Source organism: Gobio gobio (genome assembly GCF_949357685.1).
Source record: "Gobio gobio genome assembly, chromosome: 21".
Classification (NCBI taxonomy): Eukaryota; Metazoa; Chordata; class Actinopteri; order Cypriniformes; family Gobionidae; genus Gobio; species Gobio gobio.
In genome coordinates, this window is record NC_137117.1 from 35,722,811 (window position 1) to 35,828,391 (window position 105,581).

The following is a 105,581-nucleotide window of genomic DNA, read 5'->3' on the forward strand; positions in this document are numbered from 1 at the left end:
ATCCAGAGAAATAAGAAATTTTAACCAGGACACGAACCGTGTCAATGACATTATTTCCAAAAAAGCAACACCAAAGACGCTTTAATATATATTGTGTTTTATTAGACATGCAGGTGAGCAACAGTTTGGAGACATTCATCAACAGAAAACAAATCATTGTTATACAGCTCAACACAGTTAGTCTTATTGTTTGAATCTGGTTTTCCTGATTTATCGCGAGTACCATGTTTTATCATGCCTAATATCATCTAGCTCACTGCAGTGTGAACAAGTGTCTCATAGTAGCCACCGAGTGAACACACAGAGTAGCATTATTTATAACATAACTTTCAACACACTCAGATGTATCTATATGATAAAACAGCTGCATTACCTCACATACCATACGCATGAGCGGAAGAAGTGGTTGCATGTTTAATATAGGCCCCAACTAAATATATTTAACTATAACTTAAAATTATAATCAAATACTTTACTTGTGCTTTAGTATGTTAGTCAACACATAAAAATAAGTGTACTCATTTAAAGCATGACAAAATATTATTAAATCATGTTGATGTATGGTGAAAAAGTCTCTTTAAATACACTTTAATTTCATGAATATTATATTACCTGCAAGTTTTAAAAAATACATATAATTTATGATTGCAATATTTCAACTAAAAATATATTTTGATCTATTGTTTGAATATGGCTGCTTATGCTGGCACTGATCGATGTATGAAGCTAGTTTGAAATGAGTATCAGAATTGAAATGTTAATTAGGTCATCAAGAGAGGGATCAGATCTTGTTGACAATGTGTGAAAAAATTGTGAGACTAAGGGAGACAGAAGGTCCTTGCCCCTGACCTGACCCGAAAACCTCCATACGGCTCCTCACGGAGCATCTGGGCATCTTCTCCTCTTTTCTTGAGTGACATTGACAAGCCGTTTCCATAACACTTGAGTTTAATCTGCAGATAATTGCTATCTCTCCAAAACCAACACAGCAACACCTCAAAGCCTGCTCTAATAGACTGTGAAAGGGTACAAAGAGGCAGACTATCTCTCTTCCTCTGGGCTGAATTGGTCAACCTGACGTAGTGTGAGGCTCGCGTCTCAGGGTGAGTGTTTGCTTTATTGGGCCGAAGTGCAGGGTTATAAGGCCGCAGAAGGGGGAGTTGGAGACTTTTTGAAGGGAGGGGGGCTGCAGGTGATGAGGATTAGCTGAAGCCAGAGGCCCCTCCGAAACCAAATACAGATCTGTCAGTCTAATCCCCACAAATAGAAAACAGAGCTGCCTCGGCTCTGCCTCTCTCCTTCTCATTTGGCACATACCCCACCGCTGCTTCATCTCTTTCACATCTGCCCTTTGCCAAACACTGCTTGCCCTCAGCCTGTTAATGGGACCCAGAGAAGCATCCCAAAGGAGGAAGTGACTGATTGGCCCTGGCAGTAATGGACAGCTCTGCATAACCTCACAGAGAGATGAGATAAAGAATGGAGGAGGGCTTTGTCTTTAGTGATGAGAGCTGTGCTGCCCCTAAGGTCCTTGGCCGAGTAGCTTACTACCAACCTACTCCTTCCACAGTATATAGCTTGTATAGTTGAGGTCAGTGTTGAAGGAAGTTACTTTTAAAAGCAATGCGTTACAATATTGCTTTACACCCTAAAAAAGTAACTGATTGCGTTACCTGGGCTGGCCAAGCAAAAAAAGAAAAAATTCACATCTGTACAGTAGAGGGCGCCACTCAAAGAAACCTTTCAGCTGTGCTGCCCTTCAGGATCGCAGAAGAATCCACCTTTTTCCGGGGGGCGCTACCATAGATATCCATAATAAAGGCTAGATGTCTTACGGCGGAGTCTCTAACGTCATCACCGGCGGCCATCTTGTCACAGGCAGGGCTCTGTGGTACCTGATGTAAGGCGAGTGATCTGCATGAACACAAATACTCTTATCTTGCTGAAATCTTGACGGATTTACAAATGGTTTGGTTTCTTACAAACGTTATTAACGTGGCTATAATTATGGATGCTTGAACAAATTATGAATAATTTTTCATAAGTATGCAGTGTCATAACTACATATCTGACGTTTATAACAAACCAAACAGTTTGAAAATCGGTAGAAAATTGAGCAAGTTATGGTTATCTAAAAAGTGCAAGCACCATTAAAACACAATGAGTGAACGAGCTGCCTGTGACAAGATGGCCGCCAGGTGCGGACGTCGACCTCCATTGGCCAGCAGCGCGGACGAGACATCTAGCCTTTATTATGGATATCTATGGGCGCTACTGTAAAAAAGAACGTGGGTACAACTTCCGGTGAGGCGGCGGAAGTAGTATAGGCTATAATGATATTTTGTGTGCTAGTTTTAGTGTTAGTCGGATCATTGCCAAGGTTTCAAAAAAATGTTTTATCAGATGGTGCCACAAGGGTTAAGTGAAGGTTACTGTGAAGCAACATGAAAGACACACACCAAACATTTCAGTTTAGTACACTAGTTAATTATTAATATCACAATACAATAAACAACTGTTGAATGTCACTAAGCTATGTTTCCACCTTTTATGCGCATTTTGGGATATCACATCAAAAAATGCTGAATGGAAACGCCAAGATGCGCATGAATTCTATAAATGTGCAAAAAAAAACGTATGCGCTCGCTTGAGTCTGATACATTTTCTATCCGATATGAAAACGTGCGCATAAACTACGACGGAAATGCATAATGTCCCGCTTGTTTACTTCGAACCGGAAGACGCTCCCACTTTTGACGCAAGGCATCATGGGGCGTAGGAAACTTGTGGATGGGACGCAGGAGAAGAAAGTTCAACACATTGGCTGCATCCGAAATCACACTTTCTTGAGTAGGTTAAGTAATTTCTTCTAGGCCGATAAAAATGTACGTTCTATAGTATAAATGTGTGTAGTATGAATGTTATCCGGACATACTATATCCGCCATGTTGTCTTTATCAAGTGACCTACCAGCGCTTCACTGTCATTCATAAATCCTCTCCCGTGGCCTCATAGGATAGTAAAGTGTCCATCGTATGCACACTTCAGAATCTCACCGGAAGAAGTAGGACATCTGGGTAATTTTTGCCTACTCTTTTATGAGTACTGTGAATTCAGACTTCTTTTGTCACATACTGTTTTTCGCCTTCTGTAAAGTAGGGAAGAATGTGATTTCGGATGCAGCCTCTTCAGCAATAGAATTTTTTAAATGCAAATTTGATGTTTAACTAAAGTAATTTTTGCTTATTTGTATGGTTAATTGGATCATCAATGGTCAAAGGCTGTTAATAAAGTGAGATGAAATACTTAAAGTATATTTGTTTCACTGTTTTTATCATCATGTTCACATTTACTCACGATTTCTCTCAACTTGGTGACAGGAGAGCTGTCAGTCAATAAATAGGAAAACAAAGTAACGTGCATTACTTATAAAAGTAAACTCAGATATTTTGTTGTAAATTTAAAAGTAATGCATTACAGTAATCTGATTACTTAACTCGCATTACCCCTAAAGGACCCGATATACTCGTTCTTCTCTTAGGAGTAAAACGAAGTTCAAAATACATGAGCAACTATATACTGTTAGCGAACATCTGACACCACCCACATTGCTGAGAGTGATGTTTAGAAATGTAAATATGTTGATGGGCTGAACAGGAGAAATGAAGCATATTGCAATGATTGCAAAATGAACTCCAAACAAAGTTTTGTTTTGTTCGAAATGATGTCGCATCAGTTCGTTCTTCGATTTTGCTTGAAGTATATCGGGGCCTTAACACTGGTTGTGGTTGTGTACTGATAACCACAATAAAAATACGGGTGGCACAATAGAAAGCCACATGATTGATCAGAGCTCATTATGAGTGGCCTGTCCATGAAACATGACCAACACTCATAGATGGTGAACAGGGTCACTCACACAAGGTACAAACAACATCAGGGTGACACGCAACACTAAAAATGAAATGCTGTTCATTAAATAAACATTAACAAAATAACAGAAAATGTAACTCAACACCCTACTGTACATTTTTGATAACAAAAATAAGAGGAAACAAAAATATTTAAAAGAAATCTAATTCACATGATGTGTATGGAAGTTTGTTTCTGCCACAGAATAAAAAAAAAAGGTAGGCCTAATTGCTTTATATCACAACTTTTTTTTTCAATTGCGAGGTTACATCTGATTTAAACTCGTAATAAGTATAAGTATAAATTTAAAGTATAAATAACTCGCAATATAAGTCAGAATTACATGCTATAAAGTCGCAATTGCAAGCTATAAAGTCAAAATTGCTAGATATAAACTCGCAATTGCAAGAAAAAAAGTCAGAATTGCGTGATATAAAGTCAGAATTGGGTGATAAAAAGTCAGAATTGTGTGATATAAAGTCAGAATTGCGTGATATAAAGTCAGAATTGGGTGATAAAAAGTCAGAATTGTGTGATATAAAGTCAGAATTGTGTGATATAAAGTCAGAATTGTGTGATAAAAAGTCAGAATTGTGTGATATAAAGTCAGAATTGTGTGAAAAAAAGTCAGAATTGTGTGATATAAAGTCAGAATTGCGTGATATAAAGTCAGAATTGCGTGATATAAAGTCAGAATTGTGTGATATAAAGTCAGAATTGTGTGATAAAAAGTCAGAATTGTGTGATATAAAGTCAGAATTGCGTGATATAAAGTCAGAATTGCTAGATATAAACTCGCAATTGCAAGAAAAAAAGTCAGAATTGCGTGATATAAAGTCAGAATTGGGTGATAAAAAGTCAGAATTGTGTGATATAAAGTCAGAATTGCGTGATATAAAGTCAGAATTGGGTGATAAAAAGTCAGAATTGTGTGATATAAAGTCAGAATTGCGTGATATAAAGTCAGAATTGGGTGATAAAAAGTCAGAATTGTGTGATATAAAGTCAGAATTGTGTGATATAAAGTCAGAATTGTGTGATAAAAAGTCAGAATTGTGTGATATAAAGTCAGAATTGTGTGAAAAAAAGTCAGAATTGTGTGATATAAAGTCAGAATTGCGTGATATAAAGTCAGAATTGCGTGATATAAAGTCAGAATTGTGTGATATAAAGTCAGAATTGTGTGATAAAAAGTCAGAATTGTGTGATATAAAGTCAGAATTGTGTGATATAAAGTCAGAATTGTGTGATATAAAGTCAGAATTGTGTGGTAAAAAGTCAGAAATGAGTGATATAAAATCAGAATTGCAAGTTATAAAGCAGGGCTAGTCGGACTGGGGCTAATTCGGCCCTGGCAAACCCAGCCCATCCGGGCCATGAGTTCCCCAGTGATTTTTTTTGCTGCAGGGTTAGGGCCTTAAATTCGGGTAAATAAATAAAACTAGGACAGGGACAAATAAGGATGGATATTATTGAATTTACTGCAAATGCAGTTAACAAATGTAATATTAAATCACCAGCCATATAGCGGTGATCTCAGGGGAACACGTGGAGGAGATTTCATATGAATTCATACAATCTGAATCATGCAAAAACATCATGCAAAATTATCGTGATTTTAACGGTAATAGACTGTAAAAATGCTACGGTGAAAACAGTTAATTGGTTAACAGAAAATTTCCATACTTTATACAGTGAATAACTGTAATAGATCTAACCTTACATTTAATTTAATTTTACAGTAAATGCCGTTAAATTTACAGTTTTTGTAAGTGAAAAAAAGAACAGGTCATTGTGTAATTTACAGTGAAAAATTGTAAATTGACATTCCTAGAATTCACTGCGTGACACTTCACATTTGATGTATTTTCGTTGAAATAACTGTTTCTTCTTAGTTTTTCTAATCAGTTATGTACATTAGGGTTTTATGTTACAACTAATGTTGTTAAATTAATGTTTATTGGATTTTGGAAGTTTCATGTGTGTTACCATGATGGTGTTAAGTGTTTGTGTGAATGACACTGTGCACCTTCTATATATTATGATTGTCCTCCTAAAAGCTTGTGATGAGGATGACTCATGTGACTCTCATCTCCACTGTGATTGGTGGTTGTCAGTATATATCAAAGGTACATATTTCAATAGGTTGGTAATTTAACATTATTTCAGTTAATGAAATAAAAAACATTCCCGTAAATTTAATGTAAATTTCTACAGTGTACATGTAATTATTACAATATAAACCTTTAAATTAAAACGGGTTTGAAAATAGACAATAAACTAAGTGCTGTCCCCTAAAACCTAAAATGTTGCTACTCTATTTTCTATGGTAAAGTTCTGGCAACCACAGCTGCTTTTTTTTAGTGTAGAAGAAAAGAAAGCCTGAAGGTCCACCCCTAACCTTACCCCTAAGCATACCGTCACAAGGGCATACGATTGTATGAAAATGTATGAATGAGATTGTATGAATTCGAAAAAATGCTAAATAGTTATGGATTGCCATGAAACTGTGTTGGGAGTAACAAGGAAAATTAACTGGCTGATTGATTAATTACATTAGCGCAAATGCTTTCAAACACCAACGTAAATGAGGAACATAGTGTAAGCATTAAGCGGTCATATAAGGAGTAAGCAATGTTTAAAATACTGCAAAACAAAGTTAGAATGTAGGCCGGAAAGGCAGAAAAGTGCAGGACTCAAAAACAAATACACTAAGTTCAAATCGTTTTGTAAAAACTGTCAAAAGCATTGGAAACTAAAGATCAGAGATCTAACGCAATAACACACAAACACATGAGCGGAAACAAGAATCTCTCCAAGCTTTTAAACATCTGCCTGAGTGGCCATCTTGCACAAATATGTAAAACACACGGCAGAAATGCAGTGCTACAGTTGTTGCATGTGAGAAAGGACAGAGATCTGAAGCCGCCTTTTCTTTTTTCTTGCTTCCCCTTTTCACAGCTGTGTCTCATATGTTCGCGCGGCCTCTCGCAGTGTCAACTTTGCTATTGCTCAGTCCCACCTGGGCGCCAGTGTTTTAACAGCCTGCCGTGATGCTGGGTGCTCACACCCAGGGTGTCCCGAAAATCTAGACAAGGCATAACGGCTGGAGGAACGCGCTTTGCCCTACTCGACCCTCCCCAAATCTTCACTGCTTCATTTGAGGGTCCGTTTACCCTCAAAGAGTTTTACTGTAACCTTCACAGGGCCGCCCACTGTTTCCCATCCCGCTGCCTTCAAAAGGCCGCCCCCCGCCTTGAACCAGACAACATGCGAAATAAATATTACTCTGACCCATGTCTCCAACTCTTGGTGCCAGAGTCAAACAGAGCGAGTGAAAAGAAAAAAAAAAAAGGAGAGAAGCTTTAGAAGGCCTTTGAGGTGGTGTGGGAGAGTGTCCGTGTGTCAGTTATTTCAGGCTGGAATTAGAATCTTTTGGATCTTTTCCATTTAAATTGGAATCTTTTGATTTCAACGTCATTCTCTAAACTGCAAGAGCTTCTGTAAGATGATTATGACTTAGGCAGAGAGAATCATGTGACACAAAACCCTAACGCTCAAAATAATTCATTGGTTTGAGTGGGACAAACTTAAATTAAACAAATTAGTTCAGTCAAATGAACGTTTATGAGTATTTAGAACTTTCTTTTTCTGTCAAGTTCCTTACAACTTACCAAAGATCCAGTGATCCATGGATATTGACATGCAGCCAGGAATCGTGTTTTCCTGACATTTATATGAGCCTGATTTCGATACATAAATATGTATTAGTCAGTCATCACAATTTCGAGAGTGAATCCTGCATGTATATGCGGATGGGCCTGTGTATGTGGCCGCTTGTCAAGAATGGAAAACAGAAGTTTTATTTAAATTCTGAATATATTATAGGCCTATATTTTTTTATATCGCCTAGACAGCATGCAAGGGCGCTCCCTTTACTTTACTCCCTTTACTTAACTTAATCGGGTTTACAGTGCAGTAATGGATAGAGTTATATTTCGAAATACATACATTTCTAAATAAATTTTTTTTTTTTTTTTTAAATAAATTAAAACTTTAGTAAAGACATTTATAATGTAACAAAAGATTCCCATTTCAAATAAATACTGTTCTTTTGGACTTTGTATTCTTCAAAGAATCCTGCAAAAATATTGTATTGTAAAATGTTTTTAGCGGCAAAACCTTTTTAAACATGAATAATAACAAGAAATGTTTCTTAAGGAGCAAATTAGCATTTTAGAATAACTTTTTTAAGGGTTATGTGACAGTAAAGACTATAAATTGTATTAAAAAAAAAACAGAAAAAAGGTTATTTTAAATTGTAATACTGTTTTAATGTATTTTTATGGTATTAGTGAGCATAAGATACTCCTGTCAAAAACAACCTCAAACTTTTGAACGGAAAGACTATCCTTCTTTCTTCACTTGATTACTCAAATTTACATCCCTCAACAGTTTGAGCTTGTTTAGACTGAGAAGAACTGTGACCTTTTTTTATCTTGCTTTTAAGACATGATGCAATGTAAGTCCTCCATAGTGTGTACACAATCAGGAAAGCTTCATTATGTTTGCTTCATGTGATCAGGGTATTGGCTAACCCTGTATAGTCAGGAAAATGCTTGGTAAGTAATCACATTTGTATTCCAGTGTCCAGATATATTAGACATAATGTCTAATGTATGAACATTTTGACATAATTGAATCCCCCCCATGTATTTCCAGCTGTCTAAGCATCTGTTTTTAATACAAGGAGAGTGAATGGTAACAACATATATTCCTGAAGACATACGAAAGCTTTTTATGAAGTACAGGCTAAGCTAATTTAAGCTATCATTCAATTATTATCATGCCCTCTGTTGCAGTTTTTATATCTCATTTGTGGCCATGTTTTTTTAAACTTGTCATGTCACATTTGGTTATGCACGAACTGATACTTTTTTGCATCTGACCTCAATGGACTGATCCATAAAAATGAGATGTCAAAGAACCGGAAAGTTCACGCAAGCTGTTTTGAACTCCTGAAACAAACTCCAAATTAACATTTTGGCCTAGTTTTGTTCAAAATGACATCACAACAATTTAGCTTGAAGTATATCGGGGCCTTTTTAGTATAAAACGTTTAAAATATTGTGACCCTGGACCACAAAACCAGTCATAAGGCTACATTTTTTTGAAATTGAGATTTATACATCATCATTTATACGCTTTCCATTAAAGTATGGTTTGTTAGGATAGGACAATATTTAATAAAATATGGAATCTGAGGGTACAAAAAAAATCGAAATATTGAGAAAATTGCCTTTAAAGTTGACCAAATTAAGTCATTAGCAACGCATATTACTACTGATAATACATTTTTGATATATTTATGGTAAGAGATTTACTAAATATCTTCAAGGAACATTAAGATCCTAATGATTTTTGGCATAAAAGCAAAATCGATAATTTTGACCCCTACAATGTATTGTTGGCTATTGCCTCAAATATACCCGTGAGACTTATGACTGGTTTTGTGGTCCATTGGTCACATATTAGTATTTTTCTAACACACACATGTCAACTTTTGCTTCAAAAGACATTGATTTATCAACTTGTCTCGTATGGATTACCATTGTGATCACTTTGTGTGGTTTTAAGATGTCATTTAAAAGTAACCAGACAATCACTTTCTCTTAAAGACTGTGGAAGAGAATCCCAGAGACGAGGAGCAGCACAGCTGAACGCCCTGGACCCCATTTTGACTAAACGAACAGTAGGTACAAGAGAGATGGATGAGGAAGATCGAAGGGTATGCTTCGGAGTGAAGCAATTCAGAGAGATTTGAGGGTGCAAGAGTGTGAAGAGCTTTAAAAGTGAGAAGAAGAATCTTGTACTCTACCCGATGTTTAACAGGAAGCCAATGTAGATGATAGAGGACAGGAGAGATATGTTCAATGGAAGATGTTCTGGTAATTATACGGGCAGCTGAGTTCTGGACCAACTGGAGTTTATGGAGGAGTTTGTGAGGTAACCCAAATAGAAGAGAGTTACAATAATCAATGTGTGAAGTGACTAGAGCGTGAACAAGAATGGCTGCGGAATTTCATGTGAGAAATGGACGAAGACGGCTGATGTTCCGTAGGTGGAAATATGCTGACTGAGTAATATTGTTTCAAAGTGCTATCGAGGACGACACCCAGACTCTTAACATGACAGGATGGAGAGATTATAGAATTATCAATGGAAAGTGAAAAGCTATTGGATTTTAATAAACTAGATTTAGTGCCAACAAGAAGAACCTCTGTTTTATCAATATTCAACTTGAGAAAATTGTGCGAAAACCAGTATTTAATCTCGTCTAAACAATCCAAGAGAGAGGAAGACAGAAGAGTAGAATTTGGCTTGGATGACTTAAACGCATACCTCGGGTCCTTAGTGACCCGGGACATCATTCGCTACCCTCCTGCTCATTCATTTTTTAAAGTTAGACATCCACCTTCTTAGTATTCCTCAATCAATTCATTATAAACAATATAACAAGAAAAAAAGAATACAATGATAAAAGAACGAAAATCCCAGAAGAAAATCCATTCATTTAAAAAAAAAAAAAAAATTGTAGAGGGTCACTAATGACCCGAGGTGTGTAACTGTCCAACGCTATCTCACAACCAATTCGTATGTATTTGTACGATGTGGCTAATTCGTACAAATTTGTACGACCTCACTCGTACGAATTTGTACGTTTTGTCTAATCCCCAGTGACGGTTAGGTTTAGGGGCGGGGTTTGAGGTAAGTCATTCGTACAAATACGCACGAATTTGGCAACTCGTCAAATACGTACGATTTAGCAAAAATCGTATGAATTCGTACGACTGAGGTCGTACAGATTCGTACGAATTAGCCACCTCGTAAAATATGTACGAATTGCCATGAGATCGGGTTGAACTGTCACAGTCACCAGCTCACTCACCGCATCTGCACTACAGTTTCCATAATCCTCTCTGCTCACCACCTGCACACACTCCACCATCACCCGCACCTGCCAGCAATCACCCTCATTACACCTTGTATTTAAGCGCTCACCTTCCACCTCACTATTGTCTGGTCTCGTCTATGACAAGCACACATGACCTACCCTGTCTTGCTCACCTGAGAACCTATTACCTGATCTGTCTTCTGTCTGTCCGTGTCCATTCACCTGTGTCTGCAAGGATCATCTGCTCAACGGTTTCACCAGTATACTGCACCAGTCCTTCATCTGCACCAAAAACACTGTTACCAGCCTGCTAAGACACCAACTATCATATACAAATCCTTTCACCTGTTTTTCTCTCCACTTTGCATCCGGTTTTCTCTACAAAAAAACATTTACATTGACTTACCTCGTCTGTTCTCGTCTGTGTCAGACAGTAACCGTGTAAGTATATATATATTTTTTCTGCCAACAATAATGGAATCTTTGATAACGGAATAAGTGCAGTTCACCTTTATTCCACAAGGTGGCAATGTCTGACACACAATGATGAAGTGACGTTTCACTCATAGTTACCGCAGGCAGAAAACAAAAGAATAGAAGAATCATCAGCAAAACTTGAAATGTCTCAGAGATTTACTGCAGAGCAAGAACTGAACACAGTCAAATATTACTGTCACTGTCACTGATGGTGGATCTGCTGAAGAAGCTGTCAGAGATCTCAATATTGATGTTGAAGATGTTGATAGTTTTGAGAATATGTTTGAGATGTTGAATATGAGGCAGATGCTGAATGTACTGGGAAATGAGCTCTGATGAGGACAGTGATGATGGAATAAAACATCTTCTCAAACTGAACCCTTACAAGCTCCAAAAGGTCATAAAATATGCTTTATTTTATTCTTCTGTAATTGTTACTCTAATATCAGGAGAGTTTTATATTATCGACCGGTAGAGATCCATCCGTGTTAGATCCGGGTCGCTAAAGACCCAAAAATGTAATAATGATTTGCGAAACATTCATGCATTTAAGGGTTAAGCATTATTCAGAAAATGAGTGACAGTGCGCTTTTTAACATAAGCATAAACACTCATTCATTGTTTTCGTTTTTTCCTCATCTCCTTTGCGTAAATGGCTGGCTTTTGTGTACATTCCCTGCCAAAAAAAGTCTGTTTTCAAGAGGGTGAGTGAGGCTGAGAGAGAGACTGTGCTTGAAAGAGAGAGTCATTGGGAGATATCAGGGTGCTGTTCTGCTTAACTTCCCCCGGTCAAAAGCTCCTCAGTGTGGCTATCCAGGCCGGCAAATCAGCCTGTGCCCGCTGTTTACTGTGCTGGTCACAAGGGCCACCGGAGCTTGAACAAAGGGGGGTCTGTTCCTATTGTCCTTCCCCAGAATGACAGCTCTCTGTTGGGCCGAGAGGGGGACCGGGGGGCCCTGGCTCCCACATACAGGGATGGAGGACAGTCTTAACTGAAACCATGTCCCTTCCTTTTAAGTCCCCAATCAGATGCTGCCTCAATGTAAACACCTGCAGCCATTCACTGATTCTATCTAATGGAACCGGAAAGCGCTGTTGACATGGTTCAGGCTACTTCTAATAGGCATTTAGCACAGATCGAGGTATAAACGGATATTGAGCGCAAGAAAACCCAATGCAGATGGATTAACCGCATTTATTTTCATTGCAAATCAAAGGACTGAAAGTATTCCTAAATAAGAAATTAACACTATAAGGGGCGTAAAGCAAAGAGTGACTTCCTCTCCATCCATCTTCCCAAAAGCTAAATCAAAGCAGCTGTTGTTTCACATCTGGGACTGCCCTGTTCCCCTGGCGCTGAATCCACTTTAATGAGTGTACCTGACACCTGTGCTCAAGGCAAAGCCGATTATGAAAACAACAGGCCTATCTCTCCAACTGTACAAGGCTCTTAGCTGTACGGGGTGTCTGGAGGTTAATGTGGCAGGGTGACAGAATAAACAGCGCAGGTGAGCTTCAGAGCCATCACATTAAAATGAGTGTTTAAGAGGTGCTGAGCCGTAAGGGGCAGGTGGGATTGGCCTCACACAACAGCTGTCCACCATACATCAGTCATTATGAGCATTCATATAAATCATGAAGGAGTTCTCTGTAGCAGCACCTTCATTGTTTCTCTTTAACAGCAATGAGATTAAATGGAAACTTTTGCTTAGCCGTCTGCATCTCATGTTTTTCCCCTTGAAAAAGACCCCAATGTCACATGTGTCTCCACTAGAAATTTAGGGTGTGTTCGCACTTGACAGATTCGGTTTGATTAAAACGAACTATGGTGTCGAATAAGGAATAAGTGTGAACGTAGCCATCTGAACCCTGGTGAACACCAAAAAAGCGGGCTGAGACCGCTAAAAAGATCCACTTCTAAACAAACTCTGGTGCGGTTCGACTGAAATATGAACGCAACACGGACCAAAGACTTGTAAACAAACCAAAAAGGGGACATGATGATGTCACAAGATGCGACCCTAAAAAGGACGGAACGCTCAAACATACCTATTTTTTCTCATCATAGTTGTGATGTTTCCCATCACAGTTTGGTACAGGCAGAACCGCGACGGAGGGATTGCTGTCGCTGTTTTGACTCCTTTACACATTTTTTGAGTTCTCAGCTGGTCAAAATACCATCATATGTAGGCGACGCACATACAACAAGCACATTTATCCCAGCACACAGCATTGTTTTCAATGTTCGGTAAGTTCCATCCCGAAATATACATAATAAAAGCCGACCAATCAGGTTGTGAACATGTTCCTATGCCTGTAGGTTCAGTATCTTTAGGTTCGGTGAATGTGAATGCTAAGCGGACCAGGACTAAATGTTTTTTTTTTTTTGGTCCGGACCAAACGAACCAAGCGAACTACAAGTATAAACACACCCTCAGTCCACTTCCAAACAAACTCTGGTGTGAAAATATGAAGGCAACACAGACCAAAGACATGTAAATGAACCGAAAAGAGGAGATGTCACAAGACCCCTAAAAAGGACAGAATACTCAAGCAAACATGTTTTTTTTTTCTTGTAGTAGTCATGATGTTGCCCTTCACAGTTCGGTACAGGCATCAGAACCACGTCTCCTCAAATCTTCATTTGTGTGTGTGACGGAGGAATTCCTGCCACTGTTTTGACTTCTTTACACATTTTATTAGCTCTTCACGAGTTCTCAGCTGGTCAAAACAAGCACATTTAGCCCAGCACACAGCATTGTTTTGGATGTTCCACAAGTTCCGTCTCAAATAATATACGTCATAAAAGCCATTTGTTTTAGGTTCGGTGTTAAGAATGTGCGTGAAAATGACAGTGTAAACACTAAGCGAACCAGGACTGAATATATAATATTCTTTTTTGGTCCAGACCAAAAGAACCAAGAGAACTGAACTATACAAGTGTGAACACACCCTTAGAAGCGATCTCAACAATGTCTCAAACTGTGCTCAGATTTGTCAAACAAAGGTGAGCATCAGAATCCCTTATGAAAGACCCTTCAAAGACCACTGGTGAATTGTACATGTTTTGGAAACTTAAAGAAAGTAATTTAGCAATAAATGTATGGGTGAAGTGTCGATTAAAACCAACTATATAATATTCCTTACATATTTCATGTTTGTGTTTATCAAGCACTAGGCCTACATGAAGAGACTATTGTAATAGTTTAAAGTTGTAATGAAACAGATATTTTCTTCTATATGTGACAGGCTAACTCCGAGGATAGTGAATTATCGATAAAGAAAAATAGTCTAAAACATCAAGAGTGCAAAACAGACAAAAACACACACACACACACACACACACAAAAACACGATTAGCTTTTGGAATGGCACGCATTCATTTGTGTGTGCGTGTGTTTTTGTGTGTACAAGTGTGTGTGTGTGAGTGTGTGAGTTCTTTTGTCTGTTTTGCACTCTTGATGTTTTGGAGATTCACCCCTTCACTGTTGAGTCCTTTTTTTCAGCATCCCGGCTGATTTGTAGATTGTATGCACATAAAAAACTCTGTATTTTCATATTTTTGCCAATTTCCCATTCATTTTCTATGGGGGTCATTTTTGACCCGAAGGTCCTGAGTGTGACAATTTTTTTACGACTACTTAGACTTTTCAAATCCTGTCCCCAATTTTTTGGGTGATCATATAACAAGTACCAATAAAGTCAACAAGTTTCGGACCATTCCGATGAAGCTACGATTATAAAACGCTTCGGGTCATTTTTGACCCGAAGAACCCCAGAGGGTTAAAGCTGCAGTCTGTAAGTTTTGCCTCTGTGTCGCCATCTCTGTTTGAAACCTGCAATTGCAGTTATTTGTGGAGTTATCATCTGTACGTGAGTTGTGCATCGGCGCGGCTCCTCAGCGCGGATTAATCTAATGTTTTGAGGAGCTTGTGCGGCTGTCATTCATTCACCGCATCTGTGTGGATACTGCACTTCAGAATCACAGATTCTACGTCTTGGAGTATAACCTAAATAAGAATTTTCACCAGAAAATGTCATCTGAACAAGTAATTAACATGTCTGCCACTTTTGGGAACAAACCATTTCAATAAATCGCGCTACCAAAGGTGATTAAATCTAACGATCACTCGTATAACATCAAACCGTGCAAATTATTATTATTGTTATACTTTGTTCTCAAATGGTTAATGTTAACGGCATAGCATTGCGTGACTAGTGTATTTAGTGATGATTAGCGTTACCTGTAGATTTGAATTTCTGTACAATCTAATCTTTTGCTTAAGGGTCCATTTGTCACTGATGATGTTTTTTGGGCCTTTCTGGATTACAATCCACCATAAAAATAATATGTTTAATTACTCCAGCTGCTGTGAGAAAAGGCTATAAATGACCCGCTGAAGAACATGCTCCTCACGTGCATTACTACTATAGCCGGACGCTTTCTTTATGTATACAGGCGTGAGGTAATGACGCAAAGACATGCTTGAATTTCCCGCGGAAATCCACCATACTGCCTAGAAATCTAGACGCACCCTAGTGGCAGCAAATGTAATTTGCAGTCAGGGTAGTCTAGCAACTCTCCGTTGGCTTGCAAGCTGGAAAAACCAAACTCTGGTCAGGCCAATCACATCGTGTATAGAGTCGGTGGGCGGGCTTAACATAATGACGGCAGAGTTGCGGCAGTTCCGCGTGCTACTCGTAAACAAAGAAGCTGGCGAACAGCGGTCTTTCCAATCGGCTTGGGCCGCGACTCTGGAAGACTTGGAGTTCAGCTTTTCTTTGAGAAAAGAACAAAGAACGGCACTGAAGTCATTCGAGTTTAGCCGACCGGATACGACAAAAGTTTAATCTATAAACTAGCTCCGCTTCACCTTCTTCGTTGCTCTGGTTGGTTGTAGCGCTATCCTATTGTGCAGAGGGAATTTGAAAGACAACCGTTTATCCCGCCCCTCGGATTGAGCCCTGCCAATGGTGAGTTCCCAGACCCAACATCTTGATGTGGGTCTGGCTTGTCAGGCTACCATACTGCTCTTATTATTTACATTTACATTTATGCATTTGGCAGACGCTTTTATCCAAAGCGACTTACATTGCATTCAAGGTACACATTTTTTTTTTTTTACATTTAGTCAGTTCTATTATAACACATTATTATAAGCTGGGGCTAAGGTAAAGAGATAGTTTTGAATACTAGCTTGTTAATTGTGTACTTAATCAAAAATAGATTTTTGGATATTTTTAACCAAAAAAAGTTACGGACTGCGGCTTTAAATTAAAATCATAATCTCCACCAGTCCAGTGTTTTATGAAAAAGGTGTTCCCACCTCAGATCGAACTGTCAAAGGCATGTGTCTACTTGCAGCGTGCAAATTATTCAATAACAAGGCATTTCAATCTGTTGAAGTTTATTTTAAAAGGTTTTTGTGATATTTGAGCTGTAAAAATCTAGTGATTAGCTAACATTATATTTCTATAATGTTCTTCGACAGTGTTTTAGATGCACTAATGATTCCTAACAGGAGAACACTTCACATTTAGTTTCGCCTGTTTTATTCTGACGTTTGTGCTTAATAAACGTTCGGGTCAGACAAACCTCCCACAGTTCACAGCCAGTGTTTTACTAATGTTTTCTCCTTGCTTTTGAGATGTTCTGATTGTAATCTGTGCCCTAAAGTAAGATCTCCAGCTAATAACAGCATTGTAATTCACTCTCTTTGACATGTTGCAATGAGACGCGCGTCAGGGCAACATGCTGTCGCCGCAGGTGCATTTCTGGAAACGGGCATCTACGAAGCGCGTAAGCAGCCTCCACACAGCATTACAGCTCAGAGACAAGCATCTGCAGATAACCCTGCCGTTATCAGTCGCCTGCGTTCTCATACCTCCCACTCTCCGACCCGTTTGTTAGCGGAGTTTACGCGTCTGCGCTTCGCTCCTCCTCCTCCAGTTTGCCATCTGTACGCGGAATCCGCATCGCGCTCTGTGCGTCTGCAGGTTGAAGAAACGCAACAGGTTATAGAATCTGAGAGTGTTCTCTAGTGGGCGAAATGTTGGAACAAAATAACTGATTATACCAGTTTCAGTCATCACCTATATTTGGATTGGCTCATTTATTTGTGTGTGAAACTCTGCGCGAAAGTTCATCATGGTTTCATTGCTGGATCTAAGCGCTCTTGTTCTGTTGCTGGTGTGGGGATATTGCGTCCTGGCAGACACGGTCTTTACAAACTTTACTCTGGACAACGAGGTCCACTCTAGTTTCATCCACCGGCGCTTGAAGAGCCAGGAGCGCCGGGAGATGCAGCGGGAGATCCTGTCAATCCTCGGCTTGCCGCACCGGCCGCGGCCGCACCTCCACGGGAAGCACAACGCCGCGCCGATGTTCATGCTGGATCTGTACAATGCCATGTCCACCGAGGGAGACGAGGAGGGCTTCTCGTACCCGTACAAGCCCGTTTTCACCACTCAGGGACCGCCAATTGCGACACTTCAGGACAACAACTTTCTGAACGACGCGGACATGGTCATGAGCTTTGTTAATCTAGGTAAGATTGTCTCGCGCGCACTGACAGTTCTGGGATGTCAAACGCCACATTTTATCCCTCTTTAGATTGCCCAAAACTGCTCCCACCTGTGATTATTATACTAAAACCATCAATAGCTACTTGTTTACAGTGTGACTCTCTTATTGAGTCATAACGTGTAATTATAATAATTGAATATACTGATGGAGTTTCATCATTTGAGTAAAAAGAAACACTAAAGAACTTTTGGACACAGCTTGACAAAAGGTGTCCTTTATTGCAAGGCTCTCTGTAGGCTAATACTTGATTCTAATTGGTGAACCATCAGTCAAATTTTTTTTGTTTATAAAACGGATAGGTCAGCATGGTTTTGCAGCTGTGTTATTTTCCACATTATAGTGGAACAGCTATGACACGAAACACCTGTTCACCAATCACAGCATTCTGTTGTGGCAGGGACTATATGGAGGCCCCTTCATGAATTTGCTTACTAAAAAGGTCAGGCCCCAATATTTGTATATGTAGCAATCATTTGATAAAATCTTTAAAGCACTTAAGATCACGATAAGGTTAACTTACTATGAAGGAAATCAAAAATAAAAGTGTTTTAGGAGAAAATTACATCCAGGGGCCCTATTGAGCCCTATCATTGAGAATATTTTGGGGTCAAACTTGATAGTTTTACAAGAAACAATATAAAACATAACATTCATCTCTCTGAAAATGTTCGTTTCGATGTTCCTGACAAAGAACTTGCCACAAAGTCTTCAATAAATCCAACTTACGAGGTACTTTTTGGAAGACAGAGAGTGACTTATGAAACATGCAGAGCTTAAATGTGAAACATAATACATTTCTATTTTATCTGAGGCCCTGTTTACCCCTGGTATTAATATGCGTTTTGGTCAATTGGGTCACAAGTAGACGAGGGAGGCACATTTCCGTTTACACCTGGTATATTCATTCGTCTCTTTGGTTCACTTTCAACCACTTCTGTCCTGATTTCTTCGAGGGGAGGGTCTATGTGCGGGTAAATGTATGGGCTTTTTCAGATCTTTCGATCTTATGCACGCAATTTACATATGGATGTGCCCGTAGATGACATGAAAAACATACGGAGAGCATGAGATTTCATTTCTGCTCTGACAATTGCAAGATCACGGTGAACACTGTGAGTGTGTGTTAGAAATCAGGAATGGCGAGAAAACATTGTGCTTGGTACATTATCTCTTCAAACCAAGCTTGGGTCTCCAGCTGACAAAGTTTAAATCCCGTCTGGCTAGCGTGCTTCCCATAGTGCGCATTAGGCATTAGTGGTCGAAAGTGGACACGCTCGAAACATTTTAGACCCCTCTTACACCGTTATTTAGCGTCGTCTACTTGTGATCTGATTGACCAAAACTCATCTTAATAGGCATTAACAGGGCCTGATTGTCTGTTCAAATAATATTCAAAACTTGTATTAAAACCTTTACTCCGATTGATTCTTTTCTTTTCATATTCTTGGCATTGTCAGAAAAGATCTGCCACAGAAATCAGATAATAACAGGGCTGAGTGAAACATAACAGGCCAAAGAATGGGGATTTTCCCCCCCGAGAGTCTTAGATATTTTATTTGTTCCTGGGCCAAATAGCATGCATAGTTCTCTCCTCCATTGTTTGTTTGATTTTATTAGGCCACTTATCTGCGGAAAGTCTTAACCTTGGCGTGATTTCCAAGCCCCTAATGCTGGTGAACGCAAACCTATATTTGCATTGTGTGTTTTGGGCAGTGATAATAAAGCGCTGTCACATTCCCAAGCGTCTGCTGTCTCAGCGCCAGCTGTGTCCTCCGCTAATATTCAGGTGTTCAGGGTTGGCTGTCTGGGAGCTCAACAGTCTCTTTATCTTCAGTTTTTTTTTCTTTGCAGTAATGATATCAGCTGACAGAGGCACAAGTGTTTTGCTAAGTGCAAAGTACGTCTCATGACTCGTTTGCTCAACTACAACGAGGAAGCCTATGGAAGCTCACGCATATTCTTGCATTGAAAAAAGTGAACATGGTAACCATGGTTTCTGCCAATAACATTCATTGTTGCTACTGTAAAACTATGATACGTGATATATACATAGTGCTCAGAATATTTTGATTTATGTCTTTTTTTTACCACCATCTACGGTTCCACTGTTTTATTATAAAGCAATAACTGTAATAATAACTCTGGTATTTTGGCAACACATCTTGAATGAACCCTCCCAAGTAGCTTTTAGTCATCCACTTTTACCTAGCGTAATCTTTGACGCCGCCTAACTTGGCTTGTCTTATCAGCGAACCTGTTAGTTTCCTCATTTAAAGCGTCATCATCTGCACGCAAGCACAACACTGCCATGCAAAGTGTGATTTATTGTCTGATAAGAGCAATTATGTTGTTAAGGGTGTGATTTGTATCGCTGTTTATTGGTAAAATGGATTGTAATAGTTTCTTAAAGTCACCATGGTATCAAAATTCTTGTTTTTTATGGAATAGCCTACGGCTAGCCTGACAAGTTACTTGTAATGCGTTACCCCCAACACTTAGCCTTACAAGCCAGACCCACATCAAGATGTTGGGTCTGGGAACACACCATTGGCAGGGCTCAATCCGAGGGGCGGGATAAACGGTTGTCTTTCAAATTCCCTCTGCACAATAGGATAGCGCTACAACCAACCAGAGCAACGAAGAAGGTGAAGCGGAGCTAGTTGATAGATTAACCTCAAAGAAAAGCTGAACTCCAAGTCTTCCAGAGTCGCGGCCAAAGCCGATTCGAAAGACCACTGTTCGTCAGCTTCTTTGTTTACGAGTAGCACGCAGAACCGCCGCAACTCTGCCGTCATTATGTTAAGCCCGCCCACCGACTCTATACACGATGTGATTGGCCTGACCGGAGTTTGGTTCAAGCCAACGGAGAGTTGCTAGACGCCCTGGCTGCAAATTACATTTGCTGCCGCTAGGGTGCGTCTAGATTTCTAGGCTAGAATACGGCAGGATTTATTATAAACAATTTATCTGTAATAAAAAAATATTGTGCAATGTTCCCTCGTAATCTTTAATCAAAATCACCTCTTGCAGTGACATCTCTTCTCTGGTGATGCGTTCAGCGGCGTGAGGGCGGGGCAACCTGTCACTCACATGAGATCAACCAATTGCAAACATCAACCATGCATTCAACTCCCCATAGACAAAATCAAGCCCCTCCCTACATTTTTTTCTTGTTTGAGTAGCATTCACTCAAAAATACATCACAATAAGGGAAAGAAAAGACGATTGCAACTTCTGTTTCATGCCGACTTTACACTATAAATCCATGTTGCCCTCCTTAACTTTCTTTATTCGTGGAAAACAAAATATATTTTGCATTTACGGTATTAAAAATCCAACGAATGATTAATCTGAATGACTAACGTGTGCGTGTATGACTACAGGGAGGGAGGTGACAGTGTTTCCTATTCTGAAATGTGTAATTATCCAGAGGACTGCTGTATTGTGCCTATTTTGGACAAGCACTGACACAGATGGATTTGACCACAGAGACGTGCCTCTCTCTCTTTCTGCTCTGCTTTCTCTCTTCCCGAGGAGAGACATCAGCTTTAAATGAAACAACCTGCTGTTCAACCAAATCAAACTGCCACAGCACACCTTTTATATTAAATAAGCTACAGCGTCAACAGAGACTTCCCCCTTGGGCATTTTGCAGAAAGAATGTGCAGATGTATATTTATTTACTTAATTTTCACAATGGTGGTTACTCATAGCTGCTATATTGCATTAGACCCAGGGAACTCTACATAGATGCCATATGATACAAGTGTTTTGCCTCTTTCGCTGAATCTGCGATCCATAAACCTGACAGTCAATCATAACAAAGATGCTTTACATAAGCAAAAGGAACACAAGGAAAACAAAAGAGTTCACAGGAAAACCATATGAGATCCAATACCATCTAAAGATTTTTTAATGTTTACTGGAATGGGATTACGCCCAAATCCGATAAAATTATGAACTTCTCAATCCTCTCTGTGAAGAAAACGTCCCACACTCTGCTGTAGCTTGCCACGTTTTATTCTTCAATTAAAAACCTTCTTCAGGCATTTTCCTAAAAACAAAACGGAGGACATGTTGACGGGATGCATCTTGCTCATGTGCCCTTTTACAGTATCTGATTATCTTTGCTTCATGTTGCATTGCAGTCGCTTCTCTGTGAGAGAAATGCTGCTTTGTGAGTTCAGCGCCTGAACCTCGTGATTTGATCAGACTTATTGAATCTTTTCTGAGCCTTTTTGAGAAAAGACGAGCGATTTACAATTATAAACACATGCTATGTTTCAGAAGCAACAGAAGTGTCAGAATCTGTGTCTTTGCTTCCTTAGTACCAAGCCTGTCAGTGACTAGGCAGCATTTTTCTTTCTTTTTATGAACGCCATCATGTCTAATGATATGGAGCATATTTAATGTTTACAAATCTTTTTTTTTCTCTCTCTTTCTCTCTCTCTGAAGAAATGGATTCATCTCAGCTAACAGGAAACATTCTCAGAACTTTGGCTAATGTTCTGGCAAGTTATGAGCAAACATTCTTAGTCATGTTTACAGAGTGCATTAGTGCCCGTCCACTTTGGTTCCGGAAGTATTTTTTCCATTCATGTCTCTCATAGGGATTTCAAAATAGTCTTTGTTAAAGCATCATGAGCCATGAACCAAGCCAACCAGCTACGAGGTGAATCACAACATTACAAACGTTGATTTAAAGCAAAAAAAGTATTTGAAAATCGGATAAAAATATAAAGGTACAAGACGGTGGACAGGGGTCAGCATTGGCACCCTGACTGGTCTGCGGCTATGCCGCCCCATACACAACAAACTGAGATGCTCTGTGTATTCTGACACCTTTCTATCAGAACCAGCATTAACTTCTTGAGCAATTTGAGCTCCAGTAGCTCGTCTGTTTGATCAGACCACACGGGCCAGCCTTCACTCCCCACGTGCATCAATGAGCCTTGGCCGCCCATGACCCTGTGGCCGGTTCACCACTGTTCCTTCACTGGAGCACTTTTGATAGAGACTGACCACTGCAGACCGGGAACAGCCCACAAGAGCTGCAGTTTTGGAGATGCTCTAATCCAGTCGGCTAGCATCACAATTTGGCCCTTGTCAAACTCGCTCAAATCCTTACGCTTGCCCATTTTTCCTGCTTCTAACACATCAACTTTGAGGACAAAATATTCACTTGCTACCTAATATATCCCACCCACTAACAGGTGCTGCGATGTTTATATGGGAGTGGGATATATCATGGGAATGGGTGGAGCTAAAGAGATATTTTGGCACATTTTTAAAACTAAGTAAAAATAATGTGGGTTGACGGCTTCAAAAGAAGAAAATACTATTTATTAACAACCTTGTAGCTCACAGTAAGGCTGTCTTTAAAGGTTTGTAAATTATCGTTAAAAAAATAGTTTTTCCCTATGGCGAAAATGAATGGAGTTTTTACCTCCGGAACCGTCTGTTGCCCTCTACAGAACATTTGTTGAAGGTTATCTGTTGTTTAATAATGTTCTCAAAATATCACCACAGAAACGTTATTTATACATCATTCACGGAAGTTTTTTTCTGAAGAGTTTTAGTGGGACGTTCATCTAACATTTTATAAATGTTACATTCAAAAGTAACATTCTCATAATGTTTGCAAAAAGATCAACGCAAAAAAAAAAGTTATTTGAACATTACCTGGAATACAGTGAAAACATAAGTGAATGGACATTTTTAAACAGATTTACTCATTTGAACTGCCTTTAATTGTGTTCATAGCTACATACTGTATACCTTTTTCAACTTTTTAGACAAACTTTTTAGATAAAATCTGCGTGTTCAATCGAAAAAAAAGTGTTTCTCATAAATGGCTTAAAGAAAGTGTACTTCTTGTGCCCTCCTCCATCTTGATTATTCACACTCTTTCCTTCTGAATGAAGCTGGGTGGCATTCGCCCCTTCTAAAATATTATGACAACAGTTGTGGATCTGATTTCACAGATACTCCTCTAAAGCACGGTGGGGAGGTCCGCTGAACGACAGGCTCTAAAGAAGCTTTGTTTGACATGGCCAGACCCTCTTTATACCTACAAATGTTTCATAAGTCTGGGGCACAATTTACGACAGACATGTGGGTGTCTCACATGCTCCAAGAGAATTAATCTTTTTTCGTCTGTCAAATGAAGTGTGTTTCAATCCAGCGCAGGTGTGACTCACTAAAACTGTTTGTAGTAGCACTGGAGGCAAAGGCTTTGTACTTGGCATTCAGAGTTTTATAGAGCCAGCTGTTTCTGAGTTACATGTTTGTGACTTGAGTAAGATTTAAGATATAGTTTGGTGGCCTTTTGATGATATTCAATATGTCTACTCTTGTGTAAAATAAGTGTATTTAATTGCATTGCATGTGCACTTCAATGCTTAAAAGTATATTTTTTAGAAACTGTACTTGCAGGAAATATAATATTAATGAAATAAAAGGCCACTTAAGTGCACTTACAAGAGAGTACACTTATGTTACTATATTTCTTAACACACGTAAGTACAGAAGAACTTTGTAATAATGTCAATTTAAAAGTTTTACTTTAAAGTACACTTTAAATCATTATGTTTTAATGATATTTTGCTGTGCTTTGAAGAAGTACACTTATTTTGATGTGTTGACTAACATGCTAAAGCACATGTAAAGTACTTGATTATAATTTCAACTTTAGTGCGTTATTTGATATTACATTTAAAGTCAATATATTTGAAATGTACTAAATTGCAACCATATATTTTAGTGTACCATAAATGCTTGTCAGTATATTCAGCAGTACCATACAAAGACAATAAGAGTAATTATGAAATAACAAATAAAGATGCACTTAAGTGGGTCAGAAAAACACTTCTAAGTTCAACTAATTGCATTTAATATAAATTTACACTATAATGTCACTATAATTTTTCTCCATACATTGAATGTCAATGGGGTCCAGTGTTTTTTTGGACAAAAACAGAACCATTCTTCAAGATATCTTCTCTGTTCTCTGCAGAAGAAAGAAAGTCACACAAATTTGGAACAACATGAATAAATGATGGCAGGATTAAAATTTTGGGGTATAAAGTTTTATTGAGAGTTTTTTAATGTTCATCATAATATTGAGTATATCCCCCAGCTCTAGTTGTGTAAGTCAGACATGTTGTGTCATTTGAGTGGCCCTTAAAGGGCCTGCGTTTTGTTAGGTTTAGCGATAACAGAGATGTTACTATTTGCCCTTGTGTAGAGTAAGTGGGTGGGTCTCAGATTTGTTTGGACCCCGAGGCACGGGACATTTTGTCTCTGAGTCACCTTTGTAAAAATCCCAGCTGTGTAAATGGCTTACGGCATGTATGTAAAATGTAAATGCAACACGCAACACGAGTCAACACTGCGGAGAGCGTGTGAACACTACAGGAATCCAGAACACGTTTTTTAGTGTGTGAAATACAGGCACTCGTCTATACTACCGAAATAAAATCACACGATAGCTCAACTCCCAATTGATGACAAGCAGAATGTTCAGGCTGCTCTTTTCCAAATACTTATAGGTGAAAATCAAGTATCTCAAAGGACAAAACTTTTTTTTTTTTTTTTAAATGGTCTTAACATCCTGGTTGATGCATTCTTTATCAATAATGATCTACTGGTAACAATAGTAAATATTAGAAGCTATAGTGTCTTATAGGAAGTTCACCCAAAAATTAAACTTCTGTCATCATTTACTCACTATCAAATTGCTTCAAACCGGTATGAATTTCTTTGTTCTGCTCAACACAAAAGAAGATATTTTGAAGAATGTGGGTAACCAGTTGATGGGCCCCATTGACCACCTCAGTGGGGAAAAAATACTATGGAAGTCAATGGGGTCCATCAACTGGTTACCCACATTCTTCAAAATATCTTCTTTTGTGTTGAGCAGAACAAAGAAATTCATACCGGTTTGAAGCAATTTGAGAGTGAGTAAATGATGACAGAAGTTTCATTTTTGGGTGAAATTCCTTGAAGTACATCTTTATATTTGTGCGGCCGAGTCTGTAACCATTTTCAAAAAACACCTAAAGACACATCTCTTCCAGCAGCACCTGACCAATCAAGAATAGCACTTATCATTCTATTCATTTTCTGTCTGTCTAATTTATTTAAAAACAAAAAAACAAAAAAAAAAAACTGTCCTGTGTGTTCTGAGCTAGATTAACTGAGACTTGCTACAGCACTTGCATACTGTTGCCCTTGACTGTTCTAGTTGCTTCTTTTGCTCTCATTTGTAAGTCGCTTTGGATAAAAGCGTCTGCTAAATGACTAAATGTAAATGTAAATGTATATACACATTTACTTGTATTGTCTGTTGGAATATGATTAAAGTGTATTGGCAAAATGTACTGACAAGCATTTATGGTAAATGTCATTTTTATTGAAACTCGTACGTCATGTATTTTAAATATACTTTAAAGGTCCCGTTTTTCGTGTTTTTTTAAGCTTTGATTGTGTTTACAGTGTGCAATATAACATGTGTTCATGTTTCGCGTGTAAAAAAACACAGTATTTTTCACACAATTTACTTATCTGTATACTGCTGTTTTCACTGTCCTCAAAACGGCTTGAAAGATTTCCCTGTTCTATGAAGTCCCTCCTTCAGAAACACGTAACGAGTTCTGATTGTGCCAGCGGTTCCCGTGTTGTGATTGGACAGCAGCTTAGGGCACGCAGAGCGCACGTTACCGGAAAGGTCACGCCTCTCACCATAACGGGGATGCACGCGCTCAATGATCTCTAAGTACAGCGTCCCTGGGAAAGCCAAACAAAGGTGACTTGACTCCGGGCTGAAAATAACAGCGTCTCGACGACATGGCAACAAACAAACTATACGAACGCAACCGAACGCAACACTTCCTCTTCTCCACGCGGGAGCAACAAGACCACGCCCCCTTTTTCGCGCGTTCTTGTGGGCGGAGGTTAGTCGACATACTGCTCTACTGACGTAATTAAAGCAGGAAATACCAGGATGTAGTCCTAACCAGCCGTTCCCTGTAGGCTTTGAAAGGGAACTTCTGTTAAATAAAATATCTCGCTTGGCATTGAACTTTGAGCTTTATAATTTTACAGGTATTATAAATGCTCTAACAGCAACATTACACACTAACTAAAGTTTGAAAAATGGGATCACGAAGAACAGGACCTTTAAACACACATTTGTAATGATAAAGTTGCAATTTATTACATTAAAAATATATATTAAAAATATTGGACCCACTTTATATTAGGTGGCTTAACTACTTTGTACTTACATTTTAATTAATAATTGATACAATGCACTTATTTTGTACATACATGTTTTTACATTGTACTTACATAAAAAAAAATACCTGCATGTAATTACATCTGTAATTCATTTCTGTTGTTACATTTATAATGACACTGTTGACACTTCCATTACACCTCACCCTACCCTTAAACTGACCCATATCACCACACCTGTCCCTAACTTTACCCATATCCCACCTCAATATCAGTGTTTTACAATACAATATGAACACAATAAGTACATTGAACTTATATTTTGATATAAGTACATATTAGTTAAGGCAACTTAATAGGGCCAACATATTAAATGTAATATATTTGCTTAAAATAACGTTAATCAACACATCAAAATAAGTGTACTTCTTTAAAGCATGACAAAAGATTAGCCTATTAAATCACAATGATTTAAAATGTACTTAAACATTTTTTTATTTTTGAAATTATACATTTTTTAAGTGTGTTAAGAAACAGTCACTCTTTAAGTACACTTAATGAGTCTTTTATTTAATTATTTTTACAGAATATTACATATTCACGAGCAGGGCAGATATCAACGTTGTCTTTAATTCAGTCTGTCAGAGTCAGACCACTTTGTTGTTCATTTCTCTAAAGTCAGAGTTACATTTTTAGATGAGGCGTCCTTATCCTGGCGCGTCAGGACACATACAGGCATGTCCAAAGGCAGAACTATAATTCTGGCCACTACAATATTCTCTGAGGATTCATTGTCTCTTTTCATCTAATGTGGAAGGCATGAGAATGAGGCATTTGAGGCAAAGATGTGCTGCAAATGATTGAGAGAGCTAAAGGGGCTTCTGATTTGGACAGAGTGGAAGAGAGAACTGTTGTGCAGTCATTTCTCTTTATGTTTTGTAGCTTCCTATGTTGTGACAGATTCTGGTCTTCATCTGTGTGGCTGCAAACAAGCGCTGGCGACACTTTTGTGATATTTTTTTACAGGGTCTCTGGAACACCCTGCAATTTTTAAGTACAATATAGAATGTGAAGACGTTCTATTTCAAAACCTAGTGAGCTACCTTACATTCTACTAAGGCAGCCCTTACGAAAATTAACCAGGGTTTTGTTATATTAAAAGTGTAACCATGTTTTTTTTTTGGCAGATTGACCACCATTTCTATAAATCAAGCATTCTGCATTAGTTCAGCCAGGCCACGTAGTCAAGCTCCACTATCAGCTGATTGGAAAAATTCCAACCCCGCCCATATCAGCTGATCCGATTCCTATGCACTCAATTGGCGACTCTCAAACAGGACGCCTTACTTAAGCGCAGCTTCAGTTCAATCTGCCTTTGCAACCCACCTCCTCCCCAGCTCCTCCTTAAACTGTGTTTAACTTAATCAATGTCATTTTGTTGTCATTGATGCATGCTCTGTTCTCAATGGGGGATTTACGCTGCTCTCCCAGTTTAAAAATGGGAGGTTGTCCCCGGAAGCTGCTGCTGTTCCCTGTCTTGGCTTTTCATGAATCTCATAAAAAGGATGGGGAATTTAGAACAGAGCCATATCGCCAAATATGCCAATAAAAAAGTTGACTAAAGATTTGTCTATGGTGTTTTTGACTTAAGTGGAACTGACTGAACCATAGTTTTACTACTAATACCATGGTTAAACTATAGTATGAACACTAGAACATGTTTTTCAGTGTGTCAGATGCTGAGATTTCTTATTAAAATAGTGTGCTAGATTACTCAACTACAATCACATTAACCCTTAAACGCATACCTCAGGGCCCGTATTCATAAAGATTCTAAGAGTCCTCTCAGAAAACTCCTAATTTAGCTTACAAACTTTTACGTAGGAGTCTTAGCTTAAGAGCTATTCGGGACCGATCTGAGAGCAACTCTGAGCAAGGAAAATACAAAAACTTTTATCTTAGAGAAGAGGCGGGGCTGACCCCGTTGGTACGTATGACACAGTCTTTTGAAGACTGTGATTGGTTGGTTGTCCAAAAAGGGGAAAAAAGGAGCGCTTTTAAGTATAGGGTCTATTCTAAGCCTTCACTTTAAAATTACAAGCGCAAATTGTCCTATTTTACCGTTCTCTCTCACTCACACACACATTATATATATGTATATAAATCCTTTTATTATTTACCATGCTGTTAATTTTCTATAAGGTATTTGATTGGCTTAGAATCATATACATTGTTCCACTCTTTCCAATTACACTGATTGCTGGCATGTCTATTTAATTGGTGGTTTGAAAGTTGGGTTTAATGCAACAAACATGATCCCTGCACAATCTAATCTATAGCGTCTTATTAAGTCACTGTCATCCATTGTCTGCAACACATTTCTTCTCCCTCTTCGTCTTTCTGCCATTTTCTCCGCTGCTAAAGAAACTCTTAAGCCTCTTAAAAGTCCTCGTCCGTGCTCCTAACAAATTTGACCTTAAGACCTCTTTTAAGGGTTAAGATGCTTTCCGAATTACTTTTTTCTTTACTAGGATTGTTTAGTTAATTTTAAGAGTAAACGCCCACATTTCTAAGAATTTTCTTAGAATTTTGTCACTAGGAGCTACTCTTTGCATTAAGATTCTTTATGAATACGGGCCCAGGTCTTTAGTGACCATTCACTACTCTCCTCCTTGTTCATTTTTTAAAGTTAGACATCAACCGTCTTAGAATTCTTAAATAAATTCATTATAAACAATATAACAAGAAAAAAAATTATACAATTTAAAAGAATGCCTGTTTTTTGTAAAAATTGTCTAGGGTCGCCAATGACCCGAGGTGTGTAACAGTGTAAGTATATTTTTTTCTGCACAACAATAATTGAATCTTTGATGACTGAATAAGTGCAGTTCACCTTTATTCCTCAAGGTGGCAATGTCTGACACGCAATGATGAAGTGACGTTTCACTCATAGTTACTGCAGGCAGAAAACAAAAGAATAGAAGAATCATCAGCAAAACTTGAAATGTCTCAGAGATTTACTGCAGAGCAAGAACTGAACGCAGTCAAATATTACTGTCACTGTCACTGATGGTGGATCTGCTGAGGAAGCTGTCAGAGATCTAAATATTGATGTTGAAAATGATAGTTTTGAGAATATGTTTGAGATGGCGAATATGAGGCAGATGCTGAAGGAACTGAAATGAGCTCTGATGAGGACAGTGATGATTAGGGTTGGGAACCGAGAACCGGTTCTTATGCAGAACCGAAACTGATTTTTGAAAAATACCAGAACCGCGCGAAATTCCTAAGTTTCGGTTCCGAAAACGGTTCTGGTGCAATGTGTGTGCGAAGCGCTGGAAGCGTATCCTTTCATAGCGAGTGACAGCCAGTGTTGCCAACTCCGTGATTTTCCCGTTTTCCACTGTTGCCGCGGGCTGTGTTTCATGTCCGCGGGTTGAAACGATTGTGCAATTGTGCGGGTTTTGTTGTGAAAACCTGGCAACCCTGGCTCACCTCATCATGAATATTAATTACGTTGCCTGCCGCTTCCAGGAGTGCAGCAGTTCAGCACTGAAAGACCTCGCGCTACACATTTACGGTTTTGCGTCAGATATTTTCTCGTTGACCACCAGCATGGCGAAGAGAAAGTCACAAGTATGGATTCATTTCCAAAGAATGAATGATAATGAAGCAAAATGTAACACGTGAAAAGTTAATAACATGCAAAGGAGGCTGCACTAGCAATTTGACAAAACATTTGCTACAGCACAGAATGCCACAGGGCTTATACCAGATTTATAGTGAAAGGCCTATATATATATATATATATATATATATATATATATATATATATATATATATATATATATATATATATATATATATATATATATATATATATATATATATATATATATATATATATATATATATATATATTTGTCAACCGTTGAGTCACCATGGTTTAGGTAAGCGTTTAGGCACAATTAGGCTACCTTTGTAATGCTGAATTGCAATTTATTATTTACAAGTTCACTGAATAACTGAATTACTATTAAATTAATATATAACTAATTAATAAATATAACTAATAAATATAATTTATAACTTGGTTTTATTCAGAGACAGAGAGATAAAATGTAATAAGACAATTTCAGAGGTGTTCATTTGAAAAAAAATGTTTTGCAAGAATGGCTTAATTAATACTGTAATATATGTACAGTACAGGACTTTTTTGACATTGCCAACCTGTAAATACATTTTAGAGCAAGTAATAAACACAAAATGGATTGTTTGAGTTGCGTATTGTGCCTTTTTCCTTTACCACTATTTGTTTAATAATTTTAATGGAACCGGAATCGGAACCGGAATCGTTAGGCGGAACCGGAACCGGAACCGGAACCGGAAAATTTCTCACGATTCCCAACCCTAGTGATGATGGTATAAAACATCTGCTCAAACTGAACCCTTACAAGCTCCAAAAGGTAACTTCTGTAAAAGGTCTCTTCTGTAATTGTTTATCTAATATCAGGAGAGTTTTATATAAGGCAATCACAATGATGTTGCCTATACCTTTTGAAACATTCTTCAATTCAGGTGTTTTGCAACAGACCAAGAATATTGCTTTGACTGACAGTGTCTCAAAAGCCTGGTGCATTTCAACAGTTTAGTCAAAAGCAAGACTTCCAGCAGGAGTTAGTCCTGATGATCTAATGGAGATCTCATCCATTATGAATTAGACTGCTTCTTTCTGTGAGACTTCCAGCGGTCTGAGAGTAAGATGGAGAGGGGTGAAATTAGTTTGACCTGACCTGACCCCCACCGTTAGTTCAACCGCACCCCAACACTTTCCACACATCGGCCGACCCCGTGCTGAGAGTCCCGTCGTGTGAGGAAATGGCCTGTCTGCTACCTGCCACGAGAAAGAGACGTCATTACCCCATCAATTTTTTATGGGTCTGTTTTCTGTCTCTCAGCCTACTCTAATGCGCTATTTAGAGCGTTAGTCATAGGTTGCTCTCATGCAGTCCTCTGGCTAGCTGCAAGTGGAATCTCAGATGGAGAGATAGAAGACTTAATACCACACTTGTGCGGGGGGTTGTTAGCTTTTAAGACTCTAATAGATTCCTCTTCTTTTAATAGGGCACATTTACATCACAGTTTCTGGAAGATTCGTAAAATAAAACACAGCTCCCGGCATCATGAGCCACACTTCGAAACATGGCGAATAAAGTGTGTTTTAACATTAATACTTAGCCAGTGGTGTAAATTAACGAATTACAAATACTCTCGTTACTGTAATTGAGTAGTTTTTCTCAGGAATTGTACTTTATTAAGTAGTTTAAAAACAGTGTACTTGAGTACATTTTAAGTGCTGTATCGGAACTTTTACTGCCCATATTTCCCCACAACCTGCCGTTTCTACATTATGTTTATTTTTTTCCTGTCGGCGTGATTGGCTAAGACGAATAATCAGTCCTGTGACTCCGTACGGCACGCGTGTGACCTATTGTAGTGCATATTTTAATGTATAATGTTTAATGTTTAATGCATATTTTTATGTTTTCTCACATGGCGATTTAAACATTTTGTCCATGTATATAGCAAATAACTTTCATAAAACATCAGATTTATATTTAAATCAGGTTTGTTTTTTAATTGCAAGCAAAAATAATCAGTGGTGAAAATTGTGAGTTACTTGATTCTGATTTCTGAAGTGTATTATTTTTACAGAGAAAACATCCATTGAAATTAAAGCAGTACATGCGTCTTGAAAAGAAAGAACAAGAAAATTGTTAATGTACTATGCTTTGCAACCTTTTTTAATTAACCGCAAGAAAACCTCTACAGAATGGTTGTCATAAATGTTACCAGATTATTGGTTACTTTCTCAAATATTACATGGCTAGCAGTCAAAAATAAAACTTGGAGAAATATTGAAATACTGTTGGTGATCTCATGTTTTTTTGTTCTTACTGAGAATCATCCATAAAAGAGTAAGCTACGTTTTTAATTAGCAGGGTATAAGGTGGAATAACATTCATAATACTCACTACTCACTACTCTTGAGTACTTTTAAACCGGCTACTTTTTACTCCTACTTTGAGTAGTATTTAGGACAGGTACTTTTACTCTACTAGCACTACATTTTTTGACAAGTAACAGTACTTTTACTTGAGTATGCTTTTTCAGTACTCTCTCCACCACTGTACTAATCAGATGTTTAGAGGAAACAGACAAAGGTGATTAAGAAATGCATAAAAATGAAAATTGTCATCTACTCTGCTGATTCACTGACTGAAAAACAAAAAATGGACAGGTTACTATTTAAAAAAAAAAAAAACATTTTAAGAAAACGACGCTTTACATGTCAGATTACCATTAAAGAGTAATAACATATTTTCCTTACACCTTGAATACATTTGAGTTTTAAGATCTTAATAATAATAATTCATATTTTTAAAAAGTTTAAAGCCACAATATGTAATTTTTCGCCGCTAGAGGTCGCTTATTCAAAACAAAGGCGTAGCTTGATGACGCCTTGATTTCGCGGAGCTTTTATTCTGCCACAATCGCCGCTTCCGCTTCTTCCGCTCATGTGTATGTGGGGTAACGCAGCGCTGTTTTATCATATTAGATACATCTGAGTGTGTTGAAAGTTATGTTATAATGCTACTCTGAGCTAGATGGATATTAGGCATGGTAAAACATGGTACTCACGGTAAATCATGAAAACCAGATTTAAACAATAAGACTAACTGTGTTGAGCTGTATAACAATGATTAGTTTTCTGTAGATGAATGTCTCCAAACAGTTGCTCACCTGTCTAATAAAACACATCATATATTAAAGCCTCTTTGGTGTTTCCATGGTTTCTACAAAATAAAACCGAGGGTAACGCGGGTGTCATTGATAGGCGACACACAGACACGGTCCGTGTCCTAGTTAAAATCGCTTATTTCTCTGGATTTAAACATTCTTGGAAACATTTGGGATAATGTAAGTACACAAGTCAACAAAATATATAACATTGTTCTAGTGCTTTTTGGATATTTTAATCCAAAAATCTTACATATTGTGTCTTTAAGTTTTTGGAGAGTTGCACCACATGGCATTTTACAACCTATGATATGATTTCCTTCTTTAGGTTTTTTTTCTCATGGTTCTGCATTACTTTTAAAATATTAAGAATCAGCAAAGCAGGCTTGCTAAAATATTAATCATAACAATATAAATAAGATGTGCCTATTTACCCTAAGTGCAAATAACCCGTCTTGTTGGCAGAGGCTCTTTACACTAACTCCACCCACGATGTCTGGTTGGGCCAGACAAAATTATGGAAGATGCTAGATAGTCAACAGTAGTAATAGCGTAGGGGTAAGGTGCATTGCAGAAAGTTTTGATGCAAATCGTTATGATGGTGGTTGAGGAGATTTCCCCCTTCCATGTAAAGCGCTTTGAGTACCCAGAAAAGCGCTATATAAATGTAACAAATTATTATTATTATAAATCGGCCCAAGTTTGAATCCGCCTTTTGCAATACTCACTCTACTCCCTTTTTCCATTACATATCAAATCAGAAAGGCATTTATTTTTAATACAAATTAAGAATATATTCGAAAAGTGGAAATAAAGCGTCTTATGTGTGTTTAATAATAAAGTGTTTACGGGTAAGTATAAGTATCATTTACACTCTGTTATTATTGCATCCTGTTTATGTACAACAACACTGATGTGCAACTAGTTTCTGCCACTATTTATAAGAATACATATCATAACTATTACGCTTATCGCAAAGAAAACACTGCTATTTTCACTTAGTGTAACTAGAATCTAGATGCTATTCATACTTAGTGCAAATAGCCGCTGCCTATAAAATATGTCAACCTACTTAATAAGGTTTTGTTACAGTTGTATCACTCTGACATTTTTATCTTTATTCCTCAGAAGTCACACCAGCATCATAAAAGATCATTGTATGAATTAGTTGCATGTATTTTTAGCAGCTTGGACTCTCTGCTATATGGCAATCTTCCTTTTTTTGAGTGAACTGTCCCTTTAACCTTTTGTTGTGAATCTTCTGGTTAATAGACGTCTGTGTATTTGTGTGTGTGTGTGTGTGTGTGTGTGTGTCAGTGAGCCTCTCGTTAACGCACAAACTCTCTGGAGTCTCACTACAACAATAGTTAATACTCATGGAAGTTGCTTTCTGCCTCACACACACATACACACAGATCTCTGAGGACACTCTGGCTCATGGCTGGCTCACGTTTGTAATCTTTTATAGTGACTAGGTAATCAGAAGCTTTCTTGGGGAAGCATGACGTAATATAGGTCAATTTGTTATGATTATCAATCTGTCATTAAAAGGCGTCTGACTCGATGCACATTCACAAGTGGACACATCATACTATTGTTTTGCCGTGTTTTACATGGCACACTTGCGTCTTGGAAGAATAAACTTCTATTTATCATTTTCCCTGCGCGCCATTAACAAAAAGTCATGGAAAATTCAGTACAAAGTTCTTGGTTCTTAAGTGAACATGAGCTGATGTGGCGTGGAGTGTAATATGTCACAAGTTTGAATCTCACTTTAATGATAGTTGTTTTTAAATAAACAAATGCCATCATCTGTTTTTGCATGTTGTAGTAGTTTGCAGCTGTCATCATTTACTCATCCTCATGTTGTTTTAAACCCCTTTGACTTTCTTGCGTGGGCCACAAAAGGAGATGTGTTACAGAAAAGCTGCTCTTTACCACACAGTAAAGCTTCAAAAGTTTGGAGAGGAGAGGAGAAGGCTGAACTGATTTACTTAAAACCTTCCCCTCCATTGAATGATTTGCTTGGACTTCTTTTGCGATATGTTTATGTTGTCCTTTTTGGAGCTTCTCCTAAAGGTTTATTTTTGTGTCCCACAAATAAAAGAAAGTCATGCAGGTTTGGAACATCATGAGGGTGTGTAAAGTTTAATTTTCAGTTGAACTATCCCTTTAAAGGTTTGGGCTTGGAACCAAACCCTTAGGAAAAAGGAAGTGTGCTTAATTGTTTTGAATGAAAAAAAACTGTACTTGCAGATAATATAATATTAATGAAAACAAAAGGCCACCAAGTGCACTTAAATAGAGAGTACACTTTCATGACTGTTTCTTAACACACCAGGTACACTTTTAAAAAGTACACTTTGTAATAATGTCAAATTAAAAGTTTAAAGTGACCCTATTATTCTATTTCAAAGGTTCCTAATTTAAAAACATTGAATATCACCTCATTTCTCACAGTGTCTGAAATGGTTCAATAAAGGATTTGGTCTCTCTAAACCCCTCCTTTCTGAGAGCTTCCTCTCCTCTGATTGGTCAGATGGTCCCGTCTGTTGTAATTTATCTACTCTGCTCTGATTGGTCAGACGTCCCAGTCTGTTTCATTTAGCGCGCATTGGAAATGAAACGGAATTCAGGCTCCACATCTTTCTCAGTACTTGATACCAAACATTTACAATGCCTTTGGTTTTACCGTATCCATTTGAGCCTCCTTCAAAACACACGAAGACACACAGCATAGTCTGCAAAGCATCACGAGAGACGCCGTTAAATTAGCCCATGTCTCAAAGCACATAACATTACAGTAATAATGAACGTTAACAACTTACAGAGCTCTAGTTGTACCACCTGACTGCAGCAGATTCATTTCGGCGTGGATAGTTTTGCCATAGAAACATTTGTATGTGATTTTCCTTTCTTTACTTAGGCCCAGAGGCCCAGAAATGTTTTAAATACAACCCTACCTGAAAAAAACTGTTAAATGTGTCACTTTGATATCATGCCAGTCAGATGCAGCCATCTCAGTCTTCACTGGTCACCTGGCTCAATGTGTACTAATAAATGTTCAGTGCAATGGTGGGATGGTCAGTTGTGGGATAGCTGTTGTTGCTAAAACAATAAGCTGAGTTCTGAAGCAGAATGCCTTCCTTTCAGCGGCGTCATTATCCCTATCTTCTTTGTGCCCCTTTTCCATGTCTTTCTGTTCTTTCTCTGTCTCTGGCTCTGTGGAAGGGCCTTCCTAGCATTCCTTCTCTCAGCGGGCTGCCCTTGGGACACTGCCAGAGGTTAATACAGATGTTTCTGTGCATCTGCTGGCCAAAGCAGCTGTACGGAGAACTTTATCTGCTCAAAGTCCTGCACACACACACACACACACACACACACACACACACACACACACACACACACACACACACACACACACACACACACACACACACACACACACACACACACACACACACACACACACACACCCTCATTTGCAGCATTTCTTCCAAGTAGGTCTAGACATGTCAGTTCCTTCCTTCTGTGAAGGACTTGTGTTTAGATGGACTTGTCTTGGAAGTTATAGCAGATGATAGAGAGTGAGTGAGAGCCACTGGCCTGCCTTTGGCACCAAATAAAAGGGAAGTTTTTGACAGAATTTGTTTCCTCTTGTTGAGTTTGATTAGTACTCTTGCCTTGACATCTTGTCTTGACATGTTGTCTTGTGTAACTGAAGCGTTACCTTTCTACCACTTGGAGATTGCTGTGTTCTATATTTAAAAGTGCACTATGTAACCTTTTCTGTTCACAATTCATAAAATTGATGGCGGCACACCATCAATCCTTCTTCCAAAACGTGTTTTTGTCACTATGGTAAGCCCGTTATAAGTGTTTATATTTTAGACCTGATGGGATGGTTTTGTGGGAAATTGCGTACATACTTCCCTCGTCCGTACGTGTCCCTAAATAGAGAAAAGTTGCTTCGGCTACTTTGATGTGAGTATGGTGTGAGAGTGGCATAGGTTAGTTTTCACAACGAGTGAGAAAGGTTGACATGGTCACGTTAAATCTCCAACTTCAGACGAAACACCCCATTTAAAAAAAAAAAAAGTAGAACAGAGGAGAGTCTGCTGGCAAAAGGAGAACGCGACAGAGCTTGTAATAAAACAAGAATCAACATTGGCTTGGCTTTTCGGAGATAGTGAGAAGAACTGAGGGATTTGAAATGTTGTAAAAACGATGCAGAGATGGCATTTTTTTTACTCAACAGGTGAGTAAGGTATTTTATTGATCAGATAAATTGCCATATGTAGCTCTCTAATGGAGTTCATTGTAAATCATTATTGTGAAGGCTTATTTCATTATGGGTGTTGTAGCGCTGTGCTGGAATCTATTTACAAGGAAGTACTGTGTATTAATGGGTAAAGCTACAGTAATGTCTTCAGCTAGTCAGTTTGAGATCCTTTCCATCTAGACTGGTTATATCTCTTAAGCCGAATAGTGAATGTTTTATGAGCAGTAGGAGAACCATAACGGAGAGCCAAAGCACAACCAAAACAATGTTCTGCCGCAAAATGTTTTTAACGTTTTGTTTTTTTAAAGGGTTACTTCAGTGATTTAGCATTAAGCTTTGTATTTAAACTGGGTCATTTATGTAGTAGATATGTGAAATTATTTATGAATTTGGTGCCTTCTAGACTGAGAAAAGACAGAGAATGTATTTTTGTCTCATGTGGATGAAAGACAACAACTCCCAGAATGCACTTGCTTCGCTGTCCTACGAGGCCACTCCGTACACCGTCGTTTTGGTCTTCATAGTGATACAATCATTTTGTTCAGTTAGAGAATAAACACTACAATTAAAAACTGAATGTGTCTTTTCAATAAAGTGTGAGTGAGCCGAACGAAAGTCACGTCACAGACGCAGCAGTGTCAGATTTCATTCATCACGAAGAGCTGAGCAGAGCTGAGGTAACGTTAAGCGCCAGTCTGGCACGTTTTCAGATCGCATATGGATGCTAAACTATCACAGGAATTCATTGAAAAGTTGAAACACTCACTTTGCTCTGCATCGCTCAGTTATGAATGCCAGAGGCCTAGCTGAGTGCATTTACATTCCGTGTGTGAGATCCCTCCCCTGTGGGCGGGTTAAAAACATGCGGAACAGCTCCATCTACTGGCTGTAGTCTTTAGCCTCTGGCCAAAAAATCCTCAGATGACGCAAATATCGCCATTGCGTCATCGGAGGATTTTTTCCAGAAATAAAATGCATAATTCTCTCGTCTCAGGGGGATATGAGGGGGGAAAGTACCATAATTTGAATATACTATCGGGTTTCTACTGATACAAAGCGTAATGCTAAATCACTGAAGTTACCCTTTAACTGCTACAGGGCCAAACGTTACAGTGTACTTTTAATGTCTTTATTTTTGCATTTGTTTTATCACTTTTTTCTGTCCTTTTCTCGTTGTGAGGGGGAAAAGCTTAACCTGCCCATTTGTTCTTGGTGAGAGTGCAGTTCCCCGCCTGTCCCGTCTGCACACAGCAGAGCATCAACATTGTGTAACACTTACAGAGAAGCATGCCGCAGATCTGGCTGTGCTGGGAAATATCAGACAAAGTGCAACAAAAGATTCCTCAGCTGTTTTCTTTAGTCCATTCAGCACAACATAAAAACTACAAGAGAAGAATGTGAAGAACAAATGAGAGGAATGTCAGTGCACTGATGTCAATTTTCAGTCATAAAGGAATAGTTCAGCCCAAACTGAAAAACCATTGCCATTATGTACTTTATTTTACAGTGTCCTTGTTACATGTAGTTACTATAGTAATAACCATAAACTATAACCCTAAACCAAACCCTAATCCTAACCCTATAGTAAGTACATGTAGTTACTTAATATTACTTAGTACTTAAATGTGTAATTACACTGTAACCAAGACACCTTAAAATAAAGTGAAACCCAAATGTGTTACATTGTAACATAGGTCTGTAACGGGAAGTGAGACTCAAATCTTTTTCTAAAATGTTCCTATTATGCAAAATTCACTTTTACATGGTGTTTGAAATTGAAATGTGTGTTGGCACTGTGTGTACACAAGCACCCTATAATGATAAAAATACACCCAGTGCCTTTTTTTTAATCCCTATAAATCATGAGCAGTGTCTCTGAAAAAGCCGTTTGCAGATTCTGGGCTAAGTGACGTCACTTTGCACAGGCCCCTCCCACAACTCTTGATGGACACTGCCGTTTCACCATAGACCCACCCTGAGCAAGCTGTACACAGTCCGCCATTGTTTTGATGCCGGAGCAGCTGTAGACAAGAATGTCTTCTAAGCGATTGAGGTGTTTTGTTTTTTCCGATATAAGAATGAACACAGCTGTCGTCATTTACTCCTGACATCTGAGCCACTGAAGACGCAGTGGATTTGGTTGCCCAAATCATTTAACTCCAGACTGCTTTGTGAAGGAGGGGCAATACAAGGCAGGCTTTGCTAAAAAATAGTTACTCAGGGATTGTTTTGTACCAACTGTTTGTGATCCAGCTTATAGTCTCCGGAGTGAGACTGGTCACGGCAGTAATGAAAGGGAGAGCGCACACTTAATTACAGTTCTTACATTGATTTTGTTGAGTAAAACGGACGCTTCATCTTTTATGTAAAGTACAATAAACTCATCAGTAAAGTTTTGGCCAACATTTGGATGGGGTCCGCTACAACAGGCTTGTACTAATATTCAAGTTATAACCGTAATTAAACTAAACTATACCCGTTCTATCTCCATGCAGCATATATTCTCTGGCTCTGTAAGCATTATTGTCCAACTCCGGTTTGAACTGAACACCGCTGAACAATGACAGTTTCTGATATTTTCAGTGCGTGAGATTGTCCTGACACCGGAGCACGAGCTCTTGAAGCTCCGCCCTCTTCTTGAAAGGGGGCCGGAAGCACCAGCTCATTTACATTTAAAGGGAAACACACAAAAATGGAAGGTTTTTGCTCGGCCCCAAAAAGCGGCAATTTTAACATGCTATAAAAGTTATCTGTGGGGTATTTTGAGCAAAAACTTCACATACACACTTATTTTACAACTTATATAAAAGGGCATAAGAGGTGCCCTTTAAGAGACAATAACTTTATTTGTTGTGCACTTTGATTTTTTTAACTTTACTGACCTTTTACATTCACAAACAACTATATTTTACTCTACATAAAAGGCAATATTTGAAAAAGTGTAATAGGCTCGCCACTTTAAGGCTCGCTCAACACTGGAGAGAGTCCTAAAACCCAGCCAGTGACCCGATAACGGATCACAGGCATTAAAAAAAATAAACACACACACACAAACTCATCGACTCTTCACAGCTGAGAGGCAGAGAGCCAGAGATAAAGAATGTATTAGTAGCACTGTTTTGTCCTTGAACTGATGCCAAACCCTGAGATCCACATTTCATTTGGAAGAATAGAGCTTTTTTAAATGAAAAGCTTCTACAAAGAGAAATTTTACCCCCCTAAAACTCTAACCAAAGTTCCCGAGTGACATGTTGTGACAGTGCGTCCATATATTTGCGTGTATTCCTCCATGTGTGTGTATAAACAGGATCATGTTGTACACAGAACCCCATAATGCATCACAGGATGTTAGCACATGCTATGAGCCAAATAAAAGCCCATTACTGTACAGCTGAGCAATAACTGCGAGGCATCATTTATGAGAACCTGAAATGTGTGTCAAATTAGTCTGAAAAATGAATACGGCAATTATTACATCAGTTTATTAAGGAAATGCTTAAACCGCAGGCAGCTTGGGGCTACACAGGATTTTCATTAATTCACCAAGAGTTTCTGGATCTAATTAAACTAAATAAACAACAGTGCAACAGTACAACCCAAACACACTGTGATGTGTGTGACGGGGCCTTTGCTAATGCCGATTGTTGTTTATTTTCCGTTTCTGTGTTCGCATGCGTTATTGATTGTACATTTGTATGAACAAGATGAGAAAGGTGTATATTGGTGGTTTCTGGCCGATGTTTTGGTCTCAGAAAAACACCTGCTGGTTTATAGCATGTGATTATTCGTTCATTGAAAGAACTGCAAGGTGTTTGACTGAAGGGATTTCAGTGGCCAGGACGTCCTTTACGATATTATCATTGAGATTAAAAGGAGAATTTTGTTTAGGTAGAATTATCATGCACATTTTTCTAATTACACATTAGTAATGATGAAGTTGCAATTTAGTACATTTAAAATATATTAACTTTAAATGTAATATCGAATAACACACTACAGTTTAAATGATAAACAAGTACACTTCATTTATTTTAATGTGTCCTACTTACATTTATGGACGGAGTAATATGAATTAACAACATGTTAATTAATTTGAATGATATTACTATAGGGTTAGAATTAGGGTTTGGTTTAGTTATGAGTAAGCATGTAATTATGAATAATTATACTGTTATTACTACTGTTAGTACACTGTAAAATAAAGTGTTACCACAAGTACTTTACATGTGCTTTGGTGTGTTAGTCAACACATCAAATTGAGTGTACTTCTTTCAGTTCATTTCAGCGGCAGAGTCTAACATATAGCTCTGCAAGAGGGACAAACAAGAGAATGTAACATGGAGAATGTTAAGGACCGTGAAGGACAGGATGGAGAGAATCTGAGAAAGAAAGAGTAAGGGATGGAGAAGGAGTTTTGAGGTGTCCTGCTGAGAAGAGGAAGAACACAGGTTGGGGCGGCGGGTGTGAAGGCGGCTGACGGGCATTTGCGCTAATCTGTTGTGTCACCGCGGCCTCTCCTCTCATCCTGCCTCAGAGGTGTCAACCCACTGAAATGTGTCACACTTTGACAAGGCCCTTGTTTGCCCCACCTGCTCCCTGTGAACCCACAATGCTTTGCTACAAATTAACTGCGAGGGTTGTGCTTAACTCCACTTTTAGACATATACTAGGAAACTTTCCTAAGCACTTCCCCTCGAGGGAATTCCCGCCGACATTTTGAAATGCGATCAACTTCGCCAAGGGTGAGGGAAGTTTATTTGGGCAGACCCTTGACCCTTCGATTTTGACTGAGGGAGTGAGTCTACTCAGTATGTACACTTCAGGCAGATCCATCCATCCATCCATCTTCTTCCGCTTTATCCAGGGCTGGGTCGCGGGGGCAGCAGTCTAAGCCGAGATGCCCAGACTTCCCTCTCCCTAGACACTTCCTCTAGCTCTTCCGGGGGGACACCGAGGCGTTCCCAGGCCAGCCGGGAGACATACTCCCTCCAGCGTGTCCTTGGTCTTCCCCGGGGCCTCCCCCCGGTTGGACATGCCCGAAACACCTTCCTTGGAAGGCGTTCAGGAGGCATCCGGAACAGATGCCCGAGCCACCTCAGCTGACCCCTCTCGATGTGGAGGAGCAGTGGCTCTACACCGAGTTCCTCCCGAGTGACTGAGCATCTCACCCTCTCTCAAAGGGAGCGCCCAGCCACCCTGCGGAGAAAGCTCATTTCGGCTGCCTGTATCCGGGATCTTGTCCTTTCGGTCATGACCCAAAGCTCATGACCATAGGTGAGAGTTCAGGCAGATCCATAGACCACAATGCAACACGACTGTGACGTCACAGCAGATCGGGCTTAATTTATACCTACCCCAAATCTAGTGTAAAAATAGATGCATCCATAGAATGTCACATAGCATTTGACTTTAACTCTTAAATGCATGAATGTTTCACCAATCATTATTACATATTTGGGTCTTTGGCGACCCGGATCTATATCTAACACGGATGGATCTCTACCTGTCCTGATAATATAAAACTCTCCAGATATTAGAGTCACAATTACAGAAGAATAAAATAAAGCATATTTTGTGACCTTTTGGAGCTTGTAAGGGTTCAGTTTGAGCAGATGTTTTATCCCATCATCACTGTCCTCATCAGCCTCATATTCACCATCTCAATCATATCCTCAAAACTATCATTTTCAAAATCAATATTTTGACCTCTGACAGCTTCTTCACCAGATCCACCATCAAGTGACATTAAATTTGCAGTAAATCTCTGAGCATTTCAAGTTTTGCTGATGATTCTTCCTATTCTTTTGTTTTCTGCCTGCAGTAACTATGAGTGAAACATCACTTCATCATTGTGTGTCAGACATTGCCACCTTGTGGAATAAAGGTGAACTGCACTTATTCAGTCATCAAAGATTCAATTATTGTTGTGCAGAAAAAATATACTTACACTGTTACACACCTCGGCTAATTAGTGACCCTAGACACATTTTTTTACAAAAAAATAAAAAAACAATTAATGGGAAACCAGGCATTCTTTTATAATTGTATTCTTTTTTTCTTATTACATTGTTTATAATGAATTGATTGAGGAATACTAAAAAGGTTGATGTCTATCTTGAATGAGGAGGAGGGTAGTGAATGACGTCACTTAAGACCCATGGTATGCGTTCAAGGGTTAAGTAGATCAAATGTGGGAAATTCATTACACATTACCAATATGTATAATTGCTTTGCTATTTTCAATAATTAAACTACCGTTTAAAAGATTGGGGTCAGTAATATTTTAAAAATGTTTTTGAAAGAAGTCTCTTATTCTCACCAAGGCTGCATTTATTTGGTCAGTAAATGTTGTATAGTGAATATGGACACAGCACAGATCTGAATGCCCCAGAATGCTTGTTGCGCGCTGTATTTGAAGGGTGTTGTCGGACTGTCAGGAGGATGTTGGTGAGCTGTTTCGTGTAAGTTGTAAGTGATGAAGAGTGACATCATCTCTGCAGTTCTTCTCTCTCTGTGTGTGTGTAGCAAGAACAGCTGTGCTCAGTTTAAATGCGAGAGGTCTGCTCGTAATCCCACGACTAAACAGGGTGTGCGTGTGTGTGTGGAGGAAGTGCTTGGTGAGATGCTCAACAGCTCCATTGCTTCTTTCCTGTGGCCAACACATGTGAGAGACTGAGACCGGCTGCCAAATTGAGCAGTTTGAGCATGTGCCCTTTAGAACAGCTTATTACGGCAGAAAAAAAACACACAGACAGGAAATGTACCTCATACTTTATAGAGCAAAAACAATGTAGCGACAGTAATTTAATAATAACAATGAGGGGAATGTAAGTGTGTGTATGAACAAGAGACAAAGAGAATTAGAAAGACACGGGAGATAAGTAATGTGTGTTTTCATTTGTTTATGTTTGACGGTGTGTTTCCAATTAGAGGTCACATTCATCTCATAATGGCTTCGCGTGCGCACGCACACACAAAATGTTGGGTTTTCATGTTTTTTTGAGGACTATCCATAGACTTAATGGTTTTATACTGTACAAACTGTATATTTTATCCCCTGACCCTAAACACCCATCACAAAAAACTTTCAGCATTTTTACATTTTCAAAAAAACATCACTTAGTGTGATTTATAGGCCTAAGTGATTTATAAACCTAAAAATGTCCCCACAAGGACAACGGTTTCGGATATTTCCATCTTTGTGGGGTAATGTATAGTTTATCTAAAACACACACACACACACACACACACACACGCACGTACGCACACACAGAGAGAGAGAGAGAGAGCGAGAGAAAGAGAGTGTGTGTGATGAATGGGTTTTGGTCTGGCTGTATTGATGTGGTTCAGTGGAGGAAGGAGAGTTTGAGTTTTATAGTAATTAAGTGCAGCACATCACAGTAAAATTAAATTTGTAACATTTTTTCAGCACTCGTGCGCAATGTGAGCCACAGGAAGTACCAAATTCAGTTCTCTGTCACGGTTTATTCTGATTTGGGGAGGCGCGCCCCACACTTTGAAAACCCCTGGTCTAAACAATATAGACATATCAATACATTTTTCATTTCATTGTGACTATCGCTGACATTTACAATGACGGAATAATAAAACCGTATCCGCAACTATTACTTTCACAGAACGACACTGGACTTTTACTGTGCTCTTTAGGTATGAAAGGTATAAATGTTATAAGTATGGACCCCATGCACTCAATCTGCAGAGCTCCAGGTGGGCGACAGGTTCAGCAAGCCTCTGGGGTCTCGATCATTACCTCTCATACAAACCAAGCGTATGTTGTGCACGTGTGTGAGACTGCAGAAGCAGGAGTGATGCAGGGCGCAAGTGCTAATGGGATTGTTTGTGTTTGCGTGTATTGGGATGAAAAGGAAAAGCAGTGGAAACGGGCAGCTGTTCAAATGCCTGTGGATTGAGTTTCCCTAGCTGCTCATATAAATGCTGTCTCTCTCTCTCTTTTTCGCTCTCTCAGTAATGTTTATTTTACACAGGTAGGACGACCATGCCGTTAGCCACTTGTTTCCTCCCAGAGGAAGTCATAAATGTGCCCGCTTGGGTTTAACTGCGCCCAGCCCTGCTGCTAATGACTGCCATTCATATGTAGAGGAAGAGAGATAGAGAAAGAGATGGAAATGAAGGGATGATAAGTGAAGAGGTGATGTTTTAGAAGCTGCGGGCATCATGGAAAGCTGAGGAGATTATTCCAATGGATTTGTTCTGGTCACCATCCAGAAACAACATGATGTCAGACCAGTTTTTATCCAGACTTCTTACCCTGTCTAGAGGAATGCATAACCCACAAAAAAGCTTCAGTTTAGCTCAGGCAGAAGTGCTAGATAGATGAGAAGACACTTCGTGCTGAAACTAAAGTAGCAGCGCAATTTGTGTTGGATTTACATGATTTAATCATGTACATCGGTTCCACATGAATCAGTTAAGTTAATCAAACATAATTTGTTCACATTATTTCAACATCAAGTCATTTTTAAATAACCGAATTGAGTAATCTCACAATGATTTTAATATGGCTCCCTAACAACAGTGTTGTGCACACTGGGGGGCTTGAGACCCTGCCTCTTCAATCAAATCACAAAACACAAGTTTATTTTGTTTTTGTATATTTTTGTTGTCACTTGACTGATTTTTAAGACTGTACTAACTAGCTTTCATTCTATTAGCCAGCAATATCACGTAATGAACATGCCAAGTGCTAAGTATGAAATGCTCTTTAATGACATGTGCTGAATCCGTTCACAGTCTAAGCAAATGCTCCGCTCTTCTCCATTAATGGTAACCCAGTGTAATTTAAAGGGTTCTAATAATTATATATTTATGCATTTGGCAGACGCTTTTATCCAAAGCGACTTACAGTGCCCTTATTACAGGGACAATCCCCCTGGAGCAACATGGAGTAAAGTGCCTTGCTCAAGGAGCACACTGGTGGTGACCACTGGGATCGAACCAGCAACTTTCTGCATATCAGTTCCATGGTTTAACCCGCTCGGCCACCATCTCCATAATTAAACATTAAACATTAAACATTAAACACTAATAAACAATATAAAGTCTCCCCCCTTTCTCATTTTGCCAAAAAACACAAAGTAACACTTAATTTTTAACAATTTTACTCTAGTCGACAAGTCCCAAGCAAAGCATGCTAGGAACTACAGTTTCAGCAGAAATCATTTTCGAGTACTTAATTGTTCACATTCACCCCAAATAATATAATCTAGTAGATTGCACATTTTAGAGAATTACATTAATCGGAAGCAAATAAATCATGTTTAGAAGAGAAACACAATTTTGTTGCATAGATCGCAAATAATAAGATTAAGTAAATTGGACAATATGTGTTTTCATGTTTTTTCAGTGTGGGATGTACATCCAAGTGTAACAGATTATCAAAAAAGAAAAATGTAGGATGTTGATTGGTTTTTAGATGTGACCGTTGCACTCAAAAGAGGAAGCAGATGAACGTGAGCTTGCAGAGGCGCGTTTTAAGTGGACTAAATGATTGGAGAATACGTCACGAGATTGTCATTTTCATCGGAAGATTTAGCAATAATATATTTTTTAAACATTAGGAAGTAAATAAATGATTAAAAATGAAACATACGCATGCATGAATCATTCGCAATAAGATCTGTAACATGCATTTAGAAAATACATACAGTGAATTTTAATTTCATACTGACTTTAAAGGCAACAATATGCAAGATTTCTGGATTAACAATGTTACATATTTTTCTACCTGTTGTAATATGATATTCTAATATCTTACTGCAGTGTGAACAAGTCTCATAGCAAGTAAGGATTTGAGTGAGTTTCACGAGGGCCAAATTGTGATGGCTAGCCGACTGGGTCAGAGCATCTCCAAAACTGCAGCTCTTGTGGGCTGTTCCCGGTCTGCAGTGGTCAGTCTCTATCAGAAGTGCTCCAGTGAAGGAACAGTGGAGAACCGGCGACAGGGTCATGGGCGGCCGAGGCTCATTGATGCACGTGGAAGGCTGACCCGTGTGGTCAGATCAAACAGACTACTGAAGCTCCTGTAGTTGATCGGACGGTTGACCACACGGGCCAGCCTTCCACGTGCATCAATGAGCCTTGGCCGCCCATGACCCTGAGTTGAGTTTAAATGCATTATTTGAGTTTATATGACTGAAATGCATTAAATACATTGTGAATGTTTTATAGAAGCATTAGGAACAGTTCTTACAGTAGAATAATGGGATCAGCTGGAATCACTTTCAAATAATATACATTTTTGCCATGTTACTGCATATTCAACATGTCCTGCCCCAAGAGAAAATAATGTCCGTTGAGCTATTTTATGGGGTGTTTAAAAAGAATGCACTCCAAAAGAGCGTCACAGGACTTTTGTGAAAGAACAGAAGACTGCAGGAGGCTGGAGAGAAGGCTGCTTCACATCTGCTCCACACAGTCGATAAAGCCTCTCTTTAATGTGGAAGCCTTGACAGGGAGATTAAGGGCCTGCCGTGGCCCAAGCTCAGATAGGGTGTGTCTGTCCACAGTGGAAGCGCACCTGCTGTGGGCCACGGGTTTGGGGTACAGCCTGGATTTGGGCTTTTGAGGGCTTTATGGATGGGCGATGCACGCTTACTTGTGTCATCACTTCTGGCTGCTCTGAGCCTGGAGATCTTATTTATTGGTTACAGGGTGGAACAGAACAACTGCTGCAATCATTCACTCGCTGTGTGTGCATGTGTCCACGTTTGCAGATGTTTCTTAGAGTAGATTCACCATGATGCATCTGTAGCCACGTGCATTGTGTTTTTTAACCATGTGTTGTTTTGAATGGACGTGTGTGTGTGTGTGTGTGTGTGTACCTGGTATTCCCTACATTATATGGACCAAATGTCCCCACAAGGATAGTAATACCAGTAAATTGTGGCCTAATGGGGGCATTTTTTCGGTCTCATTAGGAAAAAATCTTATAAATCATATTAATTGTTTTGTTTTTCTGTGATGGGTATAGAATATACAGTTTGTACAGTATAAAAATACTTACGTCTATGGGAAGTCCTCATAAAACATGGAAACCTGTGTGTGTGTGTGATCTCATTTACTGTGAGGCCGCACATGTGCTCAGACAATGAAGCCAAATGAACTAGGGGAAAAATGTGAAGAGACTCTTATTAAATAGCTCAACTATGACACTCGTCTGGTCTTGCTCTGCTGATGCCATTGATGAACAGGTGGCCGTTTGAATCATTTGTTTCTGGTTTGGTCGAAAGCGTTCAGAACACTGTGTAATTTTGAAGACGCGGCCAAATTGCCCGTCACCTAGATTCCTGTTCTCATAGGATCTTCTGTAGAAATGCACGAACACAGGGGATCCAAAAAGTATTTGGACAGTGTAGCAACACTAAAAATTAATAGATGTCATTGTATTAGATGACAAAATGTCAATGCAAGGAGCACCTACTAACAAATAATTCTCAGAACCATATAATCGTCTTATCCAGCTTGTGTAAAGGGGATTTTCTGTGGATGTATGCAGTCAGTTCTCCTGAGTTGTAGAAGTTATGCTGCCTTTATGTGCTATCTAAATGATCAGAAATATGAGTTTCCTGTTCATAAATTGGACATGGAAAGTCGTATTTATGACTCATTTGTATGCTCGAGTTCTGAGAGAACTATTGCTGTAGAATACTTGAATCATATTTCAAAGACAATAGAAGTAAATGAAATTACACATAAAGCTGTACTATTTGATATACATTTAAACTATAGTATATTTTAATTGTAATTAAATTTTTAATTGTACAATTATTTTCAGTTAATTTTTCATGTGCGAGGACCATGCCACAACCATGAATGTTGGCGAATAATATATTGAAGAAGTTGGGGATGAATAGGAAGAGGATGAAAGGGGAAGAGAGAAAGGGATGGTAGTCATGCTGATCTGGGCATCTGGTGTTGGCGGCCGGGAGACTCAGAGTGGGGGCATCATCTCAGTTAAATGTAGGCCGAGTGATTAGGGCCGGATACAACCTGGAAGGGAAGAGAACAGCGGATTGTAAAGATGATTGAATGGACGAGAGAGGGAGGGAAAGGGAGGGTTCGAGAGAACGAGACAAACAGTACTGTAAGGTGATTGGTTGAGGCGTCGCCCCGCTCCCGAACCTCAGTTAACTAGTTAACTCCATTAAGTAACATGCAGTTAAGTGTCCGAAAACATTACGGGCCCTATCTTGCACCCAGCGCAATTGACTTTGTACACCGACGCATGTGTCATTCCTATTTTGCACCCGCGCAAAGCGCGCTTTTCCCTCCACAGAAGCACGTCGCTAAACTAGTGAATGAAGTTGCGCTCCCTGGGCAGTTCAGCGCAAAAAAGGAGGCGTGTTCCGGCGCAAACAATCCCTGGTGCTATTTTGCTGTTCCATTAAACAATTGCGCCACTGACCAGAAAAAACCTAGTCTAAAGTCAGTGGCGCGTTGCGCGTTGTTCATTATGCTATTTTAAGGGCGCATGCATGACCATAAAGTATAGCGTGCACAACGCGCATACACTTTGCTCATGTAATCTACACAGATGCAACAGTTATTTTTGCAAATCATAAATTGTTACACTAAAAAATATTAACACATGAGATGACGGAAATCATTGTGGTGTGCCACGAAGATGTGAAAAAATAGGCATAAATCTAGCTTTCAAATTATTCAGGCTAATTGAAGTCTAATAATTAAGGAGACCTGTTTGCCCAATAGTGGCAACTTCTGGCAAGACATATATGTATATAAGGACATCTAACAAATTGGTTTGTCCGTCAAGAACCAGGAATAAAAATCGGTGAGGGTGGACGCAGCGATGTCCTCTGCTGGCGTCAGGTCCTGAGTAGAGGCAGATCCACCTCCCGTTACACGGCGTGCCCGATTGATGCTGGCAAGCTTGGACTTTCCCCGTCTTCTGATGTCATTGTAGCGCTTGCGGCACTGGTGCGACGTCCTGGGGATGCCAGCTGATGAAACAATTGTGGCTATTTCCTCCCACGCCTGTTTAACCGACGCTATTTTGGGTGGGTTTCTCCCATCCCCATATCCCCATACAACACAACTTCTCTGTCTTTCACTGCTCTTACAAGCACATCAGTCTCCTCGGCTGTGAACCGCTCCTGGCGTGCGCCTGGTAAATACGCCATAATAATAGCAATCCATAATGGAACTTGCGCACCTGCTTTTACAGGGAATGTTGGATGACGCTCTGATTGGTTTATTCACGTCACGCCCAAACCACACCTATGAATAATGAAGCTACTTCAGACCAACCCATTTTAGATTTGTGCCGGGCGCAAGAGCCATTTATCCCGCCGGGAAAATAGCAACAGCGCCGAGACCCGCCCACAAAGTTACTTGCGCTTCGCGCTTTGACACTTGCGTTTCATATCGTTAAAATAGGGCCCTACATTCAGTTTGCACTTAAAGGCACTATATGTAAGATTTTTGGTGTAAAAGTTCCAAAAACCACTAGAACAATGTTATACATTTTGTTGACTTTTGTACTTACATTATCCCAGATGTTTCCAAGAATGTTTAAATCCGGAGAAATAACCAGTTTTAACCAGATAGTGTGTCGCCTATCAATGACATCATACCCTCGATTTCCATGGAAACACCAAAGACGCTTTAATATATAATATGTTTTATTAGACAGGTGAGCAACTGTTTGGAGACATTCATCACCAGAAAACTAATCATTATTATGCAGCTCAACACAGTTAGTCTTATTGTTTAAATCTGGTTTTCTTGATTTACCGCGAGTGCCATGTTTTATCATGCCTAATATCATCTAGCTCACTGCAGTGTGAACAAGTGTCTCATAGTAGCCATCGAGTGAACACACAGAGTAGCATTATAACATAACTTTCAACACACTCAGATGTATCTAATATGATAAAACAGCTGCGAAATCGAAATAGAAAAGCTCTGCGAAATCAAGACGTCATCAAGCTACGCCTTTGTTTTGAATAAGCGACCTCTAGTGGCGAAAAATGACATATTGTGGCTTTAAATGTATTCTTTTAATGTATATTTTATCTGTGACAAAAAGCATTCTTTTGAAAGTATGCTAAAGTGCTTTACATGCATGTCTCCATGGTTGTCTGTGCTCTGGTTTACATTATCAGGAGCCTGTGTGTTTGTTTTTCGAGCACATTCCTGTAGGTATGTTTTAATGGCATAAGGGCGAAGCAATGACAGCTTGGTGCACGTCATCCATTAAAATCTACAGAGAAATGGAAAAGCACTTAGACCAAACTGTTTGATCTTCCCTGACAGAGAAAGAGTCACGGAGAGACAGAGAGAGGGAAACAGGAAGAGTGGTGTGTGTGTGACACAGAGATAGAACTGTAAAAAAAGCATTGAGGTCCAAGTTAAGTGATGACTTAAGAAGGGAAGAAAGTAGGCAAGAAAAAAAAAATCAGCATGCACCTGCCAAATCTGTAGCCTTGTCAATGCGCTCATGGTGCTCATTTTTGCGTTTAAAAGATGTCTAATAGCCGTCCAAACCCAGCACTGATGTCTAGGCTAATACAAGGCCAAATTTGGGCTGTCAGAGAAAATTTAATAGACGTCTAATCATAGCCCAAGAATAGAGTAGTAATCTAGAACATAAACATGGCAAAGAAATGAAACCAAACACCTTGTAATCACTGTTGACTTTGCTTACATGATGCAGATCATACATATCTCGCAAGTTATTTTGGAAAAAACGATGTGTAACCAAATTCAAGGTTATTTTGGCTAGAAGTGTGTTACTCATAGCTGGACTATATAGAGTCTATAGTTAACCGAGATGGTGAAATAACGGCTCTTGCTTGCTGGGGTGAAGGGAATTCACATTTAGCTTGCAACATTTTCTGATTCCAGTTTCACCTGTTGGATCTGTGGCTTAGTGGTTAGCACGTGTGTTCCATCATATTAGGCCATGGTGCTCATACAGACAACGTGAGTTTGAATCTTGCTAGCAACCTTTCCTGTTGTTATTTCTCCCTCTTCTCACCATCATTTCCCCTCCCATCTAATATGTCTGAAAGTGGACCTTGAAGGCCTGAGTTTATGCTTTAAAGGAGTTCTAATGCTGTTTCATGCATTCTGACTTATTTACACTGTTAAAGAGTTGGATTCTCATGCTAAACATGGCCAAAATGTAAAAAAACGAGTTGGACGTATGACAGAGTATTTCTGTACCAAATACACTCCTTCAGGATTTGAATAAGTTTCGGAATTTTTGAGTATGGTCCTGTATGGCGTCATAAAGGGCCGAATTCCTTGTATGAGCACTTTTCCCGGATGAGCTTGTGTGCACATCAACCACAGCGAGAGCAAGAGAACGGCCATCATCGATCTTCAATCGGGTTACGGAAGCCGTCGACAGCGCTGCCATTTTGTTTTTAGACCACGAAATCAACAATGTCACTAAAGAAGTGTGTATTGTTGGCATTCGTTGCGAAAGTGCATATAATGTGAACAACACGAACGTATAGTGAATAGAAAGTTATCCAGGGATAATGCCATGAGGTGTGTGTGTGTGCTCGTGTCTCTTTAGCTCCGCCCACTGCATGAGTTCGGCGCTTTTCGGAAAGAATCGGTACAGCATATCTGTCTTTTATAAATATATGACACAACTAAATACCCTTCTGAGATATGAAGGATGCAAAACTACTCTATAGCTACTCAAGATTAACATGAGACTGGCAGAAACTGTGTGTGTTATCTACCCTTTAAAGTCAGATGAGGTTGATATCGCTTTGAAAGTGATTCCATTGATTTCTGTTATATATACACGATTGTCTGCTGGTGTGGATGCTAGTATATTTATCATTATAGTGATCTTTGTATTTATCATTCTTGGTGTGAACGGGCCTTTAGAATCCATATCAGCATGTGTTGAATGATAGAGGTTAGTGCAGCTGTCAGATGTGCAAGAACTCTATTCAGTGTTTGTTTTCTCCTGGCTTTGAACCCATAAAAGTATTACATAATAAGAAAGAACCATCTTTGTTGGAGAGGCTTTACTACTGTAGAGGTCTAGGTGTCTCTGTTAGAGCCGTAGCTCTGTGCCAAGCGGGCACAGGTGGCCCTGGTGTTACGTCTGCCCTGCGAGGGGGGCACCCTGGGGGTTCAATGGAAGGGCAGCTCTGAATTAGAACGGTGTGTAAACAATTCCAGTCCTCTGAGAAGAGTGGGACAATGAGACACGGAATGCCCCCTGCTAATCGTCACTGCTGGGTAACTGGATCCATGCGCGCTCTCCCTCTCTCGCTTTTACCTTACTGCACAGTAGGGCCTTTGTGCTGTTTGCTGCCATTCTAAAGGAGGTATGAAAGGAGGATGAGGAGAGGTAGTGGATGGAGAGGGCAAAGGATGGGTAGAAAAGATGATGAAAGGATCTGGAGGAGGAGATGAGAGAAGATGAAGGGAGAAAGGGATGAAGAGAGTAACTGAGGATAAATGAGGTGAGCAGGTAATAAACCAATGCTTCACGACTTGCTGGGTGACGACCTGAAAACGGGGGTCTGTTACAGTCATCAGGGAAAGGTAATGCTAAATGCAAACAATTACATGGAACCGTAAAATAATGCATAAGTCAGCAAAACAGACCGATTAGCTTCTGAAAATACACTTGCCATATCTTTTGTTGTTGATTTCACAGGTTGTGTAGACTGAGATATTCTCTCTCCTTCTCTCTCGATTGTTTTAGCTTTTTATGTCAAAGGTTTTACATTGTATTATTAATGAACTACCTTTAATACATATGTAAAGAAATGTCAGTGCATTATTATTATTTTTTACCAATTTTCAGTTTACATTGATTTGATAAATGGGTCAATATACAGTGACTTGAATACACCTTTTATGATTAGAATGTTCTGATTTAAAACAAATGAGGTTGAAGAATGAAAACGTCTCAGCGTTACATACAGTATGTAACCCCGGTTTCCTGAGAAGGGAACGAGACACTAGGTCATGGTGATGACGCTATGGGAACGCGCCCAGACGTGACCGGTGTCTAAAGCATGTGTGTCACATGCAAAGCCTGCACGTATAAAAGGGCGGCTGCATTAGACATCATCAGCTTCATTGTCTGAAGGAGACGTGCAGGCATGCCCAAGGCATGGCAACGCGATGCATATCACAAGAAGCAACTCTGCCATGCTGTGAGAATCTCTGGTGCAACAAGTTGTGAACAGTGCACAATCATGGTGAGCAAGGCATAACAACTCTATGGCCAAGCCCGGAGTTGATCATCGACACTTCATTGCATCCTATGCGACTTATGCAATAGCCTTATTCCTTAATAGCCAGTGACAACAGGTGCTAGAAACAAACCCCAGAGCTCCATGCTCCAATACTTAAAGTATCCCTATTTAGCAGAGGAACTCTAGCACAGGTAGCCGACTTCCGGAAGCGGGACAGGCACCGGCCTAGAGCTCAGGATTAGAGCTGTCCAGGGAATGACATAAACATAGTCATCGCTATAAAGAGTAGGTGTGTAACCCCGGCATCCTGGCCAAATTTGCCCATTGGCCTCTGTCTATCATGGCCTCCTAATCATCCCCATATACAATTGGCTTCATCACTCTGTCTCCTCTCCACCAATCAGCTGGTGTATGGTGGGCGTTCTGGCGCAATATGGCTGCCGTCACATCATCCAGGTGGATGCTGCACATTGGTGGTGGGTGAGGAGATTCCCCCCTTCTATGTAAAGCGCTTTGGGTGCCTAGAAAAGCGCTATATAATATGTAACAAATTAATCAAATTAATTAGTAGTTCCAGTAGTATGCTTAGTCCATAGACCAAGCAACAGTTGAAATCCAGAGTCGCCCTCTCGTGCCAGTTCACCACATAAAGTGACCCTCACACAGCGGAGCATACAGCCCTACTAAATAATTGGCAAGGGAGACAAAATGAGAGGATGGGAACTTGGGATGCTATGTTACCGGTCCATAATAATTCTCATTCGTCAGCCTTGGAAAAGAAGATCCATAAAGAATAGTTTTCCTTTTCTATTCACTGACTCGGGCAACAGACTGGAGTGAAGGATACTTTCCTGAAGTGATCTACCTCTTACTGTTGATCCTCCACAGACCATCAGGGGAGTCACTGATCAAAATGTGATCAGTCCACCCCAAATCTTAGCTATGAAGGAGCATACTGACACAGAAAAAATATTTCCATCTGTCCAAGCACGGTTTACAGACGCACTATACAGGCGACAGAGAGAGTGGGCAAGAACAGAGCTTCCTACTGCAAACGCTTCACCATAAGAGCCTCCAGCTCCAGTGAGAGCCGAACACGCTCCAAACGCTAGATTCTAGAGAATCAAGCAAGAACAAAAGCTCTTACCGCAAATGCATAACAATAAGCATATCCCGCTCCGTTGAACGCGCTCCAGATGTGCATCTTAAATGCACATACAAACAAAACAGCTCCTAAAGATAAAAAAGCTGATAACATCTAATGCAGGTGCCCTTTTATACGCATGGGCGCTCCATATGACGTCATAGCATTGCCATCGACCAATCAGTATTGGTGGGTTTTTTACATGCTTCAGACACCGGTCACACCTGGACACGTTCCCATAGTGTCAACACCATGACGCAGCGTCAAGCTTCCTCAAAAGCAAACCGTAATTTCTTGAAAACTTTTTTATTTTATTTTATTTCAAATTGTTTTATCATTATTTTTTATTTTTTTTATTAAATCTAGTATTCTAACAGTTTGGAAAAAAAAATGGCCTCAGTGATTATTAATATTTGAAAACCTTTTCAAGTGGTGCAGCCAATATGTTCATGTTCAAAGTTGGCACAATGCACGGTACACTCTCAAGACCTATAAAAGGTACTAAAGACGTCGGATTTTTTGGGTGAATTTTTGGGTGAATTAACCCTTTAACACCAAACAGGATATGATATCACCTTGAGGACCCCTGCAGACCCTCATGACTATGTCATGGTCGAAAAATCTCTTGAAATACGAGAAAATACATATCTTGAAATATGTTACCTTTATTGGATGAGGCAATGTTACTTCAGGAAGAAGAATGTCATATGGTATGACAAAAAAAACAAAACATACTTTACCTTAAAGATATATATATATAATTATTATTATTATATATTTTTTGCATATAGGGGTAAGTACTTATGACTTTTCATTTGTTTATACAACATGACATTTATTTTTTGGAGTTATTCAATTTGAACTTTCTTAAAAATTGTTTTTCAAAACCATAGGAAAATAACATCAATACAAAAAGGACATTTCTAAGAACTAGACAAGTGATTTTTTTTTCTTTATTATGAACAGTCCACAAATCATTTTGGTACAGTGTTGGGTTTCCACTTGAAGTCCAATGTAAAACCACCAGTTGAGAACTAGAATTGATCATAGACTCTGGGAATCAGTAAAGAGAGACATACAGCTTCATTTTCACACAGTTCAGTCTCTTCAGACCATGATTCACGGCTCTCAGTAGAGCAATGAGGATGACAGCTGCTCTCACTGGCTCTGATGCACTGACTGAAGAGTCAACAAGGCTTCTATTGTCTGTGTGTGTGCAGTACTCTCACACAGCAGTAAAAGACAGAAGAGCAGCCAGAGAAAGACAGAGAGCTAACTTCAGTCCTTGAAAGGGCTTATCAATCACTGAAAAGTGAGAGTTCGACACATTAGACATGTTCTTCTTCTTATAGTGTATCTTGCTTACTGGACTGAAACAACTTAGTTATCTTACTATATATAGTGATATAGTGACAACTGATATTATTTATATGCATTTTATGCAAGTCATCTGCTATACAGTTATACATATCTCATTTATTTACATTACTAGCAAAATTTCATATTGATTAATTAATTGATTAATACACTCTAAAAAAAAAAAGGTTCTATATGGCACTAAAAGTGGTTCTTGGCTCGTAATCATATGGGAACCTTTTTTAAGTGCTGTATAGCACCAATTTTGGTGCTTTAGTGGTTCTTCAGCGGTTCTTTTGCTAAGGTGCTATATAGCACCACTGACTAAGGTGCTATAGCACCGCTACCATATACAGAACATGTTAAGATATGGTACCAAAAGGGGTTCCTTTATGATTACGACGAAGAACCACTTTTAGTGCCATATAGAACCTTTTTTTTAAGAGTGTAAGCTTCTGTCACGATAGTTTGAAGTTATCCATTTTTGTAATGTTTGGAGAAAAAAAAAGATGAATGCAAAGATGTCACAATGATTGCAAAAATTGTATCTTTAGCGGTAAAACAGCTTGACCCCTTGTCCCCTTAAAAGGAGCTGGACAGTGCTTTAGCAAGCTATGGAGAAACTGGCAGCCAGACGACACACACGTGATCAATCTCGAGTGGCAACATACACACATTGTAGCAGCACGGTAGTTAGTGGAGCCATGGAGGGAAACTCCTCATACCCCTTCGTTCGAAGTGTGGTCCTGAAAAATCTTAGTTTGAAGGGCTATCTGGCCCTTACCCCAACCACTCCAGCCAAAAGAGAATCGGGACACCCCTACCCCTTCATGTGTACAGGCAAAACGAAGGGGTAGGGGAAAGGGAAGGGCTAAGGGGTAGAAATGGCAGTGACAAGCTGTTGTACCCCTTAAGGTAAAAACAATTCTGAGAGTGTATCTTTTTATCCGTTTGACCCCCAGTGCTTGCTTTTATACTGGCTTTTACATGTTTGTGTTCTGCCAGGGATTGTATATAACTGAGATGGGCAACTGGTTTTACAATGAATGCAAGAAATTGGAACGCTAGCTCTGGTAAAAGAAGTTCCACCTTCCAAATAAAAGAGCCAATCGGCAAAGTCACCACCTGGTCTTTACTGTCTTCAACCAAAGAATAATCATACAGGTTTGTAAACACATGAGGTACACATGAGTAAATGATGACTTTCATTTTTGTTTGAACAATCTCTTTATTTCCAGTTCCTCGGCTACCAAAACACTCCAGGCTCAGTATCAGAATCTGCCCTCTTCATGAAAAACATTCAGGCAGTTTTCACAATGAGAAAATGTAAACACAATGTGATAAGCCAGTTTGAATCAAGTCCCAAGCTCACAAAATGTGAGAGTTGCCTTGTGAGAGAGTGTGAATGTGAGAGAGTCCATATGATGGAGGAAATAATGAAAAAGAACGGGCTTGAGAAAAAGAGAGACATAAAGCTGTCTGCAGGACTATGTCTCAATCAGTGGCTCTGGAGAGTTCAAACATCTGTCTAGAAATGTGCTCTGTGTTTATCCATGAAAAACCAGAAAGGGGTGGCTTGACTTGCCTGCAGGGAGCAACAGTGCAAATGAAGGTGACATTTGAGTTCAAGTGTAAATGAGTGTACATTTCACTGCGGTGGAAATGTTTTGACACTGTTTCGAAGCGCTGATGTAAAATGGATGCATCTCTCTCACTGTTTATCTTGTACAGTTGAACACGATAAGGAGTTTTTGCCCGTAAGGCGCCATCACAGAGAATTCCGATTTGACCTGTCCAAGATTCCCGAGGGTGAGGCGGTGACTGCTGCAGAGTTCCGGATCTACAAGGACTTTGTTCCAGAACGCTTTGACAACGAGACCTTTCGCATCAGCGTCTACCAGGTGCTGGAAGAACACTCAGACAGGTACATCTACATTCTATACCGTGGATATACAGTATCATTCTATTAAGGGCTCCAAGCACAAAGCACTCAGGCAAGCGAACACACATCTGTCGGACAGTACTCTCAATCCTTGGGTCAACATCTAAAATTAATGTTCTTGTCAGTTTTGTTTCTGCCTATAACATTTTTATGCACATTTTTTTTTCCAAAAAGCCAACTTTTTTTAACGCCTCTAATGCTGCGTTCACACCGAACGCGAATAGAGCGTCTGCTGTGAGTGATTTCCATGTTAAGTCAATGGAAAGGCGCGTTGACGCGCGTCTGGAGGTCCTGCGGCTCGATAGACGCGTTTCACGCAGCGCGAATGACGCGAATTGGACGCGAATTTAGCGTTTTGCGTGATACGCACGTTATGCGCGAGTGGTGCTTTTTTTGCATTCACGCGTTTGAAGCAAATTTGCGTCTGACGCCAGAGTTAAAAAATCTGAACTTTGGCGTCAATTCGCACCGCGTTAACCAATCAGGATCCTGCTCGCTGCGGTCACGTGGTAAAGTGACGTGATGAGAAACCCTGCATAATTTAAAAATACTACTATTGTGTTACAAAATGTAGTTTTAAGACTTTTTCAGGTGAGAATGTAGTTGTTTAAAGCTCAAATATGTGGTTTATTTATAAAGAGAGCGCCTATTTAAAAAATTAATCTTGTGTTTTTGGAGTTGTGAGATCCAGGCCATCACCGGGCAGTCAGCGCTCATTAACCCCGGCGAGAGCAGCCTTTCCTCGGCCAGTCCTTCTGACATTTGCCGCTGGCTCTGATGTCCTGTAGTGGTTCGTCTTGTGTGGATCTAACGGGTGATCTTTGGTGTCATGAATCTATAATTTGTTGTCTGCCAAATCGTTTTTGACTGAGGGCAAAAAGAAGTTTCATAACTTTATTTTTTAAGGATATTTAAATATACATACAGTGAAGATAATGTAGGAGTTGCCTGGACCACATTTGTGTGGCTATTAATGTTTAATATATATTTTTAATGAAAATGAAAAGAGGCAGAGTGGTGTTTTATGACATATTTCTCCTGGAGCAGCCTTGAACGCGCATCTATTTTGCTTCAAACTCTCAATTTATATGTGGACGCGCGAATAGATTCAAGATGTTTACGCGTCAAACTAGACGCGGTAGACGCGATTTTGATGCTCTATTCGCGTTTGGTGTGAACGCAGCATTAGGCCGTTCATCTAATCTTCATCAAATTTTACACACAGCAGCAAGAGAGAAAAAGAAATTGGCAAAAAGAAATTTAAGTCAAAAGAAGTGTTGAAAACGGAACACCACTTAATGAAACTTTATACACATAAACTACAGGACATTGAGGACGCACTCCAAATTATGTCAAAATTGCAGAACTGCTGCAACTGAAAACCCTTAATAACGCCGTAACCGTATGATCTGTGAAGTTTAAAATTGGTGTTGATCTTCTTTGGTGGACATACCAACAGATCCTCTAATATGACTCGCTACATAAAAAAAACAGCACCTGCCAGCAGCCAATCAAATTTCAGCGACTAATAACGCCAAATCTGAATGGTCGTGAAAATCTATAACGTTTTTCTACTGAAAATCTTTCCTCTGAATCCTACAGTGACCCCGAAATCAGTTCATCAATATACGTATCCATTTCCTCAAGAACACTTGGTAACACTTTAGTTTAGGGTACAGTTCTCACTATTAACTAGTTGCTTATTATCATGCATATTATTAGGATATTAGCTGTTTATTAGTACTTATAAAGTACATACTTTATTAATGCCTCATTCTGCATGATCTCGTTCTACATCCCTTAATCCTACCCAATACCTACACTTAACAACTACTAACTATTAATAAGCAGTAATAAGGAGTTTATTAAAGGAACACGCCACTATTTTTGAAAATATTTTTTAACTCCCCTAGAGTTCAACAGTTGAGTTTTACCGTTTTCGAATCCGTTTAGCCGATCTTCGGGCCTGGCGGTAGCACTTTTAGCATAGCTTAGCATAGATGATTGAATCTTATTAGACCGTTAGCATCCCGCTCAAAAAATGCCCAAAGAGTTTCGATATTTTTCCTATTTAAAACTTGAGTCTTTTGTAGTTACATCATGTACTAAGACCGACGGAAAATGAAAAGTTGTGATTTTCTAGGCCGATATGGCTAGGAACTGCACTCTCATTTCTGCGTAATAATTAAAGAAGATATTTACGTTGGTGCAGATCCTGAACCGTATCTATTTGAACCGGAATACACAGAAGATTAGCTGTCGGAACATGAAAGGCAAGATTCGAACCTTTACAACAGAACCTTTGCTAATCGCACAGGTGAATCCACTACCTAATTTGCACTACACAAACTTAGTGCTGGTCACGTTGGAAGTTACCTAGCTGGGGACTATTTTCAGGCGGTACGGCAGCAAAGTTCCTTGATTATTATTATGAGAGAATAGTTCCTAGCCATATCTGCCTAGAAAATCACAACTTTTAATTTTCCGTCGTCTTAGTACACAATGTAACTACAGAAGAGTCAAGTTTTAAATAGGAAAAATATCAAAACTGTGGCATGTTACTTTAAGTCGTAGTTAATAAATTGGACCCTAAACTAAAGTGTGACCAAAAACTTTTATGGCATATTGCATTGTGCTTATTGCATTTAATACTTATTGCATTTTATATCAGCATCAGAAATATGAAAAATATCTGCAGATTCCATGTGGGCCTGCATATCGTTTACTTATTTTTTATGGTGGGTGTTTCTTGCCTGTGAGTTGGTTTCCAAGGAAAATCTGTTCCTCTTGAGGGCCGTAACGCTCTCAACCCCTCTGGTGCATAAACGCTGGACACATTTGATTTGTGTTTCCTTTCCTTCTATTTCTTTTAGCCCGCACACACACAGTGCTCAGTCTATCTAACCATCCCAATGCAAACTTTTCTGTTGTACCACACCATGTTTCCTATTCCGACTCAGTGGCTCCCTCTCAAAGAATCAGTTGTGCACCACAGGGCTTCCCTTCACCGCACGTTCGGGACCTTCTAGAATATCGGCGTGACCCGCGCTGTGAATTGGGTTCAAGAACGTCTAGCTCCTCCTACGTGCTGCTCGACCCCTCCTGGAGGCCTCAGTCGCCTCGACAGGTCTGTGGGGAACAACATACCTCATTGTGCTCCCATCAGGGAGAGAAAAGAGACAAAAATAGACTGATAAAGAGACTGAGGCAGCAGATGTTGAGCAGAACAGGTGTTTGGATCACACACACTGAGCACCTGAACTACTCTGGGGCTTTGAAACTTCTGAAGTGTGTTCATGTAGTTCCAGTCTTTTTCTCCCTGCAGCGTTTCCCCTTGTCTTTTGTTGTATACTGCTTTTCAGTCCCTTTCTTACGCTGTCTTCTTGACGTGCTCTAAATTCCTCTGTTTGATTTAGTGCAGAGCAGCCACACTGTGAGATCAACAGCCGTTTATAAAGCCATTATTGTCAATTAAGGAAATGAAGTGCTCCCCAGGGCCTTACCATCTGGAGCGAGCGCTCTGTTCATCGCTCTCCCATTTCTCCACTTATTTCTCTTTTCCCCTCTGCTTCACATTATCCGCCACCTTCTCCGTCTTTCACTTTAAGGGTCACTCAAATCAGTGTCTTTTCCATTTTGAAAATTCAGTCTTCAATTAACAACGGTTTACTATACAAAATCATGGTAACAGAGCTGACAGGTTCAAACATCCTCTACTGACAATATTAAATAACAAGGGTAAGTTTTAAGTTGTTCAAAATCATTGACACAGAACCTGTGGACATAAAATTAAGTAAACTTTATTAGGTAAACTTAGCTAGTATCGGGTTGGACCCTGTTTTGCCTTCAGAACTGCCTTAATTCTTCATGGCAGAGATTCAAATAGTGTGCTGAACACATTCCTCAGAGGTTTTGGTCCATATTGTCATAATATCATCACGCAGTTACTGCAGATTTGTCGGCTGCTCATCCATGATGTGAATCTCCCGTTTTAGCACATCCCAAAGCTCTATTGGACTGAGTTCTGGTGACTGTGAGGCCATTTGAGTTTAGTGAACTCACTGTCATGTTCAAGAAACCAGTTTGAGATGATTTGAGCTTTGAGACGCCACATTAAACTGCTGGAAGTATCCATCAGAAGATGATACACTGTGGTCATAAAGGGATGGACATGGTCAGCAACAATACTCAGGTCGGCTGTGGTGTTTAAACAATGCTCAATTGGTACTAAGAGGCCCGAAGTGTGCCAAGAAAATATCCCTCACACCATTACACCACCAGTATCCTGAACTGTTGGTATACCAGGCATTATAGATCCATGCGTTCATGCTGTTTACGCCAAATTCTGACTCGACCGTCTGAATGTTGCAGCAGAAATCCAGACTCATCAGACTCAGTTTTGGTGTCCCGTGTGAACTGTAGCCTCAGTTTGCTGTTCTTATCTGACAGGAGTGTCATGGATGTGGCTTCTGCTGCTGTCGCTCGTCTGCTTCAAGGTTGGAAGTGTTGTGTGTTCAGAGATGCTCTTCTCTGTTCATTCTCCTCTGACCTCTGGCATCAACAAGGCATTTTCACCTACAGAACTGCCGCTCACTGGATAGTTTCTCTTTTTCAGACCATTCTCTGTAAACCCTTGAGATGGCTGCGTGTGAAAATCCCAGTAGATCAGCAGTCTCTGAAATACTCAGACCAGCCCGTGTGGCACTAACAAGCAGGCCACGGTCAAAGTCCCTTAAATCACCTTTCTTCATTGTGATGCTCATTTTAAACCTGACCATGTGATTGGCTTAGAGATTTGCGTTAACAAGCAGGTGTAACTAATAAAGTGGCTTGTGAGTGCGTGTATATATTCCCATATATTTGAATTATGAACGCAATGCTGCAAGGTGAAGTTAGAAACAGTTTACAGACATGCATGATAAATGTTTTTAGACCTGAATACATTTGCTTTGACCTAAAACTCATTTCAGTTGGGTTAAGACTTTGTGGTGTTACTGTATGGAAGTTACCAGATGTTATTGACAGCTATTATGAGAATAGAAATGGGGCTTGACTTTATTATTTGTTCATACAGACAGTAGCCTATTCAGGCTGCTATTCAAGCTGTTGTGTGAACAGCAAAATTCAAAAGTCACACCTGTACTAAATATGGTTGTCAGTTCTGCCTGCCTGTTCTGTAGACACAAGACTTAAAGGGTGTCTGTGGTGATTTATGTACCAATCTTTCAATCAGAATGCCACTGAGTGTATTTTTCTTTTGTTTCACTCCAGTTGCCCTCCATCTCTGGACTTCTTACTGAGGTTTTCATGAACTTCACATCTTGGATACAAATATCATTCTAGGTATCTATCACTGTGGAGCAGTTAGCTGGCTATGCACTGTCCCAGAAGCATTTGTTAGAGTGTTTGTTTGGCAAATATAAAGAATATATACATGGCTCTTTCAGCAGATAATGTTCCCTGCCACAAAGCAAAAGGTTCAGGAATGGTTTGAGGAGCACAACAATGAGTTTGAGGTGTTGACTTGGTCTCCAAATTCCCCAGATCTCAATCCAATCGAGCATCATGCTGAACAAACAAGTCCGATCCATGGAGGCCCCACCTCGCAACTTACAAGACTTAAAGGATCTGCTGCTAACATCTTGGTGCCAGATACATATACATATATATATATATATATATATACACACAAATACAAAGCATACACTAAAACACGTAATATATTAATTTTCCATATTATTTTTGTTGATTGTATCAAGCTCATCCCTCACTCCATGTATATATATATGTATGCTTTGTATTTCAGAATTACATGTTCGTCAATAATAATAATTTAAAAAAAGCTATTGGAGAAAGTAAAAAGAATAGGGCTGTCAATTCAAGTTTTACTCTAATTAATTACAGGATGAGCTGATTAATTAGTCTAATTAATCGCAAATTAATTGTACATCAAATTTGGCTGAGAAATTACCCCCAAAAGATAAAGTCGTTGAGAAAGCAAATACATATTATAAAACGCTTTTGAAAACGTGTAAACACCCTTAGTTTGCTTGCCTTTGTTCCTATGTTCCTGCCATCAATGTTACTCATTATGTTACTAATTACAGCACGCCTGTTTTGTATTGAGTTTGTTTGCCTGTGTACTTAAGTACTTCAGTGCTTTCCACTCATTGTCTGGTGTTGAACTTGTTTCAGTACACACTATTGCTTTGTTTTTTCTGTTATATTGTTGAATTAAAAGCTATTTCTAGTATTTACTGACCATTTACTGCGGCGTGAAAAGCATTTACACTGCTGTTACACTTAAGTAATGCCATGTGATTAATGGGTTTTTACAAAGATATTAAAGGGATAGTTCACCCAAAAATGAAAAATCTGTCATTTACTCTTCCTCATGTCATTTCAAACCTGTATGATTTTATTTCTTCTGTGAAACATGATATGAGGGTGAGTAAATGATGACAGAATTTAAATTTTGCCTGACCTCACAAATGAGCTTCTAGAAGAATGCTCAAAAATTCCCATAAACACACTCCTAAACCTTGTGGAAAGCCTTCCCAGAAGAGTTGAAGCTGTTATAGCTGCAAAGGCTGGGCCAACTCCATATTAAACCCTACGGATTAAGAATGGGATGTCATTAAAGTTCAAGTGCATGTAAAGGCAGATGTCCCAAAACTTTTGGCAATATATATATGGTCTGGCACATCTTTCTCCACATTTCCATACTTGCTTTAATTTGTGATACGCTGTCCTTTTTGTGCCATATGCGGTCTCTCCATTAGGGATTCAGATTTGTTCCTGCTGGACTCACGAGTGATCTGGGCTGCAGAAGAGGGCTGGTTGGTGTTCGACATCACAGCCACCAGTAACCACTGGGTGCTGAACCCGGGCCGGAATCTGGGCTTGCAGCTGGCTCTGGAAAGTTTGGACGGTAGGTGGACGTGCAGGCACCACAGGTTCAAAATGAGAAATGTATATAGTGTTGCATCAGACATCACAGTTGCATCAGTTTGTTTTGCCTTCACTTTTATGTGCCGTTTAGATTCAGTGCAGTTCAGTAAATGTTTACAGTCTCTCTGAAGGGCAATTTATTACATTGCATTTAAAAGCCACTCAAAGAAAAACATCTACAGTGGGGGTCCAAACATTTGAGAGCACTACTGAAAATGCATAGTGTTTTAGTATATTTTGTATTTTTCTAATTTAATAAAAATCAATTAAAAGAAGTAACTTTAAAAAGACTTTAGGTAAAAAAAGTGGAATGTTTTGGACACCTAAATGATAATTATAGTTCAATTAAATGCAATAAGCTGATCTTTAGAGTGTTTTTTCACACTTAAAAGGATAGTTAACCCAAAAATGAAAATTACCCCATGATTTACTCACTCTCAAGCCATCCTAGGTGTATATGACATTCTTCTTTCAGACGAATACAATCAGTGAGATATTAAATAATGTCCTGGCTCTTCCAAGCTTAGGCAGTGAATAGAGGATGAGGAAGCAAAAAATGCATCCATAAAAAAATATCCACACGGCTCCGTTGGCTTACTAAAGGCCTTCTGAAGTGAAGCGATGCGTTTGTGTAAGAAAAATATCCATATTTAAAACTTTATAAACTAGTTGACGTGGTGTATGACGTTAGCAGTAGCAGAAGCTTTGACGCCTCGAGGCGAGATCTCGCGGTTCAAACAAATAGGGCTGGGCAACAAACTCAACAAAAGCTCCTCTTCTCTTATATCGAAACCCTCCTACATTTCTCTTTAAAGGCCACCTGTTATGCAAAAATCACTTTTACATGGTCTTTGAACATAAATGTGTGTTGGCAGGGTGTGTACACAACCACCCTATAATGGTAAAAATACACCCACTCCTTTTTTTTAATCCCCATAAATCTTAAGCATTGTCTCAGAACAAGCCGTTTGCAGATTCCTGGGAATGTGACGTCACATTTCACAGGCCCCGCCCACGAGTGTTGATGGACACTGCCGTATTAGCATAGACCCCGCCCTCAGAGAGCTGTACACAGTCCGCCATGTGTATCTCCTCGCCAGAGCATTTAACAACAGCATTCAAGTAAGAAATGTGTTCTTAATAAAGCTACTAAAGTTCATTCAGTCAAGAGCAATGAGTGATTTTCTGTTGTTCTTCTGTTGTTTGATTCATATTAACAGCAGATATAACAGTAGGTACTGTATATTACACTGCTTTCACTTTAATACACAGATCTAATATACACTTCGGATTTCTGTACTTGCTGTATTAGTGCACAGATATAACCAACTGTTTTCATGTGAACTTTGTGTGTTTCTGACATAACCTAGTGTGCATTTGACAGTTTAATCGCAATAACACATGAAAGAGAACTAGTCTAGTTTAGCCTACTCACGGAGCTCTCGGAGCGCATGCGTCGGGTGTGTGTGCTCAAGTTTAGAGTGATAAGGCTTTAAAACTCATGCAGATGATAATTTTTCATGATGATGAAGAACTGCAATGTCACATGAGTGTGTCTGCGATAGAGACGATCATCAAAACAAACAGACGTATCATGTTTCAGTTTTCATTTGCGTGTTCACGAGCTGTGAAGGCTCCGCCCTCTGGGAAGGGGAGCAGCAGCTCATTTGCATTTAAAGGAGACACACAGAAAACAGCTCATTTTTCTCAAACCTAAACATTGGCATTTTCAAAATGGTATATTAAATGATCTGTCAGGAATTTTGATCTGAAACTTCACAGACACACTCTGGGGACACCTGAGACTAATACTACATCTTGTAAAAAGGGGCATAATAGGTGCCCTTTAAAAATTCTCGTTTTAGACTTCTTTGTCACCAGTATTTTGTTTTTCTCCATCCTCTGCACTTCCGCGTTCGTCAATACGTCATGCGCCAGGTCAAGGGTTACTCTTTCATCATAAATCGATGCGTAGGCCGTCTGCCGGAAGCTAGGTATTTTAGTTTATAAAGTTTTGATTATTTTTCTCACACAAACCCATCGATTCCCTTCAGAAGGCCTTTATTAACCCCCCAGAGCCGAGTGGAACACTTTTATGATGGATGGATGCACTTTTATGGGCTTTAAAATCTCATCTTTTGTGTTCAGAAGAAGAAAGAACTTCATACAGGTTTGGAACAACCTGAGCGTGAGTAAATGATTATTATTTTTCGCTGAACTATCCCTTTAAGTACTTTACATTTACTCTATATATTCGTCTGCACATCGCAATAAGTGTACTTAAAGCACAACAGAATATTATTAAAACATAATGATTTAAAATGTACTTTAAAGTAAAACTTTCATTTGACATTAATACATTTTAAAGGTGTACTTAAGAGTGTTAAGAAACACCGTCATGAAGGTGTATTCTCTTCAAGTAGCTGTGTTCATCACTAATGCTTAGTCTAGAGTTTCAGTTATTAACGGTGAAGTTTAGTCTAAGATCAATGCTGGGTTTGGATGTCCTAAATAAGTTCTAAGCAATGCAGAATTAAACCTAGTATGCTTTTCACTCGCTCACTTTATAGCCAGCCGCAGTGGGGGTGTGTTTTGTACCATAGCTGCATGATCGGAAGGTGTGTGTGTACAGGATGTTACAGGTTTTAAGTGTTAGCATGAAAACAGGTGCAGTGTATTATGGGGTTTGTGTAGATCAGTGAGCTTGTCGAGACATGCTTGCGGGACGCCTGCCCTGTCGCCGTAGGCAACCGGCAACCCAGCTTTACCTCGGCGCACAGACAGAGAGAGCATTCCTTCCTCGTTGTAAGGAATACACACACACATTAAAGCCGGTGTGTAGGTAAAAGGAGTCCAGGATGGCACAGAGACAGAAACAGATGTAAGTGCAGGAATTCTCTGAGTAAACAGGGAACTAAAAGAACTCTTGAGAGCGGGAAAGATTACACAAAATAAACATCAGAAATTGCATATTCTTGGAGAACACACACACTTTCTTACACAAGCCTCTTGATTTATAAGACTGTGACCGTCGAGCTGATTATTATATAATGCATATTACGCGATTTATTAGGTCACAGGGCTATGACAAAATAAAGGCTTGCTAAACTGTCCCGTTGAGTGATATGTGGGGTGTTTAAACAGTCTCTCTTAAGAACTGATTCACAGAAATACACACAGAAAAAATACGTCTCCTGCTACGCTGATAAAAAAACATCTTTCAAGAGGCCCATATAACTTTACAGAGATGTGACTGCTTCTCTTTTGAGATTTGTACTTGTTAACATTTTTACTAGCAGTTCCAAGATGTATTTCCTTTGTCTCAGATCTCAGAGAGAAAAGACATTAGTAATTCATTTCTGACAGTCGTAAATGAATGGTGTATATGCTGAAATCTCTTTGTCTCCCCCTGCAGGCCAGAGTGTGAATCCATGGGTGGCTGGGCTGGTGGGCCGCAGCGGCCCCCAGAGCAAACAACCCTTCATGGTGGCCTTCTTCAAAGCTACGGAGGTCCACATCCGCAGCATCCGCTCCGCACAGGGCGGCAACAAGCAGCGCAACCCCAACCGCTCGAAAACCGCCAAGGGCCAAGAGGCACTGCGTGTAGCCAATATTGCAGGTGTGTGTGTGTGTGTGTGTGTTTTCAATACTGAATACAGAAGTGTGAAGGCAAGTGAAAAGACTGTCACTTGATCTGATGAAGAAGCTGTCAGCGATCAAAATATTGATTTTGAAGATGCCGACAATGATAGTTTTGAGAATATGTTTGAGATGTGAATATGAGCCAGATGCTGAATGAACTGGGAAATGAGCTGTTAAGTTTAGGTATTGGATAGTATTTAGGGATGTAGAATATGGTCATGCAGAATAAGTACATATAAAGTACATATATAGTAATATTTCATCACTAATTAAAGCTGTAAGGGTTACTCTAATATAAAAGGGCAGTTAGTGTAACATTTAGTCCGATGATGATAAAGAATGTTGTTGTATAACAAAGTCTTTAAAAAGAGTTCTTTATTTAAACAAAATTTATACAGGTAATCCAAATCTGGGGAAACACAAATGAAACAATACCAGGCAATGACTGAAATGAAATGAGGAACTTAAATAGACATGTGCTGCGTCTCAATTCAGAGGCTGCATCCTTCAAAGGCCGCATTCGAAGGCCGATTGCATCACTGCGGCGCGACAAAGGCTGTCCCAAATCGAAGGCTCCTTTACATGCGTTCTTCGATTCCAGTGAAATTAAGGATACATCAGATGGATCCTTCGCGGCTTCGCCTACCCCAGAATTCATTGCGCGCCAGTGAGAAGAATTTGCAGAATTACGTTTTTAAACGTAAATATTAGGTTTCAGCTTACTCAAATATCTAATGATACAAATGTAAAAATAACAAAAATCCTTTAAGCCGTTCAAGTGTTGACTTATATCTTGCTAAGATGCGATTATATACCGTTTATACTCATTATATATTGAAATGGACCATGGCGAACATATTTAGACAGTTTGTGAACCCTGTTTTGTTTTCAGACAGTTTAATATAACTTTTTAAAAAGTCCAGTACAAACGTTACTGCCACTCAACGACAGCTGTCACAGTTAGGCGACAAGAACAGTCCTCCAAAGGCAAGACCATCCCATTTAACAACGTTCGGACTGACCTTCACGGCCTTCGAAGGATGCAGCCTCTGAATCAGGACACAGCCATGGTGATGAACTAAATACAGACATATGTGCTCATTAATGAATGTCCATGACGACTAATGACTGGCGGGAAATTTAACTGAAGAAAGACAAAATAAGAGTCCATGAAAATCCAACTAAACGGAGCATAACCTTGACGGTAAGAGTCTAAGGATAGTTCATCCGAAAAAAACAAATTCTGTCAGTATTTACTCAGCATCATGCCGTTATAAACCTGTAGGCTGACACATTTTCCATCGAAATAAAACACAAAGCAGAAACTCAAGCTCAAGCTTCAAAAAAAGACAATGAAATACTAAAATATATCATAAAAGTAGTCCATTCTGTCCTTGAAACCTTGACGCACCCTAGCGGCCGCAAATATAATTTGTCTAGCAACTCTCCGTTGACTTGCGAGCTGGAAAAAATAAACTCTGTTCAGGCCAATCACATTGTGTATAGAGTCGGTGGGCGGGCTTAACATAATGACGGCAGAGTTGTGGCGGTTCCGTGTGCTACTTGTAAACAAAGAAGCTGGCGAACAGTGGTCTTTCCAATCGGCTTTGGCCGCGACTCTGGAAGACTTGGAGTTCAGCTTTTCTTTGAGGAAAGAACAAAGAACGGCACTGAAGTCATTCTTAAGAAAGGAAGATGTGTTCGGAGATTTGCCGACCGGATACGACGAAAGTTTAATCCATCAACTAGCTCCGCTTCACCTTCTTCGTTGCTCTGGTTGGTTGTAGCGCTATCCTATTGCGTGCAGAGGGAATTTGAAAGACAACCGTTTATCCCGCCCCTCGGATTGAGCCCTGCCAATGGTGAGTTCCCAGACACAACATCTTGATGTGGGTCCGGCTTGACAGGCTAAGTCCATTCACATTTTTCCAAGTCTTCTGAAGCCGAATGAAAGCTTTGTGTGAGAAACCTGCAGGTTTGGAACAACATGACAATGAGTAAACCGTGACTAAATTTTCATTTTCAGGTGAACTATCCCTTTAAGGCAAAGGAGAACCAGAGATAAAATTTGTGCTCGAATGTGTGTCCGTGTTCATATGGTTCCTATTACTGTGTAATTCTCTGCAGGTTATTTTGCACAGTAATAGCATTACAGTGTTAAATGGATATTAGATGAATTTGCATAGGTATGAGGGTTATAGGGATTCGGGCAAACTTCAGTGACCTCTTCCTCATATTTCTCCATGTCTCTCACAGTTTAGCCTCAGCTTCAAAACCCCGTCACACATTTGAAGTCAGACAGTGCTCATATTTGAAATGTTTTCAGCTGTTTGAGCAGAAATATTACTGTAAAACAGCAACGACAGCATGTCACCACGTGTGGGCTATACATCCTATATTTTTTAAATATCAAATTAACTTCAGTTTATGTCACAGCCATGAGCCATGATTTGCAACATTCCATAGAGTATTTTAGTATTAAAATATTTTAGTTTAAAATATTACAGTATATTTTATTACATATTATAATAAGGATAATAATAACAATTCATTGTAATAATTAGTTTACACCTGCGGACAAGAGGAGTCATTAATATGTAAGATGGGAAGAGAAATTTAAATGCGTTAAATTATATATTTAAATAAGCATAGAATACGTGCAAACCATTATCATAAGTGATTATCATTTCTGTAAAAGTTTCTCTCTTTCTTTCCAGAGAACAGCAGTGCTGATCAGAAGCAGGCCTGTAAGAAACATGAGCTGTATGTTAGTTTTCGAGACCTTGGATGGCAGGTGTGATATTGCTCTTTTTTGTTCTTACCACTTCTATTATGGCTATTCTTTCCCCTCATATATCCTCTTTTTGGCCAGAAAAATACAGTGCTCAACTCAAGAAGACAAACATGAATTCTTTGCCTAGCACAGCTTGGTTTGCAAGTATACATTTTGGTTGTACAATACACACTAATATATTTTATAGCTGTCCTGGTATGGTTAATTAACTGGACGACCAATTGGTGGACCTGATTAGACCAGGGGTCAAAAAATGATTCAAAAAGGGAAATATATAAACTACCGTACAAAAGTTTGGGGTCGGTAAGATTTGTAATGATTTTAAAAGAAGAAGTCTCTTATTCTCCCCAAGGCTGCATTTATTTGATCAATAATAGAGTAAAAACAGTAATATTGTGAAATAATAGTTTCTATTGTATTATATAATTTTTTTTTATTTATTCCTGTGAACAAAGCTGAATTTTCAGCATCATTACTCCAGTCTTCAGTGTCACATGATCCTTCAGAAATCATTCTGATATGATGATTGGCTGCTCAAAAAAAACATTTATTATTATTATCGGTGTTCAAAACTGTTTAATATTTTTGTGGATATCATGATAGGATTCTTTGATTAATAGAAATTTCAAAAGAACAGCATATATTAGAAATCTAAATCTTTTGTATCATTATAAATGTCTTTACTGTCACTTTTGATCAATTTAATGCATCCTTGCTGAATAAAGTATTAATTCCTTTAAAAAAAAAAAAAAAAAAAAAAAAACATACTGACCCTAAACTTTTAAATGGTTGTGTATCTAAAAGAAAACCTCATATGAGATCTGTGGAAAAAAATAACACTGATTATCTTTTCATCGCGGCACCTGTTAGTGGGTTGGATATATTAGGCAGAAAATGTTGTCCTCAAAGTTGATGTGTTAGAAGCAGGAAAAATGGGCAAGCGTAAGGATTTGAGCGAGTTGGACAAGGGCCAAATTGTGATGGTTAGACGACTGGGTCAGAGCATCTCCAAAAATGCAGCTCTTGTGGGCTGTTCCCGGTCTGCAGTGGTCAGTGTCTATCAAAAGTGCTCCAGTGAAGGAACGGTGGTGAACCGGCGACTGGGTCATGGGCGGCCAAGGCTCATTGATGCACGTGGGGAGTGAAGGCTGGCCTGTGTGGTCCGATCAAACAGACGAGCTACTGGAGCTCAAATTGCTCAAGAAGTTAATGCTGGTTCTGATAGAAAGGTGTCAGAATACACAGAGCATCACAGTTTGTTGCTTATGGGGCTGCATAACAGCAGACCAGTCAGGGTGCCCATGCTGACCCCTGTCCACCTCCGAAAGCACCAACAGTGGCACGTGAGCATCAGAACTGGACCACGGAGCAATGGAAGAAGGTGGCTTGGTCTGATGAGTCACATTTTCTTTTATCACGTGGATGGCTGAGTGCGTGTGCGAAGAAGGCAAGCCGGCGGAGGCAGTGATGCTTTAGGCAATGTTCTGCTGGGAAACCTTGGGTCCTGCCATCCGTGTGGATGTTACTTTGACACACACCACCTACCTAAACATTGTTGCAGACCATGTACACCCTTTCATGGAAATGGTATTCCCTGGTGGATGTGGCTCTTTCAGCAGATAATGTGCCCTGACTCAAAGCAAAAATGGTTCAGGAATGGTTTGAGGAGCACAACAGCGAGTTTGAGGTGTTGACTTGGCCTCCAAATTCCAGGTCAAGGCTAAGAATGTGTTCCCACGACTTACTAATACGTCTGCATGTTTAACTAATTCATTCCCTCTTTTTGAGTAAATCGTGCACACAATATAATAATTTGCTCCCTTTTTTTCCACGTTGTAATAGTTAATTCCCTAGTTTTAGTTAAGTCACACATCTGACTGCTCTTCATTTGCTTATAAAAAACATTTGAAGATCTCAGGCCAATTCCTGGAATTCTTTTACCATGTACGATGTGCAAACTTGTCTATGTATATATGTTGTCTTAATTTGTGGCCACGATTTAACAAATTAGTAAATCATGACTATGATCATGACCAGGACTTTTTAAAATGAGAGAACAAATTCTTAATTCCTGGTCAATTCCTGGTTATGATATATATACACACTCACCTAAAGGATTATTAGGAACACCTGTTCAATTTCTCATTAATGCAATTATCTAATCAACCAATCACATGGCAGTTGCTTCAATGCATTTAGGGGTGTGGTCCTGGTCAAGACAATCTCCTGAACTCCAAACTGAATGTCAGAATGGGAAAGAAAGGTGATTTAAGCAATTTTGAGCGTGGCATGGTTGTTGGCGCCACACGGGCCGGTCTGAGTATTTCACAGTCTGCTCAGTTACTGGGATTTTCACGCACAACCATTTCTAGGGTTTACAAAGAATGGTGTGAAAAGGGAAAAACATCCAGTATGCGGCAGTCCTGTGGGCGAAAATGCCTTGTTGATGCTAGAGGTCAGAGGAGAATGGGCCGACTGATTCAAGCTGATAGAAGAGCAACTTTGACTGAAATAACCACTCGTTACAACCGAGGTATGCAGCAAAGCATTTGTGAAGCAACAACACGCACAACCTTGAGGCGGATGGGCTACAACAGCAGAAGACCCCACCGGGTACCACTCATCTCCACTACAAATAGGAAAAAGAGGCTACAATTTGCACGAGCTCACCAAAATTGGACAGTTGAAGACTGAAAAAATGTTGCCTGTCTGATGAGTCTCGATTTCTGTTGAGACATTCAGAAGGTACAGTCAGAATTTGGCGTAAACAGAAGGAGAACATGGATCCATCATGCCTTGTTACCACTGTGCAGGCTGGTGGTGGTGGTGTAATGGTGTGGGGGATGTTTTCTTGGCACACTTTAGGCCCTTTAGTGCCAATTGGGCATCGTTTAAATGCCACGGCCTACCTGAGCATTGTTTCTGACCATGTCCATCCCTTTATGACCACCATGTACCCATCCTCTGATGGCTACTTCCAGCAGGATAATGCACCATGTCACAAAGCTCGAATAATTTCAAATTGGTTTCTTGAACATGACAATGAGTTCACTGTACTAAAATGGCCCCCACAGTCACCAGATCTCAACCCAATAGAGCATCTTTGGGATGTGGTGGAACGGGAGCTTCGTGCCCTGGATGTGCATCCCACAAATCTCCATCAACTGCAAGATGCTATCCTATCAATATGGGCCAACATTTCTAAAGAATGCTTTCAGCACCTTGTTGAATCAATGCCACGTAGAATTAAGGCAGTTCTGAAGGCGAAAGGGGGTCAAACACAGTATTAGTATGGTGTTCCTAATAATCCTTTAGGTGAGTTATATATATATATATATATATATATTTTTTTTTTTGTGTGCTAAACCATCTCAGTCAATCAAGGGTACGTTTCCCATACAATGACGTAACTCACTGTTTAACTACCATATTTCTAGCTAGCAAGCAAGAAATTAACTAGCTAGTCACGACAAAGAAAACCGTATTGCCGTAAATTTATCGTTCAACCACATTGGTTAATGACATCATGCTGGTGGTGGATAATAACTTCTTGTAATAAATTTGTTTGAGATAAAAATTAATGCTAGATTTTTTTGCTATAAATTACGGACATGGCATCTGAGGACTAATCCTCATTGTTCTCAGTTATTTTGCTTTATTTCCAGATTCAATCATAGGCTCGTTCGCAGATGCGCACTAAAAATGGTGCTTTAAATCTCTTGACAATCTAAAACACGTAAATAACATTTGTATGTTTTAAAATGGAAGATATAGATTGTACTGAATGTCAGCTTGCTTATTTTGCTTATTTTTGCTTATTTTGCTTAATAGATTTATTAAGTCTACATGTCATGCATACAAGAAACTGCTTCTAACCACATGTCGAGAGCTGTCGTTCCATCCACACAACTTTGCAATGCTGTTTGCGAATGTTCGTTTGACCTATGTTTTCGGGAAACAGACTTGTTGGACTATGTTGATAATGATAGAACCTGCGAACATAGTTGGCGAACAATGCTTTTGGGAAACGCACCCAAAAAGCCGATAGACCGCCAGCTTACAGCTAGCAACAAAAAAGCTAAAATATTCCAAAAACCTGCCTAATCAGGGTTAGCCTGGTTTTTTTTCCTCTCACACAGCTCTGTTCTTTCTCCTTCTCACTCGACATTCCACTTTATCTCTTACTGTGTTTATGGCTCAAACCATTTTATGAGTCTGTGTAGCTCAGGTCGTTTGCTCCATTAGGCTCAAGAGCACGAGCAACAGCAGTCAAGCAGAGATAGGAGAGCCTCGTTTCTGTTTACACACCGATATTCTTGCCACCTGTAGCATATCTGTCTCTCCTACTGGATCACCGCACATAAACACTCGCTCAGAACAGCTGGCGAGGACTCAGAGTCGTACCCCGACTGTACCCCAAATTCCCTTTTGAGCCATAACATTTCACACATACCTCAACACGATTACACTTTATTGTGATCACAATCGGAGCGATCTGACATGCTTCATGAAAATGACGAGCACATGGTTGGGAAGGGTCTAGCTCAGGCTTTATGATTGAAGGTGGATGTTGTGTTAACAGATCTGTTCTCTGTCCATCTCTCAGGATTGGATTATAGCTCCTGAGGGTTACGCTGCTTATTACTGTATGGGAGAATGTGCCTTTCCTCTCAATTCCTACATGAACGCCACAAATCACGCCATCGTACAGACATTGGTAAGCCTGTCACCATCTAGACATCTAACCTAGGTACAAAATGTACTTTTTTGCCACAGCTTCCAATGATAAATACCAGACATAAATATTTATAATGCTGCATCTTTTTTTTTTTTTTTAAGAAATTAAAGGCTTAGTTCACCCAAAAATGAAAATTCTGTCATTAATTACTTACCCTCATGTCGTTCGACACCCGTAAGACCTCCGTTCATCTTCGGAACACAAAGGAAGATATTTTAGTTAAAATCCGATGGCTCTGAAAGGCCTCCATTGGCACAATGCACGGTTCACTCTCAAGACCCATAAAAGGTACTAAAGACTACAATAACTTTATAAAGCGATGAGAATAGTTTTTGTGCGCAAAAAAAAACTAGATAACGACTTATATAGTGATGACCGATTTCAAAATAATGCATCATGAAGCGTTATGAATCAGCGAGTCGAATCATGATTCGGATTGCGTGTCAAACCGCCAAACTGCTGAAATCACGTGACTTTGGCGATTCAAACCGCTGAATCGACTCACTGATTCATAACGCTTCGAAGCTTCATGATGCCTTGTTTTGAAATCGGTCATCATGATATAAGTCGTTATTTAGGTTTTTTTTGCGCACAAAAACTTTTCTCGCCGATTCATAAGTTATTGTAGAACCACTTCCTTTGTGTTCCGAAGATGAACGGAGGTCTTACGGGTGTCGAACGACATGAGGGTAAGTAATTAATGACAGAATTTAAATTTTGGGGTGAACTAAGCCTTTAATTTCTTAAAAAAAAAAAAAAAGATGCAGCATTATAAATATTTATGTCTGGTATTTATCATTGGAAGCTGTGGCAAAAAAAGTACATTTTGGGTAAGTAATTAATGAGATAATTTTCATTTTTGGGTGAACTAACCCTTTAATACTTTGCATATATTCAGCAAGGATGCATTAAATTGATCAAAAGTGGCAATAAAGACATTTATAATGTTACAGAAGATTCAAATGCTTTTCTTTTCTCAAAGAATCACGACAAATATGAAGCAGCACATTTTCAACAATATGATCAGAAATGTTTCTTGAGCAGCAAATCATCATATCAGAATGATATCTTCTGAAAGATCATGTGACACTGAAGACTGGAGTAATGATGCCGAAAATACAGCATTGAAGGAGATCCGTGAAAACGACAAAAAAAAGTTGTATTCTGCTGCCAGGCTAGTAATTGGCAATGTTTTTTTGTGAAGAAAATACGCGCCTATAAACTGCACGGACACATAATACGCATGGTCACCATGTTCACAAATTCACACAGAGACGAAAAAGGTATCATTCATTTAATGATTCATTTAAACGCCACTGTCGTTTAAATGAATGGCCAAAATGCATAAACGCCCATCCTAAAACTATCATCCAACTTGCAGTTAACAACTCAATAAAACCAAAGTGTTCGTGTCTAACAATACAATAACTCTGTTCAAAAACTTAGTAAGATGTTCTCTTTTCTATCTGTGCAAATACTTTTGTTTTGACCTTTGCTTTTTTTTCTCAGGTTCACTTCATCAACCCCGACACGGTTCCAAAACCATGTTGCGCCCCCACACAACTCCACGCCATCTCCGTCCTGTATTTTGACGACAGCTCCAATGTCATCCTGAAGAAATACCGCAACATGGTGGTCAGAGCGTGTGGCTGCCACTAGAGTCCTATCACACACGCACACACATACAGTATAGACAATACACACACAGTCACACATCTGACTGCTCTTCATTCGCTTATAAAAAAAGGAGCACTCACAAGGTCCTAAAAACCATATGAAGATCTCAGGCCAATTCCAGGATTGCTTTTACCATGGACAATGTGCAAAATTGTCTTATATGTACAACAATTAATGTTTAAAATATGGCACAAAAAAGAGCAAATTACCAGAAAAGACCCAGACACCAACATTTGTATGCACACATATACATGCTCACATGTACACACTTTTATATGATACTTGTGCTTTCTACTGTGTAAATAGTTTTTCAACAAAAGAAACAAAAGTGTATTTATTTTCCTGGTCTTCCAACATGGAGTCTAAACACCCTTGTCTTCTGGTCTGTTTTTAATGTGTCCTCCACACTGTTTTAAAAAAGACATTTCACCCTAATTGTTTTGGGCCATAACACTTATTTTTTTTTAATGCAAATAAATTAAAAAATGCAGATAAATTCATACATGTCATAAAATTCCAACATATGGGATTACCAGCTGCCATATACATTTACATACCGCTGATACAATAAGGCATCAGTGTAATGTATACATCAATTTCACATTTTTAGGACTTTAATTAATGGATTTGCCAAACTATGCAAGTGTAGTTTCTTCACCCTTGTGAAAAAGAAGTGTGCATTTATAGTGTACTTCAAGTACACGTATCTGTTGACTAACAAAAGCCCATGTAAAGTACTTTATTAAAATAGTAACCATATAGTGATATTACATGTAAAGTTATTTTAAATGTATCAAATTGCAACAATCACAAATGTGTATTTAAATGCATGACATACAAGTTAGAAGTGACATTTAAGTATATAGCAGAACTTTAACCATATTTCAAAAACAATAGAATTATGAAATTACATATAAATCCCTACTTAAGTGGGTCCAAAGAAGTCTAAAGTTCAGCTAATAGAGTTGAGCAGGTATGACGTCGCTTTGTAGGCCAACCGGTAGGAGAAAAACCCAATAGGATTTTCCCATAGGCTTTTGATTTTATCCCAAAAAACAAGCTCTGTGATCAACACAAGTTTATGATACTTGCACGTTTTGCCCATCAAGATAATTATCACAGATTAACACACCTTTTATGAATTTTAAAGTCTAAATGCAGTCGCCAGAAGTAAAAAGCTAAAGGTATTCTATAAACAAACTACACCTATACTGCAATTTCAACATCACCATCACTACGCTTCCGACAACTCTTTCAGTTTTTATCTCAAAACATTTTCCCAGAGCGTTTGAGTAATAATAGTTTATAAGAGCACTATTATGAACATAATGATGCTGTAAAAGCGGACTGATATTACCTCTGTGGCGTGAGGACATTTAATGACCCTGACAGCATCTGTAGTCCCATTACAGCCACTTCTTAGCATCCGCCTTTTTCAAGACACGAAACAACTTAAAAAAATCACGAGTGGGGTAATACTGATGTATTTTATGTCGTAGAATAAAACGTGAAAGTGTCTTGAGCTTGTGTTCACCACACACCTTATTTCAGTCATTTAACCAAAATCCCATTAAAAAAAATCCATTGACTTTGTGACGAGGGAACCAGAAGTGCTATACTGCTAACTCGCTTTGGCGTTTTGGCCTACAAAGAGATGTCATTCCTACACCACTCTATTGCATTTAATATACATTTAAACGACAATAACAAATGACAGGCAATTAAGTGCCTGAAAACAACACGTTCAGTTCACACTTACCGGTAAGTATATTATTTCCGTAATAATCACTTTTTTAAAAGTATGCTAAAGTGTACTTCTTTGTCACAAGGACAGATTTTCTTCCATGCAGTTTATTAGAGGCACTAGTCCAAAACGAACTTTCTGCCAAGCCAACAAGTGAAATAAGAAAATGTGCTGTACATAATTCATTTTTTATAATAAGAGGATGAATTTGATTGGTTGACTCCTCCACTGCCTTTCAAGTCTCACCTGGTTCCTGTCATTTTATTTAGCCTTTTGTTGAAGGCCCAGTACATTCCCTTCTTCTTTTTTCCCCCTGCAGAGGGGCATTTATAAGGAGCATATGAGGTGAGGATATCATTCCAGACTCTGATAGTGTTTTACTGCAGGCTTAGCCCAATAAATAAGTCTGAATAAACACAGGCTGTCCTCTCAGTGCAGCGAGCACCTCTTACCCGAGCAGTGACCCCGAGACCTGCGGCGTCCACATGCGTGTGTATGTGAGGACACACACACAGAACATCTCTCAGTTTACTCTGCTCTCGTTTTCCTTTGACAAAAAATCCCACAGGAATGCTAATGGCATTTCTATCCATATATAATTTGCACGGACCCCTATAGGATCAACAAGAATCCTTTAAAAATATCTTAGAATCAAATAAGATCCTGTTGGATAAACTGAAATCCAATTTATGATCTTTTTTTTCCACAGCCTTTTTCTTCTCACTCTCTAGTTGGTCAACAGGTGGTGTACAAATGCTAACGAAATGTGAAACACTAACAAACATATATTACTAACAGGGTCGGGTTCGCCTCATATTCTGACAAGCAAAAGAAACTTTTCATCAACTTACAGTTCATTGTAGCAACTATGTGGGGGAGCTGCGTTTTTTTCCTGTTTATTTGGCCAAAATCTCATTAAAACATGAAGTGCTACACACAGGCTATTGGCTATGACTCCATGGCAAATGCTAGACTAAGACACTCTTCTCCGCTCCTCAAATACATAAAAACATTAGCCTTATGAATATCTGTGTTTCTTGACTAAAGAAAACGCTGTACTTATTCAAACAACCGGTTCTTCTTTATTATTTACCATTGCACTGCAAACAAGCACAGATGGTCCAAACTGTGTGCGGCACTTCAGTTTATTCACGAAGTTGAGTTATGAGGTTTGACTGACAGTTTGAGAATCCAATGGAGTTACGATGTTCAGTCACAATCTCCATTTAATACTTTTCATTGCAACAGAGCGCATTTAGGCCCCTCCCACCAGCCACAACCGTCTCCTTTGACTTTGTATTGCATGAAGTGGCCTCCTTGCCATTTCTTGTCATTTTATAACAAAAAACAGAACAATGTCTAAAAGCTGCTATGTGAACAGGGTGTACAGCAAACAAGCTAAACAACACAGAACTAAGTTTTTATAAGCTGTCGACCAAAAAAAAAAAAGGCGTTTAAGGACTCAAAAGTGGATCGCGGCCATCTTCGAAACGTCTCTCGGGCAGGCAAGTGCAGGTCCTATCTCTTTGAATGGAAATCCATAAAAAATACACCTGTCCATTGAATAACTGCTCCACGCAGCTCTGGGGTGTTAATAAAGGCCTTCTGAAGCGAATCGACGCGTTAGTGTAAGGAAAATATCCATATTTAAAACTTTATCAAGTAAACTTTAGGCCGACCGCCTTCCGTGGAAAAGTGTTGAATGTTGAAAGTGAAACTCAAGATGCGTACGTGACGTCATGACGAGCGGACCTGGTCGCGTTAGTCTTTCCATCGGCAGGGGAACTTTCAACACTTTTTCCATAAATTGAACACGGAAGGCGGTCGGCCGAAAATTTACTTGATAAAGTTTTGAATATGGATATTTTTCTTACACAAACGCGTCGATTTGCTTCAGAAGGCCTTTATTAACACCCCAGAGCCGCGTGGAGCAGTTATTTGATGGACAGATGCACTTTTTATGGACTTCAAAAACAGAGCAACTATTAGCCTACTGCTATAATAACGCTTAGATTAGCAAGAACATTTTTTTTTTATATAACTCCGATTTTATTCGTCTGAAAGAAGAATGTCATATACACCTCGGATGACTTGAGGGTGAGTAAATCATGGGCTAACTTTCATTTTTGGGTGAACTATCCCTTTAAAGGCCCACTGAAGTGCCTTAAAACGTGCAGTATTATTCAATGTGTTGATTTAATTTCCCCTGAAACGGCTCCAGCTGTTAGCAGCTCCTCCCCTTTTTTGAAACCGCCAATACAATTTCGTTAATACCAAAGTTTGACTTGAGCCTTTCTGTTTCTGTCTGGTAAAGCCAGTTTCCTCCTAATCTATAACCGTTTATCATCATAATCTCCTCCATATCGCTTTGAAACACAGCATTCTTTGCGGAATTTAAATGGGTCCGATATGTTGTGTTGTCTGCACTCTCGTGTCTGTAGTTAACGGCTCTGGTCTAGACTGTGTGTGCGGTGTGGCGGTGCACGTGAAACTATCGTGAAACCAGACTTCATTCGCCTCAACTGAAAGCATATTTACACCGTCTGAATCATTTCCTATCGCATGTATAGTGCGCTATATTTTCACCATGTAGAAAATAGCAAATGTGTGAACAGCTGACCGATTTCAGACGCAGTTCAGGGTCTATTTATAGTGTAGGGGGCAGGGCTTCAGATTCTAGAGAGCATTTGATTGGACAGAAGATGTGATGAGAAGATGAAGTCTGCGATGATGTCATCAAAATCTGTGATTCATTTTAACGGACTGTAAGTTTTGAATGCTTATATCTCCTAAATGCGAATTTTGTCATTGTTTTGGAACACACCAGCTTATTCATAACCTTGAGGCTAACATAGTCATACTAAAAGCTAAAAAGCTTAATTAATTAATTAATTAATTGTCTTACAGAGTTTTAGCATTAGAGATAAATAATACTAATAATACTAATATAATAAATGTAATCAATTACTTTTTTTATACTACATTGTAATTGGGTCCCACTGGATGTACGAGCATAGGCACGTGCTTATAATGCCTTTGCATAAATCCGGCATAATAGTAATGCTTAGTCTGTAAGCACTTTTGAATTAAATATGGATGGAAGTGAGAACTAAAGTGTGGCACTTGCTGGCAGGATGTTTTGTGTGCTAATCACAAATGTCTGTTTGTGAAGCATTACCATAAGCTTGTCACCATAAGCTTGCTCCAGCAGTGCTTTAGTGTTGCTTTAGCAGTCGTGCCGACAGCAGATTGTGCACACGTGTGCTGTCTCTGCATTAGCAAGAAAGAGAACTATTCCTAAACCCGAGAGGGAGGGAAGTTTGTAATGTTAACTGAAAACTGAAGTAGTACACTTTTATTGGTTTATATATAGTGAAAATCTGTTATACATTTAGAATAAAATATTTTTTATATAATTTTTATAAAAATATCACTTTTGTGTGTGTGTGTGTGTGTGTGTGTGTGTGTGTGTGAGTGAGAGGAAGAGTTATGTATGGAAACCTATTTTAGCCTCACATTAAAAGGTATGTATAAAATAAAAAATAGTCACATATAAAGTAATAAAATAAAAAAATGGTCATAATGTGAGATAAAGTCCATTGTCAGTAACAGCCGCAGTGGGAGATATAAAGTCGCAATTATGAGGAATAATGCTGCATTTTTTTTGCAATTACAAACAAATTTTTTGTGAGAAAGTCACAATAATAAAAATTTTAAACTGTGAAGTATAAAGTTGCAATTGTAAAAAAAACCAAAACAATTATGATAATTGCAGTTATCAATAAATAAAGTTGCAATTGTGATATATAAAGTAGCATTGGGAGTCACAAAATAAAAAAAATACATTTGATATTGTGAGATAATAGTCACAATTGTAAAGCATACCCAAATTAATATAATTGCAATTGAGAGAAATAAGCATCACAATAGAAGAAAAAAGTCACAATTGTGAGATATAAAGTCATATTGTGTCACAAAAATAAAACAATAATAATTTGAAACTGTATACAAATAATTGTTAAGATACCACAATTATGATAATTGCAAACGGAAGAAAGTCACAAAAAAAAGTTAAAATTGTGAGTTATGATTATTGCAACTGCGGCACATAAAGCTGAAGTTGTAAGATTTAGTCTACACAATTTTGAGAAATTAAGTCACAGTTGTGAGAAATTAAGTCATAATCAGAGATGTAAATGTCACAAAAAAAAAAATATATATATATATATATATACAGTCGCAATTGTGAAAAAGGCGCAGTTGTAAGATTTAAAGTTACAGTTACGTTTTTATTACTTTTTATTCTGAGGGGAAACAAGCTTCATAGTCATATAAAACAGAGAGAGTGAAAACTGGATCTGCTCAGACCAAACTGACACCTTTATCAGGACAGCCTCCTCTTCTTTCTGCATTCTCTCTCTTCCTCTCTCCTGTCCACTCTCCCAACATCCTGTTTATAGCAAAGGCTGTTTTAGATTAGCGCTAGCTCTGTGCCACCCGCAGACATCCAAATGCAGAACATGTGTGTGTGCGCGAGGTCACGGGGCACACTCCCCACTTTCTCTTTCTCTGAGGCCAGGGGCACAAGCTTGGCCTCTTCTTTCCTCTCATCTAGCTCGCTCTGCCCTCCGCTGAACCTCTCCACCGCGGCCCTGCTCTGCTCTCGGCAATATGGGGTCAGAGGTTAATGGGGTGGTAATGTGGGACTAAGAGGGGAAATCTCTACGTTTCCCCCCGTCCCCCCACCCCTCGTCAACTCCCAGAAACCATTAGCATCGCAGTCTCGCAAACGCTGCCATCTTTCAGCACAGCTAACGTGGACTTCCTCTTGGTGTCATGTTGTTTTATGACCTCCTCTTCTGCAAACCCATGGGTCTCCTGCTCGCTCACAACCCCGATGAGGAGAATGAAAAATGGAGAGTATTTATTTCCACCTCAAGCACTGATCCTTGACCTCTTCAAGTCCAAGGAAAGACACACACACACACACACACACACGAACGACGTAGGACCAGCATTTATTAGACACGGCCATAGAAATCGCCAGGATTGGTCATCTTTCGTCTGGGACAGGCCAACATTGTACAATGTGTACTGGGCATTAGGCCTTTCTTGGTGAGTGATTGTTACTGGCCCAAACCAAGAGATTTTTACTATCCAGATTATTAAGTGACAGATGAAGTATTAGCAAGTAAGCTAATTATTTACAAAAAAAACAATTTTAACAGAGAAAGTATGTACATATAGAGGGTTTGCGTGTGACGTTGCTGTAAGGTGGTTACGCCCACTGAGTGGCAGCATTGGTTTTCAGCGTGAATGCCACAAAAGACACAAAACACATCTAAAATGGGAAAGAGCTTTGATATTGACTGTACAAATAGATTTGACAAGAAATCTGATGTATATCTTTTACAGACTTCCAAAAGCTACAGAAAAGAGAAGCAAATGGATTGCTGCAATTCACAGAAACAACTGGACTACAGGCTGCGAAACATGGATTTGCAGTTATCATTTTGTCAATATGTTTGTTCAATTTGTTGAACTTTGGGGTAAAATCATACCCTATTGTATTGTTAGATATTGTATTGGCAACTGATAAATTAAATATTTATGTAATATATGTAATATAATTGGATGTCTTTAAATAAACACTGACAGAAACTACACAGGTTTTAGGGCTATATGATGTGACGATATACACAGATCAGGCATAACATTGTTTTATTACTAATATTGTGTTGGTCCCGCTTTTTCTGCCAAAACAGCCCTGACCCGTTGAGGCATGAACTCCATTAGACCCCTGAAGGTGTGCTGTGGTATCTGGCACCAAGATGTAAGCAGCAGATCCTTTAAGTCCTGTAAGTTGTGAGGTGTGGCCCTCATGGATCAGACTTGTTTGTTCCGCTCATCTCAAAGATGCGGATTGGGTTCAGATCTGTGGAATTTGGAGGCCAAGTCAACACCTCAAACTCGCTGTTGTGCTCCTCAAACCATTCCTGAACCATTTTTGCTTTGAGTCAGGAGCATTATCTGCAGAAAGAGCCACAGCCACCAGGGAATACCGTTTCCATGAAAGGGTGTACATGGTCTGCAACAATGCTTAGGTAGGTGGTGTGTGTCAAACTAACATCCACATGGATGGCAGGACCCAAGGTTTCCCAGCAGAACATTGCCCAAAAGCATCACTGCCTCCACCGCTTGCCTTCTTCCCAAAGTGCACCTGGTGCCATGTGTTCCCCAGGTAAGCCACGCACTCAGCCATCCACGTGATGTAAAAGGAAACGTGATTCGTCTGACCAGGCCACCTTCTTCCATTGTTCCGTGGTCCAGTTCTGATGCTCACGTGCCACTGTTGGTGCTTTCGGCGGTGGACAGGGGTCAGCATGCCGCCCCATACACAACAAACTGAGATGCTCTGTGTATTCTGACACCTTTCTATCAGAACCAGCATTAACTTCTTGAGCAATTTGAGCTCCAGTAGCTCGTCTGTTTGATCGGACCACACAGGCCAGCCTTCGCTACCCACGTGCATCAATGAGCCTTGGCCGCCCATGACCCTGTCGCCGGTTCTCCACTGGTCCTTCACTGGAGCACTTTTGATAGAGACTGATCACTGCAGACCGGGAACAGCCCACAAGAGCTGCAGTTTTGGAGATGCTCTAATCCAGTCGTCTAGCATCACAATTTGGCCCTTGTCAAACTCGCTCAAATCCTTACACTTGCCCATTTTTCCTGCTTCTAACACATCAACTTTGAGGACAAAATGTTCACTTGCTGCCTAATATATCCCACCCACTAACAGGTGCCGTGATGGAGATAATCAGTGTTATTCACTTCACCTGACAATGGTCATAATGTTATGCCTGACTGATGTAGGATATAACAATGATATAAATAATACCCTGGATTTAGACCTTCCTGTATTGTATTTATATGAGGCATTCACTTTTTAAGTGAGTGCAGTTTTTTCTTAAAAAACTCTAAACTAATATAGATCTGCTGTAAAGTATATTCTCTGAACCTTCACTCCCTAAATTTCTTCCAGAACATGAAAATGATCGTTTCAGACAGAGACAGAACATTTCACAAAATTTCACAAAACTTTTGGGCAGAGTTTGCACCTCTTCCTTGGGCTGTCCTTTCCAGTGGCCTTTCTCTACTCTGAATCTATATACTGAATATTTATCTGGTAAGTGAAGACAAAAATAACCAGCCAAATCTTTTCACAAGGCCACGTTTCCAACAATTTTGTCTGTGGAGAGGACAATGCTGTCCTCTACTGGTCAACATGCCTCACTGCGTGTACTTATGTTCGTGCTTTACTCAAGATTTAACACTATACAGAGTTGAAATAATAGTCAATAAGAAAAAAACAACAATACTGTATACGATTGAAAAACTGTATAAAATACACTAAATATGTAACCGTCAAAGAAAAAATACCCTATTTTCCTTACACCTGGTATACTCCCTGAAATGCAATTATTCTTAAAAAAAAAATGCATTCAAGCTCAAAAGATTTAAACTACTTATGCCCAGAAAGTTACAGCTCTCTCTCGCGCACGCGCACGCACGTTTGTTTTTGTGAAATGTGAGGACATTCCATAGGCGTAATGGTTTTTATACCGTACAAACCGTATTTTCTATCCCCTTACACTGCCCCTGCCCCTAAACTTACCCATCACAGGAGACTGTGCAGTTCACTTTCTGTGAAAAAAAAACTCATTCTGTGTGATTTATAAGCATTTTGAAAAGTGAGGACATGGGGAACGTCCTCATATTTCACCCTCTTTTTGTAATACCTATGTCATACCCATGTCATTATACACATTTGTGTCCTGATATTTCACAAAAACATGGCCCCCCAGACACACACACACACACACACACACACACACACACACACACACACACACACACACACACACACACACACACACACACACACACACACACACACACACACACACACACACACACACACACACACACACACACACACACACACACACACACACACACACACACACACACACACACACACACACACACACACACACACACACACACACACACACACACACACACACACACACACACACACACACACACACACACACACACACACACACACACACACACACACACACACACACACACACACACACACACACACACACACACACACACACACACACACACACACACACACACACACACACACACACACACACACACACACACACACCATGTCACTAGTCTGTGTGCTTGTATCTCTGTCAGCTACAGTCTGCTATTTAATCTCCTCCCTTGAAAGTCACTCTATCCTGTGTTCTGCCTCTCCCCCCCCTCTCTCTCCATCCATCTCTCCCTCTATCCCTTCTTTTCATAACCGCTGCAGTCTTTCCTCTGCCGCCGACATCAGCACAGGTCTTGTAGTATCAGACAGGACGATGCAAGACTGTCAGCTCAGGTACAGTATTAACCTCTCATCTGCTTGATCTCCCTCAAAAAGCTGCATGCCCCTCCTTTATCACGGGATCTCAAGCATCCCTTCTGCTGCTGTGATGTTCAGTCGGACCGGCTCGCTGCTGTTCAGTGTGTGATCTGTGGCCTAATGTCTTTTACATTGCAGGAGTTAAGACACTTTCCTTTAGCAGCATGTTTTTACTTCTCTGATCTGAGTTTACATCTTAGGACGGATGAAGTCTCTTGTAACTTTGTGGAATTCTAGGGAATTGTGATTCATAATATTAAAATATGCATTATACATAATTTATTATGTTCTTTTTGCACGTGAGCAGTTTGAACAGTCAATTTTGCGTGGATGTTAATCATACTATTTACATTCATAATTTAATATTATTTTACGGGTGTGCATGTTATTATAAGATGCACAATATATTGGTGATAATATATCATATCATCAATAATACTGGACAATATTTGTATCATATAATATATATATATATATATATATATATATATATATATATATATATATATATATATATATATATATATATATATATATATATTAAAATATTTTAATATTTTAATTCATTATTTAAATGATTATTTAAAATATCAGGCCATAACATAAAAAAATTAGACATGTGGGCCTACATTTTTTTGTGTATTCAGAAATGTACTAAAATTGAAGTGTTTTTAGAAACGCATTTAATTGTATTTTAGATGTAGGTTATAATCATCAACACTTGTATTTGGAGAATGAGCAGATGGCAGGTACATTGTTTAAATTAAATCAAAATGATGCTCTGACTCGGTTCTCTGGTTGAGCCTCATGGCCACATGTCGATCAATAACACTGCTGGATGGGAAGGGTGGGGAACATGCAGTGTGCTAAGTGGTCTGATTTTGCAATTAGTGCTTACTCATCTCTTTGGGACAGTATGTCGTCTGGCCTCTAGTGCTTTCAGTGGGGAAATTCTATACTCACAGATATTGATCTTCTTGTGCAGCAAGAAACAATCTGTTCAGAGCACAGGCATCACTGCGTGAATCTCACAAATCCTGTCAAGAACATGTCATGCTCATTATTTTACCCCAAAATCACTAAAACAATAAGAAATGTGTTAGTAGAAAAAGGTAAAATGTGATTAAATGTCATGAAAAATGTATTTATGAAAGGTCTTATTTATGAAAGGTCTTATTTATGATCTATCATGCTTTTGTAAGATTCATCCTAAAAGACTGAGTATGTTTATGCATGTGTGTTTGTACAGTATACACACAATTTTGGGGTTGGTAAGATTTGTAATGTTCTTGAAAGAAGTCTCATTCTCACCAAAGCTGCTTTTATTTGATCAAAAATACAGTAAAAACAGTAATATTGTGAAATATTATCACAATTTAAAATAATACAATATTTCTATTGTAATATATTTTGTAATGTCTTCAATGTCACGTGTTCCTTCAGAAATCAGTCTAATATGATGATCTAATGCTCAAAAAAACATTTCTGATTATTATCAATGTTGAAAACAGTTGTGCTGCTTCATATTTTTTTTTCAGGATTCTGGATGGATGAATCAAGTTCAAACGAACAGCATTTATTTGAAATATAAATCTTTTGTAACATTGTAAACATCTTTGCTGTCACTTTTGGTAAATGTAATGTGTCCTGGCCAAATAAAATAACAATTTATACATTCATTCTTATCTTGTTTTAGTTTTATTTTGCACTGCAAAGAAGTAGACCTATTTTCAGTGTTATGTATATTTATCAGTCCTTGTATCCTGTCTCAGGACACACATGATCCCAGTGAGGGATGAGGAGGCAGAGTCTCAGAGGAAGGCCAAATCACGGCAGGCCAGACAGACTCGAAGAGCTACACAGGTAGCCTATGATAATCATGCTTTGATGTATGTAGTGTCCTCGCAAAACATCCATGGGGCAGAATATGACACTTCTGTCTGCTTTCATTACATATTGCATGGGTTACTGGATTGCATATCTCTAAAATATGTAACGGGGTTAATGGTTAATGTACATTGTACAGTCATCTGGTATTTAGGCCTACCACAAAATAGACCAGGACAGGACCCCAATGCAAAGCTTAAATTTAAGCTTGCTCTTTCCATTTAGGCTACAATGTAAAACAACAACAACAACAACAAACCTAAAATAGCAAGACGAACACTGCAACAATGTTACCATTTTAATATATTGTTAATTTGCAACATTTGTTATAGACCCTTTCACATTTCTGGGTTTCTCAGAGTGGAAGTCGTCATAGTTGGGCTATTATAGCGGTGAGAGCACATTAGGCCTAAATATTTTTTTGTAATTTGATGCAAAAGTAATAAAATACAAAGTATTATGTTATAAATGTACATATATATATTTTTTTAATGAAAATACAAAAAATGTTGCAGGATTTACGATATATTGATGACCGTTAAAACGCGTCATGACAGTCTGTGAAAAGGGTCTATTGTTTATATGGCCAAACTGAAAAAACAAACTAAAAATAATTATAAAACATTTACTGTTCTTCGTACTATATGTTGTTGTTCTCTTCTGACCGATGAAAGAGATGCATGTGCATTTAATAACCGTCTATCATGACTTAAACTCACTAGAAAATTTAAAGTTAATTCTCTGAAGCCATTTTTACCACAGCCAGTAACTAATCGCAAGATGGCGCCAATTTGCTTAGTTTAACTTCCATGAATGAAAAGATAGAACACAGGGGAATTCGGGAAATTAGCGCGGGATGTTGACAACAACAATGGAAATGTGACCCGTTGAGTTTGATCAATCAGAATCATAGTCGTGACTTGTGTACACTTGCTTCTGATACGTTTTCTTAATTTTAATGGTCTTATTTTAGGGAGTTACCCTCTCAGAGTTGATGGAGGCAAAAAGAACCTTCAGCCCGTCCAAATTGGACATACAAACAGGTGAGGTGTGCATATCCACAGAGGGAATGAGTGTCCAGAAAAGACTTTCTGAAGACAGGACAGAAACCAGCCCGTCCCAGAGGAAGGGACAGTCTGAGGAAAACCTGGATGAGGTGAACATGACACAGCAGAACCACATGCAATTTACTCACGAAAAACAACGGCAGGTAGCCTATAATGAAGTATATCAAATCATGGCAAAAGACTAAAATCATATTTAGTGACCCCAACAGTGCTTGGACACACAACTCAATGTATGAATGTCAATGTGTTGGATGCAAAATACTTTATAGTTTTTGCATCAATCTGCTAGTCTTTGTTTGTTCATTTCACTACTAAAATAAAACGACGTAAATAAAGAAGTGCACTTAATTGCATTGAATGTGCAGATGTAGTGTAGCTACTTCAAAAATCTTACTTCAAAAAAAATATATATACTTGCAGATATATATTATGAATAAAATAAAAGGTCACTTAAGTGCTCATATGTTTCTTAACACACTTAAGTACTCTTTTAAAAAGTTCACTTTTTAATAATGTAAAATAAAAAAAATACACTTTAAATAATTGTTTAATAATATTTTTAATGCTTTAAAGTGCACTTATTTCGAATCTGTTGATTGACATAGACTACTACAATGCATAATTTAATTGATTATAAATGTAAATGTAGTATGTTGTTCAGTATTATGATTAGATTTTAAATGTACTAAATTGCATCTTCGTCATTTACATTTACAAATATATTAAAATACATGACACGTTACAAAAGGAATTATATTAAAGTATATTTTAATTTATCACTTATGCTTGTCAGTACATTCGGCAGTAACTTTAACCAGACATTAATAAAAAAAATGTAATTACATATAAAGATGTACTTAAGTCCTACTTAAGTGGGTCAGAAAGCACTCTTAAGTTCAACTGATTGCATATCATGTAAATTTAACTTAAGAATATTTTATATATATATATATATATATATATATATATATATATATATATATATATGAATTTAAAAGTATGTTAAAGTGTACTTATTTTTCACAAGGGTGATCAGTTTATTCAGGAACCAAACACTACATGTATTGATACTTCTGTGGCTTTGTTTAGAATATTTAATTTGTTGTGGTAGTATTTCATTGATTGATTTGTTAATAATTTTTTTTTACTTCAAGCAAGGTAACTGGAAAAGAAGACCAAGAACCAAACCTGAAAGGTATTCCTTTTGCGTCTCATCAGTTAGGGGAGCGTGTGGTTTCACTCCCAGTCTGAAGAGTCACAGCACTTCGATAGGTACTGTTACACCTTATCTGGGAAAGCGTGTATTACTTTATTGGTATCGTCATCATACTAATATACGGTGTTTTCTCTGTTTTTTTCTGAGTATAGAGTCTGAATGGACAGATGAAAATGACAACATCCTTTATGGTTCCTCTGTTGGACAGCAGCTGACCAAAGACCGTGATCTCAGTGCTGACCTGACCGGCCTGCTTACAGAGGTATGTGTGTGTCTCTCTGCTATTGCTGTTACTCAAACATGTATTTATATATTTTCGTTAGTGCTGTCAATCGATAAAAAAAGGAACTAATTAATCGCAATTAAAAATCTCACCTTTTTTAATATTTTTAGATTGTAATAATTTCACAGTTACTCTCCAAATTAATGTAGAAACAACTTAAAGACAGTATATTTTAAATATTTGTTGTTAACGCTCTAATTTTGACAGCACTCATTTTTATATATCTATACATTGCTTTATACAAGCAAAAATGTTGATGGCAATAATTTGATTATTAATTTGTAATTTACTGCTAACTTTTAAAGGCAAAAAAATCTACATTTTGCTCTACAGTTTTCATTCAAAGTACATTTTTCATAATAATAATTTCGTAATCATAATGTTTCATGGTTGATTCCTATTGCGGATCTTTTTTTTTTTTTTTTTTTTTTTTACAAAATAGGATGATTCCGATACCACTTTTTTCTTTCTTTCTTAGTTTGTTTTAGTTTCTTTACAAGTTTCTTTGTCTTTGGCTTTACAACCGACACAACATAATATACATAAAAGATATAAAACAATTAAAACAATGACATTCTCATATACACAATGTATGCATACATATCCACCCCTACTCATACTCGCTTATGGAACAGCAGTGATGCAGCATTTCCAAGAAAATGCCATCAAAACTTTTCTGAAGTCAGTTCCCTTCAGAGACACATTCATATAAATCCTCACCCCAATTCAATATTTATATTTTTCTTCCAGTATTTTGAGTATCGTGAACAGTGAGCTTCCTGTGCCTGATACAGTAGGCTATTTTCTGTGCTCTCTTCTTCTCTTTGTGTCAGTCTTCAGCGTGTCCCGTCTCTGGCCTGTGTCAACGTCCTGTTTACAGACTTAATATTTCCACACAAATGTAATTTTGGGAAATGATTGCAATGCAGTTTGTGTGCAAGTCCGGAACAGAGAGCGGCCCCCCAAAAAAAGTCTGGTTTGGAGCAAAAACACATTCTCTACATTTTTCATAGTTCTTTCTTCATATTTCTTCTTTTTACTCATTTAACAAGCTTACAAACCCATCAAATTACCCTGCAGGCTGAATTTTTACATCTACTGACATCAATTCAATGTAAAACTTATTTGGACTACGGTCACTTGTCCTTGAGAAGAGACGTCTCATCAGTCACCACAACACTAGTCTCGCGTAGCCAGACCTTCAGACTGACGGCAGAAGGTCTGGACTCTATCGCAGCTTTCATTGGCCAAGGACTGCCCGAGAGGACATTTGACTTACATGTAATGCAACCAATCACAGTTTGTTTTTTTTCCAATTCATGTTTAGAGGCATCATGTTTAAAGTCGATGTCCCTGCAATAACAGACCGGCGTGCATCTATAAATCATCCATTCAAGAACCTTGTGCAAGTTTACTGCAACAATGGAGCCGTAAACTTCACAACTACTGTGAAAATCCAGCGTTTAGTTGATCCCGGTAAGCGCTCATTGTCACAGTTGTAAACAGAACGGCGTTTTTCCACGTGGCGTCACGGCATTTGTTTCCATGCGGTCCGTTAAAGAACGCAACACACACGTCTCCCAGACATCCTTTACAGTTCAACCAATTAGATGATGACTTCGAAACTCCTCCTGAAGGGTTTCCAGAAAAGTGTGCCATATGCATCAGACGTTCAGTGATGTCTGAGGCTGAGACTACCACAACACAGTCTTTGATCTGAAGCAACAGCTTTTATTTACAGACGTTCCTGGAGATGGATGAACTTAACTTTAATGTGATCAGCCTGTAAGAACTATATTCCAATGTCAAACTATAAAAGCACCTGCTGATGGACCTAAATTTCAACTATTACATGGTTATTGTGCTTTCGCACCACGAGATGGAGCTGCTGCATAGTTCTAGTCTAAATGGTACGAAATCTATGGTCAAGTAGAACAATCCTGTTATGATTAATCCATTATCCTTACATTTGCACAATGTTCCCCATTACATATTTTTAGCAGGATGAATTTGTCCTGTCATTCTCTTCATGTACAGATGGTAGAGATCTGTCAGGCAGAGCTAAGAGAAGCGATCTTGCTGTCCGCCCTTAATGTACCCGTGAAGAGCGTGTGAGGTATCCTGACATTCCATACCATGTAGGGCAGAAATACCCGTCTCCAGCCTCGGTTCCCACTCTTTTCCTACCTCTTTAAACCTTCAGTACTATACGCTTAATACATCACATAAAATTAAGCACAGTAATGAAAACAAAACAATAAGAAAGGGACGTATAAGGCAGCAACATGGGTGGAGGAGAGAGAGACCAAGGAGAAAACCTATATGTGGCAGTGAGCTTATCCTTGGAAAGGTACAGTGAATCCCTCTCTCGTTCCGTCAGCTGCCTCTCCTATGAATCAAAGCGCTGAATCACTCTGGGGAAGCCGGTGTGTAATAGGAGAAAGCTTCTGTGCAGCTGCGGCCTATATATGTTCACTGATAATTAACACTGATGCTCATCAGATTGGTGCTCACTGCCTGCTTCAGCATGCCACATCGATGTAAACTGAGTTGTAGTCATATTACGGTCGACTGTTAAGAGATGGTTACCCTTGAGCTGGTGCGTAAATGTATGCGTGTATGTTTAGTGCATCTATTTATATGTGTTTTATAGGCAGCAGTGCTCATTGCCAGCTTAATGGAACATGTTTCAATGTGACACTATCATAGTATGTGCCAATATCAAGCTATTTTAATTATTCTTAGTTATTCCAATCTTAAAACATGCCTTCAGCAAACCACATTGTATTATATTAATTATATCATATGCACACAGATGTGTATCTATGTGTGCCGATATCAATTTTAGTTGTTTTTTAAATCTTAAAGTGCCCCTATTATTATGTGCACGATAAATAAAGTTGTCTACCAAAAGAAAGAATCATCTCTGAACCGCCTATATGAGTCGTTTATGTTTCGAATCTCAGTGCGTGGCAGTTCTACGTCACTAGAAAAGACATAATACCCGCCTATGTTGTACGTCATCTGCCCGCGTATAACTTGGACCCGCCCTCAAACGTCATTTTACTGACGACTGCTTCTCAAATCTCAGAGATTCGCAAAACGCTTGCTCTTGAAAGATGGGTCAGTACTCAGTTTATTTAAACCAGCTTGCTCCTCAGAATCACAACCAGTAAATAAAATAATAATAAATAAATAATTATTATGTATATTTTTCTACTGGGTGTTTAAAACGTGTAGTTTTGTGTTTTATATTGTGCAAGTTTCTCACTGAAATACTACTGTAAATCAGCTATTACCTAAAAATGTGTCTATTAATGCAGATTTTCTGTTGTTCTTACTACTTTGAGTAAAGATAACGGATGGAGCAAGATTTGTTTTACAAACTTTAATGTTACATTAGTCATTAACATTAGTGCTCGGCTAACGTGTACCATTATTGATATAGTTATTGATACAGTTCCCGCATGTGCATCGCAATAAATGAGAAATATACACATTGGTTTGATGATGGACATACACTTGTTAATGCTGATGGTGAGGAATTACAGCTGCAACATCCCATAATGTAGCTAAAAATGAGTAGTGTATCACTGAGAAACATCCTCCTTGTGATGGAGGTTCTGGTTGAATAACTAATTCTTCCAATGTTTCATCACCGGACTCGCGATCTGATTGATATGGTAAAATCAATGTCATCGTTACTGTCTTTACAGATTTACAATCGCTGAGCTTTAGGAAGCCTCCGGACTGAGCTGGAGTTCAGTTATGGTAATGGCCGTTTGTTTCCGACGTGCGCTGTACCAATCACAACATACTGGGCCGTCTGGCCAATCAGAGCAGAGTAGGCTTGCGGAAAGGCGGGATTTAGAGGGACTGATTCATCCATCGAGTCGTTTGAGAATCATTGAAAGATTTGGTATATTACGGTATGTATATTATTAGAAAATGAAACCTTTGATGCATGTAAACCTGTTGTAGGAGACCTCCAAAACAAAATTAGGAGCCTTTAAAATAGCATAATAGGGGCACTTTAAAACATGCCTTCAACTAACCAAATTAGAGCTGCAACAACTAATCGATAAAATCGATTATTATCTGGAATTTGATTATGGATTAGTCGTGTCTGCGCACTGTGCTAGGAAACGATCAGCCAGTCACGCTGCTTTACCGTAATGAATAACCCACTTCTATAGACAAAACACATATGAAAAATAGTGGAGGACACAGTTGAGCTGCTGCGAGAGAGGTACATGATCCAAGTTGTCTGAAACATGAGAATGCTTTATATTTTTAAGCGCTTCAAACTAAAGCATAAGCGTTACTGCGTCTTGCCCTGTCATGCTTTAACAGATGCATGTGCAGTTTAAAGCCTGTGACGCATGTTTTCCTAAGCGCTTAACTTACAGTTTATGGTTATATCTTTATCTGAAATTTTTAGAAAGTCCTGCAAAGTATTTTCATTTAGCATATTCTGACAAGCGAGTCTTGTTAAACTTCACAGACTTCAATGAACGAGCGCCGGTGTGCACATGCGCGTCAAACAATAAAGCGCGTAACTAAAATACACATATTTTTTGTTAGAAATGAAGTGTAGTTTTAAAATTCTACATGTAACACAAGTAATCATATTTATGAGACAACTAACAGTAAAAATGATAAACAAAAACAAAAGCATTAAATGTTAACTTGTACAGGGTACGAGGAACACACAAAATACTATGGAAAAAATACTATGGGAGTAACTGTTTGGTTAACGAAATTCTTCAAAATAACTTCTTTTGTGTTCAGCAGAAGAAAGAAATTCATACAAGTTTGGAACAACTCGAGGGTGAGTAAATGATTTTTGGGTGAATTATCCCTTTATTTCTCCATGTACTATATAAAATAAATTAGGTCGTGTGTAGTCAAATGGAAAATACAAAAAGTCAAAGATTAGCTTCAAGTTGAACTTAAATCTTCAATGTCACACAAAGTCATAATATTACTGTAGTAATTATTTATTTTCTCAGTTTACATAATACCATTTTTGCTCCATAATAAGACATGGGCACTTTTATGGTTGTGTTATTTATTGTTCTAAAAAGGGACAAGCTGAAAGGGAAGGCTAGACTTAGGTTTGAGATGGAATATTATGATATGTATGCTGAGATCTTGGGAATGATCCAGAAAGATGCTGTGCTTAGCCAAAACTCTGCCTCTTCTTATAAAAGAGCTAAATGATCTGACAGACCAGCTACATGTGAACACTGTGTGTGTGGACTTCAGTATGGACTGTATGCGAGTGTGTGTTTTATGTATGTATGTAGAAGCAGCTGAGTTAGTTTGTATTCATAATATTTGGTTGTGATTGTCTATATTTAGTTAGTGGGAGTTTATAGTGTTATAATGGACCTGTCTGTGTATGATTCTAGTAATAGATGGCACAAAGTGTGTGTGAGTGCTGCTGTGTGTGGGTTTATGGTGTAATGGCTTTTGTGACCCCAGCAGAGAGCAATGGAAGTTTACTTTCTGCTAGAAACATTTCCATACTTGCATGTGTCTCCTTTCATATTTTCCACACAGCTCTGATGTTTCCTGCTGCGCTTTAACATACAATTCTCCTCTTTTTTTTTTACATTTGTAAGTGCTGTGTTTCTTTTTTGAACCTCCATGAAGGTGGACATGTTTTAGCTAGAAATATCATGCTACACCACCCTTTCTACATGGTGGTGAAATACTGAACAAATCAGCTTTCCTAAAACCATGTGTTTTGTGTTTATTTGAACCATGTGTTTATTTGAAATATAAATCTTTTTTGTAATATTATAAATGCCTTTACTGTCACTTTTGATCAATTTAAAGCCAAAATAATTTTTTTTTTTTGAACGGTAGCGTATTCTCCAATGGCATTTTTGCTACTTAAGTTTAAATCATATTTTAGAAAAAAATCTCATTCAAATGTAAGCTGTGAGACAAGAAATGATTGCAATAGTGAATATTCAGCTATATTAAATATGACAGATCTTTGATCGGAATTCAACCTGAAAAAACGTCAAACAATTTACTTCAGCTGCTTTTTTGTTTTCATCTCAGTGATCTCACTGTTGTGATGCGGATCTCAAAGATTCGTTTGTGTCCTGATTCAGGAGGACAAGTAGAGGACAAGCACTGAACCCGAGTGCTCGCAGATATGAATGTTCCATTTGGAAAGTCATAAAAAGAAGAATAGGTCAAGTCTGCTTAACCCGAAACGCAGATGCAGCTATTGAAACTTTGGCTTCCAGACTGAAATCCACTCTCTTAAACAAGTCTCCCAAGGCCCGTTTCCACCGGCTTACTCCGTCCAGGCCAGTGGAAAAGCACAGCCATTGTGGCCGATGTGATGAGGTGCACTCTATGGCTCAGGTTCACCTCTGCAGATGGCTTTGAGTTCTTGAGTTCATTATTAGTCAGAAACAGACAGGAAGAAAGCATGGGAACTGATTTTAGGCTTTTAGAGTGTGGACCAGGCCCAAAACTTATGTGCTTGAGAAGGATTTCTCTTAACCTTAATATTAAACTTCGGCACATAATTCATCCTGCATCGTTTATGTTAGAGACATTAATGAAAGTGAATGTATTGAAAGATTGTAGAACCACAGGTTTAAAGCAACAACAAAAAAAAAATCAGAAATGATGTTATAATGTTAAAACTATATACTCTTCGAAATTAAAGCAACATTTTATTGTTTTTTATTTTTTGCTTGATTTTTTGTATTAGCATCAGTGTGAACAATGTAAGTGCAGGAGACGAAATGTGAACTTTGCTTCACTGTGACACAGAGCCTCTGGCAGTTAGCCTTTTCATTCAAATGTCATTCCAAACCAATTCCATGACACATCGGGCACGGAAAATGCTAGTGGGCAGTTGGGGCAGGGCCGCTGTAAGCAATTTTTGGGCCTTTTACAAAATCTTGGATTCATCATTGTTCATGGGTGTGTTTCTTTGTATGTGTCAGTTCACTTTAAAGTCTGCCTTTACAGTTGGCACATACTGTAACACTGTCAAAAATGGTAGCTGTGGTTATCAAAAACAAATTCAGTGTACATAATACAGTGGCAATGATTTAGAGGTTATATTTAATTCATACTTCAAAATTGCATGCACTATATAATTCACTAATATAATTTTAATATGACAACACATTTGAAAATATGCATTTTAATTAATATAATATATTGATAATTGCCATAATAACCTATAAGTCTCATGGTGAATTAAAATCTGCCTTTTAATGAACCATTATTAATAAACATATAGACAGAGACACCATTACTAAAATAAACACTATAATAACAATAAACATTAACTAAGCAACATGAAATGTAACAAACAACGCTGATAACAAAACAACAATTTAAATGAAATTCTCAAAAGTGAGTCATCACACAGGGAATTCTGAGAACATCCATTGACTTTTTTCTAAGTAATAATAATTTTTTAAAGCAAGAATTAAAAAACAACAACATCATTTTAATAATATTTTACTGTAAAAGTACTTGAATTGTCTTGGTTACGGAGACACTCTATATTACATGCGTGAGCACATAACACGCATGTGCATGATGTCACTGTTTTCACAAATTTACTACGTTTTTGTTATATGGAGACGGTAAAGGCATCGTTTTCAAAACCTTCCACTTTGAAACCAGTTTTCAAAAGCTTGTGTTTTCGGGCCCCCAAAACGCTGTTGTCATGTAAATGAATGTCCAAAACACATAAAAAGTTTTCCGTTTTCAGTTACAAACGGTGTCGTGATTCAGTGTCGGAGACACACCTCCTGGCCTCTCTCTACATACATGGCCACCAGAATCAGTCCTAGATAAGCGAGAGGGTCTTGTTGGTCGGCTAGTGCCCACTGATGACTAATTCCATGAGTGGAAGACGTTGAGAGGTTGGAACAAATGTCTTATTCACAGGGCAACCCAGCAGAGCAGGCTCGGTGGTGGCAGCCTCCGCAATGTGATTATCCAGGGACCACTGTCCTGGAGGGCCGCTGTCCTGCAGAGTTTTGCTCCAGCTTGCCTCAACACACCTGCTGGAAGTTTCTAGTATGCCTAGTAAGACCTTGATTAGCTGTTTCAGCTGCGTTTCATTGGGGTTGGAGCTAAACTCTGCAGGACAGTGGCCCTCCAGGAGCAGGATTTGACACCCCTGCCTCTAAGGGCTCGTCAGGAAAATAGAGGCAAGACAAAGCATCAGCCTTTGGCCCCTGGACGATACGATATGGAGAAATTAAAGTGGGTGAAGAAGAGGGCCCAACATGCTTGATGGGGCCTTAAGCGGCAAGCTTCTTGAAGGTACTCTGTTACGGTTATCCGTTTACACCAGGAAAGGATGATGGGCCCCCTCCAGCCAATGCCGCTACTCCTCCAATGCACGATTTCCGACATGAACGCCTGTTTGAGTCGTTGACCCGCTTCTGAGGTCCAGGAGACCTGGGCTTAGATTTGAGCAGTGATGTTAACAGAGCAGTGATGTAACTATAGTTCTGGATGAATCAGTGATTGGCAAAGCCTAGGAAGCACTGAAGTTCCTTGATGGAGGTGGGAACAGCCAGGATTGAACTGCTTCCACCTTCCCCTCCAACTGAATTCCTTCAGGGCTTGTGTTGTATCCCATGAACTGGATGGTCATCTGATTCAACTCACACTTTTATGATTTGTGGAATAGATAATAACATGGATGTAGATGATGAACAAAGTGGAACTCCCGGAATACCTCACAAAGTTGGTCTTCCATTCATCCCCTTCCCATATTCAAGGTTGTACACGTTGCAAAGATTCAGCTTGGTGTAGACACTGGCTCCTCTCAACAGTTCCAGGGCAGCAGGGACGAGAGGAAGAGGATACCGGGACTGGACAGTGATTCTGTTGAGTGATCAATAGATGATGCAGGGCCTTAAGCCTCTGTCTTTCTTAGCCACAAAGAAAAAAAATAGAATTAGCAGGGGAGTTGGACGGTCTGATTTAGCCTTATTCATATGCCTCCACAATGTACTCCTCCATGGCCTTCTGTTCGAGGATGGAAAGCGGGCACACTATGCTATGGAGCACTGGCTCACTGGGGATAGGTTTGATTGCACTATGGTCTATGAGGAGGCAGCTGGGTAGCTCAATGGGGCCAGAAGACAAACATAGCCTCTGGGCCAGCCGGCGGTGCCGCTCTGCCAGTGACAGACGTGAGGAGTTGACTTGCATGGGTTCTGTGGTTGAATTCCGAGAGTTGGTGACTCCAGGCGTAGACAGAGCCTTTGTGCGGTGAGCAACACCAGTTTGTAGAAACCATTCTAGGTCTCTTCATCATATGAGGTGAGATGCACCGACGAGTGTGCATGATTGCGTGACGAGTCAGCCTTGCTGCCAGATAGTTTGTGCCAATTTCAGTGCTCTTTCTGTTAGTAATGAAAGCACAAAAGAGATTTTTAACAGATGACAGCAGATGAACACACAATATGGCGGGTAAGTAGTCCACAGGAAACTGGTGTTGGTGATATATATTGTAGGACAGGTGAGTAAAGCAGGTAGGTAAGATATCACTGACCGTGAGCTGGTATTAAGTATAGTCCAGATGATAAAACAGAGAATTAGAGTCCGTAGTAGCGGAATCAGTACACAAGGAGATCGCTGGAGATGGAAGAATATCCCTGGAGGTAAGTATAAACTCTCTTGCATAGCAACAGCAGGAGTAAGGATCAGTCCCGATGGGGGCTTTTAAATAGCTAATTCTCAACCGAAAGTAAAATGTGCACAGCCGTTCGGGCATTCATAACGGTGCGGAGCAATGCGAGTGTTTTCAATGAATTCATATGGAATTTGATCTTCCATAGGAATGAACAGAAAATTAATATACCGTTAATGACAGTGCGGCCGTTGAATGTGTGCGCACTGTGCAGCCGTGAATGAATGACAGTGTGGCCATGAATGCGTGCACACTCTGCGGCAACACCGACTATCGCAGCAATCCTACTGAGTATCCATTTGGATGACCAGAAAATGAATGAATTGAGTGAGAGTCCTTATGTAGCCGAGGTGCTGGGTGAGACAATGAGCTGCAGGTGCTTGTGATTAGTAATCAGGGGAGAGTGAGTGTTGTGTGCGTGTGGAGGGAGAGCCTGGACTGTTCGTGACAGTTTTGTTAAAATGCAAATTATAGTGTAATTTATACTTTATACTTGTGACGTAGTGAGTCTAGATATGCCCATTATCCCAAATCACTCTTCACAAAACAATACAAATACAAAAATAAACTCACTTTTACAAATGCAAACGCATTCTTGTTTTTTTTTTTATATTATTTTAACTCAAAGGGGACTCGTTTCCTTTTTTTCTGTCCCTTGTTTTTTCAAAGTATCTCAAAGAACAAAAAATCATCTCATGAAATAAACCATCCCATAAGCATCAGTGGATCACGATTATCTTTCACAATACACAATGATTTATGGAAAAAGGTGATGTGTGCTCGTGTAAGTGTGTGTGTTATAGTTCAGGTGAAATGTCCGCTAAACCCATGTTCTCAGAGTCACTGGGGATTTAGAAGGCCTCTTGAGTAGCAAGGTTAACAGGTCAAGGCCTACCTGAAGTCCAACGTGCACCAGAGGATTTCAGTCCATCCAGGACAAAACTCAGCCACCGCCACGGTATTCCAACCCTGCGCAGTTCAAACACAGCTGTAAATGAAGGACGTAGCAAACATCCGAACACTCATCCACTGTGCAACCGGGATCAATTCACTTGTATGACGTGGTAGTCTGCAATCTCATCTCCAGTTTCGTCCTTCCTTCACCACGCTTGGTCTGTTGAGTCTTTCGTCGGCCCAAACACCACTAAGGAGCAGCGTGCTGTAACAGTCAAAGCACCCTCCCGCCGTGCAGCAAACGAAGCACATCTTGCACAGTCTTCAAGCTTGACTATTTTCGTCACTCTTTAACCTCTAAAGACTTCAGGCAGTTCAACCTTTCTGTTCTGTTGCTCTCATTGGTCACAACCAAATAAAAGAAAACTCTCTCTCTCCTTGATGCCATGCACACACACACACACACACCTGTTTAAATGGACTGCCATTTTCTTTTGATTACTGACTCCTCCTACTTGTTGCATTGCATTATGGGCGTTGTAGTTCGTTTTCGTTA

General features: G+C 39.1%; 1 protein-coding gene across 1 annotated transcript; it reads left to right on the top strand.

The window, feature by feature from the left end:
• The first annotated feature begins 17,057 nt into the window (after positions 1-17,057).
• bmp7b (bone morphogenetic protein 7b) lies at positions 17,058-80,492 on the top strand. The gene is made up of 7 exons (XM_079802940.1): positions 17,058-17,892; positions 59,722-59,914; positions 66,715-66,863; positions 70,299-70,502; positions 73,243-73,319; positions 77,926-78,036; positions 79,567-80,492. Exons 1-7 carry the CDS (start codon positions 17,493-17,495, stop codon positions 79,714-79,716), a joined length of 1,284 nt encoding a protein of 427 aa, XP_079659066.1. The 5' UTR covers positions 17,058-17,492; the 3' UTR covers positions 79,717-80,492.
• The last annotated feature ends 25,089 nt before the right edge of the window (positions 80,493-105,581 follow it).

Coding starts and splice junctions, on each gene's coding strand:
- bmp7b (XM_079802940.1), top strand. CDS start 17,493: ATGGTTTCATTGCTGGATCTAAGCGCTCTTGTTCTGTTGCTGGTGTGG. Junction 59,915..66,714: donor CTGGAAGAACACTCAGACAG/GTACATCTACAT, acceptor TCTCTCCATTAG/GGATTCAGATTTGTTCCTGC. Junction 66,864..70,298: donor GGCTCTGGAAAGTTTGGACG/GTAGGTGGACGT, acceptor CTCCCCCTGCAG/GCCAGAGTGTGAATCCATGG.